This window comes from Hesperophylax consimilis, chromosome 3, assembly GCF_061612785.1.
Source record: "Hesperophylax consimilis isolate HC1 chromosome 3, BYU_Hcon_1.0, whole genome shotgun sequence".
Classification (NCBI taxonomy): domain Eukaryota; kingdom Metazoa; phylum Arthropoda; class Insecta; order Trichoptera; family Limnephilidae; genus Hesperophylax; species Hesperophylax consimilis.
This window is the reverse complement of record NC_142838.1, coordinates 43,320,336-43,464,514: the sequence shown is the minus strand read 5'-3', so window position 1 is coordinate 43,464,514 and position 144,179 is coordinate 43,320,336. Positions and strand designations below refer to the sequence as shown.

At 34.6% G+C, this 144,179-nt stretch overlaps 4 protein-coding genes and 1 non-coding gene across 6 annotated transcripts; 4 read left to right on the top strand and 1 right to left on the bottom strand.

Moving 5' to 3' along the window:
• Nucleotides 1-21,314: 21,314 nt before the first annotated feature.
• On the top strand, nucleotides 21,315-21,387 carry TRNAK-CUU (transfer RNA lysine (anticodon CUU)). Its single transcript has one exon. It is a non-coding gene; the product is annotated as a tRNA-Lys (tRNA).
• A 3,589-nt stretch (nucleotides 21,388-24,976) lies between these two features.
• LOC149425569 (uncharacterized) lies at nucleotides 24,977-27,665 on the top strand. Its single transcript, XM_089650793.1, has 2 exons — nucleotides 24,977-25,074; nucleotides 26,608-27,665. Exons 1-2 carry the CDS (start codon nucleotides 25,014-25,016, stop codon nucleotides 27,663-27,665), a joined length of 1,119 nt encoding a protein of 372 aa, XP_089506919.1. The 5' UTR covers nucleotides 24,977-25,013.
• A 28,106-nt stretch (nucleotides 27,666-55,771) lies between these two features.
• On the bottom strand, nucleotides 55,772-74,008 carry LOC149425568 (uncharacterized). 2 transcript variants are annotated; one of them, XM_089650734.1, is made up of 6 exons: nucleotides 73,829-74,008; nucleotides 62,616-62,919; nucleotides 61,569-61,655; nucleotides 59,565-59,651; nucleotides 58,376-58,577; nucleotides 55,772-56,153 (listed from the first exon to the last, which is right to left on the bottom strand). In XM_089650734.1, exons 1-6 carry the CDS (start codon nucleotides 73,884-73,886, stop codon nucleotides 55,971-55,973), a joined length of 921 nt encoding a protein of 306 aa, XP_089506860.1. In that variant the 5' UTR covers nucleotides 73,887-74,008; the 3' UTR covers nucleotides 55,772-55,970. The 2 variants fall into 2 exon arrangements, with proteins under 2 accessions (XP_089506860.1, XP_089506861.1); XM_089650735.1 differs by lacking the exons at nucleotides 59,565-59,651; nucleotides 61,569-61,655 and having other exon boundaries at nucleotides 73,829-74,007.
• A 24,616-nt stretch (nucleotides 74,009-98,624) lies between these two features.
• Nucleotides 98,625-111,753, top strand: LOC149425567 (uncharacterized). Its single transcript, XM_089651185.1, has 2 exons — nucleotides 98,625-99,178; nucleotides 110,600-111,753. Exons 1-2 carry the CDS (start codon nucleotides 98,730-98,732, stop codon nucleotides 111,306-111,308), a joined length of 1,158 nt encoding a protein of 385 aa, XP_089507311.1. The 5' UTR covers nucleotides 98,625-98,729; the 3' UTR covers nucleotides 111,309-111,753.
• A 15,623-nt stretch (nucleotides 111,754-127,376) lies between these two features.
• LOC149425566 (uncharacterized) lies at nucleotides 127,377-128,862 on the top strand. Its single transcript, XM_089651183.1, has 3 exons — nucleotides 127,377-127,808; nucleotides 127,917-128,029; nucleotides 128,488-128,862. Exons 1-2 carry the CDS (start codon nucleotides 127,431-127,433, stop codon nucleotides 127,986-127,988), a joined length of 450 nt encoding a protein of 149 aa, XP_089507309.1. The 5' UTR covers nucleotides 127,377-127,430; the 3' UTR covers nucleotides 127,989-128,029; nucleotides 128,488-128,862.
• The last annotated feature ends 15,317 nt before the right edge of the window (nucleotides 128,863-144,179 follow it).

Sequence of the window (144,179 nt, the reverse complement as noted above, 5' to 3'; positions counted from 1 at the left end):
CTTCTTCTATCATTCAAATCACTCTCTAAACACCCCTGGCCATAATAAGAACTAACTTTAAAACTACATTACATCGACATTAATTCTACTCCGTACCTCATTCCGTTATTCCTCGGGCGTCCCCAACTTCTTCTATCATTCAAATCACTCTCTAAACACCCCTGGCCATAATAAGAACTAACTTTAAAACTACATTACATCGACATTAATTCTACTCCGTACCTCATTCCGTTATTCCTCGGGCGTCCCCAACTTCTTCTATCATTCAAATCACTCTCTAAACACCCCTGGCCATAATAAGAACTAACTTTAAAACTACATTACATCGACATTAATTCTACTCCGTACCTCATTCCGTTATTCCTCGGGCGTCCCCAACTTCTTCTATCATTCAAATCACTCTCTAAACACCCCTGGCCATAATAAGAACTAACTTTAAAACTACATTACATCGACATTAATTCTACTCCGTACCTCATTCCGTTATTCCTCGGGCGTCCCCAACTTCTTCTATCATTCAAATCACTCTCTAAACACCCCTGGCCATAATAAGAACTAACTTTAAAACTACATTACATCGACATTAATTCTACTCCGTACCTCATTCCGTTATTCCTCGGGCGTCCCCAACTTCTTCTATCATTCAAATCACTCTCTAAACACCCCTGGCCATAATAAGAACTAACTTTAAAACTACATTACATCGACATTAATTCTACTCCGTACCTCATTCCGTTATTCCTCGGGCGTCCCCAACTTCTTCTATCATTCAAATCACTCTCTAAACACCCCTGGCCATAATAAGAACTAACTTTAAAACTACATTACATCGACATTAATTCTACTCCGTACCTCATTCCGTTATTCCTCGGGCGTCCCCAACTTCTTCTATCATTCAAATCACTCTCTAAACACCCCTGGCCATAATAAGAACTAACTTTAAAACTACATTACATCGACATTAATTCTACTCCGTACCTCATTCCGTTATTCCTCGGGCGTCCCTAACTTCTTCTATCATTCAAATCACTCTCTAAACACCCCTGGCCATAATAAGAACTAACTTTAAAACTACATTACATCGACATTAATTCTACTCCGTACCTCATTCCGTTATTCCTCGGGCGTCCCCAACTTCTTCTATCATTCAAATCACTCTCTAAACACCCCTGGCCATAATAAGAACTAACTTTAAAACTACATTACATCGACATTAATTCTACTCCGTACCTCATTCCGTTATTCCTCGGGCGTCCCCAACTTCTTCTATCATTCAAATCACTCTCTAAACACCCCTGGCCATAATAAGAACTAACTTTAAAACAACATTACATCGACATTAATTCTACTCCGTACCTCATTCCGTTATTCCTCGGGCGTCCCCAACTTCTTCTATCATTCAAATCACTCTCTAAACACCCCTGGCCATAATAAGAACTAACTTTAAAACTACATTACATCGACATTAATTCTACTCCGTACCTCATTCCGTTATTCCTCGGGCGTCCCCAACTTCTTCTATCATTCAAATCACTCTCTAAACACCCCTGGCCATAATAAGAACTAACTTTAAAACTACATTACATCGACATTAATTCTACTCCGTACCTCATTCCGTTATTCCTCGGGCGTCCCCAACTTCTTCTATCATTCAAATCACTCTCTAAACACCCCTGGCCATAATAAGAACTAACTTTAAAACTACATTACATCGACATTAATTCTACTCCGTACCTCATTCCGTTATTCCTCGGGCGTCCCCAACTTCTTCTATCATTCAAATCACTCTCTAAACACCCCTGGCCATAATAAGAACTAACTTTAAAACTACATTACATCGACATTAATTCTACTCCGTACCTCATTCCGTTATTCCTCGGGCGTCCCCAACTTCTTCTATCATTCAAATCACTCTCTAAACACCCCTGGCCATAATAAGAACTAACTTTAAAACTACATTACATCGACATTAATTCTACTCCGTACCTCATTCCGTTATTCCTCGGGCGTCCCCAACTTCTTCTATCATTCAAATCACTCTCTAAACACCCCTGGCCATAATAAGAACTAACTTTTAAACTACATTACATCGACATTAATTCTACTCCGTACCTCATTCCGTTATTCCTCGGGCGTCCCCAACTTCTTCTATCATTCAAATCACTCTCTAAACACCCCTGGCCATAATAAGAACTAACTTTAAAACTACATTACATCGACATTAATTCTACTCCGTACCTCATTCCGTTATTCCTCGGGCGTCCCCAACTTCTTCTATCATTCAAATCACTCTCTAAACACCCCTGGCCATAATAAGAACTAACTTTAAAACTACATTACATCGACATTAATTCTACTCCGTACCTCATTCCGTTATTCCTCGGGCGTCCCCAACTTCTTCTATCATTCAAATCACTCTCTAAACACCCCTGGCCATAATAAGAACTAACTTTAAAACTACATTACATCGACATTAATTCTACTCCGTACCTCATTCCGTTATTCCTCGGGCGTCCCCAACTTCTTCTATCATTCAAATCACTCTCTAAACACCCCTGGCCATAATAAGAACTAACTTTAAAACTACATTACATCGACATTAATTCTACTCCGTACCTCATTCCGTTATTCCTCGGGCGTCCCCAACTTCTTCTATCATTCAAATCACTCTCTAAACACCCCTGGCCATAATAAGAACTAACTTTAAAACTACATTACATCGACATTAATTCTACTCCGTACCTCATTCCGTTATTCCTCGGGCGTCCCCAACTTCTTCTATCATTCAAATCACTCTCTAAACACCCCTGGCCATAATAAGAACTAACTTTAAAACTACATTACATCGACATTAATTCTACTCCGTACCTCATTCCGTTATTCCTCGGGCGTCCCCAACTTCTTCTATCATTCAAATCACTCTCTAAACACCCCTGGCCATAATAAGAACTAACTTTAAAACTACATTACATCGACATTAATTCTACTCCGTACCTCATTCCGTTATTCCTCGGGCGTCCCCAACTTCTTCTATCATTCAAATCACTCTCTAAACACCCCTGGCCATAATAAGAACTAACTTTAAAACTACATTACATCGACATTAATTCTACTCCGTACCTCATTCCGTTATTCCTCGGGCGTCCCCAACTTCTTCTATCATTCAAATCACTCTCTAAACACCCCTGGCCATAATAAGAACTAACTTTAAAACTACATTACATCGACATTAATTCTACTCCGTACCTCATTCCGTTATTCCTCGGGCGTCCCCAACTTCTTCTATCATTCAAATCACTCTCTAAACACCCCTGGCCATAATAAGAACTAACTTTAAAACTACATTACATCGACATTAATTCTACTCCGTACCTCATTCCGTTATTCCTCGGGCGTCCCCAACTTCTTCTATCATTCAAATCACTCTCTAAACACCCCTGGCCATAATAAGAACTAACTTTAAAACTACATTACATCGACATTAATTCTACTCCGTACCTCATTCCGTTATTCCTCGGGCGTCCCCAACTTCTTCTATCATTCAAATCACTCTCTAAACACCCCTGGCCATAATAAGAACTAACTTTAAAACTACATTACATCGACATTAATTCTACTCCGTACCTCATTCCGTTATTCCTCGGGCGTCCCCAACTTCTTCTATCATTCAAATCACTCTCTAAACACCCCTGGCCATAATAAGAACTAACTTTAAAACTACATTACATCGACATTAATTCTACTCCGTACCTCATTCCGTTATTCCTCGGGCGTCCCCAACTTCTTCTATCATTCAAATCACTCTCTAAACACCCCTGGCCATAATAAGAACTAACTTTAAAACTACATTACATCGACATTAATTCTACTCCGTACCTCATTCCGTTATTCCTCGGGCGTCCCCAACTTCTTCTATCATTCAAATCACTCTCTAAACACCCCTGGCCATAATAAGAACTAACTTTAAAACTACATTACATCGACATTAATTCTACTCCGTACCTCATTCCGTTATTCCTCGGGCGTCCCCAACTTCTTCTATCATTCAAATCACTCTCTAAACACCCCTGGCCATAATAAGAACTAACTTTTAAACTACATTACATCGACATTAATTCTACTCCGTACCTCATTCCGTTATTCCTCGGGCGTCCCCAACTTCTTCTATCATTCAAATCACTCTCTAAACACCCCTGGCCATAATAAGAACTAACTTTAAAACTACATTACATCGACATTAATTCTACTCCGTACCTCATTCCGTTATTCCTCGGGCGTCCCCAACTTCTTCTATCATTCAAATCACTCTCTAAACACCCCTGGCCATAATAAGAACTAACTTTAAAACTACATTACATCGACATTAATTCTACTCCGTACCTCATTCCGTTATTCCTCGGGCGTCCCCAACTTCTTCTATCATTCAAATCACTCTCTAAACACCCCTGGCCATAATAAGAACTAACTTTAAAACTACATTACATCGACATTAATTCTACTCCGTACCTCATTCCGTTATTCCTCGGGCGTCCCCAACTTCTTCTATCATTCAAATCACTCTCTAAACACCCCTGGCCATAATAAGAACTAACTTTAAAACTACATTACATCGACATTAATTCTACTCCGTACCTCATTCCGTTATTCCTCGGGCGTCCCCAACTTCTTCTATCATTCAAATCACTCTCTAAACACCCCTGGCCATAATAAGAACTAACTTTAAAACTACATTACATCGACATTAATTCTACTCCGTACCTCATTCCGTTATTCCTCGGGCGTCCCCAACTTCTTCTATCATTCAAATCACTCTCTAAACACCCCTGGCCATAATAAGAACTAACTTTAAAACTACATTACATCGACATTAATTCTACTCCGTACCTCATTCCGTTATTCCTCGGGCGTCCCCAACTTCTTCTATCATTCAAATCACTCTCAAAACACCCCTGGCCATAATAAGAACTAACTTTAAAACTACATTACATCGACATTAATTCTACTCCGTACCTCATTCCGTTATTCCTCGGGCGTCCCCAACTTCTTCTATCATTCAAATCACTCTCAAAACACCCCTGGCCATAATAAGAACTAACTTTAAAACTACATTACATCGACATTAATTCTACTCCGTACCTCATTCCGTTATTCCTCGGGCGTCCCCAACTTCTTCTATCATTCAAATCACTCTCAAAACACCCCTGGCCATAATAAGAACTAACTTTAAAACTACATTACATCGACATTAATTCTACTCCGTACCTCATTCCGTTATTCCTCGGGCGTCCCCAACTTCTTCTATCATTCAAATCACTCTCTAAACACCCCTGGCCATAATAAGAACTAACTTTAAAACTACATTACATCGACATTAATTCTACTCCGTACCTCATTCCGTTATTCCTCGGGCGTCCCCAACTTCTTCTATCATTCAAATCACTCTCTAAACACCCCTGGCCATAATAAGAACTAACTTTAAAACTACATTACATCGACATTAATTCTACTCCGTACCTCATTCCGTTATTCCTCGGGCGTCCCCAACTTCTTCTATCATTCAAATCACTCTCTAAACACCCCTGGCCATAATAAGAACTAACTTTAAAACTACATTACATCGACATTAATTCTACTCCGTACCTCATTCCGTTATTCCTCGGGCGTCCCCAACTTCTTCTATCATTCAAATCACTCTCTAAACACCCCTGGCCATAATAAGAACTAACTTTAAAACTACATTACATCGACATTAATTCTACTCCGTACCTCATTCCGTTATTCCTCGGGCGTCCCCAACTTCTTCTATCATTCAAATCACTCTCTAAACACCCCTGGCCATAATAAGAACTAACTTTAAAACTACATTACATCGACATTAATTCTACTCCGTACCTCATTCCGTTATTCCTCGGGCGTCCCCAACTTCTTCTATCATTCAAATCACTCTCTAAACACCCCTGGCCATAATAAGAACTAACTTTAAAACTACATTACATCGACATTAATTCTACTCCGTACCTCATTCCGTTATTCCTCGGGCGTCCCCAACTTCTTCTATCATTCAAATCACTCTCTAAACACCCCTGGCCATAATAAGAACTAACTTTAAAACTACATTAAATCGACATTAATTCTACTCCGTACCTCATTCCGTTATTCCTCGGGCGTCCCCAACTTCTTCTATCATTCAAATCACTCTCTAAACACCCCTGGCCATAATAAGAACTAACTTTAAAACTACATTACATCGACATTAATTCTACTCCGTACCTCATTCCGTTATTCCTCGGGCGTCCCCAACTTCTTCTATCATTCAAATCACTCTCTAAACACCCCTGGCCATAATAAGAACTAACTTTAAAACTACATTACATCGACATTAATTCTACTCCGTACCTCATTCCGTTATTCCTCGGGCGTCCCCAACTTCTTCTATCATTCAAATCACTCTCTAAACACCCCTGGCCATAATAAGAACTAACTTTAAAACTACATTACATCGACATTAATTCTACTCCGTACCTCATTCCGTTATTCCTCGGGCGTCCCCAACTTCTTCTATCATTCAAATCACTCTCTAAACACCCCTGGCCATAATAAGAACTAACTTTAAAACTACATTACATCGACATTAATTCTACTCCGTACCTCATTCCGTTATTCCTCGGGCGTCCCCAACTTCTTCTATCATTCAAATCACTCTCTAAACACCCCTGGCCATAATAAGAACTAACTTTAAAACTACATTACATCGACATTAATTCTACTCCGTACCTCATTCCGTTATTCCTCGGGCGTCCCCAACTTCTTCTATCATTCAAATCACTCTCTAAACACCCCTGGCCATAATAAGAACTAACTTTAAAACTACATTACATCGACATTAATTCTACTCCGTACCTCATTCCGTTATTCCTCGGGCGTCCCCAACTTCTTCTATCATTCAAATCACTCTCTAAACACCCCTGGCCATAATAAGAACTAACTTTAAAACTACATTACATCGACATTAATTCTACTCCGTACCTCATTCCGTTATTCCTCGGGCGTCCCCAACTTCTTCTATCATTCAAATCACTCTCTAAACACCCCTGGCCATAATAAGAACTAACTTTAAAACTACATTACATCGACATTAATTCTACTCCGTACCTCATTCCGTTATTCCTCGGGCGTCCCCAACTTCTTCTATCATTCAAATCACTCTCTAAACACCCCTGGCCATAATAAGAACTAACATTAAAACTACATTACATCGACATTAATTCTACTCCGTACCTCATTCCGTTATTCCTCGGGCGTCCCCAACTTCTTCTATCATTCAAATCACTCTCTAAACACCCCTGGCCATAATAAGAACTAACATTAAAACTACATTACATCGACATTAATTCTACTCCGTACCTCATTCCGTTATTCCTCGGGCGTCCCCAACTTCTTCTATCATTCAAATCACTCTCTAAACACCCCTGGCCATAATAAGAACTAACTTTAAAACTACATTACATCGACATTAATTCTACTCCGTACCTCATTCCGTTATTCCTCGGGCGTCCCCAACTTCTTCTATCATTAAAATCACTCTCTAAACACCCCTGGCCATAATAAGAACTAACTTTAAAACTACATTACATCGACATTAATTCTACTCCGTACCTCATTCCGTTATTCCTCGGGCGTCCCCAACTTCTTCTATCATTCAAATCACTCTCTAAACACCCCTGGCCATAATAAGAACTAACTTTAAAACTACATTACATCGACATTAATTCTACTCCGTACCTCATTCCGTTATTCCTCGGGCGTCCCCAACTTCTTCTATCATTCAAATCACTCTCTAAACACCCCTGGCCATAATAAGAACTAACTTTAAAACTACATTACATCGACATTAATTCTACTCCGTACCTCATTCCGTTATTCCTCGGGCGTCCCCAACTTCTTCTATCATTCAAATCACTCTCTAAACACCCCTGGCCATAATAAGAACTAACTTTAAAACTACATTACATCGACATTAATTCTACTCCGTACCTCATTCCGTTATTCCTCGGGCGTCCCCAACTTCTTCTATCATTCAAATCACTCTCTAAACACCCCTGGCCATAATAAGAACTAACTTTAAAACTACATTACATCGACATTAATTCTACTCCGTACCTCATTCCGTTATTCCTCGGGCGTCCCCAACTTCTTCTATCATTCAAATCACTCTCTAAACACCCCTGGCCATAATAAGAACTAACTTTAAAACTACATTACATCGACATTAATTCTACTCCGTACCTCATTCCGTTATTCCTCGGGCGTCCCCAACTTCTTCTATCATTCAAATCACTCTCTAAACACCCCTGGCCATAATAAGAACTAACTTTAAAACTACATTACATCGACATTAATTCTACTCCGTACCTCATTCCGTTATTCCTCGGGCGTCCCCAACTTCTTCTATCATTCAAATCACTCTCTAAACACCCCTGGCCATAATAAGAACTAACTTTAAAACTACATTACATCGACATTAATTCTACTCCGTACCTCATTCCGTTATTCCTCGGGCGTCCCCAACTTCTTCTATCATTCAAATCACTCTCTAAACACCCCTGGCCATAATAAGAACTAACTTTAAAACTACATTACATCGACATTAATTCTACTCCGTACCTCATTCCGTTATTCCTCGGGCGTCCCCAACTTCTTCTATCATTCAAATCACTCTCTAAACACCCCTGGCCATAATAAGAACTAACTTTAAAACTACATTACATCGACATTAATTCTACTCCGTACCTCATTCCGTTATTCCTCGGGCGTCCCCAACTTCTTCTATCATTCAAATCACTCTCTAAACACCCCTGGCCATAATAAGAACTAACTTTAAAACTACATTACATCGACATTAATTCTACTCCGTACCTCATTCCGTTATTCCTCGGGCGTCCCCAACTTCTTCTATCATTCAAATCACTCTCTAAACACCCCTGGCCATAATAAGAACTAACTTTAAAACTACATTACATCGACATTAATTCTACTCCGTACCTCATTCCGTTATTCCTCGGGCGTCCCCAACTTCTTCTATCATTCAAATCACTCTCTAAACACCCCTGGCCATAATAAGAACTAACTTTAAAACTACATTACATCGACATTAATTCTACTCCGTACCTCATTCCGTTATTCCTCGGGCGTCCCCAACTTCTTCTATCATTCAAATCACTCTCTAAACACCCCTGGCCATAATAAGAACTAACTTTAAAACTACATTACATCGACATTAATTCTACTCCGTACCTCATTCCGTTATTCCTCGGGCGTCCCCAACTTCTTCTATCATTCAAATCACTCTCTAAACACCCCTGGCCATAATAAGAACTAACTTTAAAACTACATTACATCGACATTAATTCTACTCCGTACCTCATTCCGTTATTCCTCGGGCGTCCCCAACTTCTTCTATCATTCAAATCACTCTCTAAACACCCCTGGCCATAATAAGAACTAACATTAAAACTACATTACATCGACATTAATTCTACTCCGTACCTCATTCCGTTATTCCTCGGGCGTCCCCAACTTCTTCTATCATTCAAATCACTCTCTAAACACCCCTGGCCATAATAAGAACTAACATTAAAACTACATTACATCGACATTAATTCTACTCCGTACCTCATTCCGTTATTCCTCGGGCGTCCCCAACTTCTTCTATCATTCAAATCACTCTCTAAACACCCCTGGCCATAATAAGAACTAACTTTAAAACTACATTACATCGACATTAATTCTACTCCGTACCTCATTCCGTTATTCCTCGGGCGTCCCCAACTTCTTCTATCATTAAAATCACTCTCTAAACACCCCTGGCCATAATAAGAACTAACTTTAAAACTACATTACATCGACATTAATTCTACTCCGTACCTCATTCCGTTATTCCTCGGGCGTCCCCAACTTCTTCTATCATTCAAATCACTCTCTAAACACCCCTGGCCATAATAAGAACTAACTTTAAAACTACATTACATCGACATTAATTCTACTCCGTACCTCATTCCGTTATTCCTCGGGCGTCCCCAACTTCTTCTATCATTCAAATCACTCTCTAAACACCCCTGGCCATAATAAGAACTAACTTTAAAACTACATTACATCGACATTAATTCTACTCCGTACCTCATTCCGTTATTCCTCGGGCGTCCCCAACTTCTTCTATCATTCAAATCACTCTCTAAACACCCCTGGCCATAATAAGAACTAACTTTAAAACTACATTACATCGACATTAATTCTACTCCGTACCTCATTCCGTTATTCCTCGGGCGTCCCCAACTTCTTCTATCATTCAAATCACTCTCTAAACACCCCTGGCCATAATAAGAACTAACTTTAAAACTACATTACATCGACATTAATTCTACTCCGTACCTCATTCCGTTATTCCTCGGGCGTCCCCAACTTCTTCTATCATTCAAATCACTCTCTAAACACCCCTGGCCATAATAAGAACTAACTTTAAAACTACATTACATCGACATTAATTCTACTCCGTACCTCATTCCGTTATTCCTCGGGCGTCCCCAACTTCTTCTATCATTCAAATCACTCTCTAAACACCCCTGGCCATAATAAGAACTAACTTTAAAACTACATTACATCGACATTAATTCTACTCCGTACCTCATTCCGTTATTCCTCGGGCGTCCCCAACTTCTTCTATCATTCAAATCACTCTCTAAACACCCCTGGCCATAATAAGAACTAACTTTAAAACTACATTACATCGACATTAATTCTACTCCGTACCTCATTCCGTTATTCCTCGGGCGTCCCCAACTTCTTCTATCATTCAAATCACTCTCTAAACACCCCTGGCCATAATAAGAACTAACTTTAAAACTACATTACATCGACATTAATTCTACTCCGTACCTCATTCCGTTATTCCTCGGGCGTCCCCAACTTCTTCTATCATTCAAATCACTCTCTAAACACCCCTGGCCATAATAAGAACTAACTTTAAAACTACATTACATCGACATTAATTCTACTCCGTACCTCATTCCGTTATTCCTCGGGCGTCCCCAACTTCTTCTATCATTCAAATCACTCTCTAAACACCCCTGGCCATAATAAGAACTAACTTTAAAACTACATTACATCGACATTAATTCTACTCCGTACCTCATTCCGTTATTCCTCGGGCGTCCCCAACTTCTTCTATCATTCAAATCACTCTCTAAACACCCCTGGCCATAATAAGAACTAACTTTAAAACTACATTACATCGACATTAATTCTACTCCGTACCTCATTCCGTTATTCCTCGGGCGTCCCCAACTTCTTCTATCATTCAAATCACTCTCTAAACACCCCTGGCCATAATAAGAACTAACTTTAAAACTACATTACATCGACATTAATTCTACTCCGTACCTCATTCCGTTATTCCTCGGGCGTCCCCAACTTCTTCTATCATTCAAATCACTCTCTAAACACCCCTGGCCATAATAAGAACTAACTTTAAAACTACATTACATCGACATTAATTCTACTCCGTACCTCATTCCGTTATTCCTCGGGCGTCCCCAACTTCTTCTATCATTAAAATCACTCTCTAAACACCCCTGGCCATAATAAGAACTAACTTTAAAACTACATTACATCGACATTAATTCTACTCCGTACCTCATTCCGTTATTCCTCGGGCGTCCCCAACTTCTTCTATCATTCAAATCACTCTCTAAACACCCCTGGCCATAATAAGAACTAACTTTAAAACTACATTACATCGACATTAATTCTACTCCGTACCTCATTCCGTTATTCCTCGGGCGTCCCCAACTTCTTCTATCATTCAAATCACTCTCTAAACACCCCTGGCCATAATAAGAACTAACTTTAAAACTACATTACATCGACATTAATTCTACTCCGTACCTCATTCCGTTATTCCTCGGGCGTCCCCAACTTCTTCTATCATTCAAATCACTCTCAAAACACCCCTGGCCATAATAAGAACTAACTTTAAAACTACATTACATCGACATTAATTCTACTCCGTACCTCATTCCGTTATTCCTCGGGCGTCCCCAACTTCTTCTATCATTCAAATCACTCTCTAAACACCCCTGGCCATAATAAGAACTAACTTTAAAACTACATTACATCGACATTAATTCTACTCCGTACCTCATTCCGTTATTCCTCGGGCGTCCCCAACTTCTTCTATCATTCAAATCACTCTCTAAACACCCCTGGCCATAATAAGAACTAACTTTAAAACTACATTACATCGACATTAATTCTACTCCGTACCTCATTCCGTTATTCCTCGGGCGTCCCCAACTTCTTCTATCATTCAAATCACTCTCTAAACACCCCTGGCCATAATAAGAACTAACTTTAAAACTACATTACATCGACATTAATTCTACTCCGTACCTCATTCCGTTATTCCTCGGGCGTCCCCAACTTCTTCTATCATTCAAATCACTCTCTAAACACCCCTGGCCATAATAAGAACTAACTTTAAAACTACATTACATCGACATTAATTCTACTCCGTACCTCATTCCGTTATTCCTCGGGCGTCCCCAACTTCTTCTATCATTCAAATCACTCTCTAAACACCCCTGGCCATAATAAGAACTAACTTTAAAACTACATTACATCGACATTAATTCTACTCCGTACCTCATTCCGTTATTCCTCGGGCGTCCCCAACTTCTTCTATCATTCAAATCACTCTCCAAACACCCCTGGCCATAATAAGAACTAACTTTAAAACTACATTACATCGACATTAATTCTACTCCGTACCTCATTCCGTTATTCCTCGGGCGTCCCCAACTTCTTCTATCATTCAAATCACTCTCTAAACACCCCTGGCCATAATAAGAACTAACTTTAAAACTACATTACATCGACATTAATTCTACTCCGTACCTCATTCCGTTATTCCTCGGGCGTCCCCAACTTCTTCTATCATTCAAATCACTCTCTAAACACCCCTGGCCATAATAAGAACTAACTTTAAAACTACATTACATCGACATTAATTCTACTCCGTACCTCATTCCGTTATTCCTCGGGCGTCCCCAACTTCTTCTATCATTCAAATCACTCTCTAAACACCCCTGGCCATAATAAGAACTAACTTTAAAACTACATTACATCGACATTAATTCTACTCCGTACCTCATTCCGTTATTCCTCGGGCGTCCCCAACTTCTTCTATCATTCAAATCACTCTCTAAACACCCCTGGCCATAATAAGAACTAACTTTAAAACTACATTACATCGACATTAATTCTACTCCGTACCTCATTCCGTTATTCCTCGGGCGTCCCCAACTTCTTCTATCATTCAAATCACTCTCTAAACACCCCTGGCCATAATAAGAACTAACTTTAAAACTACATTACATCGACATTAATTCTACTCCGTACCTCATTCCGTTATTCCTCGGGCGTCCCCAACTTCTTCTATCATTCAAATCACTCTCTAAACACCCCTGGCCATAATAAGAACTAACTTTAAAACTACATTACATCGACATTAATTCTACTCCGTACCTCATTCCGTTATTCCTCGGGCGTCCCCAACTTCTTCTATCATTCAAATCACTCTCTAAACACCCCTGGCCATAATAAGAACTAACTTTAAAACTACATTACATCGACATTAATTCTACTCCGTACCTCATTCCGTTATTCCTCGGGCGTCCCCAACTTCTTCTATCATTCAAATCACTCTCTAAACACCCCTGGCCATAATAAGAACTAACTTTAAAACTACATTACATCGACATTAATTCTACTCCGTACCTCATTCCGTTATTCCTCGGGCGTCCCCAACTTCTTCTATCATTCAAATCACTCTCTAAACACCCCTGGCCATAATAAGAACTAACTTTAAAACTACATTACATCGACATTAATTCTACTCCGTACCTCATTCCGTTATTCCTCGGGCGTCCCCAACTTCTTCTATCATTCAAATCACTCTCTAAACACCCCTGGCCATAATAAGAACTAACTTTAAAACTACATTACATCGACATTAATTCTACTCCGTACCTCATTCCGTTATTCCTCGGGCGTCCCCAACTTCTTCTATCATTCAAATCACTCTCTAAACACCCCTGGCCATAATAAGAACTAACTTTAAAACTACATTACATCGACATTAATTCTACTCCGTACCTCATTCCGTTATTCCTCGGGCGTCCCCAACTTCTTCTATCATTCAAATCACTCTCTAAACACCCCTGGCCATAATAAGAACTAACTTTAAAACTACATTACATCGACATTAATTCTACTCCGTACCTCATTCCGTTATTCCTCGGGCGTCCCCAACTTCTTCTATCATTCAAATCACTCTCTAAACACCCCTGGCCATAATAAGAACTAACTTTAAAACTACATTACATCGACATTAATTCTACTCCGTACCTCATTCCGTTATTCCTCGGGCGTCCCCAACTTCTTCTATCATTCAAATCACTCTCTAAACACCCCTGGCCATAATAAGAACTAACTTTAAAACTACATTACATCGACATTAATTCTACTCCGTACCTCATTCCGTTATTCCTCGGGCGTCCCCAACTTCTTCTATCATTCAAATCACTCTCTAAACACCCCTGGCCATAATAAGAACTAACTTTAAAACTACATTACATCGACATTAATTCTACTCCGTACCTCATTCCGTTATTCCTCGGGCGTCCCCAACTTCTTCTATCATTCAAATCACTCTCTAAACACCCCTGGCCATAATAAGAACTAACTTTAAAACTACATTACATCGACATTAATTCTACTCCGTACCTCATTCCGTTATTCCTCGGGCGTCCCCAACTTCTTCTATCATTCAAATCACTCTCTAAACACCCCTGGCCATAATAAGAACTAACTTTAAAACTACATTACATCGACATTAATTCTACTCCGTACCTCATTCCGTTATTCCTCGGGCGTCCCCAACTTCTTCTATCATTCAAATCACTCTCTAAACACCCCTGGCCATAATAAGAACTAACTTTAAAACTACATTACATCGACATTAATTCTACTCCGTACCTCATTCCGTTATTCCTCGGGCGTCCCCAACTTCTTCTATCATTCAAATCACTCTCTAAACACCCCTGGCCATAATAAGAACTAACTTTAAAACTACATTACATCGACATTAATTCTACTCCGTACCTCATTCCGTTATTCCTCGGGCGTCCCCAACTTCTTCTATCATTCAAATCACTCTCTAAACACCCCTGGCCATAATAAGAACTAACTTTAAAACTACATTACATCGACATTAATTCTACTCCGTACCTCATTCCGTTATTCCTCGGGCGTCCCCAACTTCTTCTATCATTCAAATCACTCTCTAAACACCCCTGGCCATAATAAGAACTAACTTTAAAACTACATTACATCGACATTAATTCTACTCCGTACCTCATTCCGTTATTCCTCGGGCGTCCCCAACTTCTTCTATCATTCAAATCACTCTCTAAACACCCCTGGCCATAATAAGAACTAACTTTAAAACTACATTACATCGACATTAATTCTACTCCGTACCTCATTCCGTTATTCCTCGGGCGTCCCCAACTTCTTCTATCATTCAAATCACTCTCTAAACACCCCTGGCCATAATAAGAACTAACTTTAAAACTACATTACATCGACATTAATTCTACTCCGTACCTCATTCCGTTATTCCTCGGGCGTCCCCAACTTCTTCTATCATTCAAATCACTCTCTAAACACCCCTGGCCATAATAAGAACTAACTTTAAAACTACATTACATCGACATTAATTCTACTCCGTACCTCATTCCGTTATTCCTCGGGCGTCCCCAACTTCTTCTATCATTCAAATCACTCTCTAAACACCCCTGGCCATAATAAGAACTAACTTTAAAACTACATTACATCGACATTAATTCTACTCCGTACCTCATTCCGTTATTCCTCGGGCGTCCCCAACTTCTTCTATCATTCAAATCACTCTCTAAACACCCCTGGCCATAATAAGAACTAACTTTAAAACTACATTACATCGACATTAATTCTACTCCGTACCTCATTCCGTTATTCCTCGGGCGTCCCCAACTTCTTCTATCATTCAAATCACTCTCTAAACACCCCTGGCCATAATAAGAACTAACTTTAAAACTACATTACATCGACATTAATTCTACTCCGTACCTCATTCCGTTATTCCTCGGGCGTCCCCAACTTCTTCTATCATTCAAATCACTCTCTAAACACCCCTGGCCATAATAAGAACTAACTTTAAAAAAAATTCAGTGATATCGGTCGACTACTTTTTGAAATTTTTAATATGATATAAGAAGATAAGTTATGCTTTATGTAATATTTTAATAATTATAATAAAATAAAATTACAGCCTACCTTTGGTAATAGAGCAGTGCACGCAACTGCTGTGTATAAGTTTATTTATTTATTTATTTATTTAAACGCCTATTGGGCTTTTACATACATTGTTATTAGTGTTATTACATTAACTATGTGACATTGAAAAGTTTACGTACATATATAAATAAAATAGTTATTATATCTGTAGTACATAAATGTTTTACAAATAATACAGAATACCATTATGGAGAACAGTTTTTTTTTTTCTTTTTTTACTTACTTAGAAAAATAAATGGATTGAAATTAATCAGCATTTATAGGGACTTAAAATCATATTCGAATTGTTATTTAAATTACAATATTAATTTGTAAAGTTAAAACATATATATTAAAGTTAAAAAGTCATAAAAGAAGTCATAAAAGAAAAGAGTGAAAAAACAGAAGCTAAAAAATGGGTTTTTTACTATGGAGTGGAGAAGTCATACATATCAGCAAAGTGTTTATGTAGATTTCGTTTGAGCACTGCTACGGAATCTCTAAATATATCAACAACATTACCAAATTTATTACCAAAATTTTGTATTCGATTTAACGATATGTGCGCATGATAATTAGATTTGAAATTGTTACAGAAAAAGGTGGAATTTTGTCTCGTATTTTTGGAAGGTACAAATAATTTTATTGTGGCAAGAATTTCAGGGCTGTCGATTCTATAATTAATAATTTTATTTAGTAGAACAAGGTCGGAGATAATTCGCCTATCTGATAGCGTAATCAAATTTAGTTGATGCATGAGTTGGATATAATTTATATTTTGGATTGGAATATTTAGTTTAAAGTTAATAAATCTTAAAAATTTGTGTTGTACCCTTTCAATATTGTTGGAATGTACTTTATAAAACGGGGACCAAATAGGCGAATTATACTCTACTTGACTTCTTACTAAAGATGTGTACAGTGTGTTCAAACATTCTAGTGACTTGAAGTCACATGCGGTTCTACATATAAACCCAAGCATTTTTAGGGCTTTATTTGTGATTTCATTTATATGCGGATTGAATGTTAACTGTTCATCAAATATAACACCCAAGTCCCTGATTTGAGTGACAGCTGTCAATTTTACATTATTAAGCGAATATTCATAAATTGTATGATTTCGTATTTTACAAAAACGAATGACCTGACATTTTTTAATATTAAGAAACAGAGAGTTGATGATGCACCAACGATATAGTTTATTTAAATTAAGTTGCAAAGTATAACAATCGTCTAAACTGCGTATTGTTTTATATATTTTCAAATCATCTGCGAAAAGAAGAACTTCTACATCTTTAAATATGCTAACAATTTCATTAATAAATAACAAAAAAAGAATTGGTCCCAGGTGAGACCCCTGAGGGACCCCACTTGTGGCTTCGAAAATGTAAGATTCCACAGATTTTATTTTGACACATAGCTCTCTTTTACTAAGATAACTTTCAATCCAACTTAACAGATTACCCTTGATACCCAACATACTTAATTTTTGTACAAGGATATGTCGCCTAACTTTGTCAAATGCTTTGGAAAAATCAGTATATATTGAATCCACTTGATGCTTCAAGGCAAGAGAATCAGTTATGTAATTTTCGTATATGATCAAGTTACTTAGGGTGGATTTACCTGTGATAAAGCCATGCTGGTTGGGTACAATAATATTATTAATTTGTTTACATATTACATCTAGGACTAACGATTCAAATAGTTTGGGAATAGCGGACAATATACATATTGGTCTGTAGTTCGATACATCGCTTTTATCTCCCTTTTTATGAATAGGCGTAAGATAGCTTTTTTCCACTGTTTTGGAAAACACCCTGACGACAAAGACTTATTAAATAGTAAAAATAATGGATAAGTCAAACTGCGAACACAAGATTTTAAATATATTGGAGGGAAACCATCCGGTCCAGCGGATTTATTAGTATCTAATGCTTTTATAGCCTTTTCTATAGCGTTTATTTCAATAAAACAATGGTTTAGGTTAAGTGATTCTTCAAGTGATATATCATTTGGGATTTCATTATCGGTAATATTATCATCATAAACACTTTTGAATAAATCTGCAAAAAGATTGACAATGCCTTCGGTATTATCCGCACAATTGTTATTCAGATACATAATATTTGGTAAACTACCATCATTTTTACGCTGAGCATTAGAAAAGTTCCACAATTTTTTAACATTATCATGAACCTCCATTTCTATTAAACTAATATAATCATTATAACATTTTTTAGACAATTCTTTGCACTGCTTTCTTATGTTAGTAAACATTATATAATCATCGACGTTTCTAGATTGCTTATATATTCGGTGAGTTTGTTTTTTAGTATAAATCAATTCTTTTAATTCTTTTGAAAACCATGTAGGGTAAAGGGATGCAATAAAATTAACTTATGTAGTTCAATAATACATCCGCAGCTGAATATACAGCAGCTTGATAAATAGAATTAACGCCATTGTTCCTTTTAACCCTTTGCAACATTAATTTAGTGCAAATACGCCACTACCTGGTTCATAGTAATGAGAGAGTAAACATCGTTCATTTAAATGAAGAAGAAGATAATATTAATAAATATTAACGAAATATGAAACAGAACAAGACACAGAAAAAATAAAAAGTAACGGTCTCAACTGGGAATCGAACCCAGAATCTCGTTCTTACTGGGACAACGCCTCTAACCACATTATCTTCTTCATATTATGTTATTTCATGATTTTATATTTTAAAATAATATAATATAATAGTATATTTGCAGCATGTTTCAAGGTTGGAAGATACTCTCAGTATCGCCCTGGTGTAAGACTACCATTTTTCACAAAAACGGCGCTCTACAAATTTTATACTTCCGATTTTGTTGTCCGGGTTAAATCTTCCCCATAGGAAAAACTAAACCCTTCCACTCACTTTTCCACAAATGATCATCTAGTCAATCAACACTATGTAAGTGCATTATATAAGTAAAATAAATACAAAACAATACAAAACAATACAAGAACAACACGTCAACTCACCAGAGATCAAATGGGAAAATAATTCACCGACTCCAGATATTTTCATATCAGAGAGTTCGGCTCGGTAGAACTTCTAACAGGGCCTATAAATCCTACTGATCCCTCAACATAAATATTTAAAAAATCTTTCGTTATCCTACATGTATTCAAAATGACCGACTTTTGCATCTTTATATATAATTTTTTTGATAGATCTAATACGCCTATATTTTTAATGAGAGAGCTATATATTATTATTATTATTAAGAAATAAAACGTTGCTTCAAATGGCTTTGGCCGTGATTGGTGACCAGATCTGAATGGTCAGGTACTTCCCCACATTCCTCTTCCTATCTCCTTCCCCTCCCCACTACCTTCAGTCTCAAAACTCTTACTGGCTCTAGACGGTTGGGACATCAAAACTATATTAAAAACTTTGTGGTTTCACTAAAGAAATAAAACAATAATAACTTTATTTAGGAAAAGTTTCGCTTACCACAAACATCTTCAGGGTATAACATTAAAACTAGATTTAAACTTTTATTTTGTACCTTGATGATGCTTATGTTGTAACCGGCCGGTTGTAATAAATTAAATAAATTCGTCGTTACATACATCGTTATAATTGTTTTATTTCATAACTTATCATTATTAGCCCTTCACGGGTTATTTAAGACCAGGACAAACTTTAAAATTTATAAACAAATAGAATAAATGTTGATGATTTCATAATTTCTCTCAAATTTAGCTGATAACGGGATTAAATAATAACACTTGGTAATTTTTTCGTGTTGTTTAGACAGCTATAACTCACGTTTAGAATTCTTTATAATTTTAGCCATGAAGCTTTGATGGTGTACTATTCACAGTTGTAGGTCCGTGGATGAGCCGAAGCGTTTAGCGAAACTGTCCCTCGGTGTTTTACGACCATTTTGAATAACGGTTTGCTGATGAAGCCAGCAGTGTGGGAAACGACGGAAACGTCTTGATGGGCCATTTCCACGCTTCTTGGCTTTGATTTATTTTAGCTACCCACAATGATGTATTTTCTACCAATTATAAAATTAATAGTCCCGTCCGGAACCCGCCTATGTTATTTAGTGAAATAATATGTCAAAGATATCACATTAAATAGTGGTGTTGCTGATATTATTTATTACCTAATAATATACGTTTTAAACTCTGGCGACAGAAAAACAAAACACAGACTGAGACTCACAGTAAAAAAATCTAGAAAAGAAAAAACTTGAAGACGAAAATAGAAATATAAATTTTGAAGAGATTTTTTAAACAATTAAATGATTTGATTTGGTTGGGATTATTAGGTGGTAATTAATAAGAAGTATACTTTTAGAGTTTGATTATTTTAGACAGAGACATCTATGAATTAATTGACGAACTATATTTCGAAAAACCTTACTGTAAAATATACACAGGTGGCAGACGTGGCAGACTGACAGATAATAAAAATATTTATCTACAATATAAATAAAAAAAATGTTAGTTCGTTCAAATTTTTAAATCGAAATGATTGCTTTGAAATTTTGACACAACGTCGCATTCGAAAACGCGTGTTTTTATGTACCTATAACATATAGATATCACTTGTGATTCGCCTTCTTTAGGCATTTTCAAACACGTGTAATAATAATTTAAGCAGAATTTGTTTATAAATAAACTGTTTTTTTTTGTACATTGAATAATAATATTATTGAATATTTAAAAGAAAACTATAAAATAAAATAGAATCCAAAAAATTAAACTTGAAAACAATAAATAATATAAAAAATAAATTATCTCAGTAATAAATTGGAATGTCTATCAAAAAATTGAATTGTGTTGACCTTAATATTTAAACGATAAATATCACAATCTCGCCACCAGCCCGGCTAGCTCAGTCGGTAGAGCATGAGACTCTTAATCTCAGGGTCGTGGGTTCGAGCCCCACGTTGGGCGAATATTTTTTGCTTTTTTTATAACAATTTTTTTTGTTCGTTATCTTTTTGCTTTTTTAATATTTAAATGTTCGTTATCGGATTTTTTTAATAAACAAATATTTCTTTTGGATGTACTTTTTTATAATATTTTAATATCCGTAACTACATATAGATATTATAATATTATATTGTACATACATCATAGCGTAGCTACGACTGATTTCAATATCAACTAATAATAACACGTGCAATTTCAAATTTATATTAGGTAATTAATATTTTTATTGACGAGGTGACGGGAACATTTTATTTTGTATTATGTATACAACGAAGACAAGAAGTGATGACATTGACGTAGGAACGTACGAATAGGTCATGTGTGGCAAAAAGTCGCAATCTTTCAACGGAAGCTCTTTGTTTTATCTGAATTATTATGTGAAACATTGGTTGCAAACCATCGTAAGAGTTAGGTACCAATATACCTGCTAAATTATTATAAGTCTGATGTTCGGTCAGGTGCTCCGGACCACTGAGCTACGTCGGCTTATTATGTACTAGTACTTCGATGAAAAATTACTGCTTATATGCAATATACCTACTGCCTAGATTTGAACTTGCAAGGAATTGATTGATTGATCCAAACGTTTTACGTATATGAATTTTTTTTAACCGTACATTATCAATTACAAAACGCAATTTCGCATATAATTGCCAAACCTAATAATGAAGGGGGCAGTGTAGGTAGGTACCCATTCTTATATTAATATTGTTAATCCAGGGTTGATTAAGTATTGAACCTTCCTACCCAGAAACTGTAGTTGACAACTCTATCAACCTCGTCAAATGCCGAACAGGTAGGACCGATATTTATTTCGTATATTAACTTTTTTTTATATATTAACTCCACACGGAGGCCCTGAAGAAAATAATTTCTCTCAGGGCCTTTGTCATCTTTGGGGATGTTGTGTGGAGGGTCTTGTTGTGGAGAGGAAGAAGTGAACATGGGTCTTGAAGAGTCCCAAGTTGTAGGAGGGAGGAAACACAGAGGCCGGCAGTTCGTTCCACAGCCGAGCTGTTGAACCTAAGAACGAATCGTAGAAGCGACCCGTTCTCATGTGACAAATGTCAACCGTGTACAAATGTTGGGCGCGCGTTTGGCGTGTATCCCGACTGTAATGTTTTCAGATTTCAGGGAAATGCATATGTAAATAAAAGTTGAAAGAATGCATTGTCATTAACAGTGAATCCATCTGCCGAGTTTGAACTTCGGATGTTTAGAAGTGGATGCTCCGCTTCTTGAAGATTTGCATTGATTCATTACCGAAAACAAAAGTAAAATTTAAACATGTATAAATAGCCAAAATTACGAATTCCAAATTCGATGGGTTATCGGTTATGTGGATAAAAGTGATTTGATCCCACTTCTATAAATAATAATCGTGTTTTTGGTTACTGGAACATTTAAATAAATTAAATAATAATAACGCACTAAGCGGCAATATTGATCAAGATGATGGAGATTAAACTCAATATTGCCTTTGTTACACAAAATGTTATTGATATCTGTAAGTTTGATAGTGATCTGCAAATCTAACGATTCAGGTAAATCTCACGACAATCTCAAGACACTTTAATGACACATCACACCGATTATCACAGCCCCAACAAAACATTGGCGTAGGTGCGGACAATTTTACAATAACTACCAACAAACATTATTATTTGTACCACGCTTGATACTAAAATATCCATGTATTATAGCGTTGGATCTCAGATCAATTTATGAATATATCTATAAGATATTTGTAATTATTATTTATTTATTTAAATTACAGGAATACACGATCAGTGCACGTAGAGATACTTACGGCCGCTGGTCCCAATCCTACTGATCAACTGCTCAGCCGAAATTTCTTCTCAACACTGCTCAAATGCACAACTACGCTCTTTCCAACGGAAAGGTGACGACTGAGCGATCTACCAATTTAAGGAAGCTAAACTACTAGATTAAGCTTGCTTTTGTAAATGACTGGTTATAAAAAGTGTCAACAGATTGAAAAATATTCGACACGGTGGCATTAAAGTCAAGCTAACACTTTATTTTTAACATATAACTTACGTTTGTTTTAAAACATATAAAAATATCGGTATATGTATTACAGTTATAAAAAAAATTAAAGCATTAATAAAAAATACGAAAATTAATTCAATATTAATGTAACATTTAAACATTTTACTTTGATGTCATTTTATTGTCTATGAAAGTGGGCGGGGCTATTAAAGATAATCAACGGTAAAGATGTTTGGAAACAGGCGAATCAAAGGTAACTGAACAAATCGCTTGACTGATCGGAGCCTAAGATTGATCATTCGAAAAGTTGGGAACAACGGCGTAAATGTTCCTAATATGAAACAAGCTAGTAGATTTGTAAATGGTTAAGTAGTTATGTTTTCTTAACATCTCACTTCGAAAACCTGTGCTGAAGTGTTGCATATCTTTTCTGAACATCTCTCTACGATAACCTGTGCTCAGGTTTTGCATGTGTTTTCTGAATATCTCACTACGACAACCTGTGCTGAGATGTTGCATATCTTTTCTGAACATCTCACTACGAGAACTTGTGCTGAGGTGTTGCATATTTTAAATTATGTGTTATTGCATATTGGATTAGTGAAAATCAGTATTGCTAATTTATTAAAATCCTATTAAAAACGTGATGATGGCAATATTTCCCAATAAACTAGGAGTATCAGTGCATTCAGAATGTTTTGGAACACGTGTCCGTGCATCAGCATTTATCCTAATAAATATAATGCCAAATTCGAAAATATTAGAATTTTTATGAACACGTGTTCCGAAATCTCCATAACACATTGGTATTTGAATGATAGTTTGTTAGAAAACCTGTCAATTCATTCGTTAATGGCCTGCAGTCCCGTTTTTAACCAGAATACGAATAAATTGAAAAGATTTTTAAAATTAGCAATATTTTATATCCCTGTAGACATAGTAACAATTTAATGATAATACTGTGAATAGAATACTACGCAAAATAAACTTAATGAAGCAAATAAGCAACATAGTTATTTCAAACTTGAACAAGAATTTGAACAATCAAATATCAACGTTAATTTTCACGGTCTGTAAAAGTCCTATTCATGTTCTGTTATCACATCATTACGGGCCAGTTTGTTCACAGAACTGAAATAATAACAGAACTTTCACAGATCTTAACATTGAAATTTTATGAATTGTTCAAATTCTGTAAAACAACAGACCAATCTCCTCGATCTTACATCGGTCATTTGCTAAAAATAGGTCCGTAGCTACCAGTTAATCGTTTCCGTCGTATTATAATACTTATAAACTATAAATACCTGTTTAATATTTGATTGGAATCGTTGTATTAGGATGATTGAGTCTTCCTTTCTTCATTTGTTTGTTTCTATTCGCTTAAAAACTGCTTGTGGAACAATAACGGGAAGACGCCAATGCGATGTTCGTATGACAATTTAGCAACAAGTGACCAATTAAGTGTAATTTTGTAAGATTATGCTGAGGACAGAACCACTCATAATTCAGTTCAAGTCCAGAGTTACAACAATTTGATACTGCCTACACTTGTGAACTTCAGTTCGTCCAAAATGAAAAGAAATATTTTTAATATTCTCGTTATTTGCAGTATTGTTATTAAAGCTACAGTTGGTAAGTAATTCAAAATAATTTGGAAATAAAAACATGTTCTTGAAAATCAGACATATTCGACAATGACTTGGTCATAACACAGGAATATATTTATGGTTTAACAGTAGTTGTTACTTTTAGCCCGCTGTCCCACGGGTCGGTAAGCATTCGACATACAACAAATGCCATAAGACCTTGCACAGAAATGTTCCACACTGAAATGAACCATTTATTGGATAACCAACCTGAATAACGAGCCAAATGTATACCTGAAAAAAACCCTTGACTCTGTGCAGAAACGGGCGGTCCGTTTGATAGATTCCCCAATCTTAACAAACGGACTGCAATCTTTAGAGCACAGGCGTCAGGTAGGTATGCTGTCCTTATTCTATCGGTATTACAATGGAAGATGCTCTGAAGAACTAGCGTCATTGATCCCTTCGGCACCGGTGCGTAGTCGGGATACACGCCAAACGCGCGCCCAACATTTGTACACAGTTGACACTTGTCACATGAGAACGGGTCGCTTCTACGATTCGTTCTTAAGTTCAACAGCTCGGCTGTGGAACGAACTGCCGGCCTCTGTGTTTCCTCCCTCCTACAACATGGGACTCTTCAAGACCCATGTTCACTCCTTCCTCTCCACAAAAAGACCCTCCACACAGCATCCCCAAAGATGACATAGGCCCTGAGGGAAATTATTTTCTTCAGGGCCTCCTGTGTGGAGTAAATATAAAAAAAAAAAAAAAAAAAAAAAACCAACACCTCTAACATAGGTCACCCCAAGTGGTTCGGTACATTTGGTGATTTAATAGGGTTACCCGGGTTCATCGGGTGAAGTGTGTTCAGGATGCGCCAGAATGGGAGAGGTTGGTTTAGGCAGACCCTTTGACCTCTCCAACTGGTATCTCGACCCATCATTGTGGGATGGATATATTCATATGTTCGTGACTCCTGGACACTCTGATCCCCAGATTCCTACCAAACCCTCAGGGCCTTCTGTGTAAAAAATGTCGATTGCTTACAGAGCCGTGGGACGACGGGCTCAGTCTACCTATGGCAAGCAACAATTTGACTGCTTTTTGAACATATTTTGCATTATATTATACAGGATGTGCGGGAGTGAATGCAAAAACTTCGAAATGTGATTCTACATGATGATATTATTATTTCCATTCAAACAATTCAATTTGTTTTACTTGAAAACTACTTTAAAACGTTGGAATTTGGAAAATTTATCTGTTTTCTTGTATCATGTAGAATCACCTCCAGAAGTTTCTGCACTTTACCCCCGGACACCTTATAAGTTGTATCATCTCCTATGAAGAATTCGTGAAATACAAATTGCCTAGTTTGATTTTCTAGCTTCTTAAATTCTTTCATTTCCATATAATTTAACGGAATGATAATTTTAAAAGAAACGTAGCTGGTGGTTCAAAAGAGATAATATTAAATTGCATTTACTGACTTTTGTATCACATTCAGGTTGATGTCCTTGACTTACGTGTATTTTTATTCGCAAATTATATTTATATTTAGTTATATCTTTTCAAGGAAATGCACTCCAGATACGGCCCAAAGTGGACTTCATTGAATCCGGGACCCAACATAAGCCCTCCATAGGAAATATTTACAATTTCTCCCCGGGCAACAAAGAAGCCCCGGATCCATTGGCGTACACCAACACCATTGTTGTGCACCAAAACTTTGGACAGCCTGCAATAAACAAAATTTCGAAAGACGATGAAGTGAACGTCATATGCAAGAACAACATATGCGTTTACGGTTTAGACAGCGTTGCAAGTGAAAATAATTCAAAAGTTAAACAGATAATTAATGATGTTAGTGTTATCATATCAAGCAGTGATGATGCTAAGAAACAATCAAAAAATGATGAAGATGTTCCAGTTGTTAGGGGATACAAAGGAGTTCGACCTGAAGACATTAATCCAGAAGTAGACGACGATAACGATGCTGCAAAACCAAAAAATGACAATGAACAGCCATCAATTATTGTTACTCATCTTCCGAAGGCGGGGAATACTGTTATTATAGACACTGACAAACACGGTGTGCAAAAACCTTCATTCGTCCTACAGCCACCAGTATATCAAGCACCGAATTGGAGAAATAACATTAACTGGAAGAACAGAATTCCGAACATCGACCAATCAAACCCATCTAATTATTATAACCGAAGACCACAGCCACCACCTCGACAATACTATCACCACGAATTACCACAGGCACCAAATACCCAGTATTATGAAAACGATATTCCAGTCATTGGAAGTCGACGTAATGATGGATACGAAACTTACAACAATGATGTGAGGATTCCGAGTGGATTTGCGTCCAACTGGAGACCAATAGTTCCTCCGATTCCCCAGACTCCGACAGACCACTACCACTACAATGTGAATGGAAGAGCAAATGACTTCTCGGTACAGACTCCTCGATATGTCACAGTCTGCAGCTGTTCCAGAAAACCAGTAATCGGCGATGGATCAGTACAGCCAAAGAGACCCAACCCCTGGTATCCAGAAACGACAACTCAAATGCATATTGATGATAAACTTGCCAAACCGTTTAGCAAAACAAATAATAAATAATAATCATTTACCGTAGATTTAACACAACAAGTTTCTTATTAATATAAAGAGCAGTAAACATAATATAATAACTACGTAGGTATTCGTCACTGCGCGCCACAAGCTGTGAGCATAATTTTTATACTTCATTTCATGGTAAACTTTTTTATATTCTGCGATCTATCTGGATTCTATTATTCTACAAATTTTCTATTACCATTAGTTAAAATTGAAAAAAAAGGTTTAATTTTTTTTTACTGCGACATTAAATAAATTATTGTTAAACTAATATGCTCAGAACAGAAATTGTCTAGTGAGTCGGGTAGCGCACATAATTTGTAAACAAATATTGATGTCAATAAACGCCCGGGTTACCGGCAAAAAAAAAAAAATAAAAAAAAAAATAAAAAATATCAGTATCACGTTTCAGCTATGATGATATTAATTATTATATTTTGGTGGAAAGTCTTCACTTTGTGGTTTGATATATCAATCAAATAAAACAATAACTTGGTTATGAACAATGTTATTGTTTCATTTCATTAATTACTATAGTATTTGTTTGTACATATTTAGAAGCGTCTTTGAGCCTTTGGTGTTTTCTTGATCTATACAGTAATATAACACAGATTAATAATTTTAGGTGACCGGCTTTATATATTTAATTTCGTTTGTTGGCTGTGAATTTTTATGGGTTTTCTTCTTTTCAAAATATAATATAAAAGTAATTTGTATTAACACCTTTGCAATACTGTTAAAAGCAAATATGTATCCATAAAATTAAATGAAAATTTAATAAAGAACACGTTTATCAAAAATGTTTTACTCTCAACAATAAATAAATATGTGTATAAAAATCTCGAAATTATTCTATAATATCACAAAGTTTTGTTTACTGTCCTTAAATTTTAGACCAACTTCTAATCTTAATATTTTTTGTCTAATTGGTGAATAAATTCTCTGTTATCCAGTGCATATTTTTCTGTAGAAATATCAGTAAATTAGTTGTTGGTGTCTTTTTAAATTCAAATTGTCAAAACTTTGTCTGAAGCCACCAAAACCTAGATTTAACAGGAACAAAGTATAGTACTGTAATGCCATGACGAATAAATTAGTCACTGGTCACGTAGGTGGTAATCTTTCCATTATCGTTGACAGTGGTCTGGGCTTTCTTCTCGTAAACCGTCTCCCCGTTGATGTTTGAATAGCTGGAAGAAGAGGAACTGGATACTGCATAGTAGCCACCTGGCTTGGGTCCATCACTCGAGAACATGGTGTTTACATTTGGGCTTGCCTGTAAATTTATTTAAAAAATCTTTTTACTTGGTTCATATAGCATATCTGGTAAATTTTATTATATAACTATGAATGGTGCAAATAAAGTTTAAACAATAAGGTCTTGCTTATAAAGATTCCCCAATAAGCCGCTGCAGCGTTGATATAGTTATACGGTGAAGAGGGCCGTATATTGCTAGGGTTAAAATCTTTACTCATAATAATATTCATGCAGGATTTTTTTAGACTGGCAACTTTTGTTGCTCATTGCAACAATAACATTTGGCTGTCATCAGTTGTTTTGTTTTGCTCTATCTAAAATTAATTTTTTACCATTCTTTTTTGTTTTCTGGCAAAAAAAAGTGTAGTGTGTTGTGCCTTGAGGTTTCTTCTCCCTCCTGATCTTCCAGGAGTCACTTTTCGCTGCTGATTTCCAGATATTTATAACATTTTTTTACTTCTGTCATTTTCCATACTATTATTGTAGTTGTTTACTGTTGTGAATAATGGAGGAAGATTTCCCTCCTGGACCCCCTACAAAGCCCCCAGATCCCTCTCCAGACCCCCCAGACGGGGAAAATGGAGAAATTTCTGACAGTGATTCTGTCATTTTGACTTCTACCAAAAAAAGGAAATTTACTCCTTCTTCCCCAATAAAACTTGACTCTCCTTCGACTTCACAGTCCCCACCAGCACTTTCTCAACTTCCTCCAACAAACTTTTATTCTCCTCATTCCCGTGGCCCATTCATAGTATACGCCCAAAAAACTGAGCAAGGAAAAACCATCCACCCTTTTGAATTTGGCAAATTCCTATCAAATAGCAAGAACCTTTCAATCAAGCCTGGAGGTGTAAAAGCCGAGGGTCGCTTCCGAATCTCCGTCGAATTCCTCTCAGGGTCAGCTGCCAACAGTTTCATCAAAAATATCTTCATTTCATCTTTTTTTTTATTTTTTATAGTGAATACCTCACAAGAGTCCCAACTGCTCCCGTCTGGAGCCAGTGAGACTATGGCATCCCCAATCGGGGGATGTTGTGAGGCTGAAGGTAAGTGGGGAAGGGAAAGAGGAAGGTGGGGAAGTACCTGGCTATTCAGATCTAGTCACTAAATACGGCTAAAGCCATTTGGAGCAACGTTTCAATTCTGAATGGTGGTCTTACACCAGGGCGACACTGGTAGTATCTTCCACTCTGGACTCATCTAATTCAAAGTTCAAGGCATATATCCCTACTTTCAATGTCACTCGCATGGGCCTGGTCAGAGGTATCTCGACCGATCTGTCCATCGAAGAAATTCTGTCTTCACTTTCAACCCCCCAACACATTGGCAATCCCATAAAAGCCAGGAGGCTAAATTACAAGGACTCCTCTGAGGGTACAATTTCCTGGAAGCCCTCCCAATCTGTAGTTATCACCTTTGAAGGTCAATCTCTTCCCTCCCATATATATTTATTCTTCAACTCATTACCAGTTGAAATGTATACTTATCCCACCACTCAATGTTTCAATTGCTGCCGTTTTGGTCATACCAAAGCTGCATGCAGATCTCAACCCAGATGTTTTAAATGTGGAGAAAACCACGCAGCTGACCAATGTCCTTCTTCCTCCTCACCCAAATGTTTTAACTGCTCAGGCTCACATACAGCTATCAACACTTCTTGCCCAGAACAATCTCGCCAAAAAAATATAAAAATTTCTATGGCCTCTCAGAACTTGTCTTTTCTGCAGGCTTCTAAACTATTCCCGCCTGTCAAAAAATCATTTGCTGAGGCTTTATCCAGCAACTCCTCATCCAACCCTCTTCCCTCTTCTACAACAACTTCTTCTCGTTCAACTAAATTCACATACAAAAACGATATCTCTAAACCGGCTCCTGGATACGATCAGCAACAACACAACTCACTGCTCTTAAATCCCAATGGTTCACCTCTTTCAAATGCCACAAATGGGTGTGCAAATAATTATAATCCGTCCTCAATGAACTCTCTAAAACTTTCTGAAACACTCTCCCAAGACAATTCTTCATTTATCCAAACTCTCATTATGCTTCTAATTGACCTTATTTCTTCTCAAACTAATCTACCGTCCAACGCTGCTACTATTATTTCCACATTAAAATCATTTATTCAAAATGACTCTTCAAGATTTCAAAATACTTCAGTGGAATAGCCGAAGTGCTATTTCTAACAAATCTGATCTCCTTAACCTATTAAATTCCAACTTTATTTCTTTGGCTGCTATCTCGGAGACTTGGTTTACTCCATCCACCCACTTTAATGTGGGAGGGTATTCCTGTCTCCGCGATGACCGCCCGGAAAGTTCGGGCGGCGGTGCTGCCCTTTTTATTAAGAAATCCATATCATTTTCCCCAATAAATAATATCAAACCCCCCAATGCTGACTTCCAAATGGTTGCAGCTAAAATAAAGGACACATCCTTTATTTCAGTCTATCTTCCCCCAACAGCCCACTTCAATAAAGAAATTTGGTTGCAAATTGTAAGTCAACTAAGCCCTCCTTTCTTTATATTAGGCGATTTTAATGCCCATTCCCCCGTCTGGGGTTCTGCTTTCTCCGACCGAGATGGTCGAAGTGTGATGGATTTCCTAGATCAATCCAACCTTTTCCTTTTGAATGACGGATCTCCTACTAGGATCTCTCGCCCCAGCACAAACCCCAGTGCAGTGGATCTCTCGATATGTTCTACTAGTCTGGGTTCTCTCTCCTCTTGGGTGGTGTCCCCCGACCCTTGCTCCAGTGATCATTTCCCGATCACCATTACTTATCAAACTTCTTTCCAATCGGACAAGTCTCATATTTCGACAAAGATTAAAACGAAACACACCAAATGGGATGAATTTAACTCTCATATGGACAAGTTCCTACTAAATTTACCCGACACCAATATATTTTCCGTCAAAGATGACTATAATAACTTAAAATCAATGCTCATAACTGCAATAAATAAATCAAATCCTCCCCCTAAAATTAAATCTCTTTTAAAAAAAACTCCCTCCAACTCCCTGGTGGGATGAGGAATGTTCCAAAGTAGTAAGAATTCTGAAAGCTAAATCTCTTTCCTATCGTTACAATATGACTATGGAGAACTATATTATATACAAAAACGCTGAATCCAATGCCAAAAGGGTATTGAGGTCAAAAAAAAGATCTGGGTGGTACAACTTCTGCAGTTCAGTATCTCCGAACACTCCAATTTCGGAAGTTTGGTCTATGATCCGAAGATTTCGATCTTCCTTCAGTTCACCATCTCCTCGAGCGTCTCATTCTAAATGGATAGATGAATTCTTGGACAAAATTGCCCCCCCTTCTGTACCTAACATAGATGAAATAACGCCTATCTATAATACTCTTATGTCTTATCATTGGCTAGACTCTCCATTCACCTTAATTAAGCTAAAAAAATGTTTATCAATAGTCAAGGACTCATCTCCAGGCAGAGATGGTATACCTTACAGCATAATCAAAAATAGTAATGATAATGTTCTAAACCACTTCTTAAGCATCTTAAACAAAATCTTCCAGACTGGTATAATGCCTGATGACTGGAGTTGTCAAATAATCGTCCCTATTTTCAAAACAAACAAATCACCAAATTCTGGATCCAACTACAGGCCGATCGCTCTTTCATCCACCCTCAGTAAACTTTATGAAAAATTAATTAAAAACCGATTAGAATTTTTTGTCGAGAGTAAACAACTTCTCTCTCCATCTCAATTTGGATTTAGGAAAAAAAAATCCACTCAAGATAACCTTGCCATCATCAGCACTGATATTAATTTATCAATTTCTAAACAGGAAGTTTGTCTTGCCGTCTTTATAGATATAGAAGGCGCCTTTGACAATGTTTCCATCCCAATCCTGAAAAAAAAACTTCTAGGCCTTGGCCTTCCCCCCATGTTTGTCCAATCTATTATTAATCTATTTCTAGATAGAAAAATTTTCATTGAACTTCCAGATATTTCTCCTCAAAGTAGGTCTGTTTGGAAGGGTTTACCACAAGGCGATGTATTGTCCCCCTTACTGTATAATATATACACATATGATATGCATGTCACTATTCCCCCACAAGTAAAAGTTATTGAGTTCGCAGATGACATAGCTTTCTTCTTATCATCCAAAATCATCCCTCTCGCCGTCAAATATCTTAACGAAGCCATGAATGCCCTTTGCACATGGCTCACCTTAAATGGTTTTGAACTTTCAATCCAAAAGACTCAGCGTGTCACCTTCTCAAACCGCCATAAAACCCCCCCCGTTCAAATTTTATTTAAAAATTCTCCAATCCCCAACGCTTCTGAAGTAAAATTTTTGGGAGTAACATTTGATAGGAAACTTAAATGGTCTTCCCATATTAATAATTTAGTTACTAAATGCGAAAAAAATTTAAATATCATCAGATCCTTATCTGGTGTTTGGTGGGGAGCTCACCCTACTTGCATTAAGTTGCTTTACAACGCACTTATTCGAAGCCATCTCGTTTATGCCTGCCCACTTTTTAGTACTGCCTCAAAAAATGTACTTGATAAATTAGACAAAATTCAATCTAAATCTTTGCGAATTATAACTGGAGCGATGCAATCGTCACCCATCAATTCCCTTCAAGTAGAATGTTCTGATCCTCCTCTTTATTTAAGGCGTCAACTATTTGCTGACAAATTTGTTCTTAAATGTTTAAATTCTAAATGTCATCAGGTTATCCCCAGCGTCTCGTTGTTCATTGACTCAACCCATTCATCTACAATCAGAGCTTCAACTAAACCTCTTCCTGACATCTGTAAAAATTTTAAGTCTCTCTCAGAGCTTCACATCATCCAAAATGATCTACTTCCCTTATACAAATTAAAATATAGTCACGTCACCCTATCCCCAACAATATTTGAAGGGATCGGAATCCTTAAAAGTCATTCCAATCTCCCGGCCCGAACTGTCAATAATATTTTCAATGACATTATTTCATCTAAATGGCCCAACTTTTCTCTTTTATTTACTGATGGATCCAAATCTCCCGACTCTCCTAACTGTGGTATAGGTATTAACGTTTACCACAATAATTCTAATGACAGAATATTTCATTCAATTTCAAATCAATTTTCAATATTTTCAGCCGAGTGCATTGCAATAATAGAATCTCTCAAATATATAATCAAAAGTAATTTCGAACATTCCCTCGTTCTCTCTGACTCTCTCAGTTCCCTCCAAAAACTTAAATCCAGTCCTCTTCTTCATCCTGATGATCACTTTGTATGCCTTATTCGAGAGATGATAGCCTCCATTCAAAGCTCTGGTAAAACTGTGACTCTGATTTGGATTCCTGGACATGTTGGTATAATGGGTAATGATATTGCGGATGCCTTGGCAAAACAAGGAGCGTCCAACCCTGTTGTTACCCTCGTAAACCACATTCCCCTATCTGACATTTTTTCCATCATCAAAGATAGATCCCGCAATGTTTGGGCAGAGTATTGGCACATTGCTAGTCAATCCAAGGGAGCCTGCTATGCCTCAATACAAATAACTATTCCATCAAAACCGTGGTTTCAGCAATTCCCTCATTTTTCCAAAAAAGAAATTTCTTCACTCATTCGAATGAGGATCGGACATTGTTCCGTTCCTTCCCATCTTTTTAAAATTCACGTTGTTGACTCCCTAGATTGTACATTCTGTGGTCTAGAAGTGGGAACTTTAGATCACATATTTTTTGGTTGTCCCTCTCTAAACAAATATCCTCTCTTCTATCAAGCCTTATCTAAAATTGCCTCCCCTCCATTCAACATCTCATCTCTTCTAAGTCTGAACTCGACTCCAATTTTCATTATAATTTTGAAATTTGCCCATTTAAATAAAATTAATATTTAAATTCACCTTTCATTTCTCAATAATTTTAAATGATGGCCAAGAACACCCTTGAAGGGTGAAAGCCAGAAATAATGTTAAAAAAAAAAAAAAACTTTTGTTGCTAACTTCACCTTTCATATGGACATTTGCGATGTCATTGGCCCGGTCTGTTTAGAATTGCTTCGAATTCCGACCAATTCGATAATGCGTTCCATATTTACTTTGCTAAATCGATTTAAAATATTCTTTTTATAGTGCTGCAAATGAGTATTACTGTTTTTTTTACATTTTCATTGCCCTACCGACTGATATTTGTCAAAACAACCAGATTGTTGTCCGCGACCTCCGTCTTACTACGATCATAATACTTTTAAAAAGGAGCGGTTTAAAAATGTTAAACTTTATTTTATTTTTAATACTGTCGTATTAACTGGAAAACACAGTATGCATCCGCGTAATTATGAATAAGGTTTCTACTAACCCGTTCTTATCCCCAGTACTATTATAGATAAAACCGTAATTGTCTTGTCCGTCAAGAGTATACAAATTCATACCACAAAAAACGGCATCCAGCAATAAAACCACCAAACTTGTTTAAAATTTGAAGCAAGTAGGAAATTACCATAAATATTAATCGGCTATACTCTTGCGCTTGAGTGTGGAGGGTGAGGGGTATTTAGAATTGAGAGAATTAGGATCGGATAACTCCGATCGAAAATTTGAACCAAAATATTGTCATGTCATATGATTGCTTAACTATATCCACCAATGAAAAACTTTGAAATTCTATGGAATAAACTTTCAGAGTTTTTCATTGGTGTATAGTAAATTAAGTAGGCTCCGAGTGAGAATTTTACTGACTGTATATTGGCGTATCTATGGTTTTTTAGGACCAATTTGATTCATACAAAAACCCGAAGTTATCGATCTAGTGAGTGGTTTATTTATGATTAGGATTACAAAGGTACTATTACGGAACTTACAGCATTCTCAGGATAGATGAAGGCGGTCTGGTGGCCCCCACCTGGTCCGATGGATCCGCTGGCCAACGCCGAAGCCGACGCCTCAAGGGGGTTGGCCCAAGCCACTTTTCGTTCTAGAAGATTCTTCTGGAGGGGGCTAAAAAATACACAACCAAAATCTTTAGTCATGTAGTAGATTGTTACGCGGCTATCTGACTCGCTGTAGTTTATTCCAAAGCTAAAAAGTATATTCCTTAGCTAAGGATAGATAGCGTTCTCCGTCCCTAGCCAAGGGCACGTCCCCAATACACCCATCCCCTCATTTCATCCTTGGCACAAACCAGAGCAAGTGAGATAGCCGCCCGGTCTACGCTAAAGCCAAAATGAGGAAGATGTCCATATGTCCATAGCCAAGGATAAATAACGAGGATAATACTGGTACATTTGCGACGGAATGATCAGGCTGACCTTGAACCGATGAGCGGAGATTGAGAGCAACAACAAGAACAACTAAAACTTCATGTATGTTTTTATAGGTTTTTCCATTTATTATTGATTTACGTAGAGGGTGTATCGACGTTGAATAGTTATTGACTTCAGATAAAATACATATTATTATTTAAGTTATAATATGATATGTTTAATGGGTATTTCACAAACCTTAGCTTAAAGTCCCTCTGGAACTGGATACTGGATATTGCTGATGATTGCGTTCGAGGCGTTTCTTTCGGAAAATCACTAAATGGAGAGGCGAGATGCGGCAGAAAAAGAATAAGATAAATTGTAGAGGAACAATTACCACATAAACAAATAATACTAGAATAATTATAATAGAATAAGATACAGATTAGAGGAAATCAGAAGGTACGGGTTCAATTCCCGTTGGAGGCTTTCTCTCGGGAGATATTTTTAATTTGTATTAATACTTCAGGCGACTAATTATTTGTTAACCTGACAATATTTAAAAATCTCCTACTACCACCACAGTAAGCGGAAATATTGCCTTTGTTATGACGGAGGACTTAGCCAGTCGAGAAATTGAACACGCTACGCCTGGGTGGAACCCAAACGCGATGTCAACTCAGCCACCGACCGGATATACAGGATTTTCCAATAAGAGGTGTTATTTTGAATAGCCCGCTATTTCGGTAGACGTTCCTTTTGAAGCTGTCATTTTTTGACATTTGACAAGTAGAAACTACGTCATTAATAAAAATGGAACGATACACGCTTCAACAACGCATTGAAATTATTAAAATCCACTTGAGTGAATCAAATGCAAATTATCTTGAGTGATGAGGCCCATTTCCACCTCGGTGGCTTCGTCAAAAAACAAAATTGTAGCATCTGGGGCTCGGAAAACCCAATAGTTATTGTTGAAAAGCCTCTCTATCCTCAACGTGTGACTGTTTGGTGCGGTTTATGGTCCAGCGGAGTCATTGGACCTTACTTTTTAGAAAATGAGGATGGAGCAACAGTTACGGTGAATGGATCGCTATCGAGAGATGATTAATGATTTTTTATGGCCGTAATTGAATGGTATTGATCTGGAAAACGTTTACTTTCAACAAGACGGCGCTACGTGCCACACAAGCAACGAAACCATTGGTATTTTACGATCGAATATCAAAATAAAATCTCTTATTGCAAAATCCTGTATATTGTATAATCCATAATATTTTCACTGGAGTTCCTTATTCTTAATGGCTTCGGTTTTATATATTTTATAACATGCATAGACATCCAAATTGATGAAAGACCAGCCCGTCTGACAATCTGACAGTATACAGGCAACTAGCATTCTCTCGCATATCGAAAATATCATCTGCTTATAAATTACTAGTCCTTTTTACAGAATAGCGCGCAAATTGCAGCTGCGTAAAAAGCTTGAATCAAATCGGGTAACCAAAAGTTGGGGCTAGTTTCCAAAATTGAGTATTTGCAAAATGTGTTATTATTTACTTCACCAGGAGGTTCGTTTAAAAACGAATATTCAGATCACACAATGTACCTAATGCACTGCAAATCTTTGCCGTACTTTACTTTTCTTACACAGGGTCTGGTTATTTTAATCAAGGTACTGATGTTGTAATTTATTCAAAGCATTCTCGAGCCCTCCTCGTGCCAAAAATATGGTCACGTGGTTTGCCTCCAGCACGTTTAAATGATACCGTACTAAAAGCACTATTACATTCTTCCAACCACAAAAATACGGTTCCCTTTATGAGTAAATTATAGAGTGGTGACAGCGTGTCTGAAATATTCCGTAAAAACATTCTACAATAGGATACGACTCCCAACAAACTCCTAAGTTGAGACTCATTTTTGGGAATCGCCGTATTCTTAATTGCTTCAATTTTACTTTCCAGCGGCATAATTCCTTCCTGAGAAATTTTAAAGCCAAGGTATTCAATTTCCGATAAGTGAAAATAACATTTTTGATCGTTTACGGTCAAACCTTAATCATATAAGTTTTTAATTACCGCCTCACATACTAAATTTAACTGCACTTCCGAATTTCCGAATAAAAGTATTTCATCTAGAAATACCCGCACATTTTTCAAGCTACCGACAATAGATGTTATTAATTGCATAAAAATAGCTGGACTTGTGGTGAGCCCAAAAGGTAAAACTTTATACGCAAACAAATCAATGTGAGTTGAAATGACACATAACTTTTTTGAACTTTCGTTCAATTCAATCTGACTAAATGCGTTTTTTAAATCTATATTTGCAAAATGTTTCGCGCCATTTAACGATGAGATTAAATCTTCTACTCTAGGTAAAGGGTATTAGGGCAATTCTATCAATTTGGATGTCAAGAAGACAAGTAGCCATGTGACAGCTTCGCGTGACTATTTGTCTATTGTCTAAATATATTTATTATGCCAAAAGTTTTTTGTTAGAAAAACAAAAATTCAAAACTATCAGTACCTATCTGTTCCACTGCTGAACTGGGGAGTAGAGCTCAATCCTACTGATGATGGCATCCCATGTTGGTATATCCGGGGACGACTGAGTGGGAAGAAGAAATAAAACAATAAATATAAGAACGAAAGGAACAACCATTACCATAGAGATAGCGTATAAAGACAAGAAGAGGAACCATTACCATGAAATACAGATTTTTTTATTATTTTTATAGTGAATACCTCACAAGAGTCCCAACTGCTCCCGTCTGGAGCCAGTGAGACTATGGCATCCCCAATTGGGGGATGTTGTGAGGCTGAAGGTAAGTGGGGAAGGGAAAGAGGAAGGTGGGGAAGTACCTGGCTATTCAGATCTAGTCACTAAACACGGCTAAAGCCATTTGGAGCAACGTTTCAATTCTGAATGGTGGTCTTACACCAGGGCGATACTGGTAGTATCTTCCACTCTGGAACGTGCCGCAAATATACTATATATTATATTAATTAATTACTTGTGAAATAACACAAATTAATCAAATAAAATTTATTTGCGCACGCCGGGTTCGAACCCGCGACCTTCGGAATGGCAGTCCAATGCGTTACCACTGGACTATGCCGGCCGTCTTATAAAGATTACATATAAAGACAAGAAGAAGAACCACTACCGTAAAATACAGATTAAAGACAATAAGATAAACCATTACCATAAAATACAGATTATGTATAAAGAGAATAAGAAGAATCACTACTGTAAAATACAGATTACGTATAAAGAGAATAAGAAGGACCACTACCGTAAAATACAGATTAAAGACAATAAGATAAACCATTACCATAAAATACAGATTATGTATAAAGAGAATAAGAAGAATCACTACTGTAAAATACAGATTACGTATAAAGAGAATAAGAAGGACCACTACCGTAAAATACAGATTAAAGACAATAAGATAAACCATTACCATAAAATACAGATTATGTATAAAGAGAATAAGAAGAACCACTACTGTAAAATAAAGATTACTGATAAAGAGAATAAGAAGAACTACTACCGTAAAATACAGATTAAAGACAATAAGATAAACCATTACCGTAAAATACAGATTACATATAAGGAGAATAATAAGAACCACCACTGTAAAAAACAGATTACGTATAAAGACAAGAAAAAGAACCATTACCATAAAATACAGATTACGTATAAAGACAAGAAGAAGAACCATTACCATAAAAGATAGAAATGAATGTAATGAAAGTAGTACGCAATCAACTCAATCATGGATTTTGGGTTTTTCTGAATAATGTATGCAGGTAATAAGATTTACGTTTAGATTTGTTAGTATTACTTTCCTCTTCAATGATACATTCCATCGATTGGTATAACATATATTATATATTGATATAATAACGGGTAAAGCAATGAAAATTCTGGGCTTCATTGTAAGAATTTGTAAAGATTTTAAAAATATCCAAACATTTAAAATACTATATACAACTCTGGTTAGGAGTCATTTAGAATACAATTCCCCCATATGGAACCCTTTCTACAAAAGCCATGCAAACTCCATTGAAAGAATCCAACGCAAATTTCTCAGATCAATTAATTTCAAATTAGGTATTCCCGCGGTTGACATAAACTATGAATCTTTATTACAAAAAATGAGACTCTTATCGTTAAAAGATAGAAGAATACTCAATGATCTTATTTTTTTATTTAAAATAAACAATAACTGGTTTGACTCCTCTGAATTGGTCTCATTAATAAATTACCATGTACCTAGTAGACCGACTCGACTCAAAACACCTTTCCACTGTGACAATACTATGACGAAGAACAAAACTCAACCATAAATCGCTTGCATATTTTAGGCAATGAATATGCTAATATTGATCACGCTGCCGGTAATCTGTCTTCATACAAAAGATGCGTTAAACTAAATTTGTTTGCTAGTACCACGTAAATACATCATGTAAACATAATATGCCTACCAGTACTTCTAAAACTATTAATGCACTTGAAATCATAAGTACTTGTAAAATTTATCATATCGGTTAACATAATCCAGGATTTATTACTTTTTATATTTAAATCATTGTCGGTACCTTGAGATAGGTATCTTATTGGTATATTTTATTGTTTTATTTCAATCTTTAAATTTTTATTTTTATTTTTACTTTTTCCTAATAAATTATGGTTTGTACTTTAATACTTTATATTTTAAACTATTCACTTTACAATTTACTTTTATACATTATAGTTTTTATACACTACTTATTACCTTACTTTTTACCTATTTTCTTAAATTTTACTAACATTTATACTGTTATTCTTCATGTTGTTGTACTATTATAAGTATGTCAATTGTGTTAATGGCACGTGTTGTGCCGTATATATGTAAATAAATAAATAAATAAATAAATAACCTTCAAAAGTTATTAAAAGAAAAGTTTTTAAAATTAAAATTGAATAAGATAATATTTAATATTATTAAAATAAATGTTCTGCTTACCTTTCCATCTCTGAAATACGGCCATTGCCTGATGACGGCGAAATCATAATTCGTTGGCGGCGCGGCATATTCTCACTGAGTGGGGCAGTGGGAAGGAGGCAGGACAGAAAGAATTAAATACAGGAAACAGGAAATTACAGAACTACATTTACCATAAATTACAGAAATTATGTAATAATTAAATATGTGCACGCAAATACAACAAAACAATAATTAGATTAGCCATGGCAGCAGTAAAAGAAATGTAATATAGTTTTTTATTTTGATTTTCACGTAAAAATCCAAACACATTTGTTTTTTCATTATCGCTATGACGTTTTTTATTCGACTTATTACAGCATTTAACAATAAGTTGGATAATAAACGATTTAAGTACCAGTGGCGGTCCGTGACTTTTCAGTCAGCAAGAGTGGTTAGATTGAAAATACGACATTAATGATGATGTGTATCAGAATTTCTTTAATTTTTTAAATTTAATTTCTCGTTCAAAGATGTTTCACTATAGTGATTTTTTTTACATCACCACACACACATCTGCCCTGGTGATTGACACTGTAATGCTGTCTGTAGGAAAGAATCCTCTGGTATATTGTGATTTACATAAAAGAGATGCATAATATAGATCTCTTGTAGATCATCGACAAAGAATCTTTATCTCGATATTCCATAATTATTATAATTGTGGTGTCCCCCAAGGTTCGTACCTGGGCCCTTCATTAAGATGAAAGCGGAAAGCAAAACTTACGTTAAATCAGATTTATTTTATTCATCAATGACGTTATCATACTTTTTTACAGTGTTGAAATTCTGCTTTTTGCTGATAATATGAAGCTGTTTAAGGTCATTACTGATGAGTACGATTCCCTAATCTTACAAGAGAACCTAGAAAGTTTTTCAAATGGTGTTCTGGTAATAAGCTAAATTTTAACAAATGCCAAATTATGAGGTTCTACAAAACTAAACATCCAATAATAAATAATAATTAATTTTCTAATGTTGGCTTAATCTCTGTAGTCGAAATACTTGACCTAGGCATCATTTTTGACCAAAAACTCTGCTTTGTATTTCGTATAATTTAAATAGCTAACAGGAATACGAAAATGTTGGGTTTTATAGTGAGGATTTCTGACGATTTAAAAAAATTTCACACATTGAAAATTCTGTACACATCTCTTGTTAGAAGCATTCTAGAAAATAAATCTACATTTTGGTCACCTTCCTTAGAAATTTTAGACTTATGATATTAAATTTAAGAAATGTTATAGTATCAATAGGTTATGAGTTTTTACTATATTTATTGAAGTTAAGTAAACCTTCATATTCCAATCAAGGTTCCCTAGTATGTAATATTGTAACAATCATACTACGGTTTCAAGCTACAATTTTTTTTTAATTGAAGCCTGAAACTGTAGTATGATAATTACAATAATACATACTAGAAAACGTCGATCTACTGGTACACTTCTGTTATAAATAAATAACACACCACTGGTAATTCGTATGCAATGTTAGCTGATGTTTTTAATTTGCCTCTATCGAAATATAAATCTGGGCTGTTTAAAAATTTTTGCAGTATATATTTTTGTTTGACAAGCCCCCAAAGGGCACACAAACTCCAACGGCTCGGAGGGCTTTGAAGCAGAGAATGGACGGTTATCTCGAGAGTATTTCCTCCTGGGGTAAAAATAATCTCGTCGAATTTAATGTTTCAAAGACCCAATCCTGTCTGATTACGTCTAAAAGGGATCCAAATGATAATCTAGTCTCCTTCAACGGAAGCAATCTTCCGAACAGGCCTTCCATTGATATGCTTGGTATAACTATAAGTGACCAGCTCAGGTACGGGGGCTCCATCGAAACCAGAGTAAAGTTGGCCTCTCAGAAGCTGGGCGTACTGTACAGGGCCCGCAGATACTTTAATAATACACAACTGCTGACCCTGTACAAATCGCAAGTGCGCCCTACTGTCGAATTTGGCAGCCATCTCTGGTCCGGAGCCCCTAAATACCTGAAAAAAACCCTTGACTCTGTGCAAAAACGGGCGGTCCGTTTGATAGATTCCCCAATCTTAACAAACGGACTGCAATCTTTAGAGCACAGGCGTCAGGTAGGTATGCTGTCCTTGTTCTATCGGTATTACAATGGAAGATACTCTGAGGAACTAGCGTCATTGATCCCTTCGGCACCGGTGCGTAGTCGGGATACACGCCAAACGCGCGCCCAACATTTGTACACAGTTGACACTTGTCACATGAGAACGGGTCGCTTCTATGATTCGTTCTTAAGTTCAACAGCTCGGCTGTGGAACGAACTGCCGGCCTCTGTGTTTCCTCCCTCCTACAACATGGGACTCTTCAAGACCCATGTTCACTCCTTCCTCTCCACAAAAAGACCCTCCACACAGCATCCCCAAAGATGACATAGGCCCTGAGGGAAATTATTTTCTTCAGGGCCTCCTGTGTGGAGTTAATATAAAAAAAAAAATATTAAAAAAAATTAGATCACTGCATAACATTTTTTTTTTGTTTCTTCTTTATTTCTTTTAATAAAGATGTAGTAATGTGTATTTTTTTTCTTGTTAACTTATATAATCTTAATTTTTCCATTAACGGAAAAATTATATGATTATATAATTAATTCCAGATTGTATGTAGATTTTCATGTATGTAAATGGCACTTGTGCCGTTAATTCTAGATAAATTATTCTCTTTCTCGTACGTCTTTCATGCACATGAAATAAATATAAAATTACAAAACCTAAACGAATCTACCCATATAAATTGAAGAACGTGTGTTCTTTCCAAATCATATTCTCAGAGCAAAATCATAAAATAATGTCACGCCTACTAACCTTGCATGATTATTGGACGACGTTCTGAAGTAACCCTGATTAAAATCGGAGAATTGTGGAACCGGGGAGTCGAAGTCGTGGTTAAATCCGAAGCTCCTGGAGGCCCCCGAGTTGTGCCCCCCGTTGCCGAAGGCCCCCGCGCTTCTTGCGGCCTCGTCCCCGTAGTGATTAAAGGTGGTGAGCCCATTGTCCGGGGTGTGGTAGCTGCCTCCATAGCGCTGCCCGTTGATGTATCCGGAGTACGACCCTGATGATTCGCGGGCATGTCTGCTGGCACCTGACAATAAACAAAAATAAGATGTAATTATTGAAGATAATATTAGCGATTTCTAAACGAAAATCTGAAACAGAAAAATCAGAGAAAGGATACGGTCATATCTAGGACATATCACCGTATCCTTTTCTGATTTTTCTGTTTCAGATTTTCGTTTAGAAATCGCTAATATTGTCTTCAATAATTAAATATTACAATTTGAGGTTTTACTCAATAAAGTTATTCCGAAAAATAAATAAGATGTTTTATCGTTAGGCAAACTCCGTGGCAGGGCGGTAAGACCCTTAGAAACCCGTGGTGCGCGAATATATTTGTGATTAAATAGGTAAACGCAAAACGTTAACCTTAAGATCAAAATGTTCCTGCGACGAATTTGAGTAAAACTAACAGGATGGAGGATCATGATAGTGATTGACGATCTGTCAAAGATAACGATTTTTACAAATACGATAAAACCACTGAAACATAAAATATAAATTGATTTTTTTTATAATAACTTAATGAGTAAAACTTCAAATCGAGATGAATCTAATCAAATTATCTATTTACAAACATTATGAAAACGATCTAAAGACAACTTGAAACTTAATACAACAGTTTTAAAAACTACAGGCCGCCTCAGAACCGGGAACCCCTAGTGAGGAGTATAATATGTTTTATACCTACATCGTGTACAAACTATGCCATTTAAACTATTACAAAATATGTATAAGATGGTCAAGAAATGGATTTAAATCCAAACAATTTCCAGCATTGTCAGATATTCCCCAGTTGTCAAACCTAACCCCAAGTAGGATTTTCCTCATACTTATAGACGACATCCAGGTCTATGTAAAATATGGCAGGTGTATTTTATTGCCAAAATGACCACAAACTTTTGATGAAAATTAACTCTCATCAAGACTGTTTTTTTTTGTGTAGCAGAAGAAAAACAAGTTAGAATGTAATTTTTTTTTTAAATTACCTACACCCGCTTCCAAAGCCCCCAGTTTTTGAGTACTACATAAACGGGAAAATAGTATACCAAGTCAAAAAGCATTAAAGATTTTGGTATCGTTTTTGATCTCAAACTAACGTTCTTTTACGTTCGTTTACTTTTTAACGTTCTTTTACGACATATTACGACTAACTCCAGTTGCTACAAACTCCCAGGATTTATCATCAAACAGTTATATGACCCAAATGGAATCGATGACCATGTTCGATGGCATCACAAGTAGTTAGATATAGTATCCTAGTGGTGTTGGTATTTATGCTGAAAACAAATCCAGGAAAAATCCTCAGGTTGTCGTTTACAATAATATCGATATGAACTTGATAACCAGCAACCAGCAACCAGCATGGTGACAGCGATGGTTTATCTCTGACTGACTGATTGCTGATTTTATTTATTAACCCCAACAGAAGGCCCTGAGTAAAATAATTATGTCGTCTTTAAGGATGCGTGGAGGGTGTTTTTAAGGAAACGAAAGAGAGGTAGTTCTGGGATGGAAAAATGAATGAGGGATGGGAATGTAGGAATCAGTGTGTCCAGGAGTAACGAACGAATGATCAATCCCTCACACAGAGATCAATTGGAGAGATGAAAGGGTCTCCTCAAATCGCGTCTCCCGATCCGGTACGCCACGCAGCTGGTGGACAGGCAATCCTGAACTTATCTCACCCGATGAACCAGGACAATCCTATTAAATCACCAAACGTAGTGAACCACTTGGGGTGACCTATGACAGAGATGTTGGTTCCAATAAATGGTTCCGGGGGCGAACCCAAACCCGCCTCCCAAATTGATTACTATGATTACAGTGCATAAAAGGATAGGCGTGCTTTTGTAATACATACAATTATTATTTCATCTATAAATTTAACAGAGGACACTGTAATGATAAAGGTTTGAAATTTTTGAAGTTTTTGTGTTAATTTTATCATAAAGAAAGATTAGAACTGTTCCGTCACGCCGATTGCTTTTGACAGGCCGTGTGCTAACCAATAGTATGGTCAGAATTTGAACTGTACAGTTTAAATTCGCACACGTCAGCTATAACCACGGAGTGCCGTGAGCCGTACAATTGCACAAAAAACGTTCGTCCTGTAAAAACCAATGTCGCCGGTTATTTATAGGAATAATCCCTTAATACGTATTTTATCGCAACCAATTCAAAATAACGAGTGCTACCGTACAACGATCACCGTTCCAGTGCTGACAGATGAATCTCGAGATGCAGATTTCATTCGCCACCCGGTAAGTCGATTGTGAATTAACCTTACGAATTGTGTTTTCGCATTCGCCTGTCACAAGTTATAGACTTCATTCATGCTTTATCTGTGTGGAATAGCCCTTTAAAATATGGCTATCCCAACCCTTATTCGTTCCTCGAACAAGAACCGTTAAAACTATAGATATTCATGTAGTCAAGCAAGTGCACTTTTAATATTGTCATTAAATTTGTAAAGGAAATCAAACCAAAACAATTATAATAGTAAGCAGTTATATACTCTCTGAATACCTTGTGACTAGTTTATTTATTATTTACAGACGAATGGATTTACCCGTCATAAATAACCTATAAGCATAAGGTTATCATAAAACCGTGAGTTAGATTAGTTAACCCCGAACCTACCAACAAACTCACAACGGATTTCCTGGTAGTTTTCCGCACTTGGATAGAATTTATGGTATTTTGAACCTTAAAAACTGCATCTAATAAATATTTTATTCTCTTCGGCAAGGCTATAATGCATCTTAATAATATTATCTCTATCACGAAATTCCCTGTCAAATGTTTCAATTCAGATTTTCGAAAGTCATAGCCCGATATTTATTTACTGGAAATCACCCAACCCGACCTAACCTAACCTAACCTAACCTAACCTAACCTAGTCAATTGTGACTTATATTGTGAAGAACGTTTATTTAGCTGGAAAATATAATAAAAGTCATGAATATTTTCAATCGTCTTCATTATATTATGTTTTTAAATACATCTCTTTTAATTTCAGTAATAGATGGATGCAAATCTTGGAAGCGGAAATTAACCCATTTCACGACATCCGATCGAGCTGAAACTCGGCAAATAGACTCGTTGTTGATGACAATGCATTTTATAAACTTGCAATCATATTCACACACGCGGACATGTACGTATATATCTTAAATTGGATGACATTACGGCAGTTAATATACTAAATAAATATCGGTCCTACCCGATCGGCATTTGGTGAGGTTGGTAGAGTTGTTGACTCTTTCTCGAACTCGACGTCGAGTTCCTAGTTCCTTAATTTTTTTTATGTTAAGTTATTTTAAAATAGATATATTATACTTGGTTTTAACGGGTTGATTTTTTTTATAATATCAGAGAGAGAACAAAACATTTCTCTGAATATTAGTAAGCTATGCTAAGGAAATTACCTGGGAGAGATACGTAAATTTTTATGAAGATATAAAAACATTATCTGGTAATTTACAAAAACATTATTTTTCAAAAGTTGGTTGATGGATCTGGCGTGTAAATAACACAGACCATCCAGGGAATATTTTATTTCCCTATGAAAATAAATTGTTGATTAATAAATTCACTCTGCAGGGAGAAAATAACTTAAAAACAGTCACCAAAAATGCATATGAACTGAAAGGCTCACCAGAAAAATGCCACTCGCAATTGAGGTCTTGTCTTGGTCTTCAGATTCGATGGCAGGCAGCAATTAGCACAATAACTTTGCATTTGCACTATAAAGTTATAAGGTCAACCAGCTCACAAGAGAGTAGAAATATTAATTTATTTATTTATTTAATATAAACGGTATAAATATACCATAAACAATGATAACATGTCACAGTTAAAATCGTAGAAATATTTTAAAAAAAGAATTACAAATATATGTGGCATTTGATTGTGAAATGACATTAGAGAGTAAGTAAGTAAGTAAACAAGAGATACAAGTACATAAGTTTCTATAGTGCAAATAAGGTAGAATTATATTAAATTAATATTGATTGAAAAGATTTGATAGCATAGCCCTCTTGTACCTACCTTGCGTGCAGTTAAATAGATCTGCCACATCTGCGTATCTATTACTAACTTCATGCAACCTAGGTACAAGCGAGTGTTTGGAATACTCAGTCCTGATATTGTTGCATTTAAACAAAATTTTAGAACGAGTAGCTCTCGTGGGTATATGAAATTCAATGAGGTTAATTAAATCAGGACTGTCTATACTACCATTTACAATTTTGAACATAAATATTAAGTCGGATATAATTCTTCGATCTGAGAGTTTTAATAAATTTAGATTTTTCATCAAGTAATTATAATTTATATTTTCAATGGGAATACCGAGTTAAAAATTAATGTGTCTTAAGAATTTATGTTGAATTTTTTCGATTGAATCTGAATGTAATTTGTAGTGGGGGGACCAGATCGAGGAGTTATATTCGACTTAATGCACAAGATGAATCAGCACATTGATTGTAAGAATACACACTGTCGTGATTTGTGACATTTATTTTGACAAAAAAATATATTTCAGTAATTTTTGTCTTAAATAGACCTCTTTTAACGAAATGACACAATCCCAGATGAGTCCACTGATCAAAATGCAAAAGGTGACTGTAATTTGTTTATCATTCACCTGCAGAGAAAATACTATCCGAAATTGACAAGAGATGTCTCTTTATGTCCATTCTATATATTGAAAATTAATTAATTAATTTATGTTTATATTATAAAAATTAATTCCCATTAATTATAAATAAAATTTTAAATCGACTGCCTCTCCAAAAGTTATTACGAAAATCGTATCTAAAATAGCCGGTGTAAGGCGTGCAATAGGTTTTTTACTCCTGGCATGCCAAGGATTAAGTAAAAACAATGTTCCTACTACCACTTATCGTACCTTCCCCTCTCCACTACCTTCAGCATCACAGAAAATGATTGGGGATGCCATAGTCTCAATGGCTCCAGACGGTACTTGTGCGGTAAGTGAATGAATTAAAACTAAAAATATTCTTATGAATTAAAAGTGTCAATAATTTTTCTGCGTTTTCCAAAGGAGGGCAACATATATCCGAAACAAGGAGGTTCTCCGGGTCTTGAATTAGTTGAAAGTCGACAAAGTCAGCGGGCCTGACGGAATACCGTCAGTCCACTCAAAGTTATTCAAACTCTCACTCATAAGTGGAAAAGTACCAGATCTTTGGAAAATGGCGATCATCCACCCAATCCCTAAGAAGGGGAGTACTCCGATCCTTCCAACTACCGCCCAATAGCCTCAATTCAATACTCGCACAGTATTGGAAAGGGTGGTTAAGTCAAAACCAGACGCTAATAACTACTCCGATCCTACCACCTACCGCCCAATAGCCCCAATTCCATACTCTCATAGTATTGGACAGGGTGGTTTTAAGGCGAAACAAGACTCTAATAACGGGGTTTAATTAATTCCGACGAATTCGTAACGATAATATCCCCTTTACACACCGATACCCGCGAATTTAATGTTTATTTAATATTAATAAAACACTACATACCTTTCCCTTAAAATATTTTACGAAAACGGATTGAAATACCTAAAAAAACGTTTTTCAACTACAAAATTAGATAATAGCCGTCTTCACGTACAGGGTTTGTTTCGTATTAATAACCAATTGCTCACCCACCTACCTCAAGAATAACATATTTAAACTATCGGAAATGTGAATTACGTCGACATCGATTATGGGGCGATCTGCTTGAGTGTGTCTTGCATATTTGAGGGCTCTACCGATGAGCGTCAGGTTGAATATCTCCAAAGCCTTTGATAGGGTCTGACACTGGGCGCTTATTGGGAAGTAACAATGATACGGGATCCATTTAACCCTGCATAGTTGGATTGCGGACTTTCTCAAAGGAAGAACAATAAAGACCGTAGTTGCGGCTCTTATTCCTCTCCGCATAAAAATGCGATGCAGGCGTGCCACAAGGATCTGTGCTGTAATTGACACTGTTTTAGGTGCACATTAACGATCTCGTTCAATTTTCACTGATGACAGTATCGTTTACAAGGGTTGTCTTTTCGACAAGTCCTCTTCCGTTTTTGCTGTCCAATTAGCGGGGGAAGTTGTGTTGAGACAAAAAGTAGATCACCACCTTGAGAAAGTTCGTGCGTGGAGTAAGACAACCCGAGATCCATAGAAACCCGAGTAAATCTGGCTTCCAAGAAACTGGGAGTCTTGTAAAGCTGCTAACTCTTGAATTTGGGAGCCACCTCTGGGCTGGGACTCCTAAATACCTGATAAAAGTATTTGAATCTGTGCAAAGGAGGGAGGTTCGTCTGATTGACAATCCACTGTCAATCAAAATCAACGAACCGATTGCCATATCTAATGCACAGACCCAATGTAGGCGTGATGAGTCTATTATGCTGGTATTTCAATGGAGCCTGCTCGAAGGCGAAAGCAGAATTGAGTCCCTGTGCATTTTTGCGAAACTAACGAACACGAGCGGAAGACCCGTTTACAGATGATGTTGACTTCATCAGAACGGGTCGTTTCTTCGTCGGCACGCAAGTGGAACGAGCTACCCACATCTATATTTCCTCTTTTATGTAATCCGGAATTCCTCAATACCCTCACTATTAAATACCTTTCTACAGCCCCTACCTTCACCCTCCTGACAAAAAAATAAAAAAAGTTTTATCTTTTTTTATTACCTGCAGAGATGTCTACAGCAGCCGCTATGAGCAGAAATGTCGCTGTCACACGCTTCATTATTTATAAATTATTTAAATCACAAGTTTTCACTATACACCGGTGGATAGAACGGGTCCGTGTTGGTTTGTTGCCTGGTGCGGGCGTCTCTCAGACGGTTATGCGAGAAACTGCGAGCGACGCCGATTTATATGTGACTCCGGAAAGCGGTTATCTGCGTATGAAAGTATCATCCGAGAGTTGAATTTACTTGGACTTGACCCGTGGCAATAAAGATGTGCAAGTCTCGATAAAATGATTTGTAAATAACATATCTGGAATCTACCAGGTATACCTGGAACCGAGATTAGGTTTGCCAATAGCCATTTTGCCAATTTTTTTAAAAATTTTAATTGGCAATATAGCATCCTCATTTGGGGAATGTTGCAAGGCTGAGAAAATAAATGCCGCCGACGGGAATTAAGCCCGCACCTTCTGATATCCGGTCAGGTGCTCTGGACCACTGACCTCCGTCGGCTTATTTATAACCCACCATATGTACAAGTACTTCAATCGAAAATTACTGCTTATTATTTTTTTCCCCATTTTTTGGAGAAAATTTCAATTTTTATGGATATTTCAGGCGAGTAATTAATGATTATAATAATTTGTTATCCTTAGTGCAATGCATAAAAACCTTGTCTTATAAACATTAGTTTATCATTAAAATATAGTAAATATATTTGATGTTTTAAAGAGCATATAAAAAATATATGGAAAAAGATAATGAGAGAAAGGAAATTATTTTATTTAGTCGGGATGTATCTTCCATCCCTTTATCACGCAATCATAACGTATGTTTATAATTAGAAAAAGATGCAACTTGTAAACATCGATAAATATCTATTTACAAAATGAAGAGAAACTTATTATCTGGTATTAATGTCATGGATAGATAAGTTCAAGTTCGATTTGAATAATACACGCGTAGCTGGTAATAATACCTACATTTAATTGTGTCACAGAGTGAAATTTTCGTAATCCGTAATGCTTTGGCAGCCCGAAAATCTAAAAAACCATTGGCAACCAGCACGGCTACTCAACTTTTTTGATTTTTCTAATTTAGAAATCTGCAATAATTTTCTAGAAAGCGTTTGTTTTATCTTTTACAAAGTTTTTATGGTAAAATAGAACCCTGTGGCCTTTTTTAAAACCCTGTAAAATTTTAGTTCACCACCCAATTAATTATGTACCTACTTTTTGTTTCATAAAGAATAAACATTAAAATAAGAGCATTTTGTGAGGTGACATGGCTACCGCCGCGCGCCGTCGTGGGGTGAGGTTTGTTCATAGGGTGAGCTTTATTCATGGGTTGAGGTTTGTTCATGGGGTGAGGTTTGTTCATGGGGTAAGGTTTGTTCATGGGATGAGGTTCGTTCATGGGGTGAGGCCGGTTCATGGGGTGAGGTTTGTTCATGGGATGAGGTTTGTTTAGGGGGTGAGGTTTGTTCATGGGGTGAGGTTTGTTCATGGGGTGAGCTTTGTTTATGGGTTGAGGTTTGTTCATGGGATGAGGTTAGTTCATGGGGTGAGGCTGGTTAATGGGGTGAGGTTCGTTCATGGGGTGTGTCCGGTTCATGGGTTGAGGTTTGTTCATGGGGTGAGGTTTGTTCATGGGGTAAGGTTTGTTCATGGGATGAGGTTCGTTCATGGGGTGAGGCCGGTTCATGGGGTGAGGTTTGTTCATGGGATGAGGTTTGTTTAGGGGGTGAGGTTTGTTCATGGGGTGAGGTTTGTTCATGGGGTGAGCTTTGTTTATGGGTTGAGGTTTGTTCATGGGGTGAGGTTTGTTCATGGGATGAGGTTAGTTCATGGGGTGAGGCTGGTTAATGGGGTGAGGTTCGTTCATGGGGTGTGTCCGGTTCATGGGGTGAGGTTTGTTTAGGGGGTGAGGTTTGTCCAGGTCTTGCGGCGGGTGCGCCTGACCTCCTGTCTGGCGGGCCGAATCGGGAGAGGCCGGTTGAGGGAGACCCCTTCACCAGGCGATTGAATGGTCATTTTTCTTGGATGTATGAAATTATTTTTACAGTACCTACACAATTTCAAAACGCAATTCTTCATACTAATAATAATAATAATATGTTGATGATTTTTATTCAGCCGTTTTTGTGCAAAGTCACCTCAAGGGCGCCCTTACAAGTATAAAATACATTTCTACTATGATCTTTGTTTTTACAAACTATATATGGAGATAATATACACTACAATACTTACCTGGTAGGTCAATTGAGATTAACACTTAATTAACATTAACTAATTGTTTATTAGCGAAATTTAGATACAGGATTTAGGACATAATTGGATATAACTGGACTTTCTCTCAGGAATGGTGTATTTAATTTAAGGGTATGACAGCTTAAAAAGGTAAGTTTTTAGTTAAGATCTGAATGTTTTTGGCCTTTTTATGGATCTTAGTTCTGGAGGGAGTTTATTCCAAGCCTTCAGCTCAGATACTCCGAAAGCACAATCACCAAACTTAGTATTTGGCTTGCGCTTAGGTTCCATCAGTCTGCCTACAGCTGATGTTGCTGATCTAAGAGTTGACTGCCTCAGACCAGTGTTTTCCGGGACGCATAGTTCAGAGATGTAGGGCGAGGCCATTTCATTGATGGAATTAAACACCATCCAGCACAGTTTGTACTGGATTCTTTCAGGGCACTGGAGCCAGTGAAGGTTACGAAGGTGTTCTGAAATATGTGAATATTTTGAAACCCCGGTTATGAGCCGCTTGTCAATTTGATATATATTATTATGATCATAATGTACATACATTTGTTGAGTCCCTTGGTTAGATATTGTTACTTCATGAAAAATTAATGACGCAGTGATCGTTCAATGGGTTCTAGATTATTGAATTTTTATTTTATTTTCAATACGCATTTCATATATTGCTGCATCTGTTTTATAAAGATAATCAGGTACCAACACTAACGGTATCAACGGTGTTCTACAATGTTTTTTATAGACTTTTAATAGACCTACGCCTAATTTTATGGCGGAAAATAAATCTGTTTTCCAAAAGCGTGATCTCCACACATATTTTTCAAACAAAAACGTTTCAAGTGAAGTAGGTACCAAACAAATAGTCTGGGTCTGGTTATTTTATGAAATCCCTTATTATAGCATTTAATAGAAGCATTTAAAAAAATTTCTTTGATATTGTAAAATAAAATCGTCAGAATAACAATATATCCTGGCATTTTAGCCAAAGTTTAAATATGTTTTTATTATTTTTGTAGAGTCCATTCCGATACCTTTATGTTTTACTTTTCACCAATACCATCTTAATGGAAGTCGAATTTTTTTTAGTGCAAAAATTCTGGGACTAACTACCATAATATTCCTCTTCATTACCCAGAATAGTAATGGAGGGTAATAATGTGGATTCTTCAGTGGACATCTTCAATTCTGGAACAAAATACCATAATATTATTCTTCATTACCCAGAATATTAATGGAAGGTAAAAATGTGGATTTTTCAGTGGATATCTTTAATTCTGGGACTAACTACCATAATATTACTCTTCATTACCCAGAATACTAATGGAGGGTAAACATGTGGATTCTTTAGTGGACATCTTCAATTCTGGGACAAACTACCATAATATCACTCTTCATTACCCAGAATACTAATTGAGGGTAAGAATGTGGATTCTTCAGTGGACATCTTCAATTCTGGGACAAACTACCATAATATTACTCTTCATTACCCAGAATACTAATGGAGGGTAAGAATGTGGATTCTTCAGTGGACATCTTCAATTCTGGGAAAACTACCATAATCCTACTACTACTCTTCATTACCCAGAATACTAATAGAGGGTAAGAACGTGGATTCTTCAGTGGACCTCTTCAATCAGTTAAAATATGCTAAATATTGTTGCTATGCCATTTCAGTCATAGTTATATTTAGGGCATGTTCCAGATTTGAATATACTTTCAGTATCGACCTGGTGTAAGACCACCATTTATAATTGAAACGTTGCCTGAAATGGCTTTAGTCATGTTTGGTGACCAGATCTAAATAGCCAGGTACTTCCGCATCTTCCTCACTCTCATCTCCTTCCCCTCAACTACACCTTCAGCCTTACAACATTCCCAAATGGGGATGTTATAGTCTCACTGTCTCCTGACGGTTGTGAGCAGTTGGAATTCTGGTGCGATATTCACATAAAAAAAGTAAATAATTAAAAATATGTACAATTTACCCAGGTTCAACGGGTGTTTTAAACCGACAAAATAATCTAAATTAATAAAATTTAAAATATATTACTTTTCTTTATTTTATAGCGCAACTATGAAAATATATAATTTTTCAATATTTTATAGTACAACTATGAAAATATATAACTTTACAATATTTTATAACGAACTATGAAAATATATAACTTTCCAATATTTTGTAACAAAATTAAGAAAAAATCAAATTCGTAGGACATGACAAAAACAATCTACGTACAACTAAAATGTCCGCAAATTCCAGCGACGATATATTAATAATTATATTATTTAGTTGAACATGTACTATAAATATCTCAGAGATTATTATTTGGCGTATTCTTGATTTGCATGGTAATTAGTTTAATAATATTGGTGACCGGTTTTAAAAGTATTAAATAAAATGTCAACATTATAAAGTATATGTTTATTAAAAATGTGTTACTCTCAACAATAAATAAATATATAAAAATCATAAAATGATTCGATAATATCACAAATTAAATTCTAAAATTTTAAGACACAGTTTAATCTTTCTAGACACAGTTTATTGGTGAATTAATATTCTATTTATCGTGTTAATTTTTTTACTGTACAAGTAATATCAGTAAATTACTTCTTCGTGTCTTTCTGAATTGAAATTGATAAATCTTTGTTATAAATGTGTACCAAAGTATGAAGATAACAGCCACCAAAAAAATACTTAATAGATACTAAGTACCGTTATCATTCTATGAAGAATGTATCTAGATTAGTTCCTGACGACGTAGGTCGTGACCTTTCCGTTGTCGTTTATGGTGGTCTGGGCTTCCTTGTGGGATGTCTTCTTCCCGCCGATGTCTGAAGAGCTGGCGAAGGACGAAGTGGATACTCCATAGGAGCCACCTGGCTTGGGTCCGTCACTCTGGAATCTTGTGTTTATATTTGGGTTTGCCTGAAAATTTGTAAATAAACATTGTAATTTATAACAAATTATTATAAGCAATAATTAGTCTCCTGAAATATCCATATAAATTGAAAATATCTCGCAAGTAAAAATAAATTCCGCCGACGGGAATTGAACCAGCACCTTCTGATATCCGGTCAGATGCTCTGGACCACTGAGCTACGTCGGCTTATTTCAAACACGCCAAATAATTTGTAATTTATGTAGGTATCTACATGTTTACTACATTATTCTGTAACGAATTGGCTGGAATTAGATTAATAGGTATCATGTAGGTACATAATTCGTAGAATCGTCAATGTTACAATATTGTTTTCTTAAAATATAATCTTTGTGCTATTTATTTTATTATTTTGTAAAATTATTAACCTCAACAGAGGCTTGTCCTAGTGAGGTTAAAATTTCTAACGTAAAAAAAGATACAATGTAAAGAAACAATAAATAAATAAAAATAAATTTGAGTGATATTATAGTGAACTTTTTGAAAGACCCCAAACCCGTGTCAAAAATAATTACCTATCGAGCAAATAGATTTTCGAAATCGATACTTTATCAGGGCTAGTAATTTCACAGAACTTTTCATCAAATTTCAAAGTTAATATTAAAGGGAAATTAAGTTGTGTTATTATTCAAGTTTTGTGAAACAACTGGCCCTCAGTGTTCACAATGTCCACCTCCAAATGTGTTTTACCTGCGAGTTTTTTCAATCAAGTTATGTGGAACTTTCTTACAGACCTACATTATGGGTTATTTTAAATACCCATTCAGATCAAATTCGAAATCAGTTTTCATCGTCAACCTAGCATGAATCCACTGCATATAAAATAGTAAAAACATTAATTTACATTAAAACGTATTTTATTGTCTCTAAGTTAAGATAGTTAGTTATACAAACATCAATTTTAATTGTAGCGAACTTTTTCATTTCGATTTTGAGTTTAATAAATGATTTGAAAACCTCGCCATGGAGTTACGGGGCCCGTATTATTTTTAATTTTCTTACTTGCATAATGATTTATTTTGCGTAATTGTAAAAAGCATTCACTTTGTGGCTCATCATAATTTACAATAAAAACACATAAATTTGTTTTTGACCACTATTGTTTTATTTTCACTCTACCGGTTTCGGAAGAACCCTTCCTTCGTCAGGTGAATATTAAAAACCCTTTTAACACTATTTTAAAATTTAAAATTTTATCATATTTTTTATATTTAACACTATCTTTAGATTTATTTTTGGTTTATTATGCCGTGTTGCGCTACCTCCTTTTTTCTGTCCGAAACGTTAGCTAAAGTAAATAATGCTTTTGGACGTGTAAATCTCAAATCATATTTTTCTTACTTCTGTCACAAAAAAATATGACATCGAATTTCCATTGCACAATTTTGTGATATCTCACCAAAATCATAGTGTAACTGTTCTCAACTTTTTCGAAAAAAAGCAGTATTTTTTTATAATGTGAAAAGGCACAAGAGTCCCAACTTCTCCCTACCGTCTAGAGCCAGTGAGACTATGGCATCCTCAATTGGGTTATGTGGCGAGGCTGAAGGTTGTGGGGAGGGGAAGGAGATGGGAAAGAGGAAGGTGGGAAATTAGGTATCTGGCTATTCAGATCTGGTCACCAAAGACGACCAAAGCCATTTCAAGCAACGTTTTAATTCCGAATGATTGTCTTACATCAGGGCGATACTGATAATATCTTCCTCTCTAGAACGTGCCGCAAACACACCATTAATTATTAAAAAAAAGAAAATCGTGATATAACACAATCAACCTTCGACATTTTTTACATTATATATTAACAGGGCAAACGCAGGTGCATGAATACGTGTTCGGATATATTCGGAAAGTACTAACATCTTATTAGGAAGCGGGACTCTGTCCCATTTTTAACAGGATTTTAGTAACTATTCCGTGTAGTAAAAAACTTTCACCACTCTACATAGAACGATGTTAATTTTTAATTAAGATTTTATTAATATTTTCTCAGACATGGCCTCAAACCCGCAATCCTGGGGTCCGGAGCCAAACCATGGGGTTTGTCATGGTAAATTGTTTCTAAGAATCAATTGTTGCTCGTTGATTGATAAATCAAACATTCAATAATGGCATCGTATGTCTCGCTGTGTGGAGAGTGTTTGTGAACTTAAAAAAATAAATTGAAAGGCTATAGATAATTAGGAGTACTGGGAACTATTAGGGAACTTACAGCATTCTCAGGATAGATGTTAGCGGACTGGTGACCCCCACCGGGTCCGTAAAACGCGCTGGCCGACGCCCCGGGAGCGTTGTCATTGAAGTTATAGCTGTACTCGGGCGAACCTCCGAACCGGTTGTTGGAGGCAGTCTGGAAAGCCTTCTGAGCAGCTTCCCAAGCTATTCTCTGATCTTGAATATTCTTCTGGAAAACGCTGAAAACAATACACAACCAAAATCTTTAGTCATCCTTAATTGGTGCCCTGGTACATTTGCGATGAAATAATACAACTGGCCTTGAACTGGTGAACAGACATTGAGAACAACAACAAAACAAAAAACTATCTGCTTAGATAAGTACTTTGGTATCTGATTCATTTACATGGGGGGTGAATCAAAGTCGAGTAGCTGATTATTTTTGTGCTTCGGGTAAAGTAGTGGTTTGAGTATTGACCTGGGAGGCCTTTTGAGCCCTTCTGGAAATCCAATTTCTGATCAAAATGCCTTTGAAAGGCAACCAAAATCTATAGTCATCGTTAATTTCAAAGTGCCTTGGTACATTTGCGCTGAATTAATCTGACATGCCTAGAACTGACGGGCCTTCAAATACACTTTCTGGTTTAGAATATGCTTCTGGAATGTTATAAAAAATACACAACGATAATCTTTAGTCATCCTTTAAGTTTCCTGGTACATTTTCCCTGAAATAATATGTCTGGCCTCGAACTGATGACCAGAGATTGAGAGCAACAATAACCACTTTTGATTGATTTACATAGAGCAGAGGTGCCCAAAAGCGATCGACCATTTTTTTGAACTAACTATTATTTTTTTTAATTGGGAACAATTATTGATATGATCTCCGATTATAACCTAATATAATAAATATTATGTTTAAAGCTTTAATACTTGTTGTTAGTATTTTATTTGTAACCTCTCTTCACAATATTGATTACGCTAACTCTTGTTGTCAATCATAATAATTTTATGTAAGTATTACATTTGGTACATCTCTTCATAATATTGCTAATGCTAACGCTTGTTGCCAATAATAATCATTTTATGTAAGTCTTACATCATGATATCAGTTTTAATCTGAGAACCAAACATTTGTGAAATATTGTTTAAATTAAATTCATTTAGTTTTCAACGGTTTTAACTTCATGTTATAATAAAAAATGTTTGATATGTATTTCACACACCTTGATATAACATCCATTGGGAAGATTGGGTCCAGGACACTTCCGATTTCTGGTGACGGCACAAGAAGCGTTTCTTTCGGAAAAACACTAAGTGTAGAGGCGAGAAGCGGCAGAAAGAGAATGAGATACAGATTAGAGGAAGAACCATTACAACATAAACAAATAATAAATGATGTGAGAATACTGAGAAGAAGATACAAATTAATTACAGGATGAACCATTACCACATAAATATATATAAGAGGAGGTGCGATCCAGCTACAGAGTTATCACAGGAAGATCCATTACCACATAACAAACAATATGAGATGAGAAGAAGAATAAATATACACATAAATATATAACAGAGCAGGTGAGATCAAGATACAGATTTATAACAGGAAGGACCATTATCACATAAACACATAATTCAGGCGGGGAGAAGAAGATACATATTTATTATGTATTTTTCATTGTGACATTGTCACTCTTACCATAATTTAAAATGATTACTTTAGTTGTTAGTATTTTATTTGTAACCTCTATTCACAATATTGATTACGCTAACTCTTGTTGTCAATCATAATCATTTTATGTAAGTATTACATCATGAGATCAGTTTTAATCTGAGTACCAAACATTTGTGAAATATTGTTTAAATTAAATTCATTTAGTTTTCAACGGCTTTAACTTCATGATATAATAAAAAATGTTTGATATGTATTTCACACACCTTGATATAGCATCCATTGGGAAGATTGGGTCCAGGACACTTCCGATTTCTGGTGACGACACAAGAGGAGTTTCTTTCGGAAAAATACTAAGTGGAGAGGCGAGAAGCGGCAGAAAGAAAATGAGATACATATTAGAGGAAGAACCATTACAACATAAACAAAGAATACATAATGTGAGAAGACTGAGAAGAAGATACAGATTTATTACAGGAAGAACCATTACCACATAAACACATAATTCAGGCGGTGAGAAAAAGATACATATTTATTATGTATTTTTCATTGTGACATTGTCACTCTTACCATAATTTAAAATGATTACTTTTGTTGCCAATGGCTTCAGCTTATACTATTGTGACAAACGTTTCAGTATTTCAGCTAAGTTTTCATCTCTGGTTCAGGAGTGGTGGTTGGGACTGGAGTAATTATTATTGATTTTGGTGGTGGTTTCGCGAATCCTTGGCCTGGATCATAAGTGAGTATCCACTCACGGTGAGAAGCAGGAGAAGAAGAAATTGATACAGATAAGCAAGGAGATAAGATCAGTTGGTTATTAATCGTTAAGTACATTCATTAAAAACAAAAAGCAGAAAAATGTTGTTCCATAACCAGGAAAAAAGCTTTGTAGAAAAGAATAATAACTCTAGTGTAATAATAATAATTGGAAAAATTGCATAGCGCCGTTTTGTGAAAATCACCTCAAGGTACTGTGTTTTATGAAAAATAGATGATCAGCGCATGCGTGCCCTTATGGGACATCGAAAAATATTCTTTATTTTGATAAACTCTTCCATAATTATCCTCTTTCTATCTTTCAAGAAAATGAAAAACGGAAAACAGCAAAATTTTGAATATTTTCAAGCGAATATCTATCTTTAAGGTTATAACCATTAATGTAATATATAAAAAAAATCAGATTTTTTAATCCGAGATTAAGTTACAAATAATTTTTTTTGAACATGGCTTTAGGCATTTTAAATGGCTTTAGTTTAGTAAGTTTAGTGGAACAGATATGAATGTCCAGGCGTATACTAATCTACATATAATAAATATTATGTTTAAAGCTTTAATACTTGTTGTTAGTATTTTATTTGGAACCTCTCTTCACAATATTGCTAATGCTAACGCTTGTTGCCAATAATAATCATTTTATGTAAGTATTACATCATGGGATCAGTTTTAATCTGAGAACCAAACATTTGTGAAATATTGTTTAAATTAAATTCACTGAGTTTTTAACGGCTTTAACTTCATGTTTTAATAAAAAATGTTTGATATGTATTTCACAAACCTTGATATACCGGCCATTGGGAAGATTGGGTCCAGGACACTTCCGATTTCTGGTGACGGCGGGAGAGGCATTTTTTTTGGTAAAACACTAAGTGGAGAGGCGAGAAGTGGCAGAAAGAGAATGAGATACAGATTAGAAGAAGAACCATTACAACATAAATAAAGAATACATGATGTGAGAAGACTGAGAAGACGATACAGATTTATTACAGGGTGAACCATTACCACATAAATATATAAAAGAGGAGGTGCGATCCAGCTACAGAGTTATCACAGGAAGATCCATCACCATGAAAAAAGCTTTGTAGAAAAGAAACCTCTGGTGTAATAATAATAATAGGATAATTTGCATAGCGCCGTTTTGCAAAAATCACCTCAAGGTACTGTGTTTTATGAAAAATAGATGATCAGCGCATGCGTGTCCTTATGGGACATCGACAAATAATCTTTATTTTGATAATCTCTTCCATAATTATCCTCTTTCTATCTTGCAAGAAAATGAAAAGACGGAAAACATCAAAATTTTGAATATTTTCAAACGTATACCTATTTTCAATATAAATATATTTATGTAGTTATAACCATTAATGTAATATATAAAAAAATCAGATTTGTTTATCCGAGACGCTATCTAGGTTACAAATAAATTCTTTTGAGCCATTGCGATAACTCAAAAAGATAGCAGATAAAAATACGTGAAAAATGGTTGCAGATAATATTGTTAATTCTAAATTTGAAATATGAGATCGATAAAAATTACGTAAAATAATTATGTCCCAATGACCGAGTGGTAAAGGCGTTGTCCCAATAGGACAGAGATCTGGGTTCGATTCCCAGTTGAGACCGTTACCGTTTTCTATGACTTGTTCTGCTTCATGTTTCGTTTAGATCTATAACCCATAGATAATGATGAACCTTTGTTGTTTCCGAATCATAATCTAAATCATCGGTGTGTCGGTGTAACACATACTGTCATACTAACATCGGTGTGTCTGTGTAACACATACTGTCATACTAACATCGGTGTGTCGGTGGAACAAATACTAACCTTTGAAGATTGTTACTCAACGTATTGAAGAAACCCTGGAAGAAATTGTTGAACTCTGCCGGATTGGAGAAGGGTGGAACCGCGGGGCCGAAACCGTGGTTCGGGGCGTAGCTCCCGGAGCCACCAGGGTTGTGTCCCCCTTGGCCGTAGACCCCGTCGTTGCTTGCAGAGCCCTGGCTGTCGTCTCCGAAACGGTTGAAGACGGTGGGCCCGTTGTCCGGGGTGTGGTAGGTGCCCCCGTAGTGCTGTCCATTGACGTATCCGGAGTACGCTCCTGCTGATGCGCGGGCGGGTCTGCTGTCGCCTGAAAATTACCAAAAATTCATTACTCTATCGTTTTTCGACCCTTAGAAATCCATGTTAGGTAGTAATATTTATTTATATTGGTATTTTTTTATAATTAAATAAAATACTTTGTTTAACAACCACTTAATTTTTATTATTTTCACATCTACCGATTTCGCTTTAAGCATTTTTTAAATTTGAATTATATAAAATTATGTGAACGTTAGATACTTTTAAACTCCAAGTATTCCAGTAATTGAACGTTGCTTGGATTGACTTTAACCTATTTAACGACCAGATCTTAATAGCCAGATCTTTCCCAACTTCTATTTACCTTTTATATATCTTTTAGCTTGTCACATTTTCACCTTCAAAATCATAAGATTCTAGTGCGGTAATCAAATTAAAACAGTATTATGTAAAATACCCAAAATACCTCTTCTACTCATGTGTCGTATGTACCTACGTACTTAGAACGTGGTACCCTATTAAGAATATATTCTTCTTTTCCTTTTTGTAATCTGTAAACCTTAACCGTAACATTTAACAAGCATGTATTTGTCTACTGATAGACAAAGCGATTCAAGTCTATGAACCCGAAAGTAGGTTAAATAAAAAACTTACATCTTGACTTGTATTCGGTTTATTGATTCTTTTATCATTGTTAAATGATACTACCAATTGAAAATTTAATATTACTGAAGTGTCTTCACAAGTCCCAATATTAATTTTCAAATCTTCTTATAATTAGAGTAAACTAGAAAAAAATCACAAATACATTCATATTCAGGCCACTTAAAATATGTACAAAAACAAACGAGTGAAACAGGTTAAGAGCAAAAAACAAAAATTAATTACTGTGTGCCATGTTCATAGAATTAATTTGCATATAACAAACCGGAATTCATCACGATGATTGACGGTCCTTCGGAGTTATCGGACGTTTTCTACGAACACGAGAAGAACCACTATAATATTTATAGGTTGCTTAAAACAGCACAGTTTCTTCTTCTTATGGCGTCACTTGAAGATACTTCAAACTATAATGTTTGCACAACACTCTGATTGTTTATTTAATAATAATTTTAATGCTGAACAAAACTAGGCACTGGGTTTGAAAAGAGGCAAACAACGCAATGAACAACGAAAAGCGTTCAACCCATTCAAAGTATTGAAATAAAATGAGTTTAGATTTCCGAAATGACTCGGTGCATAAAACTGACCACAAATTTATTCAGAATTTAACCAATCGAAAAAATGTATTTTAAAGATATGACTCAGTTTAAAGATTTCAGCAAAACAGTTTTCCATTGAAGATTCTAGACTGGTGACTGAGGTGTTTTAATTAAATTAAGGATATAAATTACAATAATTGAAAATGACAGGTGGTTTTCTTTAGTCATGCAGATTATGATAGCATCTATAAATGTAACAGATGGATTCACACGGATGGATTTACCGGCGGTAAGAACCAGTGATGGTTTTCTTTAAGGTGCGTTTGTGCAGTGGATCCCCATTAAAAAGATGGGAGAAATTTGCATTATAATAATATTAGCACATCATAAACAGCGCCCCATTAAAATTCTGCCTTTAAAATCGACGCGATCGAAAAATTCTGTCAAAGAGCAACCCGATATTCACATGCTGTTCTTTTGTATTTGATACAAAAAAAAACAAACATTCCTCCTGACGGTGAAATCTTATAACCTACGCCAAAACAAGACGATCTTTGTGCGCCGCGATAGAATTTGATGAGTGTCACCGAGATTGGCCGCGCCACCCATCACCGTTTGCACCGGCCGCGGCAGCTGAACTTTGCACTACAATGATGCAAGTTAAATGTATTTTTAAGTAGTTTAACTGTTTATTTATTTTCTTGTTCCTGCATTTCTCCAACAATTTCCTTTAAAATCTGTAAATCCACTAGTAATACAAATTTTGTCTTAGTTGTGAAAAGTCGATAGAAATGCAATATTGTGTTGAGCTTTCCCTATTTTGGTTTCGGCTTTTGACTGGAAAGCAGTTGCATTTATATTTTTTTACAGTTATACTTATTAATATTGTACAATGGCGAAATATAGTGTTGTTCAGATTTAAAAAATAATGCGAGTTGGTGTAAGAAGATGAGAGAAATCCGTAAAATTTGATGAAATAGGTATATAAATATAATGTCTTATATTGATATTCTGAACCCCCATTGAAAAATACCAAGTTAGTAAGGACCTATCCTGTAAGCACGAAGTTATCGCAAAACCGTGATATTGATTCGTAATCCAAAGACGGTTTTGTTTACGTTCCGACCGACCACTATCGTATTATTCTTCTAAGAACATACTGATGATAGTTTATTATAAGTAGACAAAAAATCTGTAATATGAGTTCAATGGAAATCCCCCCGGCTAACTGTAGGCACTGAATCGTGGCAAATAAATAACATACGAATGTGGCGTACAATAAAGTTCTCACGAGAATAATTTTTTATACCACTATCTTGTTAAAATTTTCAATCAACAGAACAAAAATAATTATCATTTTGATTTTTTAATAGTAACATAATAAGGTATTGTCACTGTTTTTTAAGTCTTAAAAATTATGAGTTACGAGGGTTTTTGTGACGTCACACCGGCAAACATTTGTAGCATCAGTCCTAGCTGACAGTTGTCTTAGCAGCCAGTAACGTTTTCCAAAATCTTTTGGTAATTTAGCGATTTAAGATCGTTTAAAATCGATAATTATTTTTAGTCATATTCAAATTTTTAAATTTGTGTTCGAAGATCAGAGCCAGACAAATATAGTTTTTTACTTCCATGGGTTCGAGGAATGGGTCTTTACTTTTATTTTTAAACGTTTTGATACAAATAAAATTACAGAGTAGCGTGTAGAAAAAATCCCACAAAGGCAAAGCCTGTGGGTATTATATGAATTATTATCGCAACAATTTGGTGAGAATGAAAAATATAATGAAAGTGTACATTTTTTAAAGATAAATAATATATAAATGAAGTTATAAAAAGAGAAAAAAAAAATGAAATGAAAACAAAAAAAATATAAAATTTGACATTATCAGTGGAAGTTCTGAACGAGATAAAAATATTATGGTATTGGTATTTCAAAAACAAAACTTATGTGAGTCAATACTATGACAGATGACTGTTGAAAAAATGTATCTAATTCGGTGTATTTTAGCCAAGATTTGATATTTTTTTATAATAGTTTTTTAGTATTTTGACGCAACACGGTCTGTTCAAAGGTTGTCTGTGGTGAATTGTACATTTTAGGGGCGATAAAATTCACATTTATTTGGGATAGTATGGCAATGGGGGACTTCATATTTCATATTCACAAATGTCATGTCTTTGCTAGAGCGATTAGATTTTTTTGTCAAATTGTTTGGTCATTTCTGCAATATTGCATAGTATCCTAAGTGGTGATATAATGCGAATTTTTAATTAGCGGATATACGAGATAAATGAGATATAAACATGATTCCCAGCGCACCGGCTTCTCAGGGTACGGCGTGACCCCTAGCGTCCCCGAGGGCAAAACAATCGTCATCATAATACTATTCTTCTCCTTTTACACAATTTAATCACGCATCTATTTTAAGATCAAGGGCATCTGACTTCATCTCAGGAAGAGGGCCGGCGTCGGGATATGCGACCAATTACTAAAGGTAAGATGCACTGGGCTCACGTACGCAATGTACGCAACGCATTAAGGATATCTGGATAACTTACAATCAATACATTTCTTCGAAAATACATTTATCACACGCAATCCTAGGGCGCAGATCGGCGTGGGACGTGTGGAAGAAAGATGGCGCTGGTGGAAGGACTTCCATTGAGTTGATTTGACCACTAAGCTTATGAGTGTTTTGGCGTCTGACGTTTGTTGACTTTTTTGTTAAAATTGGAGATAAACAACTAATAGATTTAGTAAGAAGTGAATGAATCAATTGAATATAGCAATACTAAATTCAAATTTGAGTTACGTGCGTCGGACAAGTGTGCATTTTGGCCTGGGAAAGTAGTAATTCACTCGTTGGGTACGTGATCCCAGTGTGTTCTTACCTTAAAAGCTGCCAATCATCTACATATTGTAGAACATCAATCAAACAAATATGATTTAAGATTTTCACGGCCAAAAGTATTTTTGTTATTTGTTTTTGGGGTGTTATGCCGTGTTGCGCTAACTCCTTCTTTAGCCAACGTTTCGGACAGCATTGCAGTGTCCATCATCAGGGCATAATAAGGTATGCTGTAATGCTGCAATGCTGTCCGAAATGTTGGCTAAAGAAGGAGTTAGCGCAACACGGCATAACACCCCAAAAACAAATAGCAAAAATATCAATCAAACATATTAATTTCGGTTGTCTGTGATGTGCGTTAGTCCTGTGTGAAATCTGTTTCAATATGCTCAGATCTGTTATGAATTTTATTGTCGTTTTAATAATTGAAATTATAATATTCCGTGATTTTTCAAGGATCTGCGTTAGTAATATGTGTATATTAGTACATCATACGTTGATCTTTAGATATATGTATTATTTAAAAAAAAAAACAACATCCTAATAGCTCTCACAAGGACGCCAATAAAGACATTTTGCAGTCCCAAACATTCTAAATATCACTAAGATTATAAATATCAATAATCACTAAGATTGTTTTAATCAAACTTTTTGAAAAATCAAAAAATGATGAAAACTCACTCTCACAACACCAGAGTTAATCAGAATGACACTATGATTATTCCCAAAATTAAAACTGCTTTCGGACAAAGGAACTACAGGTACCTCAAGCTTTATAATTCATTTCCAACAACAATACAGAAAACGAATAATGCAAATGATTTTAAGAAAAAATCAAAACCTGGCCTAAAGAAATAAAAAAGAGGAATTATACAATATTTTGAAAAAAAAACGTTGTAGGATCTGAAACAAAGAGTATTTAAATAAAATCTAGCCCGCCTCAGCACAGGAACTAGGACTAAAAAAAAATATTGTATCCATATTACTATTGTTATTTGTTTTTATCTCCTGCTAGAGCAATCCTGATGAATTACAAAACTCATTTTAGGACGAAAGGAACTTACAATAAATAGATGGGAGTTAATAGCTACAATTTCAAATTGGTATTCTGGTGTCACAATTATAAATTTCACATACTTAACAGTACGAAAATAGAAAAAGGGAGGTTAAGTAGAACAAACAAGACCAAACAAAAAAGGAAACAGACACATAAACCCAGAGCCAAGGTAGAAATTTAGAAGAAGGTACTTACCCACCAACAGATTGGTAAAAACAGATCATGCTCGATTAAAAATACAGGGGATAGAAAAGGAGAGAGAAAGAAGCAAAACAAAGAACAACACGACAAAAATTACGTATTTTAGTTTTTATACGGTTTTAAAAAATATTCTTTTAAAGCCTTACTTTGAATTTTTGGATTATGCTGGCTGATTTAATATATATCTGGAAGAGAGTTATAGAGTGTGTAGGCAATATAGTTAAGAATTTTTTTCCATATTTCGTAGTGTGTTAAAGGAATGCGTATTTTATTGTTATTTCGAGTATTGTGGTTGTCGATGTTTTGATTGTAAAGTAGCTTGATGTTGGTGTGGGTTGATTGTTGGGTAATTTGTAGGATGGTGGTGGTGGAAGGACTGTGATTGGAAGGATACCGCAAATTGCCTGTCTAAAATATAAGTCTTTTAAACTTCCTTCTGGCGTGTAAAGATGCATTGCATATTATTTTCTGTGGGTGAGTTTAGGTAGAACTCTATTGAGCTCCATGTTAGTCACCGTAGACTTAAAACCGCTTGATAATCACAATAATAATGCTTGTTTGGAATATTTTCCTCGGCAGTTTTAAAAAACACAATAATTTATAAGAAAATATCAGTCCCACCCTGAAAAACTTTTATTCTAATTCGGAAAATAAACTGAAATCTGCAGGAAACTTTGTTGTTTCAAGCTCGTTGCCTGATTTGTTAATAAGTCATTAGATTAAGTTGAACAATTCAAGTCATTCTTTATTCGATTATTCTGAACTCTTGAAAAGATAAATACCTAATTTGTACACAAATCCTGTTTTATCCTGCTTAGTTAATAATAGTCTCTTCTCAGTTCTCACCAAATGCATGATAATGATGAGTCCAGCAGCTATGAAGCCATTACCTATATATATGATGGTGTTGATTAAAAGAACAAAAAAAATAGTATGCGCATTTGAATCATATGAACGAATATTATTTTGAATTCCGAATAAATTGAGATATTTGGAAGATTCAAGATAATGAAGGGTACTCAAAATCTTTTATTTTTGGTTTGGAAATATGATCGCTTTAATTAAATACTGCGAGTAGAACGCTTCTTTGCCGTTGAAACTTTCGAGCATATTTTGATGAGTCTTTTTGTGAGTCCAGAAACAAAAGCATCAGCATCATCATTTTGCACTATAAAAACTGCTTTATAGTGCAAAATGTTCCTTGGCATCTTTTACATGTCTATCCACGATTTCTCATTCTTCCTCCCGAACATTGCGCACGACTCGCAACTTCTCGGATCCAGTTGAACTACTCGTACCTAATTATGCATCGCTAATTTAGGGAATACCTATTGTTAGGGTGGTAGAAGGGAGGAGAGCAATAATATGGGTACGTGGAAGGTTTGACATAACTGTATCTGGTTCAGCTAATTTACTGATGATTAATGATTTTTTGTTTAAATACCGGCGTGGACGTGAAAATTATTTGATTAATTTGTGTTGTTTCACAATAAATGCATAAAAAATAATATTTTTTTTTTATATTTACGGCACGTTCCAGAGTACAATATTATTTCAGAATCGTCCTGGTGAAGGAAAAGACCACAATCAAAATGTTGCTTGAAACAGTTTTAGCCGTGTTTGTTTGACATATTTGAATAGCCCATTACTTCCCATCGCAGCATCTTCTTCCTCACTACCTTCAGCCTCCCAGTGGGATGTCCCACTAGCTCTAGACGGTTGGGAGCTGGGAGCAGTTGGGACTCGTTAAAGTTGTAGTTCTCAAAAAACTATTTGTAAGTGCCCATCTTTATCCTATGTGAGCCCACTGGTACCTAATTAGTATTTTTAAACAATACTTGTGTCTTATGTGTAATGCATCGATAGTCAATACCTACCTAGGTACGTGTGATTTGTATTCACCCATCTCTTTATTAGATCGCAATACGAATGAAGCAAGATAGATGACTTGATTGTCTAGAAATTAGTAGACAAAACACATTAACTTGTTTTAAAGTAAGTCTAATGTCAGGGTGATTGATTGAAATCGTGTGCTGGAACATGATTAACATTATAAGATGCCGAATTCTATCTTATTTTGCCTGTTGTTTGGTTCTAGTGGTGTTTGTTGTGATTTTGTTGTAAGCAAATCATACATTATTATTCAAACTGCATACCCTGTACATGTTCAATCAGCCACTGATCGGGGAAATTTTAGTTACTCACAAAATACGTTTTTGAGTGATGACAACAAACTATTGAAAAATGTTATTGTTTTCGTAGCAACAGAGGAATGCTTAGTTGGAAGAGGATCAACAATGAGTTTTATTATATTTGGTTCTAACCACAGCTATTAAGTAATTTATGTTGCAAGACTCATTAAATTTTAACGATCATGATTGTTATCGTCCTTATATGAAATGAAAAATCCCGGTCAAAATATGTTAACGCGCGATGGAAACACACTCGCAACCCTCGTACATTTTTTAGATGATTCGATGGCGGTAATAACATGCATTACACATAACATCATGTGAGTTACTTCTGTGCGGAAATTATTAATAATATAAATAATTAAATAAAATAATCAACTGCCTGACTCCTTTTTTATAAATTTAATAGCTGACGCGTACTCGGCGTCGCTTGGAGACTGATGATTTGTTTTGGGTAGTTTTTTGTGGTTATGAATTCTGGTGAACCAATCAACTGGGTACATTTTAAAAGTGAAAATACTTTTATTATATTGTATGTCTATTATCCTCGGGTGTTCCCAACTTCTTCAACAATTCACTTCCGAATTCGATTGTCCTCACTCCTCTTTCTTCGTTTATTGCGTACGCTTCATTATAATTATTCGATTCGTTCTTCATTATATTACCATAAATAATTATTTACTTGAGGTAATATCATTAAATCCACCTTTTTACTGTCAAAAACTATATTATTCCAGTGCAGAAATAAATCTATGCGTACCCAACTTCTACAATTCAAACTACTCTGGAACTAATAAGAAAAATTAATTATAACATTGAAATTTTCAGGGAAATCGGTCCAGCAGTTTTGAAGTCTATATGGCATAAACAAAGAAAAATTCGTTTTTAAATGTACATTATTTATTATTCTATTTAACAAATTTAAGAAATATGGAACAAGTAAATGGACCATTGATCGAAATGACGTTGTTATGTTGCATGCGGGATATAATTGCTTTAACCTTGAAATTCAGGACAGAAAAGCTGTGCGAATTTCATGACGCTATAGATAGAGTTTTTTTTGCTTTTAACCAGCGTAATATACCAATACACGACAATAACACGAAAAATCAAAAATGTATTTTTTCCGCAACAAAAATTCTGTAAAATGTACAGGAATTAGTAAACAATGATGTGTATGTATAACTCACATGTATATATTATTATTTTCATTGTCTGCCTTGCTATATTTTTAGTTTTTAGACAATGATTCTTATCATTGCCAATCGGAACATAAAAGCATTGGTCCATTGTTGGACAGAATACTAATGAGTTATACTGATTTTAACAGTTTCTGCGTTCAAATTGGTAAATGTTACGATATAGGAACTCGTGTCTAAATTAATACAAAAAAACACAAACGTGTTAACTAATACAAATGCGACACAATAACACAGTTCAGCCTCAATACATTCTTCACAGTAAATATATTTATCAAATACACTATCTAGAAATCGTACATAAAGATATCAGCCAATAAAAACTAGCGTTCAGAAAATGAACACAAGGTAGTTCTTAGTCGAAGTATGATTCAGTTAAATAAGACCGAAAGGGGTAGGGTCGAATTAGCTCAGTGGCAGAGCAAAGCCCCGGCAAAGCTGAGGTCCAGGGTTCAATTCCTATCTTTATCTGATTTTTCTGTTTCAAATTTTTGTGCGAGAATCGCTAATACTCGTATCGTCTTCAATTATTAGAATTTAAGGTTTTACTCGTTATGTTATTACAGTAATAAGAAAGAACGAAACAACACATGAAATATGTTTTTGTTATACATAAAACTTTACTTGAATTTCTCAAAATGCCAAATAGTATTATATTTATATAATATTTTTCATTAGTATTAAATACCTATATATAGCATATTATTAATAGTATATATATATTTTTTCGAATAAAAAAAACAGTAATCTTTAATTGCAACTTTGACAACAATAACACGAATTAAAGACGTAGGTATCACTTTTCAATCATTAAAAGTATTGGGATTTATAACCAGGTTAAATAGAAATTTCAACAATTTCAGGTATATTAAACTGTTATATTGTTAGAAGTGAACTTCAATACAATTCTACCGTCAGGAACACATATTACAATATTCATGTACAAGATATTGAAGGAATACAAAATTAATTCTTATGTTTTCTTAGTTTTAAAATGGGTATTCCAGTTTCCTGCAATTCCAGCAATTTTGTTGAACTGCAAAACCCTTTTAAATTAAATCAATATGCTTAAATTGTCTTTTTCACTGACTTAGTATTTCTATATAAAATTTTAAATGATGCATTTCAATGTCCAAAATTGTTTGCATTGAATCCACTACGGAATACTAGAAGTCGGGATTTATTTAATTGCAGAAATTCTGGTACCAACTACCATTTTTATTCCTCATTGGCCAGAATACTTTTGGAAATAATTAAACCTACTCAGAGGACATCTTTAATTTATCACTTAACAAATACAAGAGATTATTACTGAGGCAGTTTAGTTATAATATGTACTGTGTAATGTATAATTTTTATTATGTAAAAGTCTCTAAATAAATAACTTGAACTTCTTTTATAACGTTTAATTTCTTGGTACATAGATTTTAAAACGTCACTACACTCACTGCATAGGAGTTTTCATTTTTATAACTTAATTAATAATTTATAGATGAGACGACATTAAATATTTGTAGTGTTTCATAATTACATGTAACAAAGATAAACATAATGTTGCTACTTGAACTTGATTACTGTTATAATTATTTTATCACAAAAAATAATAATGTAAACATGAGTCACAATCCTAGCTAAATTCGCAAACTAGTATATATATGTTTTTTAAATTTATCTCGCAAGCCGAAAAAAATTATTTTCTAGAATTACAAAACGAGGTCAATGGTTAAAAGATAAATACTAACTTGGTTAAGTATTTTTCTTTGTTATTTTATATGAAATAAAACTCATACATGTCATATGAAAATATTATAAAAATAAAAAAACTAACGTACCTATAATACAAAACTACAAGTATTATTTACGATGAGTGGTTATATTTTTGATTGCTTTAAAAAGAGCTGATGATGATGTGGTATACATATACAAACAACAGAGTTGCACGAACCGGTAATTCCTAAGAGGCTAATTGACCCTGGAGCTAAATCCAATGGCTGAACCAACACAACTAAATCATTATTATAATATCATAATGTGTGATGAGCATGTCGCAACTGTTCGGCCATGTGAACAATCCAATAAAAAGATCAAGTGAGCCAATCGAAACGTTTTAGTGTCATTATTTGGATATTCAAGATCACAGGTAGGCTAAGTGCCTCGGATCAGCGTTGAGTTCATTCATTTTGTCACGTTAGATCATATAAACAACACGTCAGAGCAAATATGAATAAAAAGTTTTATTGTTTTGTAATTACCTGCAGAGATGCTGCCAGCCGCCGCTAGGAGCAGGAGTGTCGCTGTAATACACTTCATTATTTATAAATTATTTAAAAGTATTTAATATCACAAGTTATCACTAAACACTGGTGGATACAACGGGTCCGTGTTGGTTTGTTGCCTGGTGCGGGCGTCTCTCAGACGGTTATGCGAGAAACTGCGAGCGACGCTGGTTTATATGTGACTCCGGAAAGCGGTTATTTGCGTATGAAAAAGTATTATCCAAATTTGACTATACTCGGAGTTGACCCGTGGCAATTGAAGAAGCGCAGGTCTCGATAAAAAATGGTGATATTAATTAGTAATACATACCTGTAACCTAGCTCAATTGCTAAAAGATAAAAATGATTAAGATCGCTACTGATTAGGTTTGCCCATAACCGTAGGGACTATGGCATCCTATTTGGTTAAAGTTGTGATTCTGAGGAAGCGACAGAGTAGATGAAGAGGGAGGGTTATAAACGACTTAGCCTGATTCAGATGTAACGACTAAATATACCTTAAGATTTTTAAAATTATATTTTGGTCTCCGACCGGGAATTTTTTATAATATTTTTTTAGACTCCTATTTTCAGTAAATTCATACAATTAATAAGGACAGGTTTCTTTAAGATGTGACCACCACTAGCTGCGTAATGCCAAAATATGCCCATATTATGGTAGTCGAACTTTGTAAACAGTTCATTCCGATATTGAAGATAATAATACAAACCAGTTGCCAATTAATTTAGAAATAACCAATGCAATTCTGTTGGAATTGGTTGGAGTTGGAATGGTTTTAAAACAATATGTTTATAGAAATATATGTTTATACTTCCGTTTGTTGCAATGCAGGAACATCTCTACATACAGCATTTACTTAAATGATAATAAATTACCTCCTCAATAATTTGTGGCATCATTTTAATTAACTAATTAAATGAAAATTATCTTTACAAATTACATATTTTGGTTCTGTAAATCAAAGTAGATGGGACGAGGAAAAATCAAAAACTCCATGAAGATCAATTTTAAAAAAAATATCAAAATATGGCTAACTACACATGAAGACAATAGAAGTAAATTTTAATCACTGTGAAGACAGCATAAGCCCCTAAACATCAACCCAACAACCCACAGTCCACCTCGGAACAGGAATCCCTCGTGAGGAGTGTGGATACAACCTACAGTATACCTCGGAACAGGAATTCCTCGTGAGGAGTGTGGATACAACCTACAGTATACCTTGGAACAGGAATCCCTCGTGAGGAGTGTGGATACAACCTACAAACTCCTTGCTTCATTCACATTCATGCATGGTCTCTTTAATACTCTTCTGTTATTCCTACTCTCTTGACATGGCCCTACTCAAGTATTTGATTTACTTGGTCCTGCCATGTTTTACTCGGATATCCCCGGTTTAAAAAATTAACTGGATCACACAGGAAACACAAATATCTACAAAATATAAACTCATAAATTAAGTTGTTTCACTACCCTGTTTGGCCGAGTTATAACACAGGTTTTATCATGTCCGTTTATCCTCCAACAATTTTGACGTATCTACCTACAATTTTGAAGTACATTCTTTGCTCGTGTATTACTAATTCACCTAACCAGCGCCCTAGTGATGAAATTTCACAAAAAGTACGCTAACAACTCAACCAAATATATATAATATATAAATAAAACAAAAATTGAATGCAGCAGCAGCTTGCAAAATTTGGCTGAATATTTTACTGTAGGTAACTGTTTACCTAAAATACTTTCCCAAACAGATGTTCGCTTCAAGTGTCACCTTATAAAAGATTCTAAATATGTGTGAGTACATAATAAGCGCTTATTTCTACTTTAAAAACCATTCTGTAAATTGGCATCTCAACGCTAAATTAATGATTATAATTACCAATTTTTTTCAGTAAAAGTAATTCACAAAAAACTATTAACAATTCGAACGAAATTTAATTTGCGTGCCGACGTATTTAATTGAAATGTATTTGAAAAAAAAAGGATTTAAAAAAGTAATGGCTTCTAGTTTGAGAATCGCTGGTCTTACAAAAATATAAACATATTTTATTTATTACTTATCAAAATATATTTAGCCGAAATGACCTGCCTTGAACTCGAATTTGAATAATTGGCGATAATAATGGATGTGAATAATGAAAATACAGATTCAGACAATATAATAAGAAAATTTAAAACATTTAAGACGGGTTGTTTCAGAGAATTTGGACAATTGTTCAAATTTCAAAGTTACTCAGTTCTGTTATGTGAACGAATTCTTTAAGTTCTGTTATTATTTCAGTATTTCTGTTTATGTCAAGCAACTGGCCTGTAATGATATAATAATAGAAATTGAATAGGACTCGAAAATGAACGCTGAAATTTGAAGAATTGTTCAAATTCTGTGAAAAACTTAAACCTTATTGTAGAATTCGCCTGAATCCTGACTATTTCTTACAGATAAGTAAACCTTAACAAATAATATTTTTTACACAAATTTATAGTGATAAAATGTACAAAAAAGAATACTCGATGAAAACATGAAAAAAGTGCAAAATGTCTATAAATAAATGTGAACTGATAATTTTAGACAAGTTAAAGGATAATTTTTTTATCAAACATGATGTAATAGGGAGAAATGAGAAAATAATGTAATCAAAAAGTGTAATAGGGAGAAACGAGAAAAAAATTTAATCAAAAAGTGTCATATGGAGAAATAAGAAAAAAATAAAATTAATAACTACATTGGGAGAAATGAGAAAAACAAATAAAAATTGTCATAGGGAGAAATGAGAAATCAATGAAATCAAAAAGTTTCAAAGGGAGAAATGAGAAAAAATTGAAATCAAAAAGTGTCACAGGGAGAAATGAGAAAAAAGTTGTAAAACGAGGTTGTTTTTTTTATATAGGAAAACAACTTTCAATTATTTACATATTTCAAATAATAGTGTCAAATAATATTATGTCGAAAACCTTCAGGTATTGGTTTTGATAAAACAAAATAATACAAGATAATACAAAAATGATGTCATTTTTCTGTGAATAATACATTTTTTTTATTTCTTGGGCTTAACTATGTAACATATCTAGACATTTTTTTATTTATTGATACCGGTTTCGAAATTATGAAGTTAGTTTTAAGATTTCTAGTGAATGACACAGATGTGTCGAAACCGGTAGCAAATAAACAAAAATCCAGTAACAAATGTACATGTCATATAAAACACTTCAAAACAAATGACGAAAAAAACACCATAGGATATTTGAAGACCAGTTCTAGAAAATATAAAATTACATTTTTATAAATTAAAGCAAGTATTTTAATGTTTTTTGTTAAAATTTGGTTTTTTTGCTCTACGGATGATTTGTTTTTCTGAAAATAAAAAAATACCCAAAATCATGTTAGCCAAGAAATATTTTGATCGACAGTAATTAAATATCAGGTCAATAATCATTATTGACCATCTCCTGACTGCTATTAACTGACCTCTGGATCCTGGACTCTGGGTAATCCCGGACGGTCAAACCACAAAACGTGCAACTTTTTATAATTAACTTTAATTCGAATCATAAAAAAGACGTTTTAATTTTTTTATATATTATATAAACCAGACCATGGTTTCTCAACTTCCAGGGACCTTGTGGGACCAACGAAAGCTCTAGGAGGCGGCAGTCAGAATAAAATTCTATTAAAAGTGCGAAAGGATAAGGTACACCACAAAAACTTCTAAAAAGGTACGTACTCTTTTAAATAAGTTCTGAGATAAGGCAAATCATTTTCACTGCATTTCCTGGATCTTAGTTAGTCATCAGTCACAAGGATCTCACGAAACAAACATTTGAATTGTTTTTAAAAATAAATATGAATCACGTATATTGTAGTTCATTATGCATTAATTTCATAATTAAAAATAGTATTTGCAGACATGTGAGGCTGTGCAGACATGTAAGACTGTGCAGACATGGGAAACTGTTCGGACATGTAAGACTGTGCAAACATGGATTACCACAGAAAAATATTAAACTGAAAGTGGAGCAATATAAGTTTACAAAAAAATATTGAGGATCTTTGGGCTGGACAACCACTCTTAATATTAAATTAATAAGCAGTATCTGTACAGTGTATACAGTGAGTTTTTTTTACATTGTGATTGACAAAAATATATGTATACCACTTAGGCAGGAAAAAAATATGTCTAATTCGCACGACGTACCACAGATTTATGTTATCAAAATAGTGTAAACCTAATAGTAACCCTGAAAAAATCGTTGTAGTTTCGTGCTTGCACCTGATTTGTGTACAAATTGTGTACTTCTTTCAAAGTTCTTAAAATGCAGTGCAACCGAGTTATTAAGGCTTAACATTATGTTTCTGACGGGAACACATTCATTCAACCTCTTTTATAAAACGGCGACGGTTTACATAGTCCGGGCCCATTGTGCTCTCTCTGATTTTATAAAACGTAGACGGTTTACGTGGTTCGGGCCCACTGTGCTGTCTCCCATTTTATAAAAAGTAGACGGTTTACGTGGTTCGGGCCCACTGTGCTGTCTCCCATTTTATAAAAAGTAGACGGTTTACGTGGTTCGGGCCCACTGTGCTGTCTCCCATTTTATAAAAAGTAGACGGTTTACGTGGTTCGGGCCCACTGTGCTGTCTCCCATTTTATAAAAAGTAGACGGTTTACGTGGTTCGGGCCCACTGTGCTGTCTCCCATTTTATAAAAAGTAGACGGTTTACGTGGTTCGGGCCCACTGTGCTGTCTCCCATTTTATAAAAAGTAGACGGTTTACGTGGTTCGGGCCCACTGTGCTGTCTCCCATTTTATAAAACGTAGACGGTTTACGTGGTTCGGGCCCACTGTGCTGTCTCCAATTTTATAAAACGTAGACGGTTTACGTGGTTCGGGCCCACTGTGCTGTCTCCCATTTTATAAAACGTAGACGGTTTACATGGTTCGGGCCCACTGTGCTGTCTCCCATTTTATAAAACGTAGACGGTTTACATGGTTCGGGCCCACTGTGCTGTCTCCCATTTTATAAAACGTAGACGGTTTACATGGTTCGGGCCCACTGTGCTGTCTCCCATTTTATAAAACGTAGACGGTTTACGTGGTTCGGGCCCACTGTGCTATCTCCCATTTTATAAAACGGAGACGGTTTACATAGTTCGGTCCCATTGTGCTGTCTCCCATTTTATAAAACATAGACGGTTTACATAGTTCGGGCCCATTTTGTTATCTCCTATTTTACCTCATTCCTATAAGGAGAACAATGAGTATTATCAATTTATTAAGAATCTCTTCAAATTATTCATTATATAGTTAAAATTGGATTGATTAAGGAATAATTTGAAAGGTTTCCTGTTAAACTTTTAATAAAATACGAATGTATTATCACAATGTCAGATCAATGATCATAAATATCCTAAAATTTTCGCAATTCACCATTATATATTAACCGTGCAAATCCAGGTGCATAAACACATGTTCCGATGTATTAGGATTTTACTAAAAGTTTATCAGGAAACGGCGTGCAATCCCATTTTTAACGGGATTACTAATAATTTAAGTAATAAATCAGCAATACTCATAATACAGTATATAATAATCTCGTCATCTTGGTCCTTTGATAAAGTTTAGGTACTAGGGATATCATAGGATATTCAGCTATGTCTTCAGGTAGCTGAGCCTTGTTCTCATGAGGACGAGACATTGGCACCATAGGTGAATACGTGTCTTCATCCTCTTTTCATTTTCTGCATCTCTTGGTGGTTTTTACTCCTAACAGCTGCACTCCTAACGAGTCTCCTGAGGTGACAGTGTCCCGTTAGAAGTAGTGTCCTACCAGTTCCCTCAGTGACGTCATTGTTCCTCCCATTTGATTACTTTAGACTATCTGTTATCATTCCTTCCAGCATTAGAATTTGACCCACCTTTCAATTCGTAGGATGTTTTACATATGGCAATTAAATTGTGATATCAATCGCCCAGCGTTATTCCCCCACCTAGTACTAAAGACAACGTACATTATCCATCGCACTTCCTGACAATTTCTCTCACCAACTATGGTGCTAGTCATATAATTTTGTTATTTCTGATGCTTATTTTATTTATGGTGCAGATGATGCGGTGACCTCCCTGGCGGACGATCCTTTAATTTTTTTGCTGTGAAACCGCTCCAGAGTCCCTACTGCTCCCATCCGTCTGGAGCCAGTGAGACTATGGTATCCCCAATTGGGGTATGTTGTGAGACTGAAAGTAGAGGGGAGGGAAAGGAGATCGCGAATAGGAAGGTGGGGAAGTACCTGACTATTCAGATCTGATCACCAAACACGGCCAAAGCCATTTCAAGCAACCTTTCAATTCCGAATGGTGATCTTACACCAGGATGAAAGTATCTTCCACTCTGGAACGTGCCTCAAATATAATATATATAAATTCAAATGATTAAATTGTGAAATACACAAATTAATCAAATAAAATTTTCTTGCGCGCTCCTGAAATTGAATCCGCGACCTCCAGCTTACTAGACGAGAGCCTTAGGTACTCCTCTAATTTTGTTTTCCGTTATTTTATTTATAAATAATAACGATGTTTTTATTTCCCGTTATCATTGTTATTTTCCTATTATACTTTTTAATTATTGTTATTTTTCTATTTATTATTTATATAAATGTAAAAGTTGAATATATCTCATGTAATGCGGCAGACTGCGATGGAACTATCCTTATGGATAATAAGTGGTGCTGGATTAAAAGCGTGAATAAATAAATTTAGTTGCAAGATGATATAATTTGAAATATGATATCGACAAATATGACGCTTAATGAATAGGTTCCAATGGTCGAATGGTTTGAGACGCCTGTCCCGGTAAAACAAGATATCCTGAGTTCAATTCCTAGCTGTGACTGTTGTTTAGACTTATTGGAATTATCTTCTTCTTCAATATAATAAAATTAAATTTCGAAATTAATTTTATAAATTAAATAACAAGTTTATACAGAATAATTATTAATTTTAAGAAGCTTGCCATAATATTGATCAACACAATGAAATCATTGGGGTCACAGAGTTTTTTTTTCAGAATTGAACAGTAATAATGGTTTTTGCATAAACTTACAGAATCTCAATAGCTTTTGCATAAACAAATTAAAACTTCAGGATAAACCATACATCCGTGAACTGGAGATCCGAAGACAAAGAAGAAATAGACAGGGCCGGATTTATTTTTTCACCTAAATGTGGAATAAATGACAATACTGAGTATTGGTCTAGGATCTAGGTAATAGTCAGTTCTACTTACTTAATAGTCTAAAAATACTTCTACGATTCAGCAAAATACCTTTAACGATTTGTAACGGCACACTCAATGAACGTTCCAGACTATCGGTAAATAGGCAGTGTGCATTACACCTGGAATCTTCTAGATTAGCAACGAAAGCGCACTGTGATGAACAACACCTTCAAGTCTAATCTCCGCCCGCGTGGTGTCGAGCTATCGACCACATCACCATGACCCCACTCAACCACCGTATATCTCCGCTTCCACGGTGTTGAACATTGGCCTGGTTAATTCAGCAACGATTATATCCACCCCGTGTCGAGCAATCGGCGTGTAGGATTCGCTACCGATCATCTCCACCACACCGTTGAGCACGGATTCATATCCCACCGTTAACAGACCTACCCATCGTTATGCACACCGATACAACAACACTGTGTTATGAAATGAACACTCTTACAATTAAAACATTCAACCCCGCAATATTTTCTTAAAATCAAGTACTTTGAATATTTAAATCCTTTTATTTGGTAACACCGTGGCTGCGTTTAAAGTGGGTGTGACCATTACCGGGGAGGCGGGACTAAGCCGTCGGATCCCCAGAGGTTCAGGCGGGTAGACCTCTCTTGGTTTCTAGCTTTCGTGAACACAGATTGTTTCGCTTTTCCGCTTGGAATTCGAGATTCGCTTTGCGAAACAGTGTTTTGAAAGTGTTTACCACCAAAAATTAAGTACAGTATATTTCGAATCAGTATTTGCCACTGCTGCCACCTTAGATGTCTACAAAATCATCGCCCTGCGGTCTAGTTCTAGTTTTATTCTGTTTATTTCTGTCTCTGCTCTCTTCCCATAAATTTAACACCATTTTCCATTCTTTTAACCGTCCACAAAGAGATTTAAGCTTTTCCTACGCGTAGATTCAAGTGCTGTTATATAGGTCTTCTTGAAGGCATTTTGTATCACCATAATAAAATTGTTTTATTTCCAAGAAACCCCTTTGTTCCTATAGGAGGCGGCTGTTCTCTCTCCATACAAACGAACTGAAGACACGAAACCCTGCATGAGCTAGCCCGGTAATCGTGAATATCTTATATTTGATTTCCCTACGCGGTTCAAGTCCGTGGAAACCCACTATCGAACAACTGTCAACATAATAAAAACACTGTGATACAACAACTGTTCGAAGAACGAACAGGGGTTGGAATAGCCGACTCAAGGGCTATTCCACACAGATAACAAATAAATTAATTATATGGCTTTTGACAGGCGAATGCGGAAACACAATGCGTAACGTTACTTCACAAATCAACTTACCGGTGAAATGATGGTGAAATCTGCATAAGCCTCATCTGTCAGCACTGGAACGGAATTGTAGTTCTTTAGCACTCGTTGGTTTAAAGTAAATTGCGATAAAAATACGTCTTATGATTATTCCGATTAGACAACCGGCGATCCAGATTTGACAGAACGAACGGTGTTTTTTCAACTGGCTCGGCTCACGGCTCTCCGTCGTTTTAGCTGACTTGTGCGAACTTAAACTATACAGTTTAAATTCTGACGATACGATTGGTTATTACACAGCCTGTCAAAAGCAATCGGCATTACGGAACAACAACATCTTTCACTCGTCTCTGCCTACCGTCACCCACAATTTTAATCTATGAGACAATTTTTCAAAGCAGTTCTTGGAAAGAGAAGTACCTATCTGCTTCCATTTGGACTCGGATTTTCACCGGATCCCTTTCAAATTTGCTCCCTGGGTTAAAGACATTTAATCCTGTTATAAATCCAGCCCTGACATTGATACAAACATTAAAAATGGTCAATAAGCATCTCGATTGTTTTAGCCTTATACCTATTCAATAGAATTGCTCTACGTATAGGAAATGATACATCATAGCAAAATGACCACGATATATATATGATTCTTAATTAAAGATTGCCTATTGTTAGATTCAAGTCTCTGTGTAAACGCTGCATTCGTAACGTTGATTGATGGGTTGCTGCTCACGTTGTCTCGTGAGACCAACAAAACGAGAATATGTTTATTGCTATTAAGAAAATTAACATATTGAATGCACGATTATATGGGTATTTAAGTGTGCATTTCCTCTCAAAAGTTTTTTTTTTAAATAATGTTTTTTACAAAGCATGAATCTATGGAGCCTTATTATACGTAGTTAAAAGTCATTCAATTAGCAGACATTCGCAATTTAATACAGGTATTTTTTAATGTGAAACCGTCTGGAGTCAGTGAGACTATGGCATCCGCAATTGGGGTATGTTGTGAGGCAGAAGTTAGTGGGGAGGGGAAGGAGAAGAGAAAGAGGAAGGTCTGGAATTACCTGGCTATCAGATCTGGTCACCAAACACGGCAAAAGCCATTTTAAGCAACGTTTCAATTCTGAATGGTAGTCTTAAACCAAGGCAGGAGTATTGTTAAGGCGAAGCTTAATGCCGAATAACTATTTTGATTAATCTTTATAACGAAATGGTGTACATTATGAATACCAAAAAATATGGTTTAGATAAATTAAAGGTTTTACTATCGTTTGGCTTGAGTAGAATACAAATAAAAATAATAAATTACTCAATATAAAATATAAATGTAAACTACATTTTTTTTTTCAATAGAAATGAGTGAACGCTTACAGGAAACAACTTTTAAAAATACAGTATTATAGCTAAGATTATTTGTGAGAGCTTCATTTGATTAACTTTTTTGCTTTCTTATGAAGTTATTTGCAAAATAAATAAAAACCAGTTTTGTGCTTGAAATCGAACGTTTCTAGACTCCGTTTGTCAAGCGATTTTAATGACTATTACTTACAATATAAGGTATAGGTACCAAGAATATACACATTTTTGGCTTGTAGCTTCCTCTTAAATATATATATTTTTTTAAAACAGCTTGTAATGACAAGTTGAATGTTGTTGTTCTAAATAAAAATATAAATTGGTAATAATAAATTGTTAAAATAATAATTGTTACAAATAATATACCTACCTACGATGAGATAATGGTGGATATGTCATTTTGCCTCTACACATTTTATGCCACTAGTCGGGCCAACCGAAACCTCCTAAATCACAAGGCCGGGACACTCATTCAAAACAGTTTCCTAACTTGTATGAGATTTTTTTTATTTATTATTCTTATTTATTAAAAATATTTTTAAATGTTTTAGTTAAATAAAAAAAAAAAAACAAATTACAATTTTTGGAGGTTCCCGTAAAAGTTAGGAGGCTGATTTAATTCAGTATCCCGGCCTTGTGATCTAGGAGGTTTTAGGCCAACGCATTGGGTCAAAGCGCTGGCCCAACGTGTTCAGGACCACTTGGCGTGTATTGACCGTTGCACGCGTTGGCTGTCAAAGTTAACCCAACCTAACCCTTCCCGATTATTATCGGTTTTTCGTGCACACATCAAATGAGGGATCTTGGGCCCAACCCGCCAACAGCGTTCACACACTGGTGGGTTGGAGCCAACCTTGGCCCAATGCGTTGGCCCAGCGTGAACTAGAGGGTTTATATATGGTGATGGTGAAAGGGTTGTTTTATTTTAGATAAGAGGATAAAAATGCAATCAATGGAGGTAAAAAATACAGATCAGGTTTGAACGTATTCATTTATTGGATTCTGCTAAACGTACGTATAATAATGTAGTTTTTGTACCTACTTGTCATAATTAATAGAGTATGTTTAAAATGAAGGTTCTCAGAATAGCTAGAAGAATATCGTGATACTTAACACCTTTTATTCCTTGACGCCCCTTCCATTCCTATTACTCACGAAGTTCTCCGAATCGTCTTCGATTCCTAAATAGAATCTAAAAATATTTTCTTATCTAAAAAAGTATTCTAATCACGAACTATGAATATAAACGGACTACTATTTTTTTTTACTGATAATAAGTCTTGGCAAATGTTTTCTTGCGCCATTTTGGAATATCTATCACCTCAATGAAGATACTATACAAAGCTATAAAACTTTATTGACACGAAAATTGGTATGACACAGATTTTGCAAGATGTGAAAAGTGGTTCCATGCTAACTCAACACAGTGACTATTCAACACACCTTTAAAAAGTGATATAAAGTCATTAAAAACGATGAAAAAAATATATTTAAACCAAACCTAACCTACTTAACCCATTTAATAAAGTTTTTGTTTCATCACTTTCCATGAATTTATCTAACTTTTTAAAGATTTATAAATTATCATTTTGATGATTTATCCGGTTGCCGTGAAAATTATTTAGATTTGTGCAAAAAATGTGGAGAGTGAAAAAATAAAAGACACAAAATTCCAAATTTGTAAATTGATAATATATATATAACTGGATAGAAAATTGGTTCATGTATTAATTATATAATTACAATACAACCATTGACTAAATACCATCAATGGATATAACGCTACCTTTGAAAGGGTTCTACTTTAATGTTTGCATTTTTATGAATGTGAAATGTTTTAATTTCTCTCTCGAACCGACGACTAGTTAACAAGTACACCTGGGTAATTATAATTAAATGGTGGCTATAAAACACACCACGTGTATCCTAAAATAGCCATAGAATCTTAGAATGTGCATTTTTGCAGGTTGCTTTATTTCCAGAAACACAATCCGAATATTTGACGACAAAGCAACCTTGATATAACGGTGGACTCGTCTGCACACCAATGAGCTGCACACGAATTGATTCAAAGTTTCTGCTCTCTTGGAATATAAAAACAGGTTCTCTATTTTCTGTTTATCGCCATCTATAGACTTTATCGGAAAACAAGTTTCTCTCGATCTTAGAAAACTGAATGCAATATTATTAAGTGTGTAGGAATCCACATGTTTAGTAGCAAATTATAATAAAGTTTAAGTACGAGAATAATAGATTTCATAGTTCCTACATATTTATTTAATTATTTTGTTTAGTTGTTATTTTATTTATATGAAAATAAAACACTTTTTATACACCGCTTTAATCTACACATTTCAAAGCCAACAGCTTCTTCGTCAAGATAATGAAAATGAACAAATTAATTCATTATTGCCTATGTAGATTATTATTAATAAAAAGTGGTGTGTGGAAATTGTTTCATTTTAATATAATTTATTTGTTTGCTTGCTGTACCTACCCACGCCCCATTGGTACTTTGGCTCTTGGCTCGGTCTGTCTGTACTGATAGAGAAAAAATAGCGCATGTTGCTTTTACGTCCAACAGATTTTTTTAAAAGCACGTTTTATCTGTCACGGGTGACCTCTATATAATATGATAAAAACACACGCGGACTCAAATGCAGCTTTGTGTCAAAATTTCAAAACAATCGGACATTCAAGATTTTGAATAAACGAATATTTTTATTTTTATTTATTCAAAAATGGTGTACTACAACAAAATCATAAGCCACTCATCGCACTAGGGAACACACATAGTAAATAGTAAATAACATCAACAACTAAATTATATACAATGTGAACTCAATATAATATTAAGAACACAAACCTACGAAATTGTTTCAAAAACAACACTACAGTTATTAAACTAAAATTATTACAAAAACAACACTACAGTTATTAAACTAAAATTATTACAAAAACAACACTACAGTGATTAAACTAAAATCATTACAAAAATAACATACAGTTATTAAACTAAAATTATTACAAAACAACACTACTGTTATTAAACTAAAATCGTTACAAAAACAACACTACAGTTATCAAACTAAATTATTACAAAAACAACACTACAGTTATTAAACTAAAATCAGTACAAAAACAACATACAGTTATTAAACTAAAATTATTACAAAAACAACACTACAGTTATTAAACTAAAATTATTACAAAACAACACTACAGTTATTAAACTAAAATTATTACAAAAACAACACTACAGTTATTAAACTAAAATTATTACAAAAACAACACTACAGTTATCAAACTAAATTATTACAAAAACAACACTACAGTTATTAAACTAAAATTATACCTGAACAGTACTTTTGCAACAATAACATTCTACTGACTTAATAAGTATTGTAAAGAAAAATAAAAGTAGGTAAACACTAACAGTTAAGTAGTAATAAATTAATAATGGTAAGTAACTAAATATAAGCAAATAAAGCACATAATAATAAGAAAATAATTAAAAGTAATTTCATAAATTAAGTAGATAATAATAATAAAAATGAAGTAGAATAAAATAAAGACATTAAAAAGATGATACTATAGTAAGTAATAATAATAAGTAAATTAAGTAGAATAAAATAAATGCATAAAGAAGATGATACTATAATAAGTACAATAAGTAAATTAAATACATACTTACTTTTTTTTAAATATTTATGTTGAGGGATCAGTAGGATTTATAGGCCCTGGCCAGGAGTTCTACCAAGCCGAACCCTCTGATATGAAAATATCTGGAGTCGGTGAATTATTTTCCCATTCGATCTCTAGTAATTTGACGTGTTGTTCTTGTATTGCTTTGTATTTATTTTGCTTATATAATGCACTTACATAATGTTGATTGACTAGATCAAGGCTGCCCAACCTTTTTAGCAGTTGGGCGAATACCACTGAATACCTGACGGTTCCTATTTCCATGGGGGGGGGGGGGGGGGTTGTTAGAGAATAAAATATTTGAAATCCATGGGGGGGGGGGGTTGTTACGGAACTTCGCTGAGAAAAAATTCCGCACACCCGAACATCATATGTGATACCCCACAGCAATTTTTCGAATTCCATGGGGGGGGGGGGGTGGCTACAGGATTCCATTTCGACGCAAAAAATATTATGTCGAAAACCGGTGTATTTTTGTTTCAAAAGTAAGTTCAACAGGTTAGATTTTTTCGTCGCTGATTCTCGTTCTGAGTAGCCTAAATAGCGATAAATCGCCGTCGTTGGCAACACTGGTGACCGCGCGCAAGCTGCATTGTTTGTTTTACCGCGGGCCCGCGACACTTTTTCAAATTGGCGGATTGGCGGATTGGCGGATTGGCGGGTTTTTTGAAAATGTTTCACGTGGGCCACTTATAATTCGTTCGCGGGCCACATTGTGGCCCGCGGGCCTGGGGTTGGGCAGCCTTGGACTAGATGATCATTTGTGGAAAAGTGTGTGGAACGTTTTAGTTTTTCCTATGGGGAAGATTTAACCCGGATATAAAATCGGAAAAAGTTAATAATATAAAATAAATAATAATATTAAGAAAATATGGATAGCATCGAATATAATATTTCGGCGCCTATTTATGTCATAAGCGACAACATGGGCATTCCAACGAGTAATCCAACATGTATGTGCTTTACATGTAACAATAGAAGAAATAATTGCATTGTTCCAAAAAAACATTATTCACTATAACCTATCTACGTAATCGCTTTGTAAACGTATTTTAATGTTATTTTTTTTAAAATTATAAACTAATGTTTATAAGACAAGGTTTTTTATTAATAGCACAAAGGATAACAAATTATAATAAGCAATAATTTGTCGCCTGAAATATCCATACAATAAAGTTTGTTGTTTACAGGTGAAAAAATATAATAAGCAGTAATTTTTGATTAAAGTACTAGTACATATTGAATTATTTGGCGTGTTGGTAATAATCCGACATAGCTCAGTGGTCCAAAGCACCTGACCGGACATCAGCAGGTGCGGGTTCGATTCCCGTCGACGGCATTTATTTTTACTCGGGAGATATTTTCAATTTGTATGTTTATTTCAGGCGACTAATTATTGCTTATAATAATTTGTTGTCTTTTAATTTTTTTTAAATCTATACTTACAGAAATAGGTAATACTTGGAAAAAATTATTTTTAAATTCGGACATATTAATCATAGGGAGCAGATGTTTATTAATTGTTATTTTTAAAGTCAACTTGAATACAATTCTCCTTTCTGGAACCCACATTACAAACTTATTGAAAGAATACAAAATAAATTCTAACGTTTTTTATTCTTAAAATGAGTATTCCAACAATTTTGTTGAACTACAAATATTGACGTAAATACAAGGTTGCGTTACGTTCATACTAGTTGAACAAAAAATATGGCACGTTCCTGTTTCTAGATGGAAATCGAATAATGAAATACTCGAGAAAAGAGTAGCCACAACGAATTACATCATACATAGTCAAATGAACGGAACGCATTAGAAAGAGATAGCCATTCAAAGAATATGTGTACGAGTGACACAGCTATATATATTATTATGAACGGCCCTTGTTTCCCTTGCCTCCTCGCTACACCAGTTGCGAGCTTAAATCGGCCGACCGACGCGACGGGCGAGCTTGTCTGCGGCAAAGATGCATTTGAAAGTTATCTTGAATTACATCGCATTGATAAGCTTTTGGATTCAACTATGGTAAAACTAGTCGGGATTAATTTCAGTGAAGAAATTCTGGGACTAATTGCCATGTGTATTCCTCATTGTCCAGAATACTTATGTAGGGAAATAATTAAGCCATGTCAGTGAACATCTTTACTGCATCACTTAAAAAATACAAAAGATTGTTATTATTCTCCTTCACATTATTTATCTAAATGTAAAGCATACAGGAGGTGATTTTGAATCATTCAAATATTATTATAATTATTAAATTATAGAGAAAATTAAATATGGTACCTACTTATGCATCTGAACTATCAAATGGTTAAAATCCTTTGAGTACGTGCTGATTTACCCTGCATACAAAAAAACTGTCATTATTCGTCAAACCAGTATTTAGTGATGTAGATATATTTTTTACATCGTTTTGCATTGTATTTTCTTGTTTGTCGTCAGATGATCTTAAACCCACGGTGTTTGAGTAAGAAAACGCGGATACTAAGCAAACATACCAAGCAAACATGAATACAATAGTAGTTCCAGAAAGAGGTCGCACGTACGTCTCGACGATCATCCTATTTGTTCTCACACGTCTTGGATGAAACCGAAAAAGACAGAAGACAATATAACGATAACTGTGACTATTCCACATAACCCGATCTGAGAACCATTCGAGCCCGAGAGCCAATCGACTAACGTGGAAAGTCAAGCAGGCATTCATGTAGACCGACATGACCCGCTGACTGCTGACTGCTGACTGCTGACTGCTGGCCATCCTTTGAAGGCTGGAAGAGAATCAAAGGATTTTTTGAAATCGATGTGCATCATTAAGAGGAACAAGAAACATCATGCTCAAAGTTCTGGTTTGTTTCTAACAAGACGAATGGCCTGAAATTTTATTTACTCAAATTCAAGTTGTGTATGAAAAAGGCAATGACTAAAGAAAATATTCTATAAATACCTAATAATTATTCTCTATTCAATAGAGATTAAATCCTTGCAAGAGCTGTATGGTGAATCAAAACAGTAATACGACAAATATCGATAGTATTTACCAGAATCATGACAAATCAAGATTTTTTAATTTGCATTTTCATATAACTAAGATTCATACTATTTAAATAGGAACCCATTTCTCTCTGTACGTAAAAATATAAGTAATTTATTCATCAGATTGTGTCATTTTCGGTTAACATGAGTCAATATAGCAGGTTCATTAGACAATCTAAAAAAAGAAATTTACATATCATTTAGTGTTGATTCTTGCGTAATATGATATAAGTCACCGAATTTATTGGATTGATTGATTGGATTTTCAACCTACCATAATATTAAAAATCTCCGTCAAAGTTAGCCATCTAGTCAAAGTGAGGCATGCTTGAATAATAAAATGATGCAGCAGATTTTAGAAAATGCAAATCAGTCCACTTTCTTATCATAGTTAGTCACCTAGTCAAAGTTGGCCATCTATTTAAAATAAGGCTTGCTTGAATAATAACGTGATGGAAGCAGATTTTCTACAAATCAGAAATAGAACGTAAAAACAAATTTGTAGAGAGACGAAATGCCAAACGATCCAGTTAAAACAGGGCTCAAGAATTACGAAAAAAGTATTCATTAGGAAAGACTCATAAATTTTTCTAGTAAATATGACGAGCAAGTGTGACGATGTAATGGGTAATAATAATCCATATCTACGAATAGTATATACATACATAATTTGAGGTAACTAATTGGGAATTCACTGAGAATGATTTGTACCTAATGTTTGAGCATAAAATTACTTCTAAGTGTGTCAATATGACCTAAGTACAACCATTGTCATCTCGAGCATAGATACATACCATTTTCTTGTATAGGTATATATTTGTACAATCATATTTGTTTCTGCACATATGTTGTTGTAAAAAACCCATGAAGCATTTTTTTTATTTTTTATTTTTTTTTTATTTTTTTTTTTTTTTGTTACATACATGGTTTTAAAATACAAATTATGTTTTTTACATACATATTAAAAAAAGAAAGAAACAATGCGAATTACAGAAAAGTATATGTACACATGCACATATGTATACATATATAGTGTATTACACACCATACATAACATACACACACAATACACGTACACACACACGAGTTCATAAACAGCATATACATAAAAATAATAATATGCATAAATGTATGATAGCAAAAAAATCCCACATAGGCATCGCCAGTTCGTGGGTATACTTGTGTTTCTTTAAGGCAGTTCAGTTAAAATTACTCTAAATATACATATTTTATCTTTGTAGAAAATTGAAAAGAAAAGAATGAAAATATTTATAGTAAAATCATTATTTACTGTATTTACGGGATTAAATATGAAAAATAAAAGTTAATAAGGATTTGTTAAAAGTTAATAGAGATTAAGATCAGATGTTACAGCAGGTAAATATTAATATCTATGGTATTTATCCAAGACTTTATTATATTTTTATGTTTCCTGTAGGATGATATATTTTCACATTTGATTTCTGTATTGGTATAGAGTGCATTATAAATTTTTGGTGTAATAAAATAAGCATGTCTTTGCGCAAGCCTTGTTTTGCACAGTGGAACTTTAAATACATTATTTACCCTATTACTAGACCGATTTTCATTTTTTATAAAAAGAAAATTTCGAGCAAATATATATTTTAAACATTGTGTACAGTAAATTTTTCTTATCTCTAACAATTTAGCCTCTTCGAATAATTGCAAGGAGGGGTAGGTCATATCTTTATGCAACATTATTTTTAGTATTAGTTTTTGTGTTATTTCTAGTGGCTTAATATGGGTGTTATAAATCCCCCCCCATGCAATTATTCCATAAGATACTGATGATTGCACCAATGCATGATACACCAATTTGATTCTTTTGATATCTACTATGTTATTTAAACCTTTAAAAATATAAGTTAAATATCTAAGTTTATTTACAAGCTTTTCTACATGGTTTGTCCATTTGAGTTGGCTGTCTATTATAATTCCTAAATATTTAACTGTATTCCCCGATTTCATTTCTGTACAGTTAGTGCATAAGACAGGATTGCAAGTATTTTTGTGAAACCTTATACTTAGATGAGTTAAGGGTGCCGCTTTTTTGGTATTATAAAAAGGAATATATATAGTTTTTTCACAGTTCAGAGTTAGAAGGTTTTGATTGAGCCATTCTTTGACAATAATTGTGCACTTATTTGCATTTTTAGAGACCTCGTCCCAGGATTTACCATGAACTGTGATTGCAGTATCATCAGCATACGAGAAAAGTTTTCCCGGAATACTAATATTACATAGGTCATTAATATAAATTAGAAACAAAAGCGGACCTATAACTGTTCCTTGTGGAACCCCATGTCTCATAGATGCTGGTTTACTAATATTTACGCCAATTTTTGTGGATTGTCTGCGATCAAGTAAATAATTTGTTAAAAGTGACAGACAATTGTTTTTGATTCCCATATTATTAAGTTTTCCAAGCAGTTTACTATGATTGACGGTATCAAAAGCCTTTTTTAGGTCTAAGAATATTGTTAAACTTTTCATATTCGAATCTAGATTGGTGTATAATTTTTTTGTTAGATTAAATAAAGCATCATCAGTACTAAGACCTGATCTGAAACCATATTGGTGTGGTGACAAGAGTGCATTAGATTCTAGAAACTCTAGTACTTGTATCTTTATGATTTTTTCTAATATCTTTGCAAGTTGGGATATCAGCGATATTGGTCTGTAGTTGTCAAGTTTAGAGATCGATCCAGATTTATGTATGGGTACAATAATTGAGAGTTTAAATGCATTTGGGAAAATGTTTTTTTCAAGGCAGGAATTAAAAATGTGTTGTAAGGGCATAGAAATGTGTTGTTTAATAGACTTGATTGTGATACAGCTTAATTCATCTGGACCATTGGCTGTATTTGTTTTAAGATTGTCAATGTGTTTTATAATTTCAGATTCAGTTATCCGTTTAAATTGAGATAAATTAGGAGTATATTCGGGGGTGGGTATGTCTATTTGGGTTGATTTATGTATACTGTTTTGAAATGAGGGATTATTATTTATTAAATCTGCGGCAACGTTTGTAAAGAAATCATTGAATTTATTTGCGATTTTTCCTACATCCGTTATGACTATTTTATCGTCTGTTACAATTTTTTCGGGAAATCTTTTTATTTTGTGTGTTCTATTCGTTATTTCATTTATGACTTGCCATGTTTTTTTAGAATCATTATCAGCTTTTTGCAATTGGTTTGCATAGTATTCTTGTTTACATTTCTTCATAAGAATATTAAAAAAATTTCTATAGATTATGTATTGCTGACGTAAATTTCCATTAGATGGTACACCTTTTACCATACAGTAATTCTCATGGTTTTTGTAAATTTTGTACAGTTTGTTCCTGTGTTGACTTGCAATTATCAGTCCACGCGTGATCCATGGTTTAATTTTTTTATGTTTTCTTTTAGGTGTTCGTGTTAATTCTAGACTATTTTTGATATTATTATTTAATATCGAATAGAATGTATTCAGTGATTGATTTGGGTCATCATTGGATAAAACTTGGTTCCAAGTTTCTTTTTTTAGAGAATTGTTTAGTGTTTGGTAGTTAATTTTATTTTTTTCCACTTGTTGTTCTTTAGTTGTATGATGAAAATTTAATTTACTGTGACCGAAAAAGGTTGGGTAGTGGTCTGTGATATCGAATTTTAGGACAGCTGATCTGGGTATAAATTTTTTATTAGTTTTGAGTAATATATGATCGAGGCAAGAATCAGCGTGATGGCCATATCTAGTGGGTTTGTTTATGTAAGACAGATAACCCTCGCTATATATTACATTTAGATATTCGTTTGCAATAGGGTTTAGGATCGAATTATCAATGTTGATGTTTATATCACCTACAATAAATGAGAAATCGGATTGATTGCAATTATTTTCATTTATAAAATATTTAAGTTCTGTAATAAAGGATTTAGAGTCTAAGGAAGGGGAGCGATATATAGCAAGTATAGAGTATGTTTTACTGTTATGTGTGAAGGATAAATGTATGGCATTAGAATACTTAAATTTGGGGATATTCATTATTACGTTAGTTATTTTATTTGAACTGTAAAATATTGAGAGACCATCGTGAGAAGTATGTTTACAGGGTAGTGAGTAAGTCTCATAATCGGAGATGTGGTAGGGTATTGAGTCACGCATTTGTGTTTCGGTAAGTATGATTACATTTGGACGAAAATCTAGAGAATTGAGAAAAATACAGAAATCATCAAAATGTTTGCGTATGCTTCTTATATTTAAATTTATTAAATTGAAATCTGTATTTCCCTCAATTATGTAGTTATTTAGTTCTGTCATATTTTCATAAACCTTAGTGTCTGGGACCGAAAAATCGTCATAGTAATCCATTTTCAAATTTAATTATATAAATTTCTTACTCTAGTAGGTACATGATTATTGGGTTGGAATGTCGTTAACATCATTTATTCTTATTATAGGGGATTCTTCGTTCTTTCTCAGTAATACATTTCCATCCTTCGTCCAAACGTATTTATATCCCAAAGATTTGGTAGATTTTGTTAACCAAAGAAGTTGTTTATTCTTTGGGGTAAGTTTATCATTTATGAATATTTTTTCAGTTGATTCTGAGTACCTGATGTCCTTGGGAGTGAAGATTCCTTTATTTTTTTTTTGTTTGATGACCTTATCCTTCGTTTCCTTTGTATCAAATTGAATAGTAATAATTTGTTTCACCGGGTTGTTATAGTAATTCACCAATGAGTTATTTTTTAGGAGGTCACTACAGTCTAGTGTCGACATCAGCATTTCTACTGGTTTTCTGATGTCGTCATTTTTTTTCAGTGTGATTCCTTGAATTTCAATGGATGTTTCTAGTGAGCTCTGTTGGATATGGTTTACTGACTGTTTAAGATTTTTTATTTCTTTTTGTAGTTCTTCAATTTTCGATTCATTTTTTTTTTGATGTTCATTGGTTTTTTTTAATTCATTTTCGAAATCATCAATTTTGTTAGAGCAGAATTCTACGCTCTTAACTATATCCTGAATTTCTTTTTTAATGTCTAAGAATATTTTATTGACATCTTTTTTTAGAAAATTTTTTAGTTGAAGGTCAATTCTGTCGCTCATTGTTAGTAACAATTGTTCTTTGAAACATTCTAATTTTTGTTCCATTGTATCACTTTTGGGAGCCATTTTTAAATGATTTTTATTTATTTTGGATATTATAAAATTTCAATTTTGGGCTAGAGTGACATCTATTGGCAGCAACTATTTATGGTGTTTTTGGCAGCAGATTAAGTTTCGTCTGTTGGTCGATAGATGTGATAAGATAAAAATAAATAATCAATATCAACTTTAGTATTATTTATTGCATTTGAGATTTATTTTTATACTTAATTATTAATTTTTATGTATGATGAGTAAAACCGCAGATGATTTAATGTCAAATTGATTGTTTTGAGTATCACTTTTTGTATCCACTATTAATTGTCCAAATTGTTATTGCCAATTTCTAGGTTAAGTTGATAAAAGTTTTTAACTGATATTCTTTTGCTTTATGTTGAACTAATCAGCTGATTATTATTATTTAATTGCTATGGAAAGCCACTGTTTTGTTCACTTTACATTTGCACTTATTGGATACTGAAAAATATAGTGTTGACAAATTCTATTCAAAGATAGTTAGAATTTGTCAGATAAAGTTTGTTCTATTGGGTTTATTTTTATTTAGGATTCACTAACTTGTGTATCAATTTAGGATTAATTCACTAGAACAGTTTTCTGTTACTATTTCACTTCAAATACTCAAAGATTTCAAAAAAATATCGGAAGATACTTTGACAGCTGGTAACTGCTCAATTACCTACGTATTATTATACGCATACCTGAAAGTGTCAAGAGAAATAGTCGGAGATATGTACGTATATACGGTAAGTAAAATTGTTTGCATGTTAAGAATATGCGCACTAACATTTGGCTAATAATGAATTCTAATGACAAAAATATATTCATTATAACAAAAAACATCAACTCTGAATAATCACTATGAATAATAGAATAAATAGAATCTAAGAATAGAAGAACGAATCGCCACTTAGAATAATAGTTCTGTAACTCTATTAGTTGTAAAGTTTAGAGGAAATAAGCATTTGGTAAAATACTATTGAATCAAATAAAAAACATTCAATATTTCTATTTTTGAGACCGATAATTCGTGGTGGAATTCCATTATAATATATTATAATATAACAAATAAAAAACTTTATTCCACTTAATTAAGTGGAATAAAGTTTTTTATTTGTTTTATTATAATATATTAAAAAACATTCAAACAACATGCAAGTCTTTACTTATTTAAAATAACTATTTTACATTTTTAGGAATTTAATAGTAAAAATATAGCAAAATAATAATAATAATAATGGTATTTGAATAGTAAAAATAAACATGATTAACATGGAATTGAAAAAAAACTGTTTGTTTATGAAATAAATGGTGGATATAGATGTAATGTATATAAAGTTACTTGTATATTGCACTGATACTTTAACATATTTTGAATATGTCTAAGAAATAAACTGATTTTTTAAGAAATAAATGTTAGATATCGATGTAATGTGTATAAAGGTTTATTTATTGTTTATTACTTTAACATATTTTGAACCTGTCTAAGGAATAAATTTTTTAAATAAATAAATGGTGTACACGGGTGTAATGTTCGAGTAAATAATGCTACTTGTATATTGCACTGTACATAAAATTGGAATTACGCCGCTATTATTCTAATTAATATAAATATAATGAAAAGAAAAAAACAATATGAACGCTTCGGCTTGGCACTGACGTCACAGGCAACCAAAATGTAAAACTATGTATAATTATTTTAACATAATTTTTTTAAACTTTAAAAAATATTTTTCAAAAATAAATTCTTATGTTTAAGTGAGTCGTGAGAATTTTGGTTTATATTAAATGAACAAAAGCTTCTGAGATGCCTTTGTGACCCAATTTAAAAGTACCTTAACACAGAAATTCAGAGCACGATTAGCCTAACGAAGGTTTTTTTCCAAAAGTACAAAATAAGAACTTGGCACCGAGTAATTATTAATTTATTCCTGTCACGTTTTAGCACTTTACCTTACTTATACCATTATTTTCTTTACAAAAAAGTACAGAATTCTGAATACAACTCGGAAGGTGCTAAGTTGACATTGACTTTATTAACCCCGTGGGTACTACTTATGTTTTCTTACATTTCAAATTGTGAAAACTCGTTTTTCTACTCGGCTTCGCTAAATACGTGAATTGTAAAGCAAATGTTATGGAGACAAGCCTATTTTTTAAAAAGAAATATGTATATATAAATATAAATGCTATAACTAACAAACCCGAAGTAAGGTAAGAAATGACCTTTCCATTCCAACAAGCAACAGAGCGGCTATAAAAACTATTCTTATATCTCGGTCCTAAAATATTTAACAGAATCCCTTCACAACTACTGTGTGAATTGTCATCCTTCGGTCCAAAAATAACAAAATGGTTATTAGATGTAGGCAGGACTGATTCCGAAATATTACTAAAAAATGTAATCTGATAATTATTATACACAATTGCATAACAGTAACATTACAAAATACATAATCGTAACACAATTACATAATATTAACACTCTCTTGTTGAATAATATGACAAGCAAATTGAGTAGGTAATACACTAACGGCGAATGTAAGAAACCTTAAATATTGGGTAAAATTTAAAATTGGAGAGAAAATAAGTGTTTTACATCTCGGAGACAGACTTTACTTTCTCTGTATAAAATATACCTACGCAAATAAGCGTGTAGTAACAAATTAACGTTGTGAATACATGCAATATAACGCGTAATCTATTCGTAACAAAACAATTAGTCCATTCATGGGCGGATTTGGCCTCGCACCGAGCCTTAGTTTCGCAAGTAGCCTACACTCATTCAACTTCTCCTATCTCAGGAGCGGGGTTAAGGTTTCTCTCTCAGTCAATTGGGTTGGGGATTTCAGAAGGAAAATTACTCATTGGTATCTCCATACGATCTGTTAGCTTAGCTTCATCTATATTCCACGCGGACAGCGATCGGCCTCACTTCTGTGGCAGGCTCGCGGGAATGCTAAGTCGGGACCCACCGGCCTTCTGTCACAGGCGATTTATACCCGAACACCGGCAGTGTCGCCTTAGTTCCGATCTGAAGTTGTACCGCCAGACATCATGATGAAAGTGACAGTGACTCTGTTTGTTGTGGCGCTAGTCATCGGGAACAGTCTGCAGGCGCCGGCAGATAGAGATGCCATCGTGTTCATCGACGATTCAAAGAAAAGCAATGAAGAACCTGTGATAACTCCTCCTGTACTCCCAGTTATAGAGCATTTAGAAAGGGATCCTACAACGTTGAGAAAGGGGGATAATGAAGTGATTTTAGTGAAAAGTGGGGGAGCAAAGGGGGTTTCCCCTAGGTTCGGTGCGACAGGAGGGTTCGGGGTGGTTCCGTCGGGGAATGGAGGGTTTACTGCTTCCTTCTCCCACGGGGTGTCGGGGCTGGGTGGGCAAAGCCAGTCTGGAAGCCACAGCGTCACAGTGGGTGGGGCCGCCCAGGGATTCCAAGTCTCCCAGTCCTCGAGTCAGGCTTCCAGCTTCGGGAACAACCAGGGATTCCTCGGGTAAGATATTACTAACAAACAACATTTTTAATAATTAAATCTTCGCGGATATTCAGATGTGGTAATTCGTTATTGAATACCACTGTCTGGGGATCAACGAACGAATCTTTCACTTTTAAAAATTCATATCAATTTCTTGAAACCAATTAGTACTGTTTGTATTTGTTTGTACTCCCGCCAATACCAATACCAATAACACATTTATTGAAACACTTTCTGATAGAAACCTGTATACAAAACTTTATAATTGTAATCAAATGTTTCGTTTGGAATGTACATCTAAACTCTATTTTCACACACTTAAATTTCGTAAATCTCTACGAAAAGGTACAATTTTATCCTTCGCATTCAAATCTCTATTACTTCGACCCTTTTGGCTACGTTAATATTATTTGGTGTCAGTAAGTTTCAATAATTACATACTAACTGGTAATATATCTTATCTTTTAGCGCCCTTGGGGTGATTTCTCACGAAAACGGCGCTATATAAATTAGCCAAATAATATCTTAATGTATATAAAAATCACGTGTAACTGTGTACACGCTAATTTCCGAAACCGCGCAACCGATTTCAATGAAATTTTGTGAATGTGTATGGTTGGTTCCAGCTTGAAATATAAGATAGTTTTGGACCCGATAAGTGGCGCTGTTATCGAAATTTCAACGATTATTTTTCTGATCTCTCATCCAAAACTACACACAACCACAAAATTTAACTTCCCTATATAGAAGGTGGTCTGTGGCAGGACAACGTCTTACATTATAAAATGCAATCCAAATGGTTGAGTTAAATTATACTGGTTTCTAATCTTAATATATAAAAATTTAGCCTGCTTATGTTTGTGCGTGCAAAATTTAAAAAAATTTCGACCGATGTAACCGACCGATAGCTGAAAAGTTGTCGACCGATGTAACTGACCGATAGCTGAAAAGTTGTTAACTGATGTAACCGATTGATAGCTGAAAAGTTGTCGACCGATGTAACCGACCGATAGCTGAAAAGTTGTCGACCGCTGTAACCGACCGATAGCTGAAAAGTTGTCGACCGCTGTAACCGACCGATAGCTGAAAAGTTGTCGACCGATGTAACCGACCGATAGCTGAAAATTTCAAAATTTTTTGTTTTTAGCGCCAGGAGTGTTTAGAGATGTTTAAATGGTAGAAGAAAATGGGGACGCCCATCGAATACTTAAAAAAATATCTCCGATTGAATTAAAGTCGATGTAATGTAGTTTTTTAACAGTAACATTACGATATACGTGTACAGTAGTGAATGGTGGAAGAAGTCAGTGCCCTAGAAAGATATTAGCAATAACGAAGCATTGCGGGGAGATAAATGAATGTTTCTTGTTGGAATGGTTGATGTAGGGGACGCCCGAGAAAGAGATGGAACGATCAAGTGAAACAAAAACTTAACTCAAGTTACGTTTTTCAATTATTTAAAATAATATTTTTCTGCCTTAAAAATAGACCCAGTATTCAAGTACACTAAAATAAACAACATCAAAGCATTACTCCAAACCATTCATAACCCCGAGTAACGCCGGGTACACGTCAGGTAGTTTAAAAACAATAAACAAGCTTTTTATGTTGATGACATTTTGCTGACTTTTCCACAAAAGAATGCAAACTATTTTATTGCTGTTACCTACCTATAAATATGTATTACAGAAGGTGACTTTTTACATTCCTTGACATTGATTTTGAGCATGTTTACATGCAAAAGCCAGTTTTTAATCAATTATGTTAATTTAACAAGTTTTCAAAGGCTTTTGTCATACAAATTCTACCTACTTGCTATTGGTTTATTGAAAGTTTACATAATATTGAATGTGTACGCGAACAATTTAATATTTATTTTAATTTTATCTGCCATTGTTATGCAAATCAGTGATAGCAATAACCATTTATTTAGTGGGAAGTGTTAGTGATGTCATGGACTCTCCGGAGGTTATATATATAATGTCTCTGAATAAATAAGTAGGCACAGACAGACAGATCGTTAAGTAGTATTTAAACCATTATTGCCACACAAAATTACATATTGATAGGTGGGTCAAATCCCAGCACTGCAAAGAATGGTAGAGGGCACCTGGAATGAGACAATCCAAAGTACTCGTAAAAGGACCAGACCCTAGACGAACCAAGAAACTACTCGATATGGACAGAAACTCACTGAGGGAACTGGTAGGACTACTAACGGGACACTGCCATCTCAGGAGACACATGCAGATATTGGGAGTGGAAAACACCAACAGATGCAGGAAATGTGAAGAGGATGAAGAGACTCCAATTCACCTATGGTGCCAATGTCCTGCCCTGGTGGGAACTAGGCTCAGATACCTGGGGAGACATACAGTAGAACCATAAGACATAGCCACATACCCAATAACAACCCTGGTGAACTTTAAAAGGAACTGGGTTGTTGTTAAAGGATTGAGGTAAAATGGGAGATAGCACAATGGACCTATGGCATAAGTGCTCGAGGGAACTACGTGTAAATCCGCCCAAAAAATAAATAAAAATAAACCATTATTTCGACCACCGTATAAAAACTTTTCCATGCAATTTAAAACCTTTTAAATTGGAAAACTTTGAATCTTTGACCGATCAGTGGCCGAGTTTGCATCGCATCTTCCCACCCAGGCGGAACACAAGTTCAATTCCTCAGCTGGCCAAGTCCTTCATCACGAAATAAGCAACATTTTCCGCTTACTGTAATAAAATACTGTAAAAGAGATTTTCAAATTATTGGTTGTTCTTAACTCGGGAATATTAAATAAAGATTTTTCTAAAAAAATAGTCCACCTTTCAACATTAATTTGTGTTGTACATTGAATTTAGTAAATTTGCTTTTTTATCTTGTTTAAAAAGTGAATTATTTATTTATTTTAATAAAAAATCAATTTAAAACTATTTAACAAAAATAATCGACAGGTTTCTAAACCGATGGATTCTTCGTAAGGATAAATCTGTAGTTAAAATGAACAAATATGACCTTTAATAAATAGGTCCCAATGTTCATGTTGGGACGCTTGTCAGACAAGATATCCTTAGTTCAATTCCTAATTGTGACCGTCACCTTTTTTTATTTTTCTGTGTCTTGTTCTATTTCAAGTTTTCTTTGGATTTGTTAGTATTATCTACTTCTTCAATAACAAATATTTATTTGTTCTTTATGTAAAAACGTAGAAATGCGGTAAGCGTGTTTTAATAAAGTTTATAACATCATTATTATTAATACGCACAATTCACACTCGTAGGTGCTTAATTTTAATAAAAAACAGGCATAAATCAACATCCCAAAAGCCTTTATAAGTGTTAAGTACTTAAATTACCACGATGACCTACTCTTACCATGAAACCAATCAATTTTTCATATTCCACGCCTATATTTTTGAAGGGCAACATATTGCCCAACCAAACCTTCAGTCGAAACATATCCTTGGAATCAAGGATCATGCATTTGCTAATTTAAATTCGAGTCTAACTCCCATGTTCCGCCAAAACGTATCGGGTCAGTTTTTTTTTTTTTTTATTTTTTTTTTTTTATTTATTATAAATTTTTAAAGATACAGGTATATGCAGTCCCACAAAGCTGTCACACATGACGGCTTGTCTGTAGGTTCTACAAATAATATATATAAAACATTTTTAATTTTTAATACATGTATGACACAAAATTATACAATAAACAATATCACAAAATAATATATATCAAAGTACCTACCTATATACAAATTATTTAGGCAGGTACGTTGAGATGTTCAGGAATACATCAATAATAATGTTCAGAGATACATTGATTCGTCGCTTATTAGCCAACGCTTAGTGTTTTTGGGGCAGGGTCTCTCATTATTCTGAGGTTTAAAATAATTATTAAATTTATTGAAAATCTCTGGTATTAAATATTTAAGCGTTCGGCTTCCATACTTATTTGTTACTCTTGGAATAATGAGGCCCTTATTTTCAGTGAATCTTGTTGTGTGATTATGCACCGGTTGCTTTTTATATTTGCTATCTCCCTCATTATCCATTATAATAATGTACCAAAGAAGACCCTTTATTGGAAGTAGGCCCTCAGAACCATACAGTAGTTTTAGATTACTTCTTTGTCTGTAGATATTCGGTGGTACAATTTTTTTTATTATAGCAATTTGTAAGTTTTGTATATATTTAATATAAATATTGCTTGAGTGCCCCCAAGTTCGTATGCCATATCTGAGTATGGATTCGACCATAGAAAAATAAATTATTTTAAGAGTACAATGAGGCAAAACAAATTTCAGTTTATAAAAATTACTTGCAAAAGATCGGAGCTGGTTACAGATTTTAGCCACTTGTTTATCCCATTTAAATTTATTGTCTACTATTAGTCCCAGATAAGTATATTCGTTAGTAAAGTCAATTGTTTCACAGTGGCAAATATTTTCAATTTTTCTATGAATACATTCAGAATTATGAGCAATTATTTTGGGTATATTCCATATTCCCAGGCTTGGTGATTTTACATACATACATTTTGTTTTTTTAACATTAATAATTAAACCAACATCATGAGCCCATTTAAGTAGCTCGTTAAAGTCACTTTGCAATTGTTGAATAGCTATGATAGGATTTTCATTGGATACTACAAGTGCAGTATCGTCAGCAAAAATGAATCTAAAGGCCTTTTTAAAGAGTTTTGACATAACAATAACATAAATAATGTACAATTTTGGACCTAAAATTGATCCTTGCGGTACTCCTGATTTAATATGTCTTCCTTTACTCATATCATTTAAAATCTTTACGTTCATTTTTCTATTAGTTAAGTAGTTTTTAAAGAATGAGAGGAGTTTACCCCGGATTCCAATGTTTTCAAGAACCTTAATTAATTGTATATGGCTGAGAGTGTCAAAAGCTTTTGAGTAGTCAATAAAAAGCACCAGTACATGTTTTTTAGAATTAAGTTGAGAATTTATAAAATCAGAAAATTTTTCCAGCATTTTATCACAACTTTTTTTTTTCTGGAACCCGTACTGGCATTCATCTATAATATTCAAATTATTCAAATATTTATCTAAATTTATCGAAATATATTTTTCTAAAATTTTTTCTAGTGCCGGGAGAATAGAAATTGGCCTGTAATTGTTAATTTCGGAGTGATCTCCATTTTTGAAAATAGGTCTTACAATGCTATTTTTTAATTCATCGGGGATGAGGCTGGTATCGATTATTCTGTTGATAAAGTGAGCAATAACAGGGCTAAGTAATTTGACATGTTTTTTTAAATCAAACATACGAATTAGATCTATGCCCGGTGACTTTGAATTTTTCATACCTCCGATAATATATTCAATTTGCTTAGCATTAGCTCTAGGTAAGTACATTGAATGCGGTAGGGATTCTTGCAAGTGATTAGACGCTCGGAAATCACATTCATGTAACAACTTATTAACTCCTTCATCAAAAAAGTTAGCAAAATTTTCTGCCACTGCATCAGAAGATTGTGACTTTAGGAAATATTTAGATAAGACTTCATCGCAACCAGATTTATTTTTCCTACCCAAAATTGTATTAATTTCATTCCATGTTTTTTTAATGTTCTTGAAACAGTGATTAAATTTGTTATTATAGTATGCCTTTTTTGTGTTTAATATTTGTTTATTAAGTTTATTTCTATATTTTTTGAAAGAGATTTCATATTTTTTATTATTAGGCGTGTTTTTCCACTTTTTCCACATGGCATCTCGTATTAGAATACTTTCAGCGAGACTGTCATTCATCCAAGTTTTTTGGTTATTTCGAAATTTTTTTGTTTTTAATTTTGTAAAGGTACTTTTTTCATAAATATTTTTAAAAATCGATTTTAATTCTGCATAAATAATGTTTGGTTCAGACAATTTTAACATTGCATTCCAATCGGTGATTTCGATCAATAAATCAATCCTTTTGTCCGATAGTGCAGTGTAATACTCTTGGTGCGATTTGTCGACGGTACATTTATCATAGTAACAGAAGTTAATACTAGCTGCAGTTAGGTAGTGGTCAGCTATTATTGAATCGCATACGCATGAACTGATTTCGGTCGTCTCCTTCACTCTTACATAGATATGGTCTAAACATGAAGCCGTTACATAATTAGTCAATATCGCTTCTCTAGTCACATCATTTATACATCTGGTCATTCCAAAATGAGACATGAGGTTTTCATATTGCATAGTTATGGGTTCGTGTACATTTAATAAGTTAATATTCGTATCACCTAGAACCAATACGGATTCTTTTATATCAATATTTCCCAATATTGTCTCCAGCTCATCAAGAAATAATTTTTTTTTTTTTTTTTTTTTTAGCCCTAGCATTCTTCAGGGCTGAGTTATAGTGACAACTGGTTCTGCAGGTTGGCTAGTGATCCTGTAGACCAATGTCTGCCAAACTTTTTTACATCACGGCACATTGGTGAATGGATTTGTAATGCTTATCAAAAAAAGTAAATCTACTTTTAGGTTTACCTCCAGCGTTTTAGGGTCATATATGACCGCGAGTCCATATTTTATAAAATTATTTTTATCTTTTTTCTATCATGCGGTAATACTTAATTCTTTGGCGTTCGAAAGAGAAATGATTTTTTTTCCAGTTTGCCTCAAATTTTTACTGGATGCCATTAATAAAATCCTAAGAATAGCCAAAATGAATAATTCATATTTCAATATTAAAATATTTTATTTATTAAATGAACGAGAAACAAGTGAAGTTACAGTTTTTTTACAAATTCCCCTATATCTAGTTCTCTCAATTTTTCTACGATTGGAGTAAAATTTGATGATTTAGAAATAGTAATGTTTATTTTAAATCGGAAATATAATTTTATCTAGTTTCTAAAACAGTGTTTCTTTACGCAAAATTTAAAAAAATAATATGTATATAGCGCATTTGAAAATATTGCAAGCTGAACAAATGTGTTGAAAGTACTGATGTGTGAATAAAAGAAATCATAGTGTATGTAACTTTTTTTTAAATGTAAGTGGTAATAATTTTATGAGAGAGAAAGATGCAATTGATATTTAGAAAAAAAAATTCAAAACGTGATTGTGTCAAAACGTATCAAAATTTTGTATGTATATATATATACAAATGGCCGCGCAGCAAATTCTAGCCTCGTATCGGCACAACACAGCACAGGGCGAGTGAGCGTGCTCACTCACTCACACTCCCTCACACTCACTAAGCTGTGAATATACCAGCCAAACTGAATCCCCGTGTCGCTTTGTCCACTATGTAAGAACGTTATTATTATTTATTTTAATATGTACACAGGTGTTGAGTTTATTTAAAATAAAATTATTTATTTAAAACAGAGGTTCCCAAACTTTTTTGCCCCGTAGACCACTTGCCAAATATATATTTTTTTCCGTAGACCCCCTGCCTACCGAATATTGAATTTTCCTAAAACTATTAACGTCCCTTGCATAGACATATGAATATTAGTAGACCTGCCCTAAGTGATTAAAAGCGTATTATTCCCCACTCCCCATACCGGTTCCATTGGAGCCGGCTGGCCTCGCGTATGGCCTCCCGTGAATTTAGAAAACGTGACGTCATCATTCTTGTGCGAACTATGGTCGAGGCATCATCGGTTCATTTTACGAAATAACACAGCAAAATGGTGGCTTGTGCTATGAAAACTTGTAAAAATAGATGAGAAAAAGAGAATAAACCCAATTGCCGTATTACATTCCATATATAAGCATTATTTTACTTTATTTTAAGCTTATTCACATCGTATAGTATGGATCAGTGTAGAAACATATACTATCATATCAAGATACGTCTGGAAGCGAAACACAAAGCCGTTTGCATAAGAATCAGGGATGTGCCTTCGCCTTTTGCGCTTTGATAACATACATAATCGTATCATTCGGAACTTCTATTTTTTCATCTGTTATATCTTGCTAGAACTCCGTCGTATTAATAAAGGATAATAAACCAATTATTTTTAAATTTATTCCACTTTAATGGCGTTATTACTAAACGAGTTTTGAATTTTACACAACTCATAAACAACACTTAATATAGGATAAATGGTTGGTTATCAATTGTGAAAAATTGGTATGTTTGGAAGTAAAATTTGGATACAGTGAGCAGGTTTGGAATGAAAAATGTATGTGTCATTAATGCTGTCCGATGATATTTTTTATCTATTCAAATTAAAAATATTATATTTTTCTATCGCACGTCGCCACCGATCATATATTATCTTTGGAACATTCTATCACACGTCGCAACGGACCACGTGTTAGGTACGCGCGTTATTTCGCATGTACGGTACTGCTGGAACGAGAAGGAGTGCATATCACGTAATGCGCTAGGTTATACCGAGTGGCGATGTGTGATAGAAAAACATTTTTTTGTTTTTAATTGAAAAGGTGTCATCGGACGGCAAAATGATGTCCAAATTTTTACTCCAAATACTCTTAAGAATCGCTGGTAAAAGCTGTGTGTATATAATTTCATTTGTTTTTTTAGTTGTTTTACATTTCTATTATCTTCTTAAAAGTGAAATGTTATATATTTTCTTAAAGATTTCATTATTTTATTATTAATAGGAACAGAGCGGTTGTGAAAACCCTCCAACATTGGTCGAATGTAGCGATTCTCAAGTGTGCTCATGGTTGGTTGCTGGGAAGTAAATTATGAACATTTATAAAAGTGTTTTAACTAAATACGTAAACAAAATATTCGACTCTCAAAATAGAAGAAATTTATTTTGCCGAATTCGGACTTCGCAAATTTGTTTATAACGTGGCGAGTAATTTGCGCTCCCATGTAAAAATGTTTATTCATTCAAAAGCAGATTTTACTTTTAAGAACTAAATGGTTATATTATAATGCGAGATGCCTATTTACTGTCAGATTGATTTATTGACGAATCACAGTCAGCTTTCCTCTCTGCGTCCCGCAACTTTTGGCTTAACCCCTCGCCTTTAACTTCTCGTCTATTAATATTCATATGTCTGTGGTCCCTTGTGATAATTTCTCTTTTTCGTAAGAAGATTCCCTTCCCTTGCCTGTCCAACAAGCGGGTGGCGGTTTAGTCCCTCTGTCTTTACATTATGCAGACAGGGGCGCCCTTGTGTGGTATTACACCAAATGAAAATGGAGCAGGATAAGGGGAATTTCTTTCCGTAGCTGGCCCTACGGAACTGCCCCTTAAGTTCTTTGTTAGCGCTTATTCCAATCAGTTCTTCCTGTCATATGATATCCGATTCTTCAACATTCCACTTCCACAGTCAAAATGTCCTAAAACTTAGTTTTGAAGTCTGTGTGAAGTACATTTTAATGTAGAACGTCATTATTACCCTGGACGTTTTTCAAAAATAAGTTTGGAATCTAGGAAAATTCGCGGCTTCCGATGTGCAATGTAATACTGACGAGAAAAGGAACAAATAATTTTATTTATATACCTCAATTAACAACTTTACGAAATATAAAAATACAAATATCAAATAAGTAATTTCTCAGTCTATTATTTGTATCATTTAAACTGTGTTAGGTGTATTGTGTCATCTACGGAACTCCTAAATGTTGACTTAAGGTAAATGGGGGTCCGCTCGTATGTACCCCCATTTGAATCTCGTGGACCCCAAATTTTTTTCTCGCTGACATGGACCCCTAGCAAGCCGATATCGACCCCTGGGGGTCTATATAGACCACTTTGGGAACCTCTGATTTAAAATGACTAGTTTTGAGGCTTCTTCCTTCGCGGTACGCCTGAGACTTCTTGCGCATTAGTGTGCCGCGCTACACAGATTGGCAGACACTGCCGTAGACAATTATAATTACTTCACATTGGTTATTACTTTGAGTTCAACACCACATTAAATTCCTACTAGATTTCCTGTGTATTCTCTGAGGATCTCACTCCTCTAGAATTAGTTTCGCTTTTTCGCTTCGATAATGTGGGTGGTCACAAAATGATATTTAGCGGGTTCACAAAAATAATCTTATTTTAAAACAACCAAAGATTTCGTATAAAAGTTTAAGTAACAAGATTCAGAATTAAATAACTATCTATTGGTAAAATAATATATTTATATAAATGCATAATATAACAAGCTCTCAAATAAATAAAAACGAAAATATATTGTATATACCTATAAATTGTTAGGTAGAGACCTATTACCTATTTGATATCGTATTTATTGTATACAGGGTGTATCGGCAAGTACCCGACAAACTTTAACCAGCTATTCCTCAGCACATTTGGAGTAAAAAATGTTATGGGCGCTTTGCTGTCCGGTAACATTTTTTTTCCATTAAAAACAAAAAATAAATAAAAAAATCCACACTCCGTCACTGTCATTTGCATTGTATCTCGTGTTCAGCAACTGTTATTAGCAAGTGTGTCAAAAAGTGTCCTCGCTCTTTCGTACACACTAAATAATAATAGCTAAAAATGAGACGAATGGTGCCGTGCCATTTCGTAGTGATTGTAAAAGCGCGCCAACGTAGGTACGTACGTACATTATTCAACGAAACTCGAACAAAATATTGCCAGATGGGTTTTCAAACTTTGACAAAGGATAAAACATTGGTGACATGTGGTGAAAATATGAATAAAAAAAATTTTATTAAAAAAAAATGTTACCGGACAGCAAAGTGCAGATAACATTTTTTACTACAAATGTGCTAAGGAATAGCTGGTTAAAGTTTGACGGGTACGTGCCGATACACCCTGTATACTTATAAAGTGTTAGGTAGAGACCTATTACCTATTTCATCTGCCCTGATGTTGTCCATAATCTGCCCTGCTGATGGACACCGTAACGCTGTCCGAAACGGTTGATAAATAGGAAGATGCGCAACGCGGCATAATACTCCAAAAATAAATCAAGATAATACTTTTGGCGGTGAAAATCTCTAATCATATTTGATATATTATTTTAATTTTTTTGTAATAACTTGAAATGAGTAAAACCTCAAATATTTCACTATTAAAGAAAATTTAAAAAAAAAATAAAACGCAAATTTGAAACAGATAAATCAGAAACAGATACGGTAGCATGATGCGATTGATCAAATCTCATATATTATCAAATTTCATATATTATTATTTCCACATTATTTTGTATTTAAAGGAATAAAGTTGCCAGCGACAAAATGTTTTCAAAACATCCAAAAAACCAAAATCTATTTTTTTTGCTTTCCCTCAGTCACGGAAAATAAAAACATTGTGTCCCTGTCCCAATGTTTTTTTTGCCGCAGGAGATGCGCCTGTAGCTACTATTCTTACGGAATTCTTATATTTTAAAAAGTATTTTTTCATAACTATGAAATTGGTAGATTATAAAACTTTAGTTTGCGGCAAATGTACAATATCTAAAAATAAAATTGTATCTAACGTTGTTTAATTTTCTTTGTTTTGACATATTTCAGCTCATCATTATCCAATAGCCAGGCAAGCAGCCAATCTTCAAGCTTCTCCGCCGGTCTCCACGGAATATCTTCGGCTTCTTCGGGATCTTCTTCCTCCAGCACTTCCGGAAACCTCTTCGGGCAGGGCTTCTCCAACAGCAACTCTCAGAGTCAGAGCGCCGTCAACTCCGGGGGGCTGAATGGCTTCTCGTCTGCATTCGGTCAAGGGTCGGGCCAGTCGGCCTCCTATCCGGGAGGTCAATCATTCTCTAATGGTCAAAGCTCAGCAGGAGCCTTTGGGAACGGAGCCGTTGGACAAGCCTCAGGAGGTGGATTCAGTCAGAATCAAAACGGCTTGAATCAAAATCAAAACGGCTTCAGACCGAATCTAAACGGATTCGGGCAGAATCAAAACGGTTTTGGACAGAATTCAAACGGTTTTTCCGGTTCTGCCGCTAACAGCCAGTCGTTAGCTGCAGTAAATACCGGCAGAGGTCCCATCGGCGGAAGAAACCCATCATTCGACATCCGAAGAAGACCCAACAACAACGGGTTCGGATCTCCGATAGTTTTCCCCGGACCAACTAACAACAGTTATCGACAGAGAGATCTGCAATACCCACAGCAGCTCAGAACAGGTTTAGTTCCACCGAACCAAGGCAGAGGGCAGCAATTTCGCCAGAACAGGAAAGGACCAAGTTCTTATTCAATTATAAGAGTGGAAGTTTGATATTTTTTTATTTTATTTATTTATTCGAGACACAAACAGGATATTTATAAAAACATTAATAATGGATTACAAAATAAAAAAGTACAATTATAAATATCCCTAGACTAATGTGTCTGCAGCAATCACATTTGCACATTCACATAAGCAAACATGTAAAATAATGACAGTATTTAAATACAAAACTTAAAACTTAATTACAAAGATTTAAGCACATAATAAGTAGAAAAATTTAAAGAGTACATATTAAAAAAAATTCTAAACCACTAAATTTTTTTTTTTATTTATTAATTATTTATTTTATATTAATAGCTTGTTAATTTATTTAAACATCGTTATTTTCCTCATAGTCATTAAGGTGATTGATGTAATTTATTTTATTTCTTCTATTTATTAGTTTTCATTGCGATTCACAATCCGCAATTTTCTTATTAACTTATTACTACTGTTACATAAACATATTTTAAATGTAGATATTATTAATTTATTAAAGCACTCCAGCATGTTTTGTAATCATACAAAATTATTCTGTTCCTCCCAAATTTTCGGATTTTGTATTTAACAAAACCATCTCACGAATAATAAATTATAAATTTAACATTTAATAATAAATCATTGATTGTATAATAAATACTTAATGAAATATGTTTTGTATGTAATTTTATTGACTTATATATACTATATATTATATAAACCCATAATACAAGCGGGAAACTGGCGAATCTACATCACATAGAGAACAAAAATTTAAAAAAAATTGATTTCAAGTTTTTTAACGTATTTTAATTTTTTGCCAACTAAAGGATATAAAAAAATTGTGGTTCGACGCATTTTAATAAACATCACACAACCGATATCAACCCACAAAGAGTTTTATCACAAATTCGAGTTCAACTACAAGCTATGGCCCTTGTGTATATGAACTATAGATTTGATGTAAATATTTTATCCAAAACTATAAACGATTAAAGAAGGTTATAAAAAATATAGGTGTGTTAAGAACTATACTAACTTACCTCTTCTACACAGGTCAGAAAACTCAATGCCAAACAAGTTACTGAACCAATGCCAATGTCAAGGACAAAACAAGTTAGGTTACCGTGAGATCCAAATCTTTCACAAGTCTTGGGTCACGAGACCTGGGGAAGGTACGCACGAAGTGAGGACTGGATACTTGTACTATTAATTATTGAGCGTATACAGGTTCACGATTGCCTATACACCGTACATGTACAATATTATGTAGGTATCTACTCGATGACCATAAGTATATTCGTAACACACACTATCTTATTAAACACATAATTTGTGGGTTTGGGTACCATTTATTGGATAACCCACACTCCTGTCATAGGTCACCCAAAGTGGTTCGTTACGTTTGGTGATTTAGGATCAGGATGTTTGTGTTCTCTAAAATAAAGACACACATAAAATAAAGCTAGAATCTTAACGAATATATTTACGACGTAAGTGAAGCAGGCGTGCACAAAATTGTAATTGGCCCTGGTGTATTGGGCGGTACAGCGGTTTAATTTGCCGTATAAAATCTTTAAAATAAAGTGGGAATCTTAAATAAGTGATAAAGTCGTGTAAAAACAATAATCAGCGCGTGGCCTGGCAAAATGGATGGCCCTACGGTCTACTTTGCCACTAGAATATTATGGTCTTTCCGTGGGGCTTATTTTAATTATTTCTGATGAACGTATTACTTAAATCTCAAATGTTTTAAGAGAAGTTATCTCTCGAGAAGTTACTAAATTATCGTCTAGAAAAAAAAGTAATTTTTTTAAAATTAAAAAAAAGTTTTATAGTATAAAACGTTTTATAAAATATAAATTATTTTAATGGGAAGGTCCTGTTTTTATTAATCTTAAATATAAATAATTTACATCCGTAGGGATCCTTCTAGAAACATTTGAGATTTTAGTAATACGTTCATTAAACGCTAAGATAAGTTTTTCTATATACAACTGTAACTATCTCGAAGGTTTTACAATCAGGTTTATTTTCATCTGTCCCGGCGGTATCTAGGTAAATTAACTAGTAATTACTGCCCAGTATCGCCCGAGGTTTAACATATTTTATTGCAAGCTCTCTCTTGTTGAATTATAAAACAAACGGTTTGGCGAATTGTATTACTTTTTAACATTCATGAGATTTCAACAATCGCCGTAGCTTATAATAGTTATAATTAGGGCCCGTTCCCACTTCCGTTTTCAAATCGGAGGCGGGTCCCGTTTTAAAAACGAATGCCCTAGTGGCTGTAGTGGATGTATGGAGCTGTTCACACTTGTCCGACACGATTTGAAAACGGATCCGACATTTTTTGTCGGATGGCTCGCCTACGCAGCGCGTCCGTTTTCAAATCGTGTCGGAACACGCTCGCTCATAGTGTTGTATGGAGCTGTTCACACTTGTCGTCTAGTCGTTCCGGCAGAGTCCCCGCAAAACCCCGACCCCTCCCCGCCCGCTCCCTGTCGCAAGGAAGCAGGCACGCTGCGTGCTTGTATTTGGTTATTTTGTTAAGTAAATAAATCAAAACTACAATAATGGATAAGGAAATAAATCCCGAAAATTTAATACCGCTGGTCGAAGAAAGAGTATGGTAATATTTTATCTTTAACCAAATAAAAACAAAACACTTGGTGTACACAACTTTTGTACATCATAATTTTTATTTTTATTTTTTTAAGTTTACTTTTTTAAAATTTTAAAGCTTTAATGAGATGCACGGAAGAGCTTATTATTTTAATAAACACATAATAAAAAATATTTGAGTTGTTATTGTTTTCTTACTTTAAAATATCGATAGCCTTTCTTCAGGACAAATGCACTTTCTCAATTTTGTATTTTGATATGTTAAGTTCTCTGAAACTCATTCCAGTAGATGGTTAAAGGAAGTGATAGACATTCTCTTAAGCCATTAAGCGCCCTTGAGGTGATTTTTCATGGTGAAAACGGCGCTATATAAATAATCCAATCATTATTATTCTAAAATAATTAAAGAACTTTAGTTCATCACTTCTCAACTCACCAATTAACACTTGGAAAATTCCTACAGAAAATCATTCGGCTATGATTGGGTGTACCCAAAATTTTCTTTTCACTTTTTTCCTTCTTTTTAATAAGTACAACATGACAACTAGAGCTTCATCGTCGTTCATTGCGCACCATTACTGAAGAATGAGCAAATAACATGTTTTTGTTGAATCGACAATTATTTTTTTTCGTAGAGTATGGTCCGTTTTTAAAACGGTAGTGTGAACAGGGCCATTGGCCATCCGTTTTTAAAACGGGACACGCCTCCGATTTGAAAACGGAAGTGGGAACGGGCCCGTTAGATAGATGGATTATCCTCGATCCTATTAACAACCCTAAAATTCTCACCAAAATAAAATTATAGGTACCGACCAGAAATACGAGACAAAATCTTACCTTTTTCTGTGACAATTTTAAAACAAATTATCAGGTAAACACACCTATATTACCAGGTTCACACACCTATATTATCAGGTTAACACACCTATATTATCAGGCTCACACACCTATATTATCAGGTTCACACACCTATATTATCAGGCTCCCCTAATCTATATTATCAGGTTCACACACCTATATTACCAGGCTCACACACCTATATTATCAGGTTCACACACCTATATTACCAGGTTCACACACCTATATTATCAGGTTTACACACCTATATTATCAGGCTCCCCTAATCTATATTATCAGGTTCACACACCTATATTATCAGGTTCACACACCTATATTACCAGGCTCACACACCTATATTATCAGGTTAACGAACCTATATTACCAGGTTCACACACCTATATTACCAGGTTCACACACCTATATTACCAGGCTCACACACCTATATTATCAGGTTAACACACCTATATTACCAGGTTCACACACCTATAAATCGACTGCATAATTTTGGTAATAGATTTGGGAATGTTGTAGACATATTTAGAGATTTACGAAATATTAAAAAACATTTCTGAAATGTACCTGAAATGAAATGTACGAGTTACCACTGAAATGTACGATTTACTACTGAAATGTAAGAGTTACCACTGAAATGTACGAGTTACCACCGAAATGTACGATTGACCACTGAAATGTACGATTTACTACTGAAATGTAAGAGTTACTGAAATTTAATCTCGTCGAATTTAATGTTTCAAAGACCCAATCCCTTCTGATTACGTCTAAATGGATATAAATGATAATCTAGTCTCCTTCAACGGAAGCAATCTTCCGAACAAGCCTTCCATTGATATGCTTGGTGTAACTATAAAAGTGACCAGCTCAGGTACGGGGGCTCCATCGAAGCCAGAGTAAAGTTGGCCTCTCAGAAGCTGGGCGTACTGTACAGGGCCCGCAGATACTTTAATAGTACACAACTGCTCACCCTGTACAAATCGCAAGTGCGCCCTACTGTCAAATTTGGCAGCCATCTCTGGTCCGGAGCCCCTAAATACCTGAAAAAAACCCTTGACTCTGTGCAAAAACGGGCGGTCCGTTTGATAGATTCCCCAGTCTTAACAAACGGACTGCAATCTTTAGAGCACAGGCGTCAGGTAGGTATGCTGTCCTTGTTCTATCGGTATTACAATGGAAGATGCTCTGAGGAACTAGCGTCATTGATCCCTTCGGCATCGGTGCGTAATAGGGATACACGCCAAACGCGCGCCCAACATTTGTACACAGTTGACATTTGTCACATGAGAACGGGTCGCTTCTACGATTCGTTCTTAAGTTCAACAGCTCGGCTGTAGAACGAACTGCCGGCCTCTGTGTTTCCTCCCTCCTACAACATGGGACTCTTCAAGAGCCATGTTCACTCCTTCCTCTCCACAAAAAGACCCTCCACACAGCATCCCCAAAGATGACATAGGCCCTGAGGGAAATTATTTTCTTCAGGGCCTCCTGTGTGGAGTTAATATAAAAAAAAAAAAGTTACCACTGTAATGTACTATTTACCACTGAAACATAAGAGTTAACACTGAAATGTACGGTTTACCACTGAAATGTAAGAGTTACCACTGAAATGTATGAGTTCACCACTTCGTAGTGAATATACTCGTACATGTATGTGTCTCATATTTTATATTTGTATTTCATTTTATAAATTATTATATATTTTACACAAGTTACTATTTCATTTTATTTTCCAATCTTATTTCTTACTAGCTGTACCCCGCCACGAGTTGCTGTGACTTAGTCTGCCTTTGCAGATAGAGAAACAATAGCTCGTGTTGCTTTTAGTCCAACAGATGGCGCTGTTGTAAAAAAACGTATTTGTCGAACAAATGACACTTAAAAAAACCTGTCATAGGTGACGTCTATATAATAAAGGTATATAAAATCACACGCGTATTCGAAAGCAACGTAGTGTCAAAATTTCAAAGCAATATTTGAAAGCAACTTTTGAAGATATAAGATTTGATCAAACGAACATTAAAATTTTTATTTAAATAAATAGATTTTAAAGAAGGTGTTTTCTATATTACTTCAAATGTGCTTAACTCATGCGTTATGCTTTGTAACTTTACTTATTTTATAAATCAATACTATTTACTTGCTTTACCACTGTCACCATGTACAAAAAATAGTTAACTCAACTGTATTGCTTACATTAATAATGAAAGTGACGTTTCGAGCGGAAAATATTAACGTTGACCCAGAAAATTCACATAGAAAAGTCGTAACGAATTTCAAGAAGAACTATTAATAATAATACCTATTACTTCTTCGTTGGTGAGTCATTTCCTTGAGATATTGCCATCTTCAGCTCTAAATTTATAATAAACGAATATTTTTTTAGTTTCAATTAATTTTACATTAATAATTACTATCACCACAACCCTCCTTAGATAATAAATATAAATATAGTAAATTATATTTATATATAGACACGACCTCCATTTACCACACGATCTACAATAAATTCAACAGGTTTACCTACCAACCACAAGCTTTACCTATCTAATAGTCATATGGGTTTTCCAATAAGAGGTGTTATTTTGATATTCAATCGTAAAAGATCAATGGTTTCGTTGCTCGTGTGGCACGTAGCGCTGTTTTGTTGAAAGATCCAGATCAATACCATCCAATTCCGGCCATAAAAATTATTAATCATCTCTCAATAGCGATCCATTCACCGTAACTGTTACTCCAGCCTCATTTTCGAAAAAGTAAGGTCCAATGACTCCGCCGGACCATTACCTTCACCAAACAGTCACATGTTGAGGATAGAGAGGCTTTTCAACAATAACGCTTGGGTTTTCCGAGCTCCAGATGCAACAATTTTGCTTGTTGACGAAACCACTGAGGGTGGAAATGGGCCTCATCACTCAAGATGATTTGCATTTGATTCACTCAAGTGTTTTATCAATGGCGTAGTTTCTACTTGTCAAATGTCAAAAAATGACAGCTTCAAAAGTAACATCTACCGAATTAAAGGGCTATTAAAAATAACACCTCTTATTGGAAAACTCTGTACAACTAACATCATAACAAATACCTACAGAGAAAACACTAAATATATATAATTAATACTACGCTCCTAAGAAATTCTCAGAAGAAGAGAAGTTTACTGAGAATGGTTTGTTTCATCTGATCAACAAAAACACTTCATGAAGAAAACAAGCTGCAAAAAAGCCAAATGTATTATCAGCATAGACATATGAATATTAGTAGACCTGCCCTAAGTGATTAAAAGCGTATTATTCCCCACTCCCCATACCGGTTCCATTGGAGCCGGCTGGGCTCGCGTATGGCCTCAAGTGAATTTAGAAAACGTGACGTCATCATTCTTGTGCGAACTATGGTCGAGGCATCATCGGTTCATTTTACGAAATAACACGGCAAAATGGTGGCTTGTGCTATGAAAACTTTTAAAAATAGATGTGAAAAAGAGAATAAACCCAATTGTCGTATTACATTCCATATATAAGCATTATTTTAAGTATATTCACATCGTATAATATGGATCAGTTGTAGAAACATATACTCGTACTATTTTTTTATTTTTTTATTTATTCACATTTAAACCCGCTAAACTACTTATGTAGTTTGTCAGCAGGGACATAGAGACAACATTTATACATTCATAAGATACAATTTGAACGGTACATAATTACATAAATTGGTTACATTGCAGAAAAGTTTAAATAGCAGCATAAAAGCCTTATATAATAAGCAAGTAAAAATAAATGTATGAACAAATTAGTATTATCAACATAAAACATAAAAGCCTTATAAAATAAGCAAGTAAAAATAATTGTATGAACAAATTAGTATTATCAACAAGTACATCAATAGTTTCATAAATAGAGGTAGGTAGTCAGGTATTACAAAATAATTGTTTTTCCATTTTCTAAGAATATGAATTCCATTTCAGGGGCATCAGTATAGATCATTATTATCCAATAACCATTTCCTTAGATTATATTTAACATTAGCAGTATACATGTTATTATTTTTAATTGTCATTGGTAATAAGTTAAACATTTTGGGTACTATATAGTTTAAAGTTCTTTCACCATATTTATTAGTACATTTCGGAACTACTAGTCCTTCATTTTGAGTGAATCTTGTGTTATGTTTATGGCAAACTCTTTCCCTATACAATGAATCAGACAATATAACATGTTGACTTACAATATTATAAAACAATAATCCTCTGACAGGTAAAATATTCAGAGACTTGTATATTAATTTAATGTTACTTCTGTGTTGATTGTCATATTTATGGATTAACAATTTTATAATGGAGTTTTGTAATGTTTGTATATAGCTTACATTAGTTTTACAAGAATGTCCCCAAGAAGTAATTCCATAACGTATAGTGGATTCAGCCAGAGATAAGTAGATTAACTTTAAAGTACTTATAGGCACGAAATATTTTATTTTATAAATCCTACCCACAATAGCTCGTAGACGTTTACAAACATTAGCAATTTGTACATCCCATTTCATGTAGCAGTCAATAGTAACACCCAAATATACATAACTTTTGACAAAATCAATGGTTTCACATGAACAGGGCTGTGCAACATTTTTATGTATGCAGTCAAATGTGTGTGTATATAATGAAGGAATTACATTACATCTGGCGTGTGGAGATCTGATGTGCATAATTTTAGTTTTTTTGGCGTTTATAAAGAGGCCTGCATCATGCGACCATTTCAGTAGGGCAATAAAATCATGTTGCATAAGGTTCATTGCAGTAACCAGATCTTCGTGCGATATTACGAGCGCCGTATCGTCTGCATATACAAAATGTTTAACAAATGAAAACAATTTTCTCATAATTGAGACATAAATAATATAAAGGGTTGGCCCTAGAATTGACCCCTGTGCAACACCTGTTGAGATATATTTTCTTTTGCTAAATTTTTTAAGAATTTTTACTCTTATTTGTCGATCAGTTAGTAAATTTTTTAATAAAACTAGCAGCTTTCCTCTAATTCCTATTGCCTCCAGTGTTTCTAATAGTTTATTTGTATCAATGGTATCAAATGCCTTAGAGTTATCTATGAATAAAACCAAAACTTGTTTTTTTAGATTTAATTCATAATTTATGTGATTTGAAAATTCCTGAAGCAGCATTTCCATACTTTTTTTCTTTTGAAATCCATATTGGTTGGGATCCAACAAAGAAAAAGATTCTAGATATTTATTAAGTTTTATGGAAATGTATTTTTCAAGTATTTTTTCTAGTGCTGGCAATATGCTTATTGGCCTATAATTTTGAATATCTGTATGTTTGCCCCCTTTGTAAATTGGCCTAATGATGCTACTTTTTAGTTCATCCGGTATTACTGCTTGCGATAAAATTAAATTGATAAAGTGTGTTATAACAGGCCCTAAAATATTAATATGTGTCTTAATGTCAAACATTCGAATGTTGTCAATCCCTGGTGACTTTGAATTGTTTAATTTGCTAACAATAATATTGATTTCTTGGCAGGTAGCTCTGGGTAGGTACATACTATGTTGCACTTCATTTGGCCTGACGGTCGATGCTAAATAATCACATTTATGTATCATAGAGCTAACACTATTTGTAAAATATTCAACAAACTTATCTGCTACGGTTTCTTCATTATTCGTATTTAACATATATTTCGAGATTATTTCATCACAACTACTTTTGGACTTGCGTCCTAATAATTTATTTATTTCATCCCAAGTTTTTTTTGTATTTCCAAAATAATTTTTGAATTTATTGTTAAAAAAGGTAGACTTACATTTAATAATTTCTTTTGTCACCTTATTTCTGAAAGTTTTATATTCCAATTCAAAGAATTGATTGCTAGGAAAATTCTTCCACCTTCTGTACAATGAATCTTTTTTTTTAATGTTTTCTAAGATATTAGAAGTTATCCAAGGTTTTATTGACAGAGGTCTTTTTTTGGGTTTATAATTCATAACGATTTTACTCTGTTCATACAAATTCTTAAAGTTGTTTTTAATTTTACTATATAGTATATTGCAATCTTGTTCCTCAAGCAAGGAGTGCCACTTAAAATTATGAATGTTTTTGTCGATTTTGTTTTGCGATAAAAACGAAATTCTTTCCCCGTGTTCTGGGGCTTCTTTCCTTGCACTATATTTAATATTAACTGCAGTTAAAAAGTGATCCGCTATAGTAATATTATTACATACACATGAGGAAAGAGAATCGCTTTGTTTACATCCACTGTTAAATCGGACAAATATGTGGTCTAAACAAGTACGAGTAACTTTTCCTGCTAAAACTGCTTCTCAAGTTACGTCACAAATACATTTGATTAAATAATTATCCGACATTATATTTTCATATGCCATAATAATAGGGTTTTGACAATTTAACAAGTCTAGATTAATATCTCCTATAAGTAAAACATTTTCTTTGGGGCTTATAGTATGCAGAATGGCAGATATTTCATTAAGAAATTGTGGTTGGCTAGAGTTGGGGGGGCGGTATATTGCTATGATGTTTAAAATACTCTTGTTTGGTGTCATAGAGCCAAGCACACATTCAAAATGATTTGTTTCTATTGTTTTCTGTTGAAATGTGAATTCATTTCGAACATATAGCAATATACCTCCTCCAGATTTTTTAGTTCGGCAATAGTTGTAACAATTAAATCCAGGAATATTATACAGACAGACAAGATTCGGTGTTATAGCCGTTTCACATAACATTAACACATGAATATGCTTCCAACAAGTATTTAAGTAGACATTCAAAGTATCCCAGTATTTATAAATCGATCTAACATTCAACTGAACAATATTAATATTTTCCATATTGTAGTTGCTATGAAACTTTAGCCAATCACAGAAATTATGAGTATTTTCGTAATCTACCCCGTCATCTTCTTCAATGTAATTAGACGCCATAATCAATAGTTGCAAAGTCCTTGGCAAGGGCAGCCTTGTAGGCCGGGCAGGAGTCCTTGTCTCCTGTCGGATGTGCAGCGGGCTTCCCAAATCTTGTACAGGTGGCGCAGACAGGCTCGGCGGCGGCTTTTGGGCAGTTTATCCGGGCGTGACCTTCGCCTGCGCAGTGTCCACATCTTTGCTGGTCCTTGCAAAACTTGAAGGAATGTCCGATCATTTGGCACTTGGAGCACACTGTAAGTCCAATGAAGTCACGAACACGGCACACATTCCAGTCCACAAAGACTTTCCCCTGCTCCACCAGCACGTGACGAATGTGGGCAGGAACCTCGAAGACCCGGTGGCAAGTTGATCCAGTTCGAGCGCCAGCAAGGTGACTTAGCTTGCAACTTTTTACTGCAAAATCTAGGCCTGCTTCGTCCTGGGCTCCTGCTAAGGCATTTTTTAGGAAGCACTCGTCCGTTAGGTCACGAGGAACGTTGAAGAAAATCACCCTTGGAAGCCGTTTTGTTGGTAATCGAGCGCCTAGAGTGTCCGAGTTTGCTAGACATGGGGTTTTCAGTATTTTATCCTGATCTTCTTTTGTTGCAGTATGGATTACAACGCCTTTGTTTCTGATTCTCCTAATACCCGTCACACGGATTCCAAGTTCTGATGGTCGTAATGTATCTTTTAGTAGCTGTTTCGTATCGTCGCTATCTTTTGTAGAATCCAGCTTTGGGAAGATGCATACAGCAGGTTTGGGGGTCCCAACGTTAAGTCCTGAGCGGTTGATTGATGGTATCATCTTCTGTGGGCCATTTTTCACAATATCGGCAAACGATAGGCTTGCTTCCGTGGCATCGGCTACTCTACGCATCACTGGTCCTAGATCTGACTCCAACTGCAATATTTTTTCTAACCTGTGTTGGTTTTCTGCTTTTTCAATCGCGATCTCTCCCTTTGCCACTATTAATTTGGCATTGACTGTTGCCAGATCAGCTTTGAAACCCTCTCGTTCCAATAACAGCTGTGAAACTGATCTGAATACAGCGGATACATATGCGCTTATCCGCAGTTGTTGATCCTTTGAGACTCTTGACTGCTTTTCAGCAAGGACATCTTGGAGTGCTCTTAGACTTGCTTCAGTGTCGTTCAGTATCTGTACTGAGGACACTGGGATTTCACTATCATTTTCAGACACGTCGGAATAGTCCGATGCTCCGTCAGATTCCTCATCTTCAACCACTGGAGAAATCATTCCCGAGGCCTTTTTTTGTGATGGGGACGTCATCTTATCCAGCATTCTTTTTTTACGCCGATGGCAGCATTCATCAGGCATCGGTGGGATGGACATTTCAATGAGAACAAACACACAATCTTAGGTTGTTTTAAAACTTTCGATAAAAATGTTTAGAATCCGCTAGAATAGTATTATTTTATTACTGTTTTATCAAATAAACTTTTTTGGCACTTAAATTTTCCATATAAATACTGTTTGCACACGAATTCGGAGGTTTTTTTTAGTTTTTTTTGCAAGAGCAAAGTGTAAACACGAACTGCTGTCACTGCGATTATTGTTACAAGTGAGATCACATCGTTACATCACATCGAGATACGTCTGGACGCGAAACACAAAGCTGGTTGGTTGCTGGGAAGTAAATTATGAACATTTATAAAAGTGTCTTAACTAAATACGTAAACGAAATATTTGACTCTGAAAATAGAAGAAATTTATTTTGCTGAATTTGGACTTCGCAAATTTGTTCATAACGTGGCGAGTAATTTGCGCTCCCATGTAAAAATGTCTATTCATTCCAAAGCAGATTTTACTTTTAAGAACTAAATAGTGATATTATAATGCGAGATGCCTATATACTGTCAGATTGATTTATTGACGAATCACAGTCAGCTTTACCCCCTTCGTTCTTCAACAGTTGATTTTACCCCTCATCTTTAATTTCTAGTCTATATATTCATATGTCTGTGATTATCAGTATCAAAAGTCACAAGTCGAGTCAAGTCAAGTACGAGGGTTGATCTGCAGAAAGAAGCCAGTCAACACGAAACTCAAACAGATTAATATTACCACTTATTTTTAATCATTGAAGAAGAAGATCATACTAATACATCTAAACGAAACATGAAACAGAAAAATTAAAAGGTAACGGTCTCAACTAGAAATCGAACCCAGGTTCTCGTTCTTACCGAAATATGCGTCTTAAGCCACTCGACCATTGGGACCTATATATTATGTGTCATCTTTTCGATCTTTTATTTCAAATTCATAATTAACAATATTATCTTTCAACAAATTTTTCCCATATTTTGGCAGCTGAATGATCACAAAGTTCTAAAAAAAATATTTTGTAATCTCGATAGTGTATAGGATAGACATTTCAGACTTTTATTTAAATGGGACACCTATTGACTTTTTCTAAAAGTTGAAATGAATATTTACTTTTAAGTTAATATCACTTCCTGAGATGTTAGATTTTGTTTTGATGGCGGAAAAGGTTTTTAAATGTTTCAAAAATTTGTAGTAAAAATAATAATAATAATAAACCTATAATATAACGTTGAAATCTAGGCGGATTCATTGACTTTAAACCGCAGTAAGCAGTTTCGTATGTTTTCATACAAATATTTCGAGGAATGGTATTAATTAATCGTTGTGTTCCCACAAACAGTTCTCCAACTCGTCGTGGAAGGAGATTTTAGAGAGTAAGTTTTTTTATATTAAATCAGGGGTTAATTTAATACTTCACGTATTACAAGAGTGACTTCGATGGTCGACCTAACTAGGAGCTGGCTAAATGAGATCTGCAAACACCATGTTTGTCTAGAAGCAGCCTTACTGGCCCTAGCGACTACTGACTGCCATCTTGCGGACTTCCAAGCAAGCTCTTTGCACTGCCCTCTATGAGTGCATCTGTGAAGCTCTTAGCTAACTCACTTCTCAACATTGATTAATGTGTCAAATGATATGACACCAATCGCTCGTGTGGTCAATACAATATTATGCACTTTCAAGATAGTAAACTTCCTTCTTTTTACTTTTCAACTATATAGGTTATGTACACGAAAAACACCAACTACTTGCTTCCAAGGTTCCAATCATAAATAAACCACTCACGTTCCAATCCTTCTTCTGATTTCAAAAACAATCGCACTCGAATTTTCAGTATTTATTATCAAATGTCATGTTCTATTATTCAAATAGTTTTCCAGTAAAGTGCTTACGAAGAGGTAGGAACTAAATAAATTACATTCCGGTAGGAACCAAGCATATTATTACTTCAAGACCAAACAATGTGGTAGCTTTCTACAGATACCTACACTACAAATAATGGCAATACAAGCCACTCTGAATCTGCCGAAAAATTTGACGATGGATCTATTTTATTTGTTGGCTGATTTATTTCTGCTGAACGACGCCCAATTATGCGAAATAAATTATGTATCGTTAGCAGCAGACCGATCGTTTTGTAAATAAATCATTTGCGGGTGTTTTGTTATCGACCGAGCGTTTTGTAAATAAATCATTGTCAAGAACTTAATAAAAAAATGCAGTTTCTGTTTTGCTGATAGGCACAGTTTGTCAAGTGGTCAAAGCAGAGATGCGCAAACCTGGTGGATTGATACTTTATTACATATGAAAAATTCGCCGTAGGCCAATTATCTAAATTTTAAAATACGTATTTGGTTACCAATTATGATGATGAGTTTTTCAAGATTAATAATACATAAATATTGTATTTATTTATTTAACTTAAAATAGTATATATGTGTAATATTAAAAAGCTAAAAAGTTACAATCAAAATACAGTATTTAAGATTACAAATTACGCATTTATCTGAAATCGGATGACATAAGAGCAGTTAATATACGAAATAAATGTCGGTTCATTTGGCGTGGTTGTTAGCGCGGTCGACTCCAATGGGAAGGAAGGTAAAGTCCTCAATCAAACCAAAAACAAACAAAAAAATTATGTTTAAAAAATGTATACATCTTGTTATTTTATTTTAAAACAGATGAAATATAGTAAAAACAAAAATTTACGGTTTTGATTTTAAAAAATGTATACATCTTGCACTTCTTTCAATTGTAGGGATTTCTGCTTTCTGCTCTAAATAGTAGTGAATTCTGTGATTTAGACTTTTTTTTAAAGGAAAGTCTTATTTTTTTTCTTTTTGTATAGTGATTATGTCTGTGTTGATGTTTATTAGATTTTATTAATACTACACATTTATTACTTATTTGTAGTAGTGATTAATCTTCACAAATTTCAAAAAGTGGTGCTCGCACCGCGGGTTACTTCCGTCTGAACCGTGAATGTTATTGTTTGTCTAAACCTGCATTTTCCATGTCTGCCTTGGCAGCTACTCCATTGTAAGTACATTTTCAAGTGTTAACTTTTAACTATTAAAAACTGTTCATGTATTTTTCTCCAGTAGTTATTGTTTACTTAAACTTTTGTTGAAAAACTGATAAAATATAAGGAATAATCAGAGTAATAAGTTATAACACATGCGATGAAAAATAATAGCAAACTGGGGATTTTAACTAGTTACACGAAGAAAAATGACTATTAAAAACGGATTACAGGCCGTTTCCTGATAAACTTTTAGGAAAACTCTAATTCTACGTATACATATGCGAGTCGAACTGCCGAACTGAAAATCAACTTATGGGAAAGGAACGAAGCAACCGCAAATCCTTGCAGTTGCTTCGTTCCTTTCCCGTAATTAGTTCCCCGGTTCAAGTTTCGGAACATTAATATATCGGAACACGTGTTCATGTAACTGTAGTTGCCTTGATAATATTATGATTTTTATGAACACATGTTCCGACATCGTTATAATACATTCCTCTTTTACTAAAAGTTTAACAGGAAACCTATCAATTCAATCAGTTTGTAACCGGATTACGAATAATTTGAAGATGTTCTTAACAATTTAGCAATACTTATTTTTCTCCGTGTAGGTTCGTATTTGCTGATCTTTTCCAAGTTCCCATTCCGACTTTTTTTAAATTTTCAATTCCAGTAAATAGGCCGCTATTTACTTGTGGTTTATATGTACCTATGTGTCATTTGCATATTGTAAACTAAACTGTAATTTGATCAATTTAAAATACATGTTTTCCGTTTCGCGAAAGTGTAAAAAACCGCATTTTAATTAAAAAGATACTAACGTAACGATACCAATAATACTATTAAAAAAGCAATTGATCTAAGACATCCTTTGTCGTAATTCTAGGAATAAATATTTGATTTAATGATCCGATTTAAATTACTGCTGTTATTGATCGGCCATAATTTTATAAAATGAAGTAGGTGATTTGGTGGAAATCCGAAAAAAAGGCACTAGAGCAGTAGAGAACATTGAAATTTCGCTGGATTTGTTACTAATTAGTGGTATTTTATTTTACAGGTCGCCGTCTGTATAAAGGTTGTACAAATAAAAATAAGGACTCGTATATTATTGTAAATGTGTGCCTATAAAGTTTGCTATATAATATAATATTATTCTGACTATTCCTTATACACCACCAATACACGATACGTAGAATCATGCACACGAACACATGTAATTGATGTATTATCGAAGTTGTTTTATTTGTGATGCAGAAAAACAAGTTCTCTTCTCAACCACAAGATAAACACCTTCTTGATATAAATACCGCGTTTCTCAGGTAGTCCAATCAGTTGGCTCGAACGTCTGCCAGGAATAAACAACATGGTCAGCTTTCAATACATTATCCTGGGAGCGCTTTGCTTAGGAGCGGCGTTCGCCGAGGACACTGAGATCACGAGGGTCCAGACCTTAAAAAATGAAGAGAGGAGTCAAAAGTCAGGATCTCTAGATGACGCGCAGAATGTTTACTCCATTAATATATTACCTCTTCCGCGGCCAAACCAGCCTGATGGTGTCCAGGGACAGGATAACAACGATCTGAATAAGGGTGCGGGAGGTACTCCTCCTGGAAAGGTTCCCGCCCTGTTCTTCCTGCAGAAGGTGCAAGATGAAGGGCGCCTTCCTGATGGTCGTCTGCCTGATGGAATCTATTTCGTGCCAGCTAAAGGTGAACCAGAGCCGAAACCAGTCATTCAAAGGGTATTCATTAAATCTGGTGTCAAATGTTCTCTTATTTTGTTATAAAATTCCATTTAAATAACTTAAGCACATTACATTCCTCCTAATAACAAACTGTTTTGTTTTCAGGATATCACTGACGTCCAGGCATTCGCATTGTCTCCTCTGGTTCACAAAACTAAACGACCTGGCCAGGAATAGAAAAAATGGAACTGATACTTAACTGAATTGGATTAAAAGCAGTAAGTTAAAAAATAATCACCATTTCATCAAAGATTTTTCCTATAAGGTTAATTACTCTGTCCAGTTTTGATGTGCCATTACTTATTGTTTAATCGACGGAGCAAAAAATTTCAAACATCAAACTTTTTGTATAAACACTGTGTGTAGATGAAATGAAACCATACATTTTCTCTGGAAAAGGTAAAAAGTCAGAGCAACTTTTGTACTTTCCATTTGTCACGAATGATTATTACAACTACAAAAAACTGTATGTATTATTATTATGAGTTTTCTTGTCAACTATTTAATAAATTGCTAAAAAGAGTATCACGCAAATGAGGTCAGACTTACTGAAAAATTTTCTTGCGTGATCCAAAAATCTTTCATTATCATTTTTTTGCTTTGTCTAGAACAGGTTTGTTATATTGTTGGTTGTATTCCAAAAAATTCTACTAATAAAAATCACCTCTGATTTTAGAAATCACCAAAGGAAACAACTTGCATCTGAAAATCTTCTCACCTCCTCACGAAGCTGGGCAGATTACGGGTGGCATCTAAAGGTCACCTCACATTCATTAGTCAGTACTTGCTCCCGGAAATATAAACAACAATTGCCCGAAGACACCATCATTAGTCATCAGTCATCACATAGAGTCGTGTAGAAGTTTTAACAAAAAAACAATCACCGGTGCTAGATGGTTCCGAGAAGTATCTTCATATATAATTGTGTACATATAAGAGTGAGGTTTTTTGTTGTTGTTAAACAAAATTATACATGTCTTGGATTGTAAATAAACAAATTAACTTTAATAAAAAACTCGGCAAATTTTAGCGGGCAAAAAAACTAACGCAATTTTATGATTTTGATTTTAACTTCCCATTACTTATTAAGTTTTGAGTTAAGCTTTGTTGTTATTCGCACTTTGGGGGTATTTTTCCATCCTCTTGATAGCTGCCAAAAGCACTTTTCCTAAGATTAGGTACATTTTCGATATATAATTGTTCATAAAGTTCGAGTTTACTATTCGGTACCCAAACCTATGAATAGGCTAAATTTTATATCGGAAAAGTTAGCCAAGTTTTTTCCTCGTTCAAAGTATTTATTTATTATAACGGGAAGTTATTTTGACAGTTTATTGAGAGGATGGTGAAATAGCCCTTACTAACTCTGTAATAAACTGCGTACAGATCGATACGCGTATATATAAGTTAGCAATATTTCTTTTTTGTTGTTTGTTTTTGGGGTGTTATGCCGTGTTGCGCTAACTCCTTCTTTAGCCGACGTTTCGGACAGCGTTGCAGTGTCCATCATCAGGGCAGATCCGGTAGATCCGAAGATGTGATCACAGCGCAACACGGCATAACACCCCAAAAACAAACAACAAAAATGCTTTTGGCCGTGAGAATCTAAAAACTTACCAGCAATATTTCTGTCTGTCTGTCTGTGTGCTTAGTTCTTCAACGGATTGTGATAGGGTTTTCACCATCATTTCGAGAATTTCTTCCGGAAGGTTCATATATGTCATACATTCAATGATGATAATACAAAGGTCGATTTTTATCCTAGAATTCACGACCTCAAAACATTACTCAAAATAATTAAAACCCCGACCAACGCCGGGTAAACGTCAGCTAGTAATAATATATGTACGTTCTACCGCAGCATGACCCAGCGGATGCTGTTGTTATAATTTGTACAGCCCCCTTGATTATTCACAAAAACGGCGCTATACAAATCATCCAAATATTGTAATTATTATTATGTAGTCGATGTCGTCGTCACAATACATATATTTATGATTGATAGAAAAAATAACGGATTTGTACAATCGTCGTTTGGGCGACTTTCGTACGTTTGTCCTGAAAATATACAATGACGAATTGAGAAAACATTAAGATTTTTATACACGTGTTTGTACTGAAAGTTTATTAGGACACCTATAAATTCATTCGTTAAAGGCCTGCAATCTCGTTTTTAATCGAATTACGAATAATTTGAAGAGATTCATAACATTTTATATCGGTAAGTTTTCTACGTGTAGTGTACTTACCGGAATAATTTTGGAAAGGACAAAATTTGTAATGGTTTTATTATGTTTAAAAATAGAGGTGGATTATAGATATTCATTGTAAAGAGGGCATTGAATGAAAACAAAATATCTTTGAAATAACTGTGTCTAGGGCATGTCACCATAAACCTAAATTATTGAAACTAATGTTAAATCATTTTAAGTTCTTCCGAACAACACTTAAGATTCCCGACAGTATAAATGATAAGGTTCAAAGCAGTTGTTTTAATTCCTCCTTTTTTTATTTAAAGAAAATTAAATGATAAATACATCTGATAGTATTATTGTCCCAGCGTCTGGACGGTGTAGGCCCTCTGATTGGTCAAATTTAAATTGTCTGTTTCGGGTAACTTGAATATTAAGACACAATTCCATACTAAAATAGGATCGCCTTATAATAATACGAGATTTCTTCATAAGCATCGTTTCTGCTCATATAATTTTTGGATAATATCGAAGAAAATATGTTTTAGAAAGTTCATAATCCATTGGATTAATTACATTACAATGAAAATTCTCCACAGTTACGTGATTATGTTTGACGTTTATAAAAATTCACGCGTTTCTTCAAGATGGCCGACAGAGCGCACCTCTGGCGGTTTAAAAACGAACCAAATGCCTGGCGCGAATATTTAAATATGCAGCTAACAATACTTGACTACTTACCATTAACAAGCGTTTTATAAGAAGATTTCTTCTGGAAGCTTATCACTTTGTAATGGCATTTATCATTATTTTTTATATTTTTTTTTCTTATTAATTATATCTGATTTTATATTGGCATGTTTTCTAATTTCTAAAATTGCAAAATTATTTATTTGCGATGCTTTATATCCTGAGTGAAGTATTTTAAGACCTGAATTTTTATCGAAAGTGTGATCATTATTTAAAAGATTATTTGCAAACTCAGATTCACTATTTCCATTTATAGCCCTGCGATATTCTTTAGTTCTGACTTCAAAGTTTCTATTGGTTCTACCTTTGTAAAAGAAATTACAATCATCTCAATTGAGTTTTTAAACTCCTGTTTTCTTTGTTTGAATTTTGCTATCATTATTATTAAGAATATATTTCTTCATTGTTATTAGTGTAAAACGCCAGTTGAATGGTACCAGGATTGTTTATATATATATAATTTTAGAAGTATCGTTATCCACAAACAGAATTCTACGCCATTGTTTATTTCTATCTTTAGAAAGACCGTTTGAAGAGAATGTGTTTAATTTTTTTATTTAGTATTTCAACTATCAATTTATTAGAATAACCGTTATTAAATGCTATTTGTCTTATGAATATATTGTTTTATGGTTATATGCTATTTGTTTTTTTCAGGTCTTAAAATACTTCACTATAAATAATTTTTAAATTTTAGAAATGAGGAAACATATTAATATAAAAGCAGATATAATTAACAAGAATTTTTTTATAAACTCTCTTTTAAATATTTTCCCACTCAACTGGTCTTTCCCGTCTAACGATATTGTAATTCCTAATTATTATAAACCCAGCCTACTCTTACTCCTCCCCCCTCCTTCCACTTCTTCTTTCCCAATTGCAATCTATATTTAATTTTTGACTTCGGTGTATACACAATAAAATGTAAACATTATATTTATTTATTTATTGGACAATTTGCATAGCGTCGCTTTTGTGAGATATCACCTCAGGGGCGCTATATTGTAATAATCTACCTTTATATATAGATTTTTACTCTCCTGATGAAGGTGTATATATAATCTAGCTTTAAACTTTATTAGATACAGTAACAGTTGTAGGTAAAGAATTACCACCAGTTGGAGTAAAATTAACACCTTTTAATTAAACCGACTGCTAATGTCATCGCACAATTACCCTCCTTTTATTCATAAACACGGGTACAATTAATCAATATGTAATAATCTATTATTTAAGTCAACTTTGTTAAAACTGTCTTTAATTGTGACAAACTAAACGATATTGATTCAACTTATAGACATTGACGGTTGTAACACATATTTAAGCACTGCAAGTCTCCTATGAGCTAATTATATTAGGTACGATAACAGTTAATATCAGTTGTAGACATGTAGTCAATAATAGTGTTTCATTTGAAATAATCCATCACAAATACGTAAAATTTCATTTATTCAAACCACTGTCATTCTTATTATGCGTAAATTTAGAATGTTATTATTAATTAACTCCTTCCTGTTCCGTGTTTTAACAATATATATACTCACCCTCTCTCTGTGAATGTTCTAATATCTATCTATTAAATGTAACTGTTGTTAATATCACTTAAAATGGGCGAAGCCCAAGCAAGAGCCGCCCGCAGGGCCTAGCAGAAAAAAACCCGCGGAGCGGGTTTTTAACTGCTAGTTTATATTATTATCTAATTACTTGTTAACGGTAGCCATACAATGTCATATTATTATTAAATGATTTACTAATGGAAACATGCCTAATGTAATGATTTTATTTGAATAATCGCAATTAATAAGTACACGACGGCCTAACGAGATAAACTCACAGAACTCGTTTGTGTCAACTAATTTTATGTGAGGAAATATATGCATATATTTCATGTCTCAATTCATTGTAGCGGCGTGTTTGTATCATGCTATCATGTATTTACTCTCAATCCTCAATTGGGCCATAGATTGTGAGGGTGAAGATAGTAGGTAGGGGAAGAAGATGGGAAAGAGGAAGGTGGGGAAGTACCTGTCTATTCAGATCTGGTCACCAAACACGGCCAGATCCATTTCAAGTAACGTTTCAATTCTGAATGGTGGTATTACACCAGGGCGATACTGAGAGTATCTTCCACACTGGAACTGGAGCCGCAAATGTACTATACAGGGTGTATCGGCACTAACCCGACAAACTTTAACCAGCTATTCCTTAGCACATTTGGAGTAAAAAATGTTATGGGCACTTTGCTGTCCGGTAGCATTTTTTTTCAATTAAAAACAAAAAAAATAAAATTTCCACACTACATCACTGTCACTAGCATTGCGTTTCGTGTTCAACAGCTGTTATAAGCAAGTATGTCAAAAAGCGTCTTCGCTCTTTCGCACACACTAAATAATAATAGTTAAAAATGAGACGAATGGTGCCGTGCCATTTCGCTGTGCTTGTAGAAGTGCGCCAATATAGGTACACACGTGCATTATTCAACGGAATTCGAATAAAATATTTGCCAGATGGGTTTTCAAACTTTGACAAAGGATAAAACAGTGGTGACATGTGGTGAAAATATGAATAATAATTTTTTTATTAAAAAAAAAACGTTACCGGACAGCAAAGTGCACATAAGATTTTTTACTCCAAATATGCTAAGGAATAGCTGGTTAAAGTTTGTCGGGTACGTGCCGATACACCCTGTATATTATGTAATTTGTAATCTGATCGAACTGAAACTCGTCAGATAGACTCGTTGTCGATGATAATGAATTTTATCAATCACGTACACAAGTGGCAGTTTGTCTGAAATCGGATGTCATTAGATCAGTTAATATGCGAAATAAATGTCGGTTCTATCCGAACGTTGGCGAGGTTGTTAGCGCGGTTGACTCCAATGGGAAGGAAGTGCAATCATCAATCAAACCAAAAACAAACAAATAATAATGTTTTAAAACACATTTTAAAATAGATGTTAAAATAGATTTAATATAGATTTCTCTAAATACAATGTAAAGAAACAATAAACTATAGTAAACTTTTTTATTTATATATATACAGGGTTTTCCAATAAGAGGTGTTATTTTGAATAGCCCGCTATTTCGGTAGATGTTCCTTTTGAAGCTGTCATTTTTTGACATTTGACAAGTAAAAACTACGCCATTCATAAAAATGGAACGATTCACGCTTCGACAACGCATTGAAATTATTAAAATTCGCTTGAGTGAATCAAATGCAAATCATCTTGAGTGATGAGGCCCATTTCCACCTCGATGGCTTCGCCAAGAAGCAAAATTGTCGCATCGGAAGCTCGAAAAACCCAAGAGTTATTGTTGAAAAGCCTCTCTATTCTCAACGTGTGACTCTGTTTGATGCGGTTTATGGTCCGGCGGAGTCATTGCGTCATTGGACCTTACTTTTTCGAAAATGAGGCTGGAGCAACAGTTACGGTGAATGGATTGCACTATCGAGAGATGATTAATGATTTTTTATGGCCGGAATTGGATGGTATTGATCTAGACAACGTTTACTTTCAACAAGACGGCGCTACATGTCACACAAGCAACGAAACCATTGATCTTTTACGATTGAATATCAAAATAACACCTCTTATTGGAAAATCCTGTATATATATTTGTCGATGACTAGGCATTATTTTAACTTTAAGTGTCAATCACGCGCACACACATAAGCATTTCTCAGAAATCGGATGATATTACAGCAGTTAATATACGAAAGAAATGCCGATCCTACCCGATCGGCATTTGGCAAGGTTGGTAGCGCAGTTGACTCCCTGGGAAGGAAGTTTTTTTTAATTTTAACAATATATTTTAAGATATATGTTTTATTACAAAATTTATAGATTTACCGGTTGATTTGTTTTTAAATTTATCTTCAAAATGAAAAGTATTTTTTTATCCATGAGCTGTACTTTGAAGAAACATCGTAAAACAATCACTTATCTCTGCCGGCAATAGTGTATTATTCCCGTGACTTTGAGATTTTACGCAACTGACCTCTCAAATCTAACAATAAGCGTGCTATTGGGCTCTAGAGACTATTTTATTTATTTGTGTATTTCAATAATATGCGACTTAAAGTAGGTATACAACTTCATAGTTAGACCCGATAAATTGTGTTAATTAATTCATTCAGCGAATTATTATGAATACATATTAAGAATTATTATGAATTTCAACCTAGTGTAATAGTGTGAACCTCAAATTGTTAGAAAGCTTTTAATGCAATTAATTCTTTTGACTGTACATTTTGAAAAAATTGAACCTTGCGTTCTAAAACCTTCTGGACCTATTTTTCAGTTGAGAGTTGATTCGAATTGCATCGATTCACTAAACTAGACTCGACAACAAAACGATACGATACGATTGTATCATCGCAGCCAGGAGCACCCCTGTCCCGGTGTGACAGTGGTCACAGTCCACCAGGGGGTACTGATTTGTTACGACTCGGAATCCTTGCTCTGAGGATGGGAAGGAGATTAGAGTTTAATCAGGGTTAAAGGAATTGATTAATTGATTGAGCGTTATGTTTTTCATTCTTCTTGCCTGTTCTCGGCTCTTCTTGACTCTTCGTATCTCTTCTCGCCCCGTCTAGCTTATTCTTGGTTCTTCCGGATTCATCATGCTTTTTCCGTTTTATTTCGTTTCTTCTTGGCTCTTCTTGAGTATTTTAATCAATTAGAGAAAAGAGTCACCACACTCAAGAAGTAACCACACTACAACAAAATGTATTAAATCAATTTTTTTGTGTTTTGAGACTGATTCATATCCGTGACCAATTTACGAACAAATCGTTGTAATCGTTGATTTCGATTCCACTCGAATAAAATGAAGTTTCGTTCAAACACCAAAATCTGTTTTTCTTAAGAAGAGTGTGAAGATTTTTATACAAATCTATAGTTTTGTTCCAAGATTGATGAAACACTCGACCTTCAAAACAAGAGGAAGGTCACTGTCTACATGCAACTTCTAAAAACCACCCCCACCACCAATTCCCACCCCTCAAAGCAGAATTTTTATACTTCGTGATGAAATTTTGCACCCTTGACGTTCAAAATAACAGGAAAATTCTGTCTACACTGTGTAAAGCCCGGTCAACGCCGGAGACTTCAGCTAGTTTATTATAATTGCAAATTGTATGAATACAATATTAATACTTTCACTTGTCAATCATCTCACGCGGCTTTCAAATCATTAGCGATATTCTATGATAATAATATAGCTTATTTTCTTTTAACGATTTTTAATAGGTTCTCCGAAAGTAGTTCAGTTTAAAAAAAAAAGATTAAATGGCTGGTATTTGAAATTTTGGTATTTTTTTTAATTTGGCAATTCAATTTCACTATTTTTAAATTTGAAAAAAAAAACAATATCATAGCAAAGGAAACGATTCGGATATCTTAATACGATTACAATTTGCCACCATATGATCTTGTTTACAAAAATATATTAAAAAATTGGTTTTATGTTCAACGGCCATCTGTGTGTTTTTTTTAGTCATTTTTGACTGATGATAAAACCGCTTTGGTAAAACCAAATCATTGATCTCTCGGCCTCTGAAAAGATTGCATCTAAACACGCGAATAATTTGTTTAACAGACGAAAGTTTAGGCAAACAAATAAAAACAAGATATTCACAAAATGCAATGCAATTTTTTTTTAATAAATAATAATTGTTGAGTAATAGATAGCAACTATGTTTCCGGAAAATAACTTGATTTGTACGAAAGCAGCAAATACTATATTAATTGTGATTTTTCATTAATGGTTTCTTCATTCCTCAACAGCTTTATGTACAGTTTGTTGTTAAGGCGATGCACTACGTCGTGTAATATTTTAAATCGAGCCGCTATCAGTAACAGCCCTTACGTAGATGGCGATAAGGTTTAAATTCCCGCTTAACACCATCCGCCTGTTTTGATTTATGAAAGAAAACAAACATGGCCAAAAAGTGCCCTTTATTTTATTTTATTCGATGTTCAGGCATAAATATTAAAAAAATTTCCGATCATTTTATAAATAACTTAATTTGCCACAGTAATCTATAAAATCATAACCGAAAATGGGTTCATAAGTAGGAGATTTTGAACTTTAAAGCAGTTTTCATAGGCCTTATACATTATTTTTTTCTGGGCTTATAAAAAGACTTATCTAAAAAGTACTCGATTATTTCAAAGGCCAAGATGTATTCTACTCGCAGTATTTAATTAAAGCATCTGAAACATTTCTATGCGACCAAATTTTCAAACAAAAAACACATGATTTTGCATTACTACGTAGTGCCTTGCCTTAATACTTAATCTATAATACCTGTTTATAAGGAGAGTAATGGAAGGAACACGACAACCATGTCATTAAGGTTGATTGAGACGATCGAATTGTGATTACAATTTTAATGACACTTTAAAAGGTAAACAAAGCGTAATAAAGGTGATAACGTCACTGGGGATTTCCGTAGATTGTCCAGGCGTTAGAACATATTCGATTTTGGTTGCATTTATTTCTGCCTAATTAAAAATAATTTAATTTTTACAGTCAGCCAAGTCTGCTAACCACAAAAAAAACATGAATCATAACTTTTTCAAATCGAACTTTCTCTGCTTTATTCAATTTTGATCAAAGCGGAACAGTTCGTTTTTTTTAAATAAGAAAGTTTTTTGTATGTCTTATTACGATGAAGAACTAACGAAATAACGGTATTAACCTATTCACTTGATTATTGTATATCTCCGGGTAACAGGACTCAACAAAACACTTTTCAACGAGTGATGAGAAGAAATAAAGTTAACGAGATTCATTTTTTAATTCATCTGTTTTAATTATTTCAAATCACCTTTTAAAAGCGTTCTGTTTTGTCATTTTCTTCAGTTAGCTTACACCTATTTAAAAGTCTTAATTCATTGTTAACTTATAACTAACTATCTATTTTGTTTACTATTTAATCATAAAATATTCCAACCATTTTTTCCTCATTATCAAATCATATGATTAGATAGATATTATTGATGAACCGTGATGCATCAACCCCCTTACTGCCGAATAATATATGCGATCTTGTTTGTTGAAAATAACAAATACAGGGTGTATCGGCACGTACCCGACAAACTTTAACCGGCTATTCCTTAGCACATTTGGAGTAAAAAATGTTATGGGCACTTTGCTGTCCGGTAACATTTTTTTTTAATAAAAAATTTATTATTCATATTTTCACCACATGTCACCATTTTTTTATCCTTTGTCAAAGTTTGAAAACCCACATGGCAATATTTTATTCGAGTTTCGTTGAATAATATACGTACGTACCTACATTAGCGCGCTTTAAAGCCGCGTCCAAATACGTGGCAAGCCTCTGCAAGCGTCCACAAGTCCCAGCGTCTGGTGCCGCGCGTGTGGCTTGGCTTGCGTAGGCTTGCAAGAGCTTGCGAGAGCTTGCCGCCGATCCGATCGAGGTCGGATATTTTGGCCCAAGCGGCAAGCGCTTGCGGCAAACGCTGGCGTGGCATCCACACGTTGGTACAACTTACGGACTAATAAACAAAAATTAGAATATTAAATGAATTATTTGGTACGCTTTCTATGGATTTTAATCATCCACCATCTTCTCTTTCGAATTCTTCGCTTTCTTTCGTTTTGTTTCGCTTTAAAATAGAAATAGGTTAGCGCAAAAATGACAGCTGATAACAGCTGCTTCGACGTCCGCCATCTTTGGGCGCTGCGAATAGTGCAAATGTACTGGCGCGCTTGCAAGTGTGGGGTCGCCAGCCATTCGCTTGCCAGAGCTTGCCTGAGCTTGCGACAAGCAGCTTGTCGCAAGGATCTGGACGTAGCATTACGATCACAACGAAATGGCATGGCACCATTCGTCTCATTTTTAGCTATTATTATTTAGTGTGTATGAAAGAGCGAACACGCTTTTTGACACACTTGCTAATAACAGCTGTTGAACACGAGAAACAATGCCAATGACAGTGACGGAGTGTGGATTTTTTTATAATTTTTTGTTTTATTGAAAAAAAATGTTACCGGACAGCAAAGTGCCTATAACATTTTTTACTCCAAATCTGCTAAGGAAAAGCTAGTTAAAGTTTGTCGGGTACGTGCCGATACACCCTGTATAGTATTTATTTATTATTTTTACTATAAATCATTGATATTACTAGAATTTTTATTCAGAAGAAATAAGTTACCCAAAACTACCACAAGGCAGCTTGTCTGTAGGTTCCACAGTCTTTCTATCATTTGTCCCTAAATTTAGTTTTAATAATTTGACATTAAGTCAGTACAAATAATATTTTTTTTAATAATATCATCAGATTAATGCAGTTATTTTAATAAAAATACGTATTTTAAAAATAAAACAGGGTGGCACGGCGCAGGGGAGCCTTCTTTGCACGATATCCGCAGTTAAAGTGTTAAGGATACAATTAAATCGTGAGCATCGTGATGAATTACTTCATTATCTTCGATCAAAACTCGATAAATACTCATCACCTGTGATGTACAACAACATATCGCACCTCCGGTGCTAAACTGTCACTTATGCAAGTTTTGTCAAAATTAATCTAAGTATGAGAAAAAATAACTAATGTACCTCTTTACTTGGTGTGTCATCGTCGTTTTTGTAGTGCGTATAATTTCCGCGTGTGGGTAGTTATGTCGTTATGGTTTTGGTGCAAATCTAACCTCCACTGGGAGAAACAACGTTTGATTGGTTAGTTGTGCGCGGCACCCCGCACGAATAGCAGTCTCCTGGAGCTACAACGCCACTAGGTAAGGTAATTGTGACAATTCATTTTTATGATTTTGGAGCAATAACAACACTTAAGTTGGTTGTGACATGAAATAATAAAGATACTTGTGTACGTAGTGACATTGTTTCCCCAACCCTTATGTTTTATGGTATAAAGTTTTCGTTCGATTAACAATTGTGACAATGTTCCTGATTCGTGGGGCGAAGAAGACTGGTAAACCATTTGTGGTAAAAGAAATGAATTACGATGATTTCTTTGATTTGAAGTCACTTGAGGAAAACATGAAGTTCAATATAGCAAAAATTTAAACGGAGATGTAATCAAAACTGGTGATATTAAATGCATTAAATTCACAAAGAATTGTGAAAATTACCAATATCGAACAACTTACAAAACTGAAAACTGGGAGAAAGCAAAAGCTTTAATTCAACCAAGAGGAAAAAATTTATGCGGAAGTAGAGGCAACGCCCAAAGAATAGATGACATTCCCTTCAAGCAAGCATACACTTCAAAAATACCAATTACAGAACGCAAAAAGCGTGATTTATTGCAATTAGTGGAGGCAAATATCATACCAAGATACTATGAAAGTTTCTATAATAATCTCATTTAATTTTTTGTGCTTCTAACATTCTATAAAGTCACATTTCCACTTGCAGGGAAAACAAGTTTATTGAAACCACATCGTTAAAGACTCCCTGATTTTCCTGTGAATGTGAAAATAAATTTAAGGTTTTTTGATTTTTTAAGAGTACCCAATTAGTACAAAATTAATGCTAATTAAAATAATAATAATAAGTAAAAGAAATTGTATTTGTTTCATACTGTTGTTAATTGCGTAATTATAGTATTTAAATAGGAACCATACGTGACCAATGACTGATTTAATATGAAACGTCGCTGAAAACCGTTCGTAAAATGGTAAGAAGACTGAGATTAAAAAGTCTGATCAATAGTAAAGTTCTAGATATGTAGAATTAAGAAAGTTTGTTATACTGCTTTGATATTTTAATTAATAAAACTTTAGAAAAGTATGATATCGTGTTTTGATTGTTATGACATAATTGCCTGGTAAATTGTTTTCTAGTGCCATAATGTCACTTCTGGGAGGGTTGTAAATTTAAAATGTTTATATTTTTTTATTACAAAGTTGTGAGACGTTTGCTTTTACTTTGATATGAAGTTTAAAGTTGTAGTTTAAATAATTACCAGTTCATTTTTTAGACAAGAAGAACTATACATTATAATAGGATGTTGAATTTTCAAACGCTTCTCCTGAAAAATTACATTATTTGCATAAGTGACAGTTTAGCACCGGAGGTGCGACTGAGGCTTACAATATACACCTCCAGGTGTTATTAATCATTAAAAATTAAAAGATACCATAATAGCATACACAGGTAATTATTTGCTCCACGGAAACAGAGGAAGGATTAGTAATTACCTTACTCGAATGATTCAGCATTTAGAAATAGTACCATTGACCTTTATCCTTAAACAGAAAATAAATTGTACTTAGTGAGTATTGTCAGGTGGTATAATGATTGTAATTGTGAAGTACATAAAATATAAAGGCGAAACAAATTGGTTACAATACTTCGTCGAAAAGATACCGCACAACTTGTGATGGTGTTAATTTTGATTACCCACTTGGGTACGTGGGTATCTGATTAATTTGCCGGAAATTAATATTTGAACTTAACTTCAGTACATAAACTGACTTTATTAAGTTAATAATACTTAATCTGTTTTGGTGATTGTCAGATAATAATAATAATTTGTTTTACTCTTCTGGATGTAAGATAATTACTACTTATTATTTACGATATAAAACAAGACCTCGTTGCTCGGGTTAAATGAATGCTATATTATTACTTGCGTTTGATGAAATAGATGATGTAATTTTTCGCATTTTTAAACATAATTTCTATTTCAACTTTTGATGAACGTATATGGAATCGTAGGTCCAAATGTACCCAACAGCAAAATATCTTCGAATTTCTTATTTTATTTGGAAAACCAACAGTTATAATTATTACAAGGTATGGTGTAGTAAGTGTTAAATTATTTAACCAATAATAGGTTTTCACTAATAATAAATGTTATTATTTTATAGGTAATGTAATAAAAGAAGCATCTTTAAAAAGATTAAAAAATTGTATTTATCGACATGCAAAAATAACTTTCAAATTTAACATTGCCTTTTGGTAACAAATTTTAGTCTTACAGTTTAAGTAACTAAAAAAAAGTAAAAAAAACTAAGTATTTTCGAGAAATATCTGTTACAACATTAAATGTGCTATGTTGACCAACATCACTACCAAAGTGAAATATTCTGCTACAACATTATATGTGCTACGTTGACCAACATTATGACCAAAGTGAAATATTCTGCTACAACATTATAAGTAGGTACTACGTTTACCATCATCATGACCAAAGTGAAATTTTCTGCTACAATATTATATGTGCTACGTTGACCATCGTCATGACCAAAGTGAAATATTCTGCTACAACATTATATATGCCATGTTGACCATCATCATCATCAAAGTGAAAAGAATAGATTGATTTTATTTTGTTGAAAAATGAAATTCCATCACGAATTAACAGTATTTTAAAATCGAATAATAATATTTAAAATCTTATTCCAATGGAACAATTTTAAATCTACTAATTGTAGATATTAATTTTTATATAAGAATTTAAATATTTATTGACACCAAGGACAGGTTGTTTCACAGAAGTTTAACAATTCACCAAATTTCAAAGTTAACATTTAAGTTCTGTGAAAGTTTTATTCAAGTTCTGTTATTATTTAATCATGGGTCGGTTGTTTCATAGAAGTACTTGAATAGTAACAGAACTTGAATATTAGTTTTTAAATTTGATGAATTTTTAAAATTCTGTAAAATAACCCGTCCTTACTGTTACTAGTAGAAAATTTGCTATATTATCACAATTTTTTGAAAACTATAGTTTTTGGGAGCAAGGTGTGGATAAGTAAGATAGGCTTTTACTGAACGTCGTTTCAAAAATTGCACGAAAAGTACCTGACTATTTATGTATTCTGGTCACCAAATACGGCTAAAACCATTTCAAGCAACGTTTCAATTTCACATTTCAATTCTGAATGGTAATCTTTCACCAGGGCGAAACAGAAAGTATCTATTACTCTAGAACCTGCCGCAAATATACTATCTATTATTTTAAGTTAATACATTGCGAAATAAATAACACAAATTAATCAAAGAAAGTTTGATTACGCACTCCGTCATTTGAGACCTGAGACCTCTCAACCCTGGAGGCCATTGTATATATTTTAAATTATTAAATACAACAGTACATTTTACACCTTCATTCAGTCATGTCTACAATAAACATTTTGACAGTGCCATCGGAATGCGCAAAAAATCAATAATTCAAAATAAAAATAAAAAGTTAATTTTTAATGATTGAAGACAATGTTAGCGATTTTCAAACGAATATTTGGAAAAGAAAAATCAGAAAAAGATACGGTAGATGCGACTGTATATTCATTCAAGATTTGCAGATAAGTCAATAATGTCACACATAAAAATAAAAATATATATATTTATCCAAGAAACTACCTAGATTGCATTTAGTTCAGGAAGAATCTTGCAATCATACATAAATAGGTATAGCAGCCAATAAAAATTTTCGATAAGAAAATGAAGATATATTATTAGTTCTTAGTCAAAGTAAGATAAAGTATTAGCTCAGTGGTAGAGCAGGAGGTCTGGCACGGATGATCGACAAATCCCTTAGTCAAAACAGTATTCACGAAATCCATCATCCATGGTCAATTGGCTATACTTGCGAGCACAGTCAACGATTTGATAAGCAATATTACAACCGACGACTTACAAATATTAGCGCAGCCTCCATAGTATGAGTTAAGCTTTTGGTTAGCTGTCAATGTACTCATGTTATTTAATAATGTCGTTCGTTACGGAAAATTATGGGCTTATTAATGAATGGAGCCCTTATTATTAAAAAAATTCGTATCCCCGTGATAGTCTATATTTGTTCGAGCTTGGATAAACGTAATTTTTTCACATCACAATTTGTGAAAAAAGACCACATTAACTAATTAACTCAATTTTTAGTGTCATAAATAAATACGGACTTGCCAATGCATATTTAGGTTAGTGTTTCAACTCAAAATTGCCAATTTATCAATTATATTTATTTATTTATTTATCGTTTCTTTACATTGTATCTTTTTTTTAAGTTATAATTTTTAACCTCACTAGGACAAGCCTGTGTTGAGGTTAATAATTTTACAAAATATTAAAAAAATAGTACAAATATTATAAGAGATTTAAAATAGTACAAATATTAAAAAAAATAATTCAAATATTAAGATAACAATATTGTTACATTGACGTTTCTGCGAATTGGATACCTACATTCCTACATGGTACCTATCAGCCTATTCATTAAAATATAATGCTGTAAACATGTAGGGTGACCATGATATTTAATTGCAATAAAAATGTAACAAACTATTTTTTTTTTTAAACAGAGAAGAAAGAAAGAGAGAAAAAAAATTAACATTAAAAAAAGAAAAGGATGAAAAAATTAACTTATTCAAAATATTATGCCACAATTTAAAAGGACAAAGATGAAAGAATATGTTGGAAATCC

Bases quoted from the DNA above. Each gene is read 5' to 3' on its own strand.
- LOC149425569 (XM_089650793.1), top strand. From the start codon at position 25,014: ATGAAAAGAAATATTTTTAATATTCTCGTTATTTGCAGTATTGTTATT. The intron at 25,075-26,607 runs GTAAGTAATTCA...TATCTTTTCAAG, and splicing joins TGTTATTAAAGCTACAGTTG to GAAATGCACTCCAGATACGG.
- LOC149425568 (XM_089650734.1), bottom strand. From the start codon at position 73,886: ATGAAGTGTATTACAGCGACACTCCTGCTCCTAGCGGCGGCTGGCAGC. The intron at 61,656-62,615 runs GTTAGTATTTGT...CTCTCCACTTAG, and splicing joins TTGAGTAACAATCTTCAAAG to TGTTTTACCAAAAAAAATGC. The intron at 58,578-59,564 runs GTGTGTGAAATA...TATTGTTTTCAG, and splicing joins CCAATGGATGTTATATCAAG to CGTTTTCCAGAAGAATATTC.
- LOC149425567 (XM_089651185.1), top strand. From the start codon at position 98,730: ATGATGAAAGTGACAGTGACTCTGTTTGTTGTGGCGCTAGTCATCGGG. The intron at 99,179-110,599 runs GTAAGATATTAC...GACATATTTCAG, and splicing joins AACAACCAGGGATTCCTCGG to CTCATCATTATCCAATAGCC.
- LOC149425566 (XM_089651183.1), top strand. From the start codon at position 127,431: ATGGTCAGCTTTCAATACATTATCCTGGGAGCGCTTTGCTTAGGAGCG. The intron at 127,809-127,916 runs GTATTCATTAAA...TTTTGTTTTCAG, and splicing joins CGAAACCAGTCATTCAAAGG to GATATCACTGACGTCCAGGC.